The sequence below is a fragment of the Apus apus genome, chromosome 28 (genome assembly GCF_020740795.1).
Source record: "Apus apus isolate bApuApu2 chromosome 28, bApuApu2.pri.cur, whole genome shotgun sequence".
Classification (NCBI taxonomy): domain Eukaryota; kingdom Metazoa; phylum Chordata; class Aves; order Apodiformes; family Apodidae; genus Apus; species Apus apus.
The window spans coordinates 549,668-674,862 of record NC_067309.1 but is presented as its reverse complement, the minus strand read 5'-3'; the positions used below and the strand labels follow the sequence as shown (position 1 = coordinate 674,862).

General features: G+C 51.2%; 6 protein-coding genes across 11 annotated transcripts; 3 read left to right on the top strand and 3 right to left on the bottom strand.

The window, feature by feature from the left end:
• Nucleotides 1–7,998: 7,998 nt before the first annotated feature.
• Nucleotides 7,999–13,089, bottom strand: AQP2 (aquaporin 2). Its single transcript, XM_051641459.1, has 4 exons — nt 12,711–13,089; nt 10,525–10,689; nt 9,204–9,284; nt 7,999–8,250 (listed from the first exon to the last, which is right to left on the bottom strand). Exons 1-4 carry the CDS (start codon nt 13,074–13,076, stop codon nt 8,035–8,037), a joined length of 828 nt encoding a protein of 275 aa, XP_051497419.1. The 5' UTR covers nt 13,077–13,089; the 3' UTR covers nt 7,999–8,034.
• A 12,689-nt stretch (nt 13,090–25,778) lies between these two features.
• Nucleotides 25,779–42,713, top strand: FAIM2 (Fas apoptotic inhibitory molecule 2). Of its 2 annotated transcripts, none has more exons than XM_051641517.1 (12): nt 25,779–25,905; nt 27,450–27,630; nt 31,002–31,105; nt 31,264–31,328; nt 32,064–32,117; nt 34,380–34,430; nt 34,955–34,994; nt 35,482–35,519; nt 36,665–36,752; nt 37,307–37,402; nt 39,214–39,267; nt 41,264–42,713. In XM_051641517.1, exons 1-12 carry the CDS (start codon nt 25,891–25,893, stop codon nt 41,411–41,413), a joined length of 936 nt encoding a protein of 311 aa, XP_051497477.1. In that variant the 5' UTR covers nt 25,779–25,890; the 3' UTR covers nt 41,414–42,713. The 2 variants fall into 2 exon arrangements, with proteins under 2 accessions (XP_051497477.1, XP_051497478.1); XM_051641518.1 differs by lacking the exon at nt 25,779–25,905 and adding an exon at nt 25,949–25,963.
• Nucleotides 42,714–50,015: 7,302 nt separating this feature from the next.
• BCDIN3D (BCDIN3 domain containing RNA methyltransferase) lies at nt 50,016–53,475 on the top strand. Its single transcript, XM_051641372.1, has 2 exons — nt 50,016–50,207; nt 52,164–53,475. The coding sequence occupies exons 1-2, from the start codon at nt 50,016–50,018 to the stop codon at nt 52,770–52,772; spliced, it is 801 nt and encodes a 266-aa protein (XP_051497332.1). The 3' UTR covers nt 52,773–53,475.
• A 2,018-nt stretch (nt 53,476–55,493) lies between these two features.
• On the top strand, nt 55,494–113,217 carry LOC127394997 (keratin, type II cytoskeletal cochleal). 5 transcript variants are annotated; one of them, XM_051641367.1, is made up of 10 exons: nt 55,494–55,543; nt 102,780–104,532; nt 105,274–105,482; nt 107,758–107,818; nt 108,018–108,113; nt 108,835–108,999; nt 109,136–109,261; nt 110,495–110,715; nt 111,252–111,286; nt 112,030–113,217. In XM_051641367.1, exons 2-10 carry the CDS (start codon nt 104,137–104,139, stop codon nt 112,215–112,217), a joined length of 1,497 nt encoding a protein of 498 aa, XP_051497327.1. In that variant the 5' UTR covers nt 55,494–55,543; nt 102,780–104,136; the 3' UTR covers nt 112,218–113,217. The 5 variants fall into 5 exon arrangements, with proteins under 5 accessions (XP_051497327.1, XP_051497328.1, XP_051497331.1 ...); XM_051641368.1 differs by lacking the exon at nt 55,494–55,543 and adding an exon at nt 75,316–75,368; XM_051641371.1 differs by lacking the exon at nt 55,494–55,543 and adding an exon at nt 94,705–94,721.
• On the bottom strand, nt 74,164–89,092 carry LOC127394999 (keratin, type II cytoskeletal 80-like). The gene is made up of 9 exons (XM_051641373.1): nt 88,766–89,092; nt 85,045–85,259; nt 79,804–79,864; nt 78,717–78,812; nt 76,224–76,388; nt 75,592–75,717; nt 75,274–75,494; nt 74,855–74,910; nt 74,164–74,765 (listed from the first exon to the last, which is right to left on the bottom strand). The coding sequence occupies exons 1-9, from the start codon at nt 89,090–89,092 to the stop codon at nt 74,563–74,565; spliced, it is 1,470 nt and encodes a 489-aa protein (XP_051497333.1). The 3' UTR covers nt 74,164–74,562.
• Nucleotides 113,218–115,465: 2,248 nt separating the features above from the next.
• Nucleotides 115,466–123,016, bottom strand: LOC127395008 (keratin, type II cuticular Hb4-like). The gene is made up of 8 exons (XM_051641383.1): nt 122,567–123,016; nt 121,909–122,117; nt 121,352–121,412; nt 121,004–121,099; nt 120,554–120,718; nt 120,273–120,398; nt 119,667–119,887; nt 115,466–115,526 (listed from the first exon to the last, which is right to left on the bottom strand). The coding sequence occupies exons 1-8, from the start codon at nt 123,014–123,016 to the stop codon at nt 115,466–115,468; spliced, it is 1,389 nt and encodes a 462-aa protein (XP_051497343.1).
• Nucleotides 123,017–125,195: the final 2,179 nt, after the last annotated feature.

Here is a 125,195-nt window from a genome sequence, read left to right as displayed (position 1 = left end):
TGGGGTGGAGAGGGTTGATGGCTGCAGAGCTGTGGTGCTCTTGGCTGCCCCACTGCTTTGCTGCTCCTCGCAGAGCATCGGGTGTGGGATTTGCCAGCGGGTGGGTTGGCAGTTGCAGGGAGCTCACTGCCCATAGCCAGGGAGGGTGCTCCCTGCCCTTGTCATCTCCAGCCCCTTGCTTTTCTTTTTTGCCATTCAAGCTATTGCTCAAGGAGGTCACTGGTTTCACTCTTGGGAACACCAGTATAAAGCCGCAGGCTTTGCATGGACCCAGGCCATGTTTGCACTGCTCTCCATCCCACATCCATCCAGCCGCAAAATCTTCGGCTGGCAGGGAGCAGAGGGAGAGGCTCTCAGAGCTATGCAACATAGAGCGCTTGAGGACTGAGATTTTGGGGCAGAAAAAGGCTCTGCCTAGACATAACAATGAATTCTTGGTTCCCTCGTGGCCCTTGCAGTTTTGTGCCAGGATTAATCTTTTATTTTTAATGGGTTTGGGTGCCGGATTTGCTCTCCTGACTTGGTTGATGCCATCTCTCCATGCCTAAGGCAGCAAGCCAGGGCTGGGGTTATCCGTGGCTTCCACACACCTCCACAGAAGCTGTCACGCTCCAGCATGTGCTGAGCAAAGCTCTACATGGAGGAGATCAGTACAATAATTTAAATTCCTCCTTAAATTTAAAAAGCACTAGAAAGTTGCCTTCACTGCTGCCTTCTGCTGGGTGCAGTCAGACCTGCACACGCCCTGTGGAGTCAAAAGCTGGGAGGAATTCCTCTTCAGAGCAAGAAGAGGGGACTTCTTCCTCCAGAGCTGAAAATAAATGAGCCTTTTTGTCCTCCAGCCATACCCCAAGTTGTGAGCTCAGCAAACAGACCCAGCAAGTCTTGAGGGACAGAGGATCCGTTACAGCATTAATTCCTGATAATGGTTTTCTCCTGGTTCTGCTGATCCTGGGGCAGATTGCAGAGCTGAAGACCAGGTCTCTTATCCTCGAAACACCTGGTCTGTTGGCATGTTTTGGTGAAAGTTTTGCAAGCTGGTATTTCAAGACACCCTGGCCAGATTCCAGCTGGAGTAATTACTTGCCACTTCCCTTCAGCCTTGCCTGTTGCTCCAGCTGGATAAATTGTGCCTTGTTCCCATCCTCCAGCCCCCTCTGGAACACAGCTCTCTGTCGGCAGTGGCTGCATTTTGCTGGCAGCTCCTCAGACACACTCCTTGCTTCAGCCAAAAAGCAGCATTGAGCCCGAAGATGCTCTCCCAGGTTCCCAGCTGTGGCAAAATCCTCCAGGTGACCAGGTGATCTAATCAAATAAGGCTGAACATGATGGGGAAAACTTTTGGAAAGAAACAAGGTGTTTTTCTAACAGCATGCCATGCAAAATGTATTTTCCTGAGGCTGTTTGCTAGACTTTCCTCTCTGGGGCATTCCTGCTTAGCTTCTCTGCTGTCTGAGAATGCCAAGCAGGCACTGGGAGGGCTCCTCTTCCTCTCCTCAGCTGTCTGCCCTCCAGGGAGCTTGTACAACCTGAAAGTGCCTTTGATGTGTCAGATTGAATTGAATTGGGCAAGGTGTTGAGAAGGCATCAGACAGGTCCCTGCTGCCAGACCTATACCTATGTGGTGGGGTCACACACACTGCGTTTCACCCCCAGGCTTTTGGAGGGAAGGAGACAGGAGGGTTTTTGCACCACCACCTGCCTGTGCTCTCTTTGAAGGTAAGGGATGACTCTGCCAGCCTGAGGCTGATGGTGCTTCCACCTTCTCCTGCCCTGGAGCAACAAAGCTTTTGCTTCCCCTAGTAACATGACCCAGCACTTTGGAACAAAAACCTGTGAGCATGAATTTGCCTTTGGGGATGTCCCCATGTCCCATCCCACCCTTTGGCTTGAGAAAGGGGTCTTGAAGTTGCCATCTAGCTGCTGTGCTGAGCTGGGTGGTCACAGTGACCTGGTAACCTGTGAGCCTGCAAACAGACATGATGTGATTTAAATGCTGAATAATGTTAATGCTTAATAACAGCATCGCTCTGCTCAGGAATTTCTTGGTCTCTCAGGTGTACAAGCGGATGCAAATGTTTTGGGGCTGGTCTGCAGGGGTAATGCCAGCACTCTTAATAATTGATTGTGTTGAGATAATCGTTAAATCATCACATGGGAATAATAATAATGTGTATCAGGGAAAGCAAATGGATGGTTAGAAAAAAAGACCTGTGCAAAACCACACGGCAGGAAATCTGGGCTTGAAACCTGGTGTCCTGATTTTCAGGTCTAAGCCCTTTCCAGCAAAGCCACCTGCATCAGTGACATGAAGAGGCTGAATTTCTACTCATCTAAAGAAATACTTTGAATTCTTATGGGCCAGCAGCCGTTTACTCACGTCCTCAGGATTCAGGCAGAGCTGTGTTTGGGGCAGTGGTGTTTTTCCACTTGAAATATGTTTGCCATGGATGTGTCTTCTTTGCCTGTGCAGCCTCCTTCCATGACTGCAAGGATCACTCTTGGGAATAACTGCTAAGATGATGTGGGGGGACAGCTGCCACTGGGAAAGGCATCTCCCCTCTTTGCTGTGGCACCAGAGCAGGAGCAGGTGGGATCCCATCCTGCTGTCTGTGCTGTCAGGATGGGAAGGTGTGGGGCAGGTGGGGAGCAGGGGCCAACTCTGGCGTGGAGGTGGTCGAGTTGCATCAAGGCAGAGAGGAACCAAAAGCATGACCAGGCTCCAAAGCACCCATGAACACCATCAATAACAAAAAGGAATCTCAAAACTCTTAAAAGCTGAAATTCTTGCATAATGACTGGGCTCCAAGAGCCCCGGCCTTTGGAAAGCAAGATATTAGTGACAATATGTGGACAGATGGTCACCTTGGAAAAGCAGCTTTTCAGTCCATTCTGCCTATGAGACCCAGAGCAAACGGACTGGGAAATTTCTCAACCTAAGAAGTTAGAGAATAGATTCTGATTCAGAGAGACTCATGGTGGGAGCATCCCCTGCTGCCTCAGAGCTAGATTGCACTGAGTGATCTCTGGAAGAAATGTATGATTTTTCTTTAGGTTGTTGGTGTACCTGGAAAATCAGGCTGAACTAAGAAGCAGAGTCTCTGGTCTCACACCCAGAGCCTTGTGAAATGGGATTTGCTACAAGCCTTGAAGATCCAGCAACTAGCTGGGTCTAGATGGTCCATGGTCCTTTCCCAGACTACAGTCTGGCCCTACCTTCTCCTCTTGCTCTCCTGGATGGTTTTAGCCTCCCAGCCCCTCCTCAAGGAAAACATGCTTGGGAAATATTTCTACATATATAAATAGTGATATGCCTGCATCCCAGGTAGATCCTGCCTTTGCAGTGTGGGTGCCAGACAGGAGCTGAGCGCTCACGTGGCCTTGAAGATCTGGACCTGGAGGATTTGTACAAGGTCAGGCCAAGAAATTCAGAGCAGAAAACTCAGATCTGACCTCCAAGGTTTGAAGCTGGGCTGTGCTCTTTTCCTCTCTGTCCTACAAGTGCCCTACAAGTGCCAGCCTCTCCCTGCAGCTGGGAAGCAGTTTGCCCTGCACCCTGTTTTCCCAGATACCAGGGACATCAGTGTGACCAGGCCAGGCTGATTTGCCTTCTCTTTGCTCCTAGACAAGGCCCTTGCCCAATTTCCACCCATGTGGTGAAGAAACACTCAGGTGCTGGGTGCAGGACAGACTGTTGCAGCTTTCTTTGGAGCAGAGGTTTGGATGCTTTCAGATTGCTCTCACCCACCTGTACACAAGGTAAGGAACCAGTGGGTAAGTGTTGTAGCTCTTCTTCATTAGCTCTAATGCTGATGGCAGGGGCTGCCTGCCTTCTAACCACAGGAAGCCTGAAGAAGACATCCCCATGCATTTTGTGAGGGCAGTGGTGAATGACTGATGCTGAAGGCACAGGAAGGTGCAGAAGGGAGATTTCCTTAGCTTGAAAGTACAGTGATACTTTTCAAAGTAACACTTTGCAAGTTTCTATCACCTTTCTAGCTGTCCTTCCTCCACCGGGTAAGGTTAAGTGTTGGGAAAAATCGTGGTGCCTTGGTTTGACCCCAGGCTGCAGAGGACCTCCCAGACTGCTGGTCCCAGCAGCCTCTCCTGCATGGCTCTGGGAATAAGGTCTTGAGAAAGGGCCAGTGTTTGGGATCTGTTGTTTTGGACTCCTGGAGACCTGATGGGATGAGGAGTTCAGCAGGGCTGGCTGGGGGAATCCACTTAAACTCTGTGCCTGTGCCCTGGGTGACAACACAGTGGTCCCAAAGCTGCTTGTGTGAAATCACATGCTTCTGCTGAACACATATTGTGGCATTTAATTGGTATCTTAAAGCCAAGGGATGGGCTGATTAAGGCAGCCAAACAGCCAAGGCAAGGCAAGGTGTCTGGGCATGTCTTCAATTTTCATAGTGCCCAAAGGATATTACAGTGCTTTGCAGAACAAATACCCCAAACCCATCATGCTGAGAACCTCCAGGCCTCAGATGGGACAAAAGGAGCTGAAGAAAAGCCTCACAGCCTCAGGTGATGGCAGGATGTGAGGAAGAATGTGATCTTATGCACACTGCACAGTGACTTTCATTTGGATATCATGGTCATACTATTAATCTCAGGTTCGTGCTGAAGCTAATAAAGGTTATGTGTGGTGCAAGAAATATTGCACGTCTCCATTCTGGAGAATCATGAGCTTGTGGATAGGCATGACTTTCAAATCCTGGCTCAAAACACCCCTGTCGAGGTCTAACACACAAAGTGTGGTTTTATGTTGATCTGTGGCAGCTCTGATCTCTAGGTTGCTGATCATAGAACCACAGAATCATGGAATCATGGAATGGTTTGGGTTGGAAAGGACCTTAAAGACCATCTAGTTGCAATCCCCCTGCATGGGCAGGGACACCTCCCACCAGCCCAGGTTGCTCCAAGCCCCATCCAGCCTGCCCTTGAACACTTCCAGAGATGGGGCATCCACAACCTCCCTGGGCAACCTGTTCCAGTGTCTCATCACCCTCAGAGAAAGGAACTTTTCCCTAATGTCCAACCTGAATCTCCCCTCTTTAAGCTTCAGACCATTGCCCCTTGTCTTCTCACTACACACCCATGTAAAAAGCCCCACCCCAGCTTTCTTGTCGGGCCCCTTCAGATACTGGGAAGTTGTTCTAAGGTCACCCTGGAGCCTCCTCTTCTCCAGGATGAACAACCCCAACTTCCTCAGCCTGTCTTCACAGAGGAGGTGCTCCAGCCCTCTGATCATCCTTGTGGCCTCCTCTGGACACACTCAAGGAGCTCTATGTCCTTATTTTGGGGACTCCAGAACTGGACACAGTTCTCCAGGTGGGGTCTCACCAGAGCAGAGGGGGAGAATCACCCCCCTTGACCAGCTGGTTGTGCTTCTTGTGATGCAGCCCAGGACACGGTGGCTTTCTGGGCTGCAAGTGCACATTGACAGCTCATGTTAAACTTATCGTCCACCAGATCCTGCCCTCTAATTGGAGTTTACCTGGTGCTAATTGGGAATGACTGGCTTGGTTTCTTGACGGTGCATGTTTTGGAGGTGCCATTGGAGTCAATGATGCAGCTCTGCGGAGAAGGTAGATTCACCTTCCCGATCACCTCAAGAGGACCTAGGCTGCTTCAGCCACCTGAAGACCTGGTTTAGTGACATTGCCTCATGTCAACACTGAGACCACAACCCCACTGGGTCAGAAACCAAATGGTTGTGATTTGTGGGTCCCTATTTTGAAGGGACTTTTAATGTCACATTTGCACAGCGACAGGTGGCACCAGGTGGCTGCACTCAGAGCTGCAAGATTCAGGGTCTGAGAGGTTACCCTCTATGACCATAAATGTGTCATTATTTGATTTACATGTACTAATTCCGTGGATTGAAGTTAATTTAAAGCACTTTATTTGGAAGAGTACAGTCATTATTAAGCATTGAAACTAATTTTTGGGCCCTGTGCAGTTTATGTGGGTCTTAAACATTGTCAGGGTAAATAATATATTAAATGCTTGGATCTGAAGGGGAAGAGGCATGTAATTAACTTGAAAATTGCCCAAAAAATAAATTATCAGCCATGTGGCATTTTATACAGTAGATGATTGCTGGGATAACTTCTGGATAAGTTTCTTTGGGTTTTCCTGACAGGCTTTTTTTTTCCTTTGAAATGTAACAAAAATACAAACTACTATTAAAACTGAGTATTTGGTCATCTAAATACAATTTTACACTCTGATTTGAGACATGATTTTAATTCCCACTGAGAAGAACAGACAGATTTTTTTATTATTTTTTTTGCCAAGCCTTTTCTGAAATAATATTCAAATGCTCCTTTGCTATTGCAGGAGCAAAGTGGAGGAAAAGAACTGAGATTTTTGCTGTAGGGCTAAGCCAGTGCTAAAACTGCTGCACTTCCATAGCAATATCCCTTCTAGGGATATTGGCATTAATTGACTAGTAGAGTAAAATGCACCTGTGGCTACAGGAGATAAAGCTTGGCAGTGGTGACACCATTTCTCCCCTTGCTTCCCAGTGTGGAATCTTGGGCAGCAAAGGTGATGTAGGAGCTCTTGTGCTCTCAGCATCCCTTGGTATGGTGACAAGAAGGCCACAATAATACCGGGTCTGGGTCAGATCAAAGCTTTGTTTACTCCTTTTCTCTCCAGCAACAGCCACCAGCACATGTTTGAGAAAGAGCACAGTGAGAAATACAGGAAATCATTAATTCAAAAGGGGACTGGTACAAGCAGAGCACAATGGGTAAAGGGGAAGGGAAGAGCATCATTTGGTGGTGGTTCATGTCAAAACAGTCAGAGGGAGGAAAATGATAAATAGTGTTCCTTATGATTTGGAATTGGGTCTATTATTTCCATCAAGAGCCTTTGCAGAAAAAGCCTGAATGTGGTGATGACCTGTGGTGATGATGCTGGGGAGACATCACCAACAGACAGGAACATTAGGTTGTCGTGCTGGAAATGTATGACTTTGAGGCCATGTTGTAGAAACAGGATTAAATGAATGGTTGAAAGACAAAAAGTTGCATCCCAGAGACTAACCCAAACTCTTTGACTGTGCTGGGGACCATAACCAGGTCCTGACATAGCAGAAGAAAGGGGGGGATGGTCATGAGGCTTTGGTGTCCTGCAGCCATGAAATGGGTCTGGGCTGTAGGAAGCAAGTGACAGAGAATATCACGCTTGAAATACTTTGTGTTCATCTGAGAATCAAGGTGGAACTGGAATTGAGGAAAGAAAGGAAAAACCAGGGAAGGACACGAAGCATGGAAGATAAATGACAGCAGTGGTCCAAGAACAAATGAGCCATGGGTGAATTTGGGCTGAAAATCAAGAGGTTTCTCATTGCCACAGGAGAGAGCAGTTGCAAGAGCTCCCCAATGAGGCAGCAAGGACTCAAGGACATGCTTCCAGTCCCATCTTCTCAGGAAAGCCTCCATGTGAGCCAAGGGCATCTGCATCCCATGGGTGGTCATGAATGGTGGCAGCAAAACTTCCAGTTTGCAACACACGAGTGGCACGGAGCGAGGGTTCTGAGTATGTGTGCAAAGAGCCAGGAGGAAGAAATGGGAGACAGGTGAGGGGAAGTCAGCAGCAATGAGGCATCGGGTGGCAACCTCCACACCCAGCAAATGGCTGTAATAACAACTCTGGCAGTGCCTCGGAGCTCTTCATGAAGGGCAACAAACTCCACCAAGCACTGACTTCTGCAAAGGGAGGTGGAAGGAGCTGGCCCGGGGTAAGGTCCCAGTGTCCTCCTTCCTGTTGCTACACTGATGTTTTTGATTTAATGGCATTTTCCCCCAGCATCAGAAAACCATCAGGCATGGGGGGAGCTGGGCGACAGAAGGTTGGTGGGGCCACACAGTGCATCCCCCCCGGGGATGGGCCAACTTCAGTGCCCCAAAATAATGAAGGGAGAGAGGGGAGAGGTGAAACGCTCATCTGAACAAACACCCACTCTAAAACGGATGCCAGAGTTTTCCCCAGCTCCTCTCTCAGCCCGAGGGGAAGGTTTGGCTACACCTTCTCAGACATCCCCCTTGGCAGGGTCTGTGGGGAGTGAAGTTCCACCGACTGTCGCCGCCGAACCTCCCGCTCTGCCCAGTCCTCCTCGGGCTCCAAGCCTTTGAAGATGGCGAGTCTCTCCGAGAAGGTTTTGGCTTGTGGGAAGAGGATGTAATTGTAGATGATGGAGGCTGCTGCTGCCCCAACCAGGGGGCCCACCCAGAAGACCTAGGGGAAGGGGAAAGAGAAGAATTGGGTGAACAAAAAACAGCCTGAGTTTGGGGATCCAGGTTCTCTGGAGGGCACTGCAAGGGGTTTATGTTCCTTCCTGCCCTGTGTGCACTGGCAGCAAAATGCAGAAGCCAACTCTGCTCTGTCAGACACTGCTCACCTGAACTCCCCTCCATTGCTGTTGTGCCTCAATATACCCAACCATCCTCTTCTGTCTTTCTTCCTTTGCTGAGAGCTGCATGACCTTCATTAATGATAGGCCCATAATGAGCACGCTCAATGATTTAGGTTGCTCTGGACAAGTGTTTTCCTACCCATTTACACATTGCTGTAGAGAAGAGGAGGCTACCAGCTTGGGCTGGACACCTGTGAGCACATCAACCTGAGCCACTGCAGCTCTGGCTCCAAATGTCCTCTTCAGGGAATCATCCTGGTTGGAAGGGACCTTGAAGATCATCGAGTCCAACCATAACATAAATCCCCCTACCATAACCTGATTTACCTGTTCAGGGCTTAAATTGTGTCAGTAAACACTGTATCTACATTTCTTTTAAATACTTCCAGGGACGGTGACTCCACCACCTCCTTTGCAGATGGGAACGTACGGGAGAGTTCCCAGAGGAGCTGGTGGAAATTGGTGTACCCAGATCCAAGTGGAACCAGGAAAGGTCTCTAGGACTGGGAAGAAGAGCTCCCTTCCCTATTGGATTTGCTTCTTTTGCAAAGTCACGTTCCACAACCCACACACCCTCCTGTTGCAATGCTCCCTGCTCAGATAAGCCAACTAAGCACCAGCAGCCCCACCTCCTCCTGCTAATCTCTACATCTCTCCTCCAGCTGGGAGCTGGCATGGAAATGCCAGGAATCTGGCTGACTCTGTGGGTTTCTAGGAATGCTGGTAATCCAGGGGGCTCATCCCACCAAAACAACACATGGACCTGATTTCTTACCCAGTGGTCACTGAAGTCTCCAACTATCACAGCAGGAGCAAAAGATCTGGCTGGGTTCATGGAGCAGCCGGTGTAACGGATCTGCTGAGAAACACCAGACATTAGTAGCATTGAGCCCTTTTAGCACATTTTTAAAAAACCCTGGTGTGTTATGAGTATGATTCATTCCCTGTGCTGCTGTTTCACCCTCCAGCGTGTCTGTTCCAGGAAAAGGGATCCCAGCAGCTTCCAGCTCCTGAGTCAACACGGGTGAGTTGTCCATATTTGCACATCTTCTGTGCAAGGAACGTGTCCTGGGCAGGGTGCAACTCAGCTGCAGGCTGGGTGACATGCCCTGCAGCATGACCAGGGTTCTGGGGACAAGCTCCTGCTGTGCCAGTTCCTGGAGTAAATTTCTACTCATTGCCCCTGAGCATCATCAAATGGGTTGGGTTGGAAGGGTCCTTAAAGACCATTCAGTCCCACTCCCTGCATGGGCAGGGACACCTCCCACCAGCCCAGGCTGCTCCAAGCCCCATCCAACCTGCCCTTCAACACTGCCAGGGATGGGGCAGCCACAGCTTCTCTGGGCAACCTGTTCCAGCATCTCACCACCCTCACAGGGAAGAATTTCCTCCTAAGATCTCACCTTAAATCTCCCCTATTCCAGCTTGAAACTCTTCCCCCTCATCCCATCCCTCCTGCCCTTGGCCCAAGCCCCTCCCCAGCTTTCCTGGAGCCCCTTCAGGCACTGGAAGCTGCTCTAAGGTCTCCCTGGAGCCTTCTCCCCTCCAGGCTGGACACCCCAACTCTCCCAGCCTGGCTCCAGAGCAGAGCTGCTCCAGCCCTCCCAGCATCTTTATGGCCCTTGTGAAGAGGGATAGAATAGTCCTGTGGACACACAATCTTCCAGATCATTAAGACTGGAGGATGTGGTGTAAACATTGCTGATTTAATGCCTGCACTGAGAAGCTGGTAGTGTTGGGGGCTGTTTTGGTCTGTCATCCAGGAGGGATTTCCCTGGGTGTCCATACTTCCTGGTCTTGGTCCTGAGTGTCACAGCTGCTGCTGTCATCACTCCAGGATAGAAGACCTCGCTGATCCCTGGAAGCTGCCTGAGTGACTCAAGGAGCAGCACAGCCCAGCAGCTTAGGTTTTTTGACACTCAATAAAATCAGAATCCTGGCTCTGGCTCAGTTATGGCTTTGGTGGGATTTTTCTCTTCTACCCACTGGAAAGCCAAGGGCACCAGAGGAGTTATAAATCCCACACCCACCCTGGAGCATGCAGCCAGGCTTTGGGCACAAAGGCAAGGACAACTGAACAAGCTCTGCATACCCACCCCAAGGAGATGCCCCACAGCAACAGAAAGGCCAATGGACAGGGCAGGAGAGCCCAGGTTGTCCTCCCGACGATCATCAGTAGAAGCAAAGATGCACAGGACCAGCTGGAAGGTGAGGAAGAGCTCGACAGTCACTGCCTGCCCTGTCGTGGTCTCATTGTGCAGCTGGAAGGGGAGAAAAAGCACATCTCAGGGATGGGGAAGTTTTGGGGACTGGGTTGGAAATGTGGAGGGGGAATCAAACCAAAGAGGACACAGGAAAAAGGTGAGAGTTTTGGCTCCAACATGAAGAGGAGGAAAACTTCCCCAGGTAAAAGGAAAAGTGAGTTGGTGGGTGATGTTGGATTGACATGGCAGGACAGGCTTTAGTTGCACTTCTTTGGGTACTTTTTTCCACTCTACATTTTTCCCCTAGGGATTCCCACCCCCCCCCCCCCATATTTAAAATGCAAAATGCCTTTTGGAAGAGTTTACAAACTGCTTTTTGAAAATGCAAAAAATAAATGTTTTGGCATTAAAAAAAAGGAATTCCCTTCTCCCTTCCCACATTTTTTTGACTGAAAAAATGTGTCAGGTTTGAGCTGAGGCTGTGCCTGGCTGCACCCACTCTCCTTTCTGACACTTCACTGATTCTTGGTGTTTTGTCATCCATATGTGGATGGAGCTGGCAGCACTGAAGCCAGATGTGCAGCTGGCAGTGCCACTGGCTCTCTCATCACTGCTGCTTCCCTCAGCCCATCCCGGCACATCTACCTTTTCTTTCCTGGGTCAATCCATTTATCCTCCCAAATGCTGATCCCAAGATTACTCTGCTCAGTAAAGCCACGAAGGCAGCAATTCTCCTCCTGGCCAAGATCCAGAGCTGGATCTTGGTTTCTTTCCTCTCTCTGATATTTCCTCCCCTCTTAAGGGATAATTTGTGCAGGCAGCTACAAGATGAAGAGCCCACAGGGGGAAAAAAACAACCAAACAAAAAACCCTATTCCCACTTTTAGGTGATTTAAGCTGTAAAACAACAGAGCTGGGCATTTTGAAAGTTTCTCTTAAAGCTTCTACTTGCTTTGTTGGGTTTATTAAACCTCAGCTATTATCAGTCTAAATAGTCTTGTTCAGATTAATCCTCAATCCCTTTTGCAACCCTCTTAATCCCTTTGGCAGAGGAGCTGGATCCTGGCAGGGCCTCCCTGCTGCAAGAAAGGGGATTTTCTGGGCTGCTTCTGAAAAGACACACCCCACTGCTGAGCCTGGACCTGGGTGCTGCTGGTCCTGGCATGGGTGTCTCTACAGGAGCCACAGCTACCTGGATCCATCTGAAGAGGAGTGGTGGGGCATGGAGAAAAGTGAGGAGATAGTGAATCTGGCAACTGTTTAATTTCCCCCCCCTCTTCTTATCACGTGCATGGGTGGGGAAGGGGGTGTTGGAGGTCGGGGCACCACTGGGGAGTCCCCTTGTGGCTTCCTAAGGTTTCCAGTCTTCTTTTTTCCCTGTATGTATGAAACCAGGCTGGGATCCTTGTGATGCCACTGACACAGCCCAGGCACCCATGTCTGGGGGCACTGGGATGAACCAGCTGGATCTGGGGTGGCCATCACTGGAAGCACCTTAACAAGCAGTGCAGTTGAATGAAAAGCTGGGATTTAGACCCCAAAAAACCCCATACCCTGGCATAACATCCCCATTGCTGAGAGTCTGGCAGAGCAGCCTGTAAATAGTGTCATGGAGTGACCCAGAGGGGAGAAAAGGCTGCCTACAACCCCAGCAGGGCTGGCAAGTGGGACAAGGTTGGGGCAAGAGGTGGTGCTCTTGGTTGTGTCCTTCCCTAAACCCCTGGGACTCCTCTGAATCCAGCTCCTCCACAAACAGCTCTAGATGAAACTGAGATGATGGTGACTTTGTCTTCTAAGAGAGGTGTCTGTGTGGCCAGCTGGCTCGTACCTCTGGTTTTAGTTCTGAAAAGCAGAGGAGGCAGCTGGGACTCCTGCCTCCATTCCTGCTCCTGGAAGGACCCTTGGTGCAGCAAGTTGATGGTGCTGGGCTGCAGCTGACAACAGTTTCCTACCCAACAGTGAGTGCAAGGGGAGCCCTTGCTGGCCACAAAGCCCTTCTTCACATCCCTCAGCCTTCCCAAAAGCCCTGTCCAATCTTTCCTGCTCCCTCCCAAGCCCATCCATGGACTGAGTCTTACCTTGTTGATGGCCAGACCTTCCCGGGAGTCTGCCGGGGTGATCTCATGTAAGATGGCAGCCCCCACGACACCCCCCAGGAGCTGGGCCACCACGTAGAAGACAGCACGGAGGAAGGAGACCTGGGAGCCGATGAGACAAGCCACTGTCACTGCTGGGTTGATGTGGGCTCCACTGATGTGCCCCAGGGCTTGGACCAGCGTGCCGATGGCCAGGCCAAAAGCCAGGGCGATCTGAAGGATGCTCGGGGAGGCAGCTGAGGGCCAGTTCAGAGCAGAGCCCAGGCCAAAGAGGATGAAGACCAAAGTCGCCAGAAATTCTGCAAAGACAGCCCGGGTGAAGGCTACGGATCTCAGTTCCCACATCATGGAGAGGTGGCTGCTGGAGGCTGCAAGGTCTGGCCCTGCCCGTGGTGTCTTCAAGGAGCTGCTACCGTGGCTGCTGTGTCCATAGGGGGTGATGGGGACAACTTCTATATATAAGGATGAGGGGGGGCTGCAGGATCACCTGCTGAAGGAGGTGGGATTGTGGTCCTAGGAAACCTGATGCTTTTTCTTGTGTTCCAGCTGAGGGAACATCAGAGCCTGCCCCCCCTGTTAAAGCTGGGGAATGCAGCGTGTGCCACCCCTGGGAGGTCATGAACCAGCCTCCAGCCATGCCATGAAGCTGTTCCCTGTCCCCTGAGCTTTCCTACTCGGGGTCTTGTCCCCAGAGGTGCCTGTTGCTCCTCTCTTCTCCAATATCCACCCCCAGCATGCAGAGGACAGAGCAAACAAGGGGGGGGGGTCCTGCAGAGCTGGAGACAGAGCTGAGGGGGTTGTGTTGGGAAGTAGGATGGGGGCTGGGGTTAAAAAACCAGGCAAAACTGGATGCAGGAGTCTCTCAGAGGCACAAAACTCCAGGGGATTTACTACAACTTGATTCCTCAGAGTACCAGAACTTTACAGCCTGGGCACAGACTTCCTGCCACACAAAAAAATGGGAACCAGCCCCAAGGAATGACTGGCAAGAAAGAAATTCTGGTGTGAAAAAATTACATGCACAGGTGGAGTCCCAGCTGTGTGCTGACGGGGGGCTTGGCCAACTTGGCTCTTTAGAAATGTCTTGTTACTTCTTGGTGTTAATCCCCAAAAAATGAATGATATTTTCTTCTCTGGAGCATGGTTCTTCATATCAAACCATCCACTAATTTTCCAACAAGTCTGTTTTCCTTTCCCTGCCATTGCTCAGGGCGCATTTGCCCGTTCAGGGATGATGTCTTAAAGGCTCTTCTCTCTATGGCACTGGGGTTGGTGGGTTTGCTGGCAAGATACCCTTTATTTCTTTTTGTCCCCTTATTAGCAGGCTCTGAAGTTTTTCTAAAGCAAAACGAGCTTGGGGGGAGACACTCCAAAGGTAAAGCTGTAGCCAAAAGGACCATTTTATTTCTGAGGGCTGCAGGGTACCAGAACTGAGAGGCCATTTTTTGGCTCTCACAAAGGCTGCCACTGCATGACAAACCCAACAATCTTCCCTTCAAGAGGAGCCTTGGAAGTGCCACCAAACTGATGTGGAAGGCTGACACAAAATACCCCATATTGCTCCAAGTATGTCATAGAATCATAGATTATTTCAAGTCAGAAGGGGCCCGTAAGGACATGTGAGGGCCTGTTCTTTCCTCCACAAAAGGTGTGTAAATGTACTTGTCAGTTGGACTGGATGGTTGTTGTAAGTCCCCTCCAAATGAACTGTTTATTCTATTCCATTCCATTCCATTCCATTCCATTCTATTCTATTCTATTCTATTCTATTCTATTCTATTCTATTCTATTCTATTCTATTCTATTCTATTCTATTCTGTCCCGTCCCATCCTATCCTATCCTATCCTTAAAAAAAAAAATGCTTATGGGGACATTGCCCTTAACAAGGGACTGATTATGGGGAGCAAAAGTCCAGTCTGTGGGTGAGTCTGGAGCCTGGAAGACTTGTATTCAACTTCATCCTTTGAAAATCCTTCTCTTGGACTTCCTTGGGGATTTTGGTCCATCACAGCATCGCTCCAGCCTCTGGTTTTCCAACAAAGAAGCGAAACTCATGAAACAGGTTGTGAAGATAAATGTATTTGGGGTGCTGCTGAGCCATGAAATGGTCACAGCCAGTCTGCAGGCTCCTGCTCCTGCCTGGTGCAGACTTGGGAGCTCAGCCTTACCCAAGAACTAGTTGTGTCAGGGCCTGATTACAAAGCAGCTTTTATTAGTGCAGGGAATGCCAGAGAACTTATCCAGGCAATTAAGTAGAGCTGATACCCTATTTGGTTAATAGTTATTCATGGCAAGCAAGTTGTGGTGTATCAGTGCTTAATGAAGGCTAATTAAAAGGAAAGAGAAGTAAGCAGGATTAGCTCTGAGCAACTTAAAAATTGAACACAGCCTCATGGTCCTCACGTCTCCCCAGCAACGTGCAAGTTCATTGCAGCTCTGGCTCCTGCCACGTTTTGAGGTGTTTGTGCTGGGGATGGTGGGTTCCTGCTCCCTGCCATGGTGGACAGGCTGGTGTTGCATCGTGGGCCACCTTGCTGGAAGGGAGATCTGCTGTCATGGTCTTTGCTGCAGGGCTGAGCTACTTCTTGCTGTGAGGTGCTGTTTTCCTGCAGGAATAAGAACATGTCCCAGCCTTCACCCAGAGCCCCCCAGCACTGTGTTGAGTGTCACCCTGGTTTGGCAGAGAGGTGCCCACAGCCCAGAGCCAGACATTGCTGATGGCAAGCAGTGAGCCAGTGGCACAGCCAAGGTTTCCTGCCTTGCCATGGCCACATGTCCTGCCTGGGAAACAGAAATAGGAGACCAGGCTAGCTGAAGAGCTTGGTACTGGGTTGCTGAAGGTCTGCTGTGTCTAGGAGGGGTTTCTGGAGCCTCTGGTGTTGACGGGGACATGTCTTTACACCTTACACCAAGGATGCTGCAGCTTTGGGAGCAGCAAGGAGCAATGCAGGCCTGCAGCAAAGCTGTCTGAGATGGGAATGTGCATGTTTGTACCTTTTAATCCACAGCCCTTGGAGTGTAACGGGTTATCAGCCCTCCCCTGGGACCAAATGCAAATGCTCAGTCAGAGTGTGTTGAGCTCTGGGGAGGGCTGATACCCCCTGCTTCCTCCTGATGGCAGAAAGTGGCCTGGTAATGTCCTTTGGAAGAACATTTTGCAAACAAGGGAACTGTGCTTGCACAACAACTTGCTTCTCGAGTGACTTAGATGGCTCAGATATCTTTGCTTCCCTGGCTTTCGGGAAAGTATAAACATCTTTAAGGTATCTCCATTCCATCTAAAATACCTCTGAGCCACAGAGAAGAAAAGATTTATTGCATAAATAACAGTGAGTTTTCCTGCTTGGATCTGACCCGTCGCAGGAGGTGTGTGTGCTGCCCAGACTTTGCTGGAAGCTCCACTTTTTGCTCTTTTCTGTGAAGAGAGAGCACCTGCAGACAAGTCCCCCTTCTCTCCAACAGCAGAATGGACAACCTGTGTCCATGCTTCACATGGCACCAAATGCCCTTTTATTAGACACCAGAGAACCCACAGCAGGACTAAGTCTTGGGAGAAATCTGTGTACAACCCAGCTACTCCTGGTTCTGCTGTTGGTTGAAATAAGATGTTTTCTGTCCAAGAAAGGAGGTATAAAACTGAAAATGGTACCTCCAAGAGGTCTTTAGAGGAAGCCTTCAGAAGAAGCCAACTGATAAGAAGGACAGGAATCTGAATCTGCTTTATTGTGACTAATCTTCTTGTTCCCAGTTGAAGTTTTCTGCCTGGATAAATTATGTGCTGGTGCACTTGGCCCCATCCATGGCCCCCAGAGCAGCCCAGGAAACAGCAGTCATGGGCTGGCAGGACATGAGGGGAAGCAGAGCAGACGGGGATGAGGGGATGGACACGTTTGTGTTGGGATCAGCAGGGGCAGGGACACGCCAGCCAGCTGCTCCCCTTGGCATTGGAGCACCTGCAGCATCAGTTTGGCTCCAGGGACCTTTCCACCCGGAATGTCCTGACCCTGGTGAGCACTACCCAGACAGGTGGGGGTGGATCCTGCTGCTAGGGAAAGGACCAAACACAGGTCCCTCACCTTCCTCGAGGCTGAGCAAGGCTCCTGCTGCCCATTGTGGGAGGGGATGTACAGAGATGCCTGCTCAGGGTGAGCTGAAGTCCTCAAGGGAGGGGATTTGGACCCCTTTGAGCTCCAGGATGTTTTGGGATGGGACACAACAGCACAGCTGTTGCTGCAAGGCAACACAAGGCAACTCAAAGCACGTTCTTCATTCCATTTCATAAATGTAGCAGGAAAGTCCTACCTCTCTCCCACTCCTGGCTGGAGAAGAGACAAAGCAGAAGGTAACACGAATTCCCCAAGGCGAGGTCAGGAAAAATTATGTTCTCTCATTGTCATTTTACATCAAAAGTACATCTACCCAGAGGAGCAAAACAGAAAAAAAAATCAACACCTTCCCCAGCATTTCAGGCCAAATCTCAAATCCCTATTCATGCAAAACTTCTGCTGGCTCTTGCAGTGTTTATTGTTCTTGTTTTAACTAAAGCAGAAGGATTAATGCAGCCCTGACTTCCTTCATTGACTTGAATGAACTGAGCTTGAGTGTGGGCCAGGAATAGGGCCTGGTGTTGGGAGAAGGCTTAATTTTGTTTTTTTATCCCAACTCAAGGGCTTGCAAATGCAGACCTGAATGTTTGCCCAGGGTCTTAGTCAAGGTAGAGAGTGAAAGTCTGGTGTTGGTGGAGCTGGGCTATGAATCATGTCAGGATCAGTACACATTTCTGGTGGCCATATAAAACCCTGCCATTTGTGAGAACCATGAAGCCTTCCACCCCAGCATGATCTCTCCTCTGTACAGCACGTAGGCAGGGATTCAATTCTTTCCTCCTGTGAGTTGCAAAAAAAAAAAATAGAGACAATTTTTCTTTTGCTAACAACATGTGAGTGAGACTCAGAACGTCCAGCTCCAGGGAGAGGGAGAAACTGAGGTTTCTGCCTCTGCAGAGAGAATTAATAGACAAGATATGGCCAATCCCACCATGCTGCAAGGTCAGGATGGGGCTGAGTGAGGTGATGAACTCCCTTTAATCGAGCCTTAAGGAGGGAAGAAATGAGTGTTATCCCCTTGTTTGAATGCTGAGGCTCAAGGCCAGGCCATGGCCTGTTGTGCATAAACATTTCTAGGAAAAGAATTCATGCTTTTTCCCTCAAACCCATGAACAAAGCCACACACCAGGATGTCCACATAGCCAGTGCATTTTGAAGTGAGACAGACCCCATGGTCTCACCAGGTCTTGTAAGGTCTTTGCTGCTTACCCAGGCATGAATATTGCATTAGTTAAAATCAACCAGATGACAACATTGTCCTCAGGTGACAGAGCTGGGCAGGAGACCTCAGCCTCACCCTTTGCTGGGCACCTGGTGTTAAGTTTGCAAAACAAGTCCCATGGAATGAGCCAAACTCCCAAAATTGTGGAGGTGGCTTTGACACCAGTGCAGTGACATTACCTGAGAGCATCCAGGGTCTGGCCTTGTCACTGCTTTCCTCATTTTGATGTAGAACAGAAGTAATCAGGCTGAAGTCCATGAAGGAGAAGTGAATGAACTCAGTTCAGATGTCTTTCTCAACATAATCCTCCTGGATTAAAAAAACAAACCCACAAACCTACAAACACTAGGTCAGATATGGCCAGGAACTGGTCCTGCCAGTGGCTCTGGAAGTCCCCTGTCTCCTTCTGTCCTGTCTTCTGCAGCCCCATGGATGTGAGATGCTCATTGCTGTGAGGGATGCAATGCAAGTGCTGCTGCTGACCCACCACCAGGCTGTGGGTCCCACGCTGGGTTCTGATGCTCACCTGTGCTGGGGGATGTTTTTGGCTGCCCTCTCTTGACCTTCGCTGGGAGGGAAGGGCAAGTGTGTCTGGCAACTTTACCTTCAAGATCTGTCGTCTCAGCATCTTTCCTGGGGAGCTGCTGGTGTGTGTGCTGAGGAATGTGAGCAGTGCAGGGATGGCAGGGGCTTGTTGTGACAGACCCTCTCACAGCCAGCTGGGATGGATGGAACAAAAAAGGTGCTTCTGAGATCAGCATCTTGCAGCCAGTGCCATGGTCCTCATTGTACAGCCAGATCAGGGGAGTAGTGCAGGAAACTTTCTGGCCCATGGGGAAAAAGAAGGATCACTTCCTCAGAGAGCAGGTGTCAGACCAGAGGAAACCTCTTCCCAGCCATTAAACCAAACAGGCTTTGTAAAATCAGTTATTGAGTTGGAAGCTGTTTCTACCTCTGCTTTGGTGGAGCATGGTCTGAGTGTGGAGCCAGGCTCTGGCAGCCCTGGGAAGCTGGTGGCTGCAACTTCTCAGAGGCATCTTCAACTCGGAGTCTCAGCATGACCCCAAAGCCCTGAAGCTCAGCACGTGCAACGCCACGGGCAGCCCAGAGCCCTTGTGTGGTCCCTGCAGTGTCACCTGCCCTGTCACTTCCTGAGCCACTGACCACTCCAGGCACAGCAGGAGCATCCTCCTCCCTGGGGTTTCCAGTGCTTGGTGCCCAAAGGCCTGTGGGGTTTGTGCAGAACCAGCCGAACAATTAACAAAAGGTTGGACTCCCACCCTTGGTGAGCTCCAGGGGAAAGAAATGCAGCAGCTGAGCAGGGTGGTTGGCCCAGAGCCATGAGGGCACAAAGAGCTGTGTGGGATCATGGCTTTGCCCAAGGGTCATGGACACCCATCAGCTTCTCTCAGCCTGAAAAGACCCTTACAGGGTCTTGGGCACTGGCTTGGAAACCATTACACTCTTCTGACACAGCATCAGAACACAGTTAGGACCTTGTTGTGAGTTTCCAGAAGGTCCTCTCCACCAAGCTGCTAGCCAAGACCTGCTTTGGTGATGATGATTTTCATATCAAACAAGACCTTTGTGCTTTTCATGTTTTCCATGTTGCTTCAGGAAGTTCCTTTCACCCCAGATGGAGATTTCTGTTGAATGTGAGGAAGGAAAAGCAGGGGAAGGAGCAAAAGAGCTCAATAGATTAAACATCATCCATGAAAAAACCCAGCAGCCTTCACAGTTGGCCATTGGCCCCTTCCACCAGGCTGGATTCTGCAGAGGTGTCCCTTGGTCTGTGTGATCAACACACACCAGGAAAGGGCCAGGACAGACACCAAAACTGCTCCTAAAACACACTTTTACATTAGCCATGTAGGCAGGAGAAGATGCAACCTATTTATCTACAGGCTTTTCTCCCTTCTTCTCTCCTTTTGGATCTCTCTCTCTGTCTATCATCTTTCATCCTCTTTTCTCTCTTGCTCTCTCTGCTTTCTGGTGCTGCCCAGACAACTCCTATGCCAAGGCTGCCACAGTCTGGGAACCACAAAGTTGGTTTTATAAAGCCTCTGGCTCTTTTCCAATCCTGAGAACAAGGATTCAGCGTGAGATATTTTTGTTTGTGGTTAGAGACTTGATTTCTGTGGGAGCTTTTGGGCGCGGTGAGGGCCTGGCTTGTCAGCAGCATGAATTGCCACCCAGCTTTGGGAGAAAGACTATTTAAAAAAATTTATAAAAAATCTGGGCTATTGCACTGATTTCCTTCTGCACTTCTGCCTGTGTTGATGGGAACTGGCTCCGGGGTGTCAATGCCATTTGTTTTACTTCCTTGGATTGTGTAAAGCAGAGAGGAGCGTTGGCAGCTCCTCCAAGACCAAGGAAGTCCATCCTGTAGCTAGAACTGACACCCACTGGGTGAGGCTGAGCTGCCTGGGGAGCTCTGCCTTCCTTGCTGCTCCTGATGGAGCTCCTGAATTTGCTGCAGTGTGAATCCAAGAGAGTCTCGCTGGGGCAGGTGACATGGAGTGACAATCTCACTCAAAAAGCAACCACCAATACTGCAAATCTTCTCCTGTGGAGCACAGGAGCCCTGGTGTCAGATGAGGACACCCTGGTGCACGACTGCCCAGCCCCAGACCATGCTCAGTGCATCACTCAGGGCATAACCAGGGAGAGAAATCAGAAATCTGCAGAAAAATGGGCGAGTTTGAGGGAACGAAATTCCTTTTGGGAAGACAGGCAGCAACCTCCCAACATAGCAAAGCCACGTTCACAGGGATGTTCCAGGAAAGGTTTGTTTTAAGGAGGAAAGAGAGGGAGGGAGCAGCTTGCTGGGAACTCTGGAATGATGCAAAGGAGGAAACATGAAGGTGTTTGCTTGCTCAGGGCTGTAGGTGAGGAAGGCACCTTGGAGGTGAGCTTGGAGGACAGGTCCTGGGATGTCGTTAGGCCAGATGGAAAACTCCCTCACTGGAACCTTGAGCTTCTGGGGCAGGCAGAGGCTTCTTCCAGGATAGCACCAACAAATCTGGATTTTAGGCCAGTTTCGGTGCTGGAAATTTGGTCTCTGAAAAGCAGCAAAGCTCTTTCCTCCTTCTCCTCTCCCTGCTGATCTGTCAGTTCCTGTGTCACCACGAGGCCACGGGTCACTCCTGGTGTGGGCTCAGAGGAATTTTAAAAATTCCTGTGTTATTGTATTATATAAAGTTCCTGCATAATAGTTTAAAAAAGAAACTGCACAGAGGCATGAAGGTGTCACTCCAAGTGTCACCCAAACCTGTTCTGTTGCCCCCTCCCCGTGGGGGAGGTGTGCATACTTGTGCAATCCCTTTCAGTAACAGCCCCCAGTGCACACGCCGGTGGTAGGAACATGTTCTTCTGGCAGCGACGAGTGAAACGCAGCCCTGAGCAGCTGAACAATTTAATCTCAGGGAGTGGCTCAGCTTTATATTTATCTGGTTGGTTGGGTGGTGTGTGCACGCGTGGTGCTGTTACTCTCTGACGCGGTTTGTGGGTATCACGGATTTTGCTTCCGTTTCTTTTTTAACCTCCCCACTGGGACCTGTTCCCAGCAGCTCCCCAGAATCGCACGCGGCTGCTCTGGAAGCATTTGAAAAACCAGGGGAAAGTTTCTCATAGCACCCAGATCCCTGGACCAACAACTGAAGCTTACTCAGATAATGGTCCCCATCATCTGCTGACTTGCAGCTACTGCCCACCCCAAGGTTTGGGCCCCTCTAACGAAAATGCCCTCTGAGGGCTCAGACCAGTGCTCCCCAGCAGGTGCCTGTGCCCAGGTGGGGCAGCTCAGCTGGGCACAGTTTGCAGGATTCTCTTTCAGGCAATGGGAAACTGAGGGTATAAAGGGGGTGATGGAGGGTGGGTTTTGTTTGTTAGCTCAGACAGCAGCCCTAGCTCTCAAGGCCTGAGCTAGAGACTGGTGCTTACTGGAGACTCCAGTAGGGAGAAGTTCCCACCCAAACAGTTTGAGCTTGTCCAGCTCCCTGTATTGCATGTTAAGGGGAAGTTGTCCCTGCTGCTCAGGAACAGCTTGGGAAGGAAGGAAGGCTATTGCAGCTGATGGATGCTGAGCAAGAAGGTATGAGCTGGCCAGGAAGGGAGATGTTGGCTCCTGGGAGCAGGTTGCCATCTATCCTGGGGCTGGTTGGCATTGGGAGCTCCCTGTCCACCCTGTGCCTGGGATGCTGGCAAGGTAGGAGAGGGAGGGGATAGGAGAGGGAGGGCTTTACCCTTCAGGAATAAGGGCTTTTAAAATTTCTTTTAATTTATCTAGTTTATTTTTTTATTTCTTCCTCTCAAACCCCTCTCATGCATGCCCTGATGTTCACAACTTGTCTGTTAATCTCTAATCTAGGGACCAAGCCTGCTGGCAGGATTTAGCACTAATAATCCATGGATAACTGAGCAGCCTGAAAGCCCAGGGTAAACTCCTATTGATCTATTTTTAATAGGTTGTTTTGAAGTCCATGGCAGAGCATTCCCTGCCAGTGGGGGCTTCTCTCTCTTGGGGATGGGGTAAAGCACATTTACAGAGGGCTCCTGGGTGTGCCATCCTGTATGCAGCAGATCCCTTAATTATCCCATCAGGTTCTCCTTGTCTGTTGCTTTTTTTTTTTTTTTAATGTGATTGAGTGTTCAGCAAAGTTGCTTTAAACCCTGTGAAATCCCTTGTGGCTTTAGGAGGGTGTGGCCTTGGCACAGGGGTGGGGAGGTTTGTTTTCCCTGAGTATTAGAGGTTTGTGTGTGCAGGCCAGGGGCTGCCTGCACTGCCTGGTGCTGGGCTGGACCACTGGTTGGCCAGGGAGCTGGATGGGGAATATTGACCAGTTGCTGGGATGCTCTGAGTGAGCATCACAAGCTGGAATCTGGCTCCTGTGTGTGCTTATCCTCCAAATGCACCTGTGAGATGGGGAGAAGAGAAGATCTAGAAAAAGTTACTTTCTTGGTAGGACTGTGGCATGGTTAAGAGCTGCCAGCTCAATCAGGAAACTAAGGAACCAGGTTTTTCTTGGCAAAGGTTGGACCCAGCGAGGGCTCTGCTTTCAGTGATATCAGCTGGGTAGGGTTGTCCTTGTCTTCTCCATGGCAGAGCTGAGGCTCATGTCAAGCCTTGCAGCCCATGGGCTCTCCCAGCTCACTTTCCTTGCTGCAGAAAGACACGATGGTTTCCGTGGTGGCTCCATGAAAACATTTCCTGTTGGGATTGTTTTGGGGCTGGGTAGTGAGGGAAGACTGAGATATCTTTTGGGAGCTCAGGGGGTGGGAATGGACTTTCTAGACCACAGAATGGTGGATGGGTTTAATTTCCCTTCCTCCTGCTTTGTATTGGAGGGAGGCTGTTGTGGTAGGCAATGTCATCTGCTGTGCTCAGGTTTTTTCCCCTTCCAGACTCAGTATTTTAGCTCCTTGAAGTCTTTCCAGCCTGGGTTGGAGCAAGTGGGGTCCTGCATTACCCCAGCAAAGAATCTGCTTTGGTCAAGGACTGCAGGTGGAATGAGTCCCTCTGGGGTTTGTGAAGGAGTGAGTCCAGAGAAGGGCAACAGAGCTGGGGAAGGGTCTGGAGCACAAGTCTGATGTGGAGCAGCTGGGGGTGTCCAGCCTGGAGCAAAAGAGGCTGAGGGGAGACCTTCTGGCTCTGCAACTGCCTGAGAGGAGGTTGGAGCCAAGGGAGGTTGGTCTCTTCTTCTTAGTATCAAGCAACAGGAAAAGTGGAAATGGCCTCAAGTTGTTCCAGGGGAGTTCTAGATGAGATATGAGAAGGAACCTCTTCACTGAAAAGGTAATTAAACACTGGCATAGGCTGCTCAGGGAGGTGGCTGAATCCCCCACCCATGGAGGTGTTCAGACCCCAAGTAGATGTGGTGCTGAGGGACATGGTTTAGCACCAGACTGAGCAGAGTTGGGTTAATGGTTGGACTCGATGATCTTGAAGATGTCCTCCTACTAAAACAATTCTATGATTCTATAAGAAAATGGGTGTCTCCTTTCTCACCATAACTCCACGGATCACCTGGAGTTTCTGTTCCCAAGCCCTTGACCCATCCCACACTTGAAGATGATGAAGAAGTCAAGCACAGTTACCTCCTGCTCCCCTGGAGCACTGAGAACCCCACCTGCTGGGTTGACTTCCTCTCCTACACTTGGGACCTGCCCAGATTTACACCTCTGCTCAGCCTGAAGGAGAATGAAAGCCCTTGAGGAGCTTGTGGTTAACAGGCACTTAATTGATTCTGAATAATCCTGACAAGTTTTTGCAGCCCTTGTGGTAATTGCCTCTCTTTCCAATTGAATGGCTGGGTCTGTGGATGCCAGCTGTACATTGCTGGGCTGCATTCTTCCACTTCCAGTTCATGCTTTCCTTTTAACCCTTCCATTGCCACCTTCTTTGCCAAAGCTGCAACTGGGGATGTTTTTTTCAGCCTCCTTTCCTTGCAGACATTCTGTTCTTCACCTTCTCTAGGTCCATATTTAGGGAGCCTAGAATGTGGCAGGGTTTTTTTTTTTTCCTTTTTCTCATGGCAGAGTGAACAGAGAAGCTAATTCATATTTTGTACCTGTATTATAGACTTGGCAAACTACTTTGAGGTGTGATGCATGACAAGCAGTAAATTGTTTGAAGGGGCTGGGGAAGGACTGGACAAAGGATATGTAGAGATGGGATGTAGGGGCTTCCAGCCTGGGTGTAGTCCCAGTGCTGCCCAAAATTGTGCTTTCATTTCGTGGGAACACAGGCAAGACAGACCTCATTCATCACAGGCCTGTCACTCCAAGTGTTTGGGTAGAGGGTGTGCTGGGTGTGTGTGCTGCCTCTGTCCTCCACAAATCATCTGCCCACATAAAGTACTTCATCATGAAAAGAGGCAATTTTTTTCCCCCTTTCCTGCTACCTGTGGCTCTGTGGTCAGGGGAGATGTCTCCATCTCACTGTCCTTTCCAGATTAACTTCCCCCAGACCCATCCATGGGGGGCAAAACCTCATTCACCTTGTGCCCCTTCCCTTGGACGTGCTCTGGGCTCAGAGCTGGGCTCCCCATCCAGCTCCCCCAACATGTCCTTGAGTTAATAACGTGGATTTGGTGATGGGCTGTGTGGTGCTCGTGGTACTGCTGGCTGCCTGGGACCCCTCCAAGCCTCCCTGTGCCCCCAGGATGTGTTGGCCCAGAGAGGACAACACAAGTGGGGCAAATGAGCCTCAATTCTCTAATGCCTGGACATGCAAAACCAGGAGAGGGTCAGGAAAGGAGCCAGGGCTCTGCCATTGCTGCCTCCTGCTCTCGTGCTGCTGAGCTTGGCTCAGGCCTTTCCCTCTGTCCCAGGGGAGCCTCCAGCTCCCAGCGCAGCCCAGTCCGCCGTGTCCAGCTGCAGCAGGGCCCGTGGGAGCTGCTGCCCCCCAGGCTGGGGCAGCTCTGACACGGGGCGGCAGGAGATGCTGCAGCAGCGAAGCATCCCTGGGCTCCCCCCTGCAGCCCAGAGCCCGCTCCGCAGCTCCAGCCGCCCCCCCATCCCTGCCGGGGGACCCTGTCCCCGTCCCCCCCCATCCCTGCCGGGGGACCCTGTCCCCGTCCCCCCCATCTCCTCTCCAGCCGTTTCCTCCCCGGCTTCCCCCTGTGCCGCGGGCTGGGAATGGTACGTTCCTCGCTTCCCTCCATCTCCCGTCGCTCCCTGGATGTTGCTAGAAGGTGAAGGCACCAGCGGAGGCTGCGGCGGCTGCGGCGGTTGCGGGGAGCCCCGAACCCCCGGGGAGAGGGGACGGGGGGACCCGGCGAGGACGCTCGTGCCCGGCTCTGGCCCTTCCCTGCTGCTCGCGGGCCGGGAGCCATGACCCAGGGGAAGGTAGGTGGGCATCCGTGGCCCAGGGGAGGGTGGGTGGGCATCCATGACCCAGGGGAAGGTAGGTGGGCATCCGTGGCCCAGGGGAGGGTGGGTGGGCATCCGTGGCCCAGGGGAGGGCAGGTGGGCATCCATGGCCCAGGGGAGGGTGGGTGGGCATCCTGGCGGGTTTGGAGGCTGGGGAGAGCGGGTCGAGGGGAAGGAAGGAGCAGAAGAGCTGCTGTGGGGCGGGAGCTGGGTACCCGGGCACAGCCCGGCTTGGCCCCTGCCCTGAGGGTGGTTTTGGCAGAGGAGGGGGATGGAGGGCTGTGTCCTTGTGGGGCTGGGGGCCATTCTGCCTGGGGCTGGATGTGCAGCTCAGCCCTGCTGCCAACCTGTGGCATTTTCCTCCACCCATCCTGGATGTCAGGGAGCTGAAAGGGGTGCGTGTGCTTTCCCATCCCTGCCCCCAGCAGTCAGCACTTGGCACCTGCCCTGAGCATCTCCCTCCCTGGCCAGGGAGCTCTGGATTTTTGGGGTCCTCCAATGCTTAGAGACCAGGGAGGGGGGTTTCTGCAGCCTCTGTCAGCACAGGGCATTATTGCCATGACAACGATGTTGGAGAGTGCCTGGATGCAGGCAGCATCATCCCTCGGGTATCTCCTTGGGTACCTCTGGGGCTCTTGCATGATATTTGCCACCCTCTACCCAAGGGCTGTGTAATAGAGGACAGGGTGAGGACAGTCCCTGTGAGCTGGCAGAGGAGGTGGCACAGTTACGCTGATGCAGCTGGGTCTGCTCATGGTGCACATCCCAGCCTGGTGCCCTGGCTTTATTTTCAAGGGCCTGTTGTATCTTTTGGCAGCAAGAGCAGCCACCAGGCTCACACTAGACAAAGATCTAGAAGGTTAAAGGGATAATGTTGCCAAGGAGAATCAAGTTTTCAGGTGGCCTGAGGCTGCTCTTTGCTGGGATCCCGTAGTCTGAAGACAAGGGATCCAAGTCCCTTAGCTGCATCTTCAGGTTCTGACAAGCAGCAAGGCTGGGCCTCTAGAAGGGCAGAGAGGAACCAGCTAGAAGAAAATGCTGGGGGGCTAAACCAGAGCACTTCCCAGGGGCTGGCAGAAACTCCTCAAACTAGTGAATTCAGGGTTTTTTGCCCAGTAACCAAAAACTTTTTTTTTGAGGGGAAGTTCAGAAAGAAGGCTGAAAAGCAGAGCACTACTTGCATGTTTTCTTGTGTTGCACAAGAGCCTGAGGCACCCTGGAGGACCCTGGGCAAGGCTGTGTCTCCCCTCAAACCTGGTTGCCTGTAACTTTTCATCTCCTTCAACGTGTCAGGTGTTTTCCTGTCTCTTCTCTCAATGACTTCAGAGGATGCTGTCCCCTGGGGGTGCAGGGATGGTCTGTTATCAGTCCACAAGAGTTGCTGGGTGTCCTTCCTTTGGTTGCTGGGGCCCAACAGGGCCCATGTCCCATCGAGCTCCCATTGCAGGGCAGTTTCTGTGCTGTACAAACTCTCTGTGGTGTCTAATCTCTCTTGTCCTTCCCTCTGCCTTTCTACACAGCTCTCTGTGAACAACAAACCCCCCAGCTCTGAGGGGCAAGGGGAGAAGAAGGACAATGCCACAGCTCCACCAGCTCCTCCGACCTATGAGGAGGCAACAGCAGGAGAAGGGATGAAGTCTGGAGCTTACCCACCTCCTCCATCAGTCCCACTCCACCCCAGCTGGGCTTATGTTGACCCCAGTAAGTCCTTTTGTGGCTGTACCCAGGGTGAGCCCCTTGCAGAGATTCCCCCTATAAGCTTGTAGAGAAGAGGGGAAGGAATCAAGGATGTGGTACCCAGATTGGTCCATGGTAGAGCTCACCCTAGATCTGTAGCTACAAGCCATACAAGTCTAGATGTGTAAAAGCCATTTCACCCAACCACTCAACCACGGTGCCTTCCAGAGCAGGACTGAACTCCAGTGCTCTGTCCCTGCTTTCCTTCCCAGAACTGGGATGGGAAAAATCCCCTTTCCCAGCTTACTGCACTGGGCAGGGGAGAGTCCTGGGGTGATGCTCCCAGCTCTGCCAGCAGCAGCTCCTGCTCCAGCTCCCACTCAGCCCAGCTTGCAAGGAAGCTCCTGAACTGGCAGAATCCATGTGGCAGCATCAGTGAGGTCTGGCTGCTGTGAACCCATGTCCAGAGCCCAGGGGGCTCAGAGATGGCTGGGCTTGAGTGCTGAGTTGTTCCAGCAATGGACCAATGGCAGACTCCTCAGACAACAGCTTTTCTTCTCTGGGTGCTGCCTGCAGCTTCTGCCGGGTCCTGACAAGCAGACAGAGGCTTGGCTGTGCCCAGTGGAGGGGAAGGGCTGTGTCCCAGCAAGCCGGGATGCATGCAGGACATGGTGGCCAGCAAGCCAGTCTGCTGAGTGCCCAACTGAGCCACTGCCAGCATGGCTGGACTGGAAGGAGCACTGGAGGGACTGGATTTAGTGACTCCTCAGTCCCCTCTCTCTGCTCCATCCTCTTCCCCTGCTGGGCTTTTGCTGACTGCCTGTTCTGTCCAGTGGGGATGGTCCCAGCTGCAGGGATGGAGATGTTTAGGGAAGGGGAAAGAGCCAGCTAAACCCCTCTGAGATGTGTCTGCCTGCACACTCTGATGGTTTCTCTGGCTTTTCCTATTCTTGTTTGCCTTCAGGGGTCAAACAGAGGGATAAACAACCTCCCAGCTTGCTGTAAAAACCATCTGGGCCTTTCCAGTGTCACGACAAATTAAGATGGGTAAAGCCCAAGGGGGTTAGGATGCTGGCATTTTGGGCATCCCAGAGGACTTGTTTAGGTGATGTGTCATCTCTTGGCCCCTCCCTGACATGCCTTGCAGGATTCCCTTTCTGTAGCTGTGTCCTGTGCCCTGATCCCTGCTGGTGTTTGCATTTTATTTCATTACTCCTCTTTTCCCTGCCCTCAGCCATGCTGCAAGCTGTGGCTCCTGCACCAGGGTCCCAGGGGAGGGACATGCCATGGGGCTGTACCTAACAGCTTATATGAGACTGGAATTAACTGGAGAGAAGTGGCATGTGTTTGGGGTTGCTTGCTTTAATAATGAGCTTGGGACACTCTGTCTTGCTGGCTCAGATGTGATCATGAGCGGGAAGTGACAGGTGTTGGTGACACTAGCCAGGGAGAAGGAAACCCCCTCCGTTCTTCCAGGGTGTTTAGGTGCTTAATTTGGTGTTTAGGTGCCTTGATTGCTTTGAGGCAGGAGGCACTGAAGTGTCCCTGGGAGATGGGCCTCAGGTGCCACGGGCTGCGTGGGCGATGTCAGATCTCACAGCGGTGCAGGGAGGATGCACTGCAGGAGTTTCATCTCCACTGGGGCGTAGAAGAAGACACAAGAGATTTATTGGGCACAAGAAGAGCACAAGGGATTTAGTTCCTTCCAGGGACATCTTTAGGATGAGGCTGGTGAAGGGCCTAGAGAATTAATCTGATGAAGAAGGCTTGAAGGAGCTGGGAATGTTTAGTCTGAGGAAGAGGAGGCTGAGGGGAGACCTCATCAGTCACTACAACTACCTGAAAGGTCATTGTGAGAGGTTGGTGCTGGTCTCTTCTCACAGGTAATTAGTGACAGAGCAGGAGGGAAGGGCTTCAGGCTGTGACAGGGCAGGTTCAGACTGGACATGATGGACAAGTTTTCACAGCAAGAGTGGTCAGACACTGGAACAGGCTGCCCAGGAAGGTGGTGGAGTCACCATCCCTGGGTGTGTTTAAGGGTCATTTGGATGTGGTGTTGGTGGAGATGGGTTAGGGGAGAACTTCATAGAGCAGGGATGATGGTTGGACTCGGTGATCCCGAGGGGCTTTTCCAACCTGAATGATTCTATGGTTCTGTGACTTTGACTGGTAAAACAGAGGAAACCCAGGACCAGAGCCTTGAGGTTGGCTTTCCTGGTGTCTGCAACCTGTCCTCTGAGTTTGAGAGGGTCTTTCCTCCATCTGCCTGAAGGATCTGAGTATCACTGAACTAAAAAGCTTTGAGAAGAAAGGAAGGCATCTGTCAAACAGGCAGGGACATGAATGTGTAGCTGGTGTAATTGCCTAAGCCTTTATTCTGTAGGAAACCCAGGCAGGGAGAACGTTTGTAGCATAGAAGAGGATATTTGCAAGAGAAGCAAATAGCACGGGGGAATGATGATGCACTGAGACAACTGAGGCTTTTGTTTTATTATTTTCTTGGGCATGAGGCTGAGGAGATGGAGAAGGCTGATTCTTGCATTTAATTTGTGCAGCTGATCTTAGCAGGGAGAGGCTGCAGCTTTGGGTTTCTCTTTGCAGCTCCCTGCCCTGCAATATCCTTCAGCCCTGGCTGTCAGCACAGGCAAAGGTTTTCTGATGTTTCCCTCCCATCTCCCTTCAGGCTGCAGAGCAAACTGGTGCTTTATGGTGCAGCCTCCCTCCTTGCCCATCTGCAGTGAAACTCCAGCAACAAGAGGTTTTATTACAGAGGAAGGCAGGGCTGGATTGTATCATGCAATGATTTTGGGGGAAGTGCTCTCAGGAGCAGCACTGGGATTTTTTCCCCCTTGTTGGGGTTTGCTGCTCTCCAACTCCCTGCATGGAGATCAGATTCAGGGGTGGACCTCATGGTAAAGCTGGCTGTTAACAGCTTCTCTCAGGGGAGAGGGCATCCTGTTGACATAAGACATGATGCAGACACAGTTTGAGCTCAGTCAGTTACAGAGCAGGGAGGGATTCCTGGTGGGAATGGCCGAGGTGCAGAGTCACTGCTCCTCTGGGGGATGCTTGACTGTTCAGTGAAAGGTGAGCAAAGATATGATCAGAGTCCTCTAATGGCCATTAAAGGTAGAGTGTTGCCATGGAGAGGAATGAACCCTGCTGTGCTGGTCGTGTTGGAGTTTGCAGAAGTGGTTCCCCCATCTGTTCCCAGAGAAGGTCCTGATAAGGTGCAGGAGTGGGAAGGGAGCAGAGGGCATCCCAGCACGCCTGGGCTTTGCAGTGCAACAAGGAAACCTGGAAACTTGGGCCTCCTGAGCTGGGGTCAATCACTAGTGTCAGATCACTGCTGGGAGCTGGGTGATGGGAGCTGATCTGTCTGGCTTCTGCTCCAGGCACCAGCCCCAGCTATGGCAGCAGCGGGTACCCGGGGGACACGGAGACACTCACAACCTTCAGCTGGGATGACAGGAACGTGCGCAGAGTGTTCATCAGGAAGGTAAGGGGCACGTCTCACCAGGCTCAGCCTTCCCCTCTGAAGGCAGGAGACCAGTTCTGAGCCCTGGGAGAGACCTGGCTGCAATGGCCTTGCTGTCTGTGCTAGGCTGGGTGGGAAGCAGAGAGTGAGGGTCACCCATGGGCTGCCTCTCATTGCAGGTTTATGCCATCCTGATGGTCCAGCTCTTGGTCACTGTTGTTATTGTGGCTTTCTTCACCTTCTGGTAGGTCTCTTGTGTAGCAGTAATGCTTGCTTTGTCCTGTGTGTGACCTGCTCTTGAATTACTTGGGAGTGTTATCTGTTATGTAGATACCTGGTTTTCTTTCCTATGTGCTCCAATAAATAAAAGAGAACTGAAGGAACCCTGAGAGGTCCTTCAGAACGTCTGCTGCCTTTCCTGCATGTCCCCTGGATGATACATCAACCCTTCGGGGTGCTATCACCAGCTAGGAGGACTGGGCTGCTTGCCCTTGAGTATTAATTGCTGTGTTTTCCCTTTGGGAATTATCAAGGCCATCTGATCCCAGTCCCCCCTGGGCTCCAGGGACTGACTGGGTCACCTCCCTGTGCAGAAGCAGATGCCCCACACTCAGTGGCTGCCTCTGGCTCGGGTGTCTGAGTCATTTGGGCATGTGCAGCTCATGTTGCCTCCAGAATAAATAATGAATCACTGTCAGCCTGAAGATTTCAGCTACTTAACCACATCTCAGAAGGCAGTGGCTGCTCCCCAGCAGGCCCAGCTGTGGCTCTGGTAACAGCAGGGTTGTCCTTCAACCTGACAGGTTGAATTTCTTTCCACTTGGTCACTCTGCCAGGTAGATTCTGCCATGGTTTTATTTCCATATACCCCGTGATACATCCTCCCCATGCATGTTCCCAGGTTTAATTTAGCAACAACCTGTGAAGTGACCAACTTTTTAATGCTTTCTGCTCAGCATCCTTTTTCTCTGCCTTGCAGTGAGCCAGTCAAGGGCTACATCCAGACACACGCTGCCTGGTACTGGGCTTCCTAGTGAGTATCTCTGTCTTCTCCTATGGCCATGTACACTCCAAACAGCTCTGGATGTGACTGTGGGGATCTGGAGACACTTTCCAAACAGTTTTGTGTCTTGCATGTGAGGAACTGCACTAATGTGTGTGAGGAGATAGAAAACCTCACCTAAATGAGTCTGAGACATGGGATGTGCTAGGTGTCTGCAGTTCCTTCCAAAAAGAGGGCTTGCTGCTCCACAAAGGAGGGTCAAAGTAGATACACGAGTGCTGCTTGCAGAGCAAACAAGGTAAAACTGGGGAGCTTCCAGGAGAACAGTTCAGAAACCCAGATGTGAGACCTGAAAGGGTGTCCAGGGCACCTGAGAGGCTGACTTTGGGTTTGTCCCAAGAAACAGGGGAGTCACCTGGGTTGACATCGAAGGCCTTGATATGCAGCAAATGAAGAAGGGTGCAGGCAGTGCTAAGGGGGAGGGATGCACGTGGAGGGCTTGGGATGCTTGGGGGGGCTCTCGTGCCTGCATCTTCATGGCAGAGCTGCTCTGGTGCCCAGAACATGGGACGTTGTTGTTCAGTCAAGCCTGGTGCAGGGGTGAGCCTGGGGTCAGTGCAGGCTCTGTGTGTGTCTGCAGCTCTGCTGGTTTCCTGAGTGCTGCTCATGTTAGTGCTGCTAATTAAGCAGACAGAGTGGGAGATGCAATTGTTGGTGAACAAAGCTCCGTGAACTTGACTTTAATTAGTTCACACCCAAATCATGAAATGTGTCCAGGCCCAGAGATGAGACAACAGCTTATATAACTTTGAAAAGACCCAAAATAGCAGTAATCAAAGGGAAGAGGCATAGTGCTGCCAGTTCAACCTTAAAGGAACATGCTGTGCTGCTCCTTGGCCAGCTGGTAGATTGGAGAAGCAGCATTTCCTTGTTAGGAGACAAGACCAAGCTCTGCTCAGGTCTATGCTTTGACCTTTGGGGTCATCTCCTGTAGCTCACTGGACAGTTGGCATTTCTATTGTTCAGTAGCAACAAACCTATCTCGAATCAGCTGTACTTGAGGGACTTGAATTTAGTCTGGCCCTTCACCTTCCAGCAAGCCAGCCCATCCTGCCATTCCAGTGTCTCCAATTGCTTGTCTTGGTCTGGATCTGGATCTCTTTCACACACAGAGACACCCCCCTCCCCCCAGCTCTCTCTGTACCTCTGTAAAATAGAAGTGGGTGCCCTGGGGTGTTTTCCCACTTTCTACCTTCCTGGTTTGATGGCTCAGAGGAAGTAAAGCAAGAGCAGATGTGCAGCAAGGGGTGCAAAGCAGACACACAACTGCGGAGGCTCGTTGCTCCCCACGTGCTTCTTCCCATCTGTTCAGCTGTGTCCACTCCAGCTTTCCTGGTTTCCCTGCGGGAGAGCAGTGCTGGGGTTTATCTCTGGTGCATTTACCATGGCCTGTGGGTTTTGCCGTCACGTTCATTTACGAGGCCCAAGGTGAGCGGGTATCGCGGCCATCGGCACGCTCGGCAGCCGCTGCCGCCCCGGGCGCTGGGCGGGAGCAGGGGAGCAGGTTCCCGGTGCCAGAGCCCATCAGCACTGTGGAAAAACACCCGGGCTGCGTGACGGCCGGAGCAGGGGAGACCATCCCTCAGCTGTTGGGTTGCTGTGCTTTGCTGAAGGGTCAAGTTATGCGAGATAAACAACTCTGCTGTGCCCTGGGGATGGCTTGTGCAACAGCACAGCGGGCTGGGGGCTGAGCTTCACCCTCCTCTCGGGATCCTTCCTCTGCTCAACTCCTGAAGTGCTGGTGCACTAACACGGGGCCAGTTCCCTTCTCTGACACAGACTTCCCCCCTGCCCTTGGGCAAGTCACTTTTACCAGCCCCATGAATCTTGGTTGAAGTGCTGCTGAGATCCCAGCAGGGCACCTTGATCCCACCAAGCCAGGAAGGGCCTGGAAGGGAGGGGCAAAGTCTGGGCACCTCCAAATGAGCATCTCATGCACTGCTGAGGCATCAACAGCAAACACATTTGGGTGCTCCATCTATCCAGGGCCTGGATGCCACCCTTAACTCCAAGACCATCCTTCAGGTTTTTCAGGGCTGTCCCACCTTGGGGACTGGCACAAGCAGGGCAGGCAGCTGAGGACAGACAGTGAGAGGTCCCTGCCTGCCCAGCCCTGGCATTTCAAGCAGTGCAGCAGAGCACTGAAGCCTGTCAGCTGGAGACTCCTCTCCTGCATCAACACACAATGCTTGGGTTTTCCTCCCTAAACTGGTCTTTGTCCTTTCTTTGCAGTGCTGTTTTCTTTGTGACCTACTTGATTCTTGCTTGCTGCTCCGGACCCAGGTAAAACATTTTCTTTCTGGATTTGAAACAGCCCAGTGAAAAGAAGGATTAATATTCTCCTCTTGTTTCAAGCATGACCAGCAATGATGTAGAGATGGGGTCATGGTGACACAGTGATGTACAGATGAGATGGCAGCTGTATTTTTAGGCCTGATGCAGTTGTGGGCTGCAGCAACACAGCATTAAAACCTGAACTCAGATTCCAGCTGGGAAGGAAGCAATAATTGCAGCCAGAGCTGCGTTGCTGTGTGGCTCCAAATGCTCCTCACTAAACCCTGCAGGGGAGCAGGGCACTGCTGTCTGCTTTGCTGGAATATCATGGGGAAGTTTCCCCTCTTGGTCTAGCAGCACCCCAAATGCTGTCTCATTCCCAACAGGATGACTGACCCCTTGCACCACCCCTGCCATTTGCTGCCCAGGCCATTAATTCTGTGGCATTTCTTATGCAATGTGTTGTGCAGTGCTGCTGACTGCTCTGCCCTCCACCTGGCAGGGCTGACCAGCCCCTGTTTGTTTATTTGCAGGAGGTATTTCCCATGGAACCTGATCCTGCTGAGCATCTTTGTAAGTAGCACATCTGGACAGCATCTGCCCTGCCCCTGCAGCAAGCCCTGGGTGTCAGAATGGCTCCAAGCAGGAGAGGTGCCTGTTCTGGATTAGTGCAGACAGAAGGAATTTCCTCCTCTAGTGATGCTGTACTTGGGCTGAGGAGCTGTGATTGAACTGCAATGTGAAGAGCAGGAAAGAAGGGAGACTTTGTGGAAAAAAAAATAAAAATCCTGTGGTGGGTGCAGGGTGATGGGAGCTGGGGTGGGGTGCTGGGGCCCTGTGCAAGAGGGGTAGAGGGCTGGAGAAGGTGGGACTGCTCTCTTTTAACCTGCCCTGTCGATATTAACCACTGGAGGATCAGAAACCATGGAAAAAATGGCTTTTCTTGAGTCTGGGTTTAGGAGGCTTCAGTGCCCTTATCACTGTAATTGAAATGTAGGATCTGTTGTGTGTCTTCCTGGGACACAAATGCAGGAGTAATACGGTTCTCTTTCCCTCCCAGACACTCTCCATGGCTTATCTCACTGGGATGCTCTCCAGGTAGGCTGGGCATGTCTCTAGAGGTCTTCAGGTCCTGTGTTCTGTCTTCTCCTGCACAGAAGTTCCCTACTTCTGAGATACATGGGCCACCTGATCTCTTTGGAGTTGTCCCAGTAGCCACACAAAGCCCGACCTTCCCTTTTGAAAACACTTTTTAAAGAAGCTCTCCAAGACTTCTGTCAGGCATCCCCTTCTCTCTCATGGTTGAGGCAGGACAGGGTGGTTCTGGGCTGTGCTAAATCCCATAGGAGAGCCCTGGAGGCCAGGGCCAAGGCATGGATGGGCTGCAGGGGACTACCATGCACTGTGATCTCGCTCTTTCCACTAAGCAGCACTGGCAGATGGGGCTGGAGTGAGACAAGAAGTGTTTTTCCAGCAGTTTCAGTAGTCTACAGCTTGCTCCATTTTGCTTGTGTTTTTACTGTTACAATCTGCTCACAAGATCAGCCCTGGTTCACGTGGGTCCCTGGTGATGATAAGCCAGTCAGTGGGTGTTGATGGGTGCCTGCTGAGGACAAAGAAAGTAGCAGGTTCAGCAGCTCGGGGAAAATACCAGTGAAATCACTCTCAAATCAAACTGAAGGGGAGAGTGGGGACAGGCTTTTCTTAGGGCTGAGCCTGGTGCTGTGACCAAAATCAGCAGTCAGGCACAAAACAGAACTGCAACCCAACCTGCAGCCTCTGTGCCCCTTCTCCCCCCTCCTCCCCTGCAGTTCCCAACGCTCAGGCCCATCAGCAGCATCGCTGTGGCTGCAGCTTTCTGACTTCTCATTGGGCTGCAGTGACATTTGTCATTCTATTTTTATTACCTCCCAGTTTGAATCCTCCCCCTTCTCCATCTGTCCATGGACAGAGACATTTCTATAGTACATCCCCACCGTGGCTGCTCATGAGTTCCCAGCAGGCACAGACATGCTCCCTGTCTACCCTCTTCTACTTAAGCAGGAGGAAAAACCCACCTACTCTCGATTTTAGTGCATTCTGTCCCCTTTTGATATGAAGGTGGGATGCTGACGATTTCCATGCCCTTTGTGCCCTTTGGACTTTCTCTGTACACCTCTGCTAAGCTTCGGCCTGTCTTAATCCCTCCCCCCACCCTTCCCAGTGGGAAACACTAAGAAGTGGTTTTGCTGTTCATTTTGCAGTTACTACAACACGAAATCAGTCCTTCTGTGCCTGGGGATCACAGCCCTGGTGTGTCTGTCTGTCATCATCTTCAGCTTCCAGACCAAGGTGAGTTTGTGCTGCTCAGTCCCTCTGGGAGAGGCATCTCCCAGGGGTAGGACACAGGGTCAGGCAGTGCTGGGGTGAGGTGTGAGGAGCAGGTCTGGCTGGCTCTGGATACAGGAGCAACCTGAGGGATGTGGGCAAGTCCAGTGGAGGTTACAGGAAGATTAGGACCCGTGCTGGGGTGAGGGATGTGTTAGGGGAACAGACAGGGCCTGAAGATGCTAATGTATGGGGGTTAGCTGGATTTTTTTAGAGGATTAGGCTGTGGGGTACAAAAGAGCACTGGCACAAATATTTATGATCAGCCTTTGGAGCTGAGGTACGTGCTGGGCTCTTGTCCCTGGCAGTAGAGGGGGATGGTGAGAGGTTTGGTTCTCTCTGCCATACAGGTGGGTGCTGGGCTACAGGGCTGGAGATGCAGATGAAGCAATTGCCATGTGACAGCAGGGTGGGTGTGCAGCTGGAGAGTCCCTCCCTGGGGACACGGGGCGTTGGTTCCTCTTGCTGCCTCCTGTTCCAACTCTGCACCTGTTGTGTGATGTTCCTTCCCTCCACAGTTTGACTTCACCTCCTACCAGGGCGTCCTCTTCGTGATGCTCATGGTGCTCTTCTTTGGTGGCATCATCCTGACAGTGATACTGCCCTACCAATATGTGAGTGACAACCTGCACCCCTCCTTCCTCACCCAGTGCCCCCAGTCCTGGGGCAAGGCTGGGAGCTGATCAGCCCAAAGCAAGCAAGCTCCAGGGCTTGGCTTGGGAGGGGTGTCCCAACCTGCCCTCCAGAAGAGTGAAGAAACACCAACAGAAAGAAAAGGCCAGACCAGGTGGCTGTTGCCTGCTTGTTGTACAATCAGATAGCAGGTTGTAGGACAGCACTGGCCTGGGGCTTGAGGAAGTTTGCTCCTGTTCCTGGAGCTGTGTAGTGACCCCACAGCAGGTCACATCACCTGCTTGTGCCTCAGTTTCCCCTCCAGTAAGACCAGGGTAGTGAGCACGTTACAGGGCTGGGCTGCCCATACAAAACAGGGCTCTTGCCCAAATTCAGGGCAGGACTTGGGCTCTGCACAAGTGCAGTGGGTGCCTGTCTGGCCAGGCCTGGCTGTTCACACACCAGGCACTGTCCTGCTGTGTTTAAATCTTCAGGCTCAAGTTTCTCAGAAATAAGCTCAGACCTCAGGGACAAGTCCTGATGATGAGGGACCACCTGGTCACACCTCCAGCTGCTGCCAGCCCCTCTTGCCATGGCTCCAGCCCATTCCTTTGGCCTCCCTGGTTGCTGCTGATACTGGCTGTGCCCAGCTGAAGTCTTGGAGCACCTTGTGACCACACCTGATAGAGGATTTGGCGTGGTAGCATCGAGTGCCTGCTCTCCATCCAGGAGTGTTGATGACATAAACCAGCATTCAAGTAAGGGCCTGGCAGCCCTTGGAAGATGCCAAAGAGGGTGTGTGGGGCCCTGCAGCCACCATCAATCACCCTGAACACCCACTTGTGCTGGAGATGGCGGTACCAGCTTTGATCACAGCAGCCTTTGAGTGACCTCCAAACTCTTCACATCTTACCTGGCTTCTCTGGGGACCTGGGTCAGGCTTTAAGGGCTAGATCTGCAGGAGACACTCCCACTGGAACTAGCCCTGGAATTGGTCTGATGATGGACAAGCACACAGGTGTTTCCAAAACCAGGAGCTTGGGGTTTTTGGTTGTCTTGATGTGAGCTCCAGCTCTCCTTGTGCAGACGTGAGGGTAACCCAGCCTGCAGTGCCAGGTCTCTGCCCTTAAACTGCCGAGACAATTCCTCTTTATCTTGCAGCTTGTCAAGATAAGCATGGCTTGAGGCAGCTGGTAATGAGGTAATGGGAGGGAGGCTGCATCTCTGGGTTGAATCAGCTGTCCATGGGCACATTCTCCTGGAATGCAGGCACCTTCTCCACTGTGTGCTGCTGTGCCATGGCAAGCAGAGCCTGAGGTTTGGTCTTGATTCCAGTGAATTTCCTGCTGCAACTCCAGTGCATGAACACATTTAATTAGGCTTGTTAATTAAAGCTGGGTCTGGCCCTTCAAAGCATTTGGTGTTTCTTCCAGCGGGATCAAGCTTGTCTGAGTAAATAAAGGACTTCTGCAAAATGTGCTTCCATCAGGATAGCCCTGACATTTCCCCAGAGCCAGCAGCTGTGATGGAGCAGACTATAGGAAGCATGAGAACCTGGTCTTAGGAGCTTATGAGCCAAGTAGACACAAACGCCTCCGTGAGAGGGGAAACTGAGGCACAGTGGTCTGTTCTTTGCCATGAAAAGCTCAATAACAGCAGCTGCACTGGAGCTGGAAGTGGTGCAAGTCCATCCTAGGCTTCTAGAGCCTTTACCCTAACTTGTTTCCTCCGCACGAGCCAAGTCCTCTTCTGTATCAAGTCCTAATCCACCAGCTTTCTCCCAGGCACTGACTGATGGATTTGTTTCCTGTAGGTCCCCTGGCTCCACGCCGTCTACGCTCTGCTTGGTGCCATCATCTTTACCATGGTGAGTGGTGCTGGTCATGAAACCTGGGAATGTAGTAGGGAAAACAAGCAAGTAAGCAAGGAATGAATGTTTTTAGCCTTAAAGGTTGGTTGAGGAAGGGAGAAAAGCACATTGCGTGATTGCAACCCCAGGTGGCCAAGAAGGCCAACACCACCCTGGCCTGCATCAGGAATAGTGTGACCAGCAGGACCAGGGAGGTGATCCTGCCCCTCTGCTCAGCCTTGGTGAGGCTGCACCTCGAGCAATGGGTGCAGTTTTGGGTGCTACAGGATAGGAAGAACATGGAGGTGCTGAGAAGGGTAGCGAGGCTGATGAGGGGTCTGGAGAACAGGTCTGACGAGGAGAGGCTGAGGGAGCTGGGGCTGTTCAGCCTGGAGAAGAGGAGGCTGAGGGGAGGCTGGGGCCATGGATTCAACCTCGAGCATAGGAAGTTTTACCTCAACGTGAGGAAGAACTTCTTCACTGTGAGGGTGGCAGAGCCCTGGGGCAGGCTGCCCAGAGAGGCTGTGGAGTCTCCTTCTCTGGAGACTTTCCAGATCTGTCTGGATGCCTTTCCCAGTGATCTGCCCTAGTTTTTTGGTCCTGCTCTAGCAGGGGGGTTGGACTTGATGATCTTCAGAGGTTTCTTCCAACCCCTGACGTTCTGTGATCCCGTGAGTAGGTTTGAGCTTCACCAAAACAGAAGGAGAGAGACACTGAGAGGCTGTGGTTTGGGATGCAGGGACATTAGGAAGGTTCATTGCAGGCAGGCAAAGCCCTGACGCTGGGCAACTGCCCCACAGGAAGTTGAAAAGGCTCAGTTTGTGCCTTCCACTGCTCCCTGGCAGTCCCTCCTCCAGGCTCGTCCCAGATCCAGTCCCAGCAGTGTTCTGCTTGCCCCCCAAGTGCAGGAGTTGTCTCAGCTTGGCACTGGCATAGGCTTGGTAGGGGTCAGGAGGAGGGCTGCCCCTTGGGCTGGCTGTGAATAGGAACAGTTGAGCAATTTTATTTATTAGCTATAAAAGTAATTGCAAGTGAGCTCAGATATTTCTTCTGTGATTCATGATTAAAGATTGTTCTGTAAAATATAAGTAGGCTAAACATCTTGTGATTACTCCATAAACTTCAGTCAGAACCTCAGCTGGTGGAGGCTGTCATGCCAGGCTTGTCAGCTCAGCCTGAGTATTTCTGGGGAGAGATCAGTTGTTATTTATGACTGGGGAGGGCAGAGGTGCCAGCTGACCCCAGGTGATGGCAAGGATGCCCTGCCAACCCAGAGAGCTCCGTGCCAAGGTGTCTGTCACAGGCTGAGTTAACAGAGGGAGTAAAGGTGAGATGGGAGAAGATCTTGAGCAACAAGGTGCAGATTCTCTTGCAGCTGGGCCACCAGCCTGCCTTGTAGCCTGTGTTAGTCCCTGCAGGAAGGCTGGGCAGTGGCTTCCACTGGGATGGCTTCGCTGGTAAATCTGCCCTGCACTCAGTAGTGTTTGTACCTCAGAAAGGCTTTGGCTCCTCGCTGGGGCTGGCTGCCTCTGCTGGCAGCTCTGCAGAGCTTGGTGCTGCCCAGGATCTGGGTTTTCCTGCCCTTTGTTGTTCTTGTGGTGCTACTGGCCATGTCATGTTGGGCTCAGGTCACATTTTTACAAAGTGGGTGTTTCTGAACTGGAGGAAGTCTGGGAATAACAAGTCGTAGACACTGGCTGAGGAGGAACAGGGAGAACTGCTCCAGAGTTGATCCTGGCACATGCTGGGGGTGGATGAAGCATGAAGGAAGCTGGCCTGGAGTAACAGGCTCAGGGTTTGACTATCAAGAGTGAAATGAAAGAAGGGGAAAGTTGCAGCTTCTTCAGTGCCTTGTTCTGGGCTTTTAAATTGCAGTTACAGCCCATAAAATGTAGCTGTATTTTTTGTTCTGGGTACAGTGAAGCAACTGGGAGAACTCCTGTCATTAGAGCACTTGCCTCCCTTTGCCAGATCTCCATGTGACTGTCACTGGTTTCCTCCTCTTTCCTCGCAGTTCCTGGCATTTGATACCCAGATGCTGATGGGGAATCGTCGGTACTCGCTGAGCCCAGAGGAATACATCTTTGGAGCCCTCAATATCTATCTGGACATCATCTACATCTTCTCCTTCTTTCTCCAGTTCTTTGGCTCCAGCCAGGAGTGAGTGCAGCAAGGCAGTATCTTCTCTTTGCTAGCAAGAGTCAAGTGTTAAAAAAAAAATATATTAAAAAAATAAGAGGAAAAGAGGGTTAAAAACCCCAAGCAAATCCAAACCTGCCCTTTCTGGCCCACTAGCAGGCTCCATCCAACCAGCTGAGCAAAGCCCCTGGGTTCCTTATGCAGCTTGTAAATATGCTGGTAGGCCTTTGTGACCCAGAAAGCAAAACAGGGCTGAAGTGGTTCTGTCTCTTCTGCTCCCTCTGCTTCTGCCATCACACCAGAGCAGAGACTGGCAGGCTGGAGACCAGGATCTCTTCTCCAGAGGCTGTCAGAGTTGCCTGAGTCCTGCATGTTGAATTGCTAAGAACAGCTCTGCAAAGGGTAAATAACATTAAGGGTAGGAGAGAATTTTACTAGGATCCTGGCAGGAAAATCAGCTGAATGAAGGAAAAATGCCAGGGAAGTCCTTCCATTCCCCTCTTTCTCTCTTGCATTCACTTGGAGCCTTGTGGTCTCTGCAGAGGTGTATTCCTGGTAGTGCCTGCTCAGAGAAGTGCAGACCACAGGATCCTGCAGTCTGGATGTCCCAGCAGTCAGTCCTCCAGGCATGAGGAAACCTGTTGTTGAGGACATGCAGCCTGTTTGAGGGTGTCCTAATGTCCCTGGTGGAAGAATTGTTCTATATTCTTTGCATCTGGCCATGGAGCAGAGTATGTGCTTGCTTTCCCTCCCAGAGCAGGACAGCAGGACCACTGGCTGGAGCCTCACCTCCCCACCCCAGCAGGACATGCATGTCAATTCTCCTCACCTGAGAGAGTTGTGAGCCCATGTAAGGATTATTGGCAGAGAATGGCAGAAGAGAGATGAAAGAGGTTGAGTTTCAGAGCCCATGCAAAGCCATGCACCTCCTGATGGGGGAGATGGGTGGTTGGCATCCTGCAGCCCATGGAAAGGAACTGATGCCTTCACAAAATTGTCTTGGTTGATTGAGTTATAGAATGGTTTGGGTTGGAAGGGACCTTAAAGATCATCTAGTTCCAACCCCCCTGCATGGGCAGGGACACCTCCCACCAGCCCAGGCTGCTCCAAGCCCCATCCAACCTGCCCTTCAACACTTCCAGGGACGGAGCAGCCACAGCCTCCCTGGGCAGCCTGTTCCAGCATCTCACCACCCTCACAGAAAAGAACTTTTTCCTAATGTCCAACCTGAATCTCCCCTCTTTAAACTTCAGACCATTGCCCCTTGTCCTCTCACTACACACATGTGTAAAAAGCCCCACCCCAGCTTTCTTGTAGGTCCCCTTCAGACATTGGAAAGTTGCTCTAAGGTCACCCTGGAGCCTCCTCTTCTCTAGGAAGAGGATTAATAGAGATTAATAGATTAATTAAGATTAAGTAGTTACTACCCAGAGACTGAGGCCAGGGTGAATGCCTGTTGCACAGAGTGGGCACTGCTTTTTATCCAACACCAGTGTCACCTCCCCCTCTTGCTGGGGCCATTTTCCAGTTTTGCCCTCCCAAGGGGGGATGTCAGTGAGGGCACTGGATGCCTCTGAGTGCTCAGGTAACTTTCCATCTTCCCCTTGCTCACATTCTCTTGTTAAGGGATTAGCTGGCTAATTTCTGACTGTAAAGCTCCAGGTGGAGATAAGGGGCCTTTTGCTCTTATTTAAAAGGTGATCCTTCCTGCTGATAGAAGCCCCTATCTTCCATCTCTCTGGAATGCCAAGGCCAGTGCGTCACGAGCTGCCTCCAGTGCTCCCTGCGTGTTGGAGAGGGGCTCTGCCAAAATCCTCTGCTCTGTACATTCCTCCTGCTGCTCTCCTGGCTTTTACCCTTCACATGTTGTATCTTCCTGCCACACGTGCTCAGTTCCCCAAGCTGAGCAGAGCAAAGTTCCTGTGCAGAGAGTGAAGGTGCTTCAGCCCCTCTGTGGCTGCCCCTGTCCGTGATCCCACGGGAGCACAACTGATGCCTTCCACCCTCCTCCTCAACACTCCCCAAACCCCCTAAACAAACAAAAATAGGGTAAAGGAGACTATTAGGTAATGACAGCATGAAGTTAATGACCCACTGATTTCTGCAGTGTGTTGCAGAGAAGGAACAAGGGTCTTGAGTTGTTGAGGAGGCAGAACTGGGAGAGGGGACAGCATGGGAGGCACCCTAAAACTTTATGAAATAAGAGTTTAAAGAGGGAATTTCCTGGCTTAGACCCATGCAGGCACTTCTGAAATATCTTAGCAGGTTGGCTGTGCATCCTCTTTTTGCTCACAGCAAAAGGCCTTGTAAGCATTTCTGCTTTCCAGCTTTTGAGGAGGGATTATGGAGTTCTGTGATGAGTTCTGACTCTGAAATAGTCCTAAAACTCCTCCTCTGGAGAACAATCCAGACCAGAGCTCTGCAGCCCTCCTTTTTGCAGCAGGACTCCTCCAAACTGGAGTTCCTCCCTGGAACTTAGGGAGGAGAACATGGATCTGCAGCCCGCTCTGGATCTAGTGCTTTTTTTCCTTCTGGTGTGGAGTAACTTTGCTGCTGCCTGAGTTTGCTGCTATGTCCTGGCTTTCTGCTCCTGTGTGGGAAAAGCTTGCATGGCATCAGCTCCATCTCCAGGCCATCTGAGTGGGCTTGCTGCCCTCTCATCCCTCCACAGGGCTCCCTTCTTGCATGTGTCCTCGCTCTTCTTCTGCACTGATCCCATGGCTTGGGGTCCATCCAAGCCAAACCTACCCAAAGCACTTGGGCTGAAGCAGGGAGTAACATGAGAGGTGGAAGTCCTCGTGAGGTTGAGGAACAGAGGGTTAGGGGTGGGATGTAGCTACAGGCACGTTCCTCCTGGGTTCCCTGCCCCCATGTGCAGAGGAGCTGCAGGGCTGCTTCTCTTCCCCTGCATGGATGCCCTGTATGCGAGGTCTTCATCATCTGCACCCTTGCTCTACACCCCCCTGCTCCTTGTGTCCAGCCACTCTTAGGAGTTCGTTGTAAATAGGATTTTGTATTTTCTCTGAATGTTGCTAATAAATGGTTGCAAAACTGTTCTTGCTGTTGTGAGGTCTGCTTACTGAAGTACAGCTGAGGGAAAGTGCTGCAGCCCCTTGAAACAGAAAACATAAAACTGTGGCCTGATTTAGGAGAAAATTATTCACTGAAAGAGTCATGGAGCATTGGAGCAGCCTGCCCAGGGAAGTGGCTGAGTCACTGTCCCTGGGGGTATGTAAAGACATGCAGATCCAGTGTTGAGGGATGTGGTTTGGTGGTGGACTTGGCAGTGTGAGGTTTATGGTTGAACTTCATTATCTTTACAGTATCATTCTGGTTGGAAAAGACCTTCAAGATCATTGAAGTCACTACCCTAACTCTGCCACGTCCACCACTAAACCCTGTCCCCTGGCACCACATCTGTCTGTCCAGATGTCTCCGGGGATGGTGGCTCAACCACCTCCCCTGACAGCCTGGATCACCGAGTCCAACTCCAGCCCCAGAACGGGACAACCCCAAAGTTCACACCACGTCCCTGAGGGTGTTGTCCAAAGGCTTCTTGAATATTGTCACCCCGGTGCCATTCCTGCCTCCTGGGGAGCCTCTTCCAGTGCTCCACCCCCCTCTGGGTGAAGAATCCCTTCCTAATGTCCAACCTGAACCTCCCCCTGCTCATCTTCCTGCCATTCCCTCGGGTCCTATCGATGGTCACCAGAGAGAAGAGGTCAGTGCCTCCTCCTCCTCCTTCCCTGCCGAGGAAGCAGTGGCTGCCATGAGGTCTCCCCTCAGTCTCCTCCAGGCTGAACAGACCAAGCACCTTCAGCTGCTCCTCATGTGACTTCCCCTCTAAACCCTTCACCAGCCTCGTGGCCTCCTCTCCAGTAGTGGAGGACACTCTCCAGTAGCTTTATATCCTTTTTGTGCTGTGACACCCAAATGTCAGGGGTTGGAAGCGACCTCTGAAGATCATCGAGTCCAACCCCCCTGCCAGAGCAGGACAAAAAAAAACCAGGGCAGGTCACTCAGAAAGGCATCCAGACAGGTCTTGGAAGTCTCCAGAGAAGGAGCCTCCACAGCCTCTCTGGGCAGCCTGTCCCAGGGCTCTGTCACCCTCACAGTGAAGAAGTTCTTCCTCACGTCGAGGTGGAACTTCCTGGGCTCCAGTTTGAATCCATTGCCCCTCGTCCTGTCCCAGGGCACAAGTGACAAGAGCTTGTCCTGCCTTCTTGATGCCCTCATGTATTTATAGACGTTAATTAGATCCCCCCTCAGTCTTCTCCTCTCCAGACTGAACAGCCCCAGGTCTCTCAGCCTTTCCTCATCAGGCAGGAGTTCCAGTCCCTCCATCATCCTCAGCCTCTGTTGGACTCTCTCCCTGTCCCTCTGGAACTGGGGAGCCCAGAACTGGACACAACACTCCCAAGTGAGGTCTCACCAGGGCTGAGCAGAGGGGGAGGAGAACCTTCCTTGATCTGCTGGAGACACCTTTCTTGATGCACCCCAAGGTCCCACTGGCCTCCTCAGCCACAAGGGCACGTTGTTGTCCCATGGATCACTTGTTGTCTGCCAGGATTCCAAGGTCCTTCTCCATGGAGCTGCTCTCTAGCAGATCACCTCCTAAGAGGTGAGAGAGAGACCAGGTGAGAGATCAGGCTCTCCCTTCTCTGCCTGTGACTAAGGAACATCCTACACAAAGTAAGGAGAAGCAGGTGGCTCCAGCAGAGACATCAGGCACTGGCATTTGATGACTGAGGGTCAAAGGGCTCCTTGAGTGAGGATCCTGTTCTCTCTTAGACTTGCTTTAAGTGGTCACAGGATTAAAAAACAGTTAAGTGGGGGCAAGCAAGCGTGGTAAGCAAGGCACCTGCTCAGAGGGCATTTTCTGAAGTAGCCTGAAGTATGAAGCCTTCTCTAGAGTGAGTGGGGAAATGAAATGCCTCCTGAGAGCAATTCACCCGACCTAAATGAATGTCTGCCCTGGAAGGTGAAAACTTGTCCCTCTCTCCATCAGCTCTGAAGGACTGACCAGCCCAGGCTGAGCACCCAGAAATCCCAGCTGCAGCATCTTGTTGCAACAGGTCTCTGCTCTTTGGAAGGAGCTGTGCCCAAAAGGCAAGTGTGAGGTGGTTTCCTGAGCAGGTTGGTACAGCCAGTGTGGACCTTCCTGCCCACAGTTCCCTTTTCTGCAGCAAGGAAATATTTTGCCATGTTTTGCTGGGCAATGTTCTGCTGTGGGACAGGGTTTGTAGAAAAATAACAGAACTGGAGCATTTCCCTGCAAACTGAGGGAGCTGTGAGGATTTAGATGAAGTAACATCATTAGCTCTTCCTGTAATTGCTACAGATGGGATAAAAGGCTGATGATTCAGTCAAATTTCAACACTCGGCTCTTGAGGAATGGGACAAAAAATCATTTGGCTTCATCAAAGCAGGATCACTCAGGTAGGATGAAGGGATGTGGAACAAAGGAGGAGATGGGGAGGTGCACCAGGGTGTGAAGGGTGCTGGAAAGAGGAAGGGATTGTGCTGTTTCCCACATCTATAGCAAACAGGACAGGAATTTGAGGGCCCCAAATAGAGCCAGAGGAGACCTAAAACCCTCCGAATTCCACTGCCTGGAGAAGGGGGGAATTTTTATTTCCTTTTGCATTTCTTTCTGCCTTCCTTCCCTTCCGTGCTTGAGGCTTTGAGGTTTCCTCTGAGGAAGGATGGACTCTTGCTGCCAACTCTGCACAGGCCTTGCCTGGTTGCTTCTTCCGTAGCAAGGACCAAATAGAGAAGTGCCCGATGCAGCCCAGCATCGCTCACCTGCATTTCTGAGCTCCTGGCGCCCTCTGCTCCTCACACTGTGATAAAAACCAGCGCTGTGGGAAAGTGTAGCCCCCCAGTACTGGCTTGCGACAAGCACAAATACAAATTGGGTAGAGATTGGATGGAAAACAGTCCAGAGGAGAAGGAGCTGGGGGTGATGGTGGAGGAGAAGGAGCTGGGGTGAGGGTGGAGGAGAAGGCCCTGGGGTGATGGTGGAGGAGAAGGAGCTGGGGTGAGGGTGGAGGAGAAGGAGCTGGGGTGAGGGTGGAGGAGAAGGAGCTGGGGTGAGGGTGGAGGAGAAGGAGCTGGGGTGAGGGTGGAGGAGAAGCTCCACATGGGCCAGCACCGTGCGCTGGAGCCCAGAAACCCCCCGTGTCCTGGGCTGTGTCACCAGGAGTGTGACCAGCAGGGCCAGGGAGGGGATTGTCCCCTTCGCTCAGCTCTTGTGAGACCCCACCTGGAGCACTGTGTCCAGTTCTGGAGCCCCCAGCATAAGAAGGACATGGAGGTCATGGGGAAAGTTCAGGGAAGGGCCTTGAAGATGATCCAAGGGCTGGAGCAGCTCTGCTCTGGAGCCAGGCTGGGAGAGTTGGGGTGTCCAGCCTGGAGAGGAGAAGGCTCCAGGGAGACCTTGGAGCAGCTTCCAGTGCCTGAAGGGGCTCCAGGAAAGCTGGGGAGGGGCTTGGGCCAAGGGCAGGAGGGATGGGAGCAGGGGGAAGGGCTTGGAACTGGCAGTGGGGAGATGGAGGTTGGAGATGAGGAGGAACTTGTTGGCTGGGAGGGTGGGGAGAGCCTGGGCCAGGGCAGCTGTGGCTGCCCCATCCCTGGGGGTGTTGAAGGGCAGGTTGGATGGGGCTTGGAGCAGCCTGGGCTGGTGGGAGGTGTCCCTGCCCATGCAGGGGTTTGATCTAGATGGTCTGTAAAGTCACTTCCAACTCAAACCATTCTATGATTCTATGATAATATGAAATCCAGTTTCCTGGTCTCAGCTTGGCCCTAAAACCTTCTCTGTAGAGACTCTTTCCTTCCTTTAACCTTTCATTTTCTTTGGCTGTAAAACCTCCCGGTAGCTGCCTGTGGGGGCCTGGGCATTCCCAAGGAAATCATATGCTGAAATGTGACTTAAGTAACATTTATATGCTATTTATAAACAGATATGTTTAAATAAAGTCCTTAGAAAAGTTTGTGGCAGCTTTTACAAACAGGGTGAGAGCTGCTGAGCTTTGGATTGCCCAAATTCCAGTGGGTTTTGATGCCAGCGCAGAGTGGAAGCAGAGATAAAATGTCTGGCTTTGTTGGACACCAACTTTTGGGCCCAGGTGGTGTTAGAAATGAAATGCAGTGTTGTTTTTGCATCCTAGTGTTAGAAGCATAGTGTTGGGTTTAGTGTTGTTTTCACATCCTAGTGTTAGAAGCACATTGTTGGGTTTTTTTTAATATACTTATATCCTAGTGTTAGGAATATAACAGTTTGTTTAAGAGAAGGGAGATCTCTGGGCATTCCAAGGACACCTGGGGTGGTGACAGTCCAAGCAACTGAGGGACTGAATTGGGCTCCATCTGGGGGATCCCAACACGGAGCAGGATTTATGGCCAAGATCAGACCCAACGAAGCCACTTCTATCTTGCTCCTGGGGGCAGGATGGCACCAGTGGGTGCAGATCATCGTGGTGATTGGGAAGAGAGCCAAGGGGGCAAGAAAGGTCAGAATTAAACCTTAAAAGGTAAAAAGTGACCTGCTGGAATGGAATGTGTGAACAGGGGCGGGAAACTTATGGGATCATTAGAAGCCTGGGATGGGCTGTAAACCCTGGAGTGCCCAGGCAGGGGGGAAATGGGAGGGAACTTGGGGAACAGGGCATGGAAACCGTTCTTCACCTGACCATGGGTGTGCCTGCTTGTCTGGGTCACCCCTTCTTGCCAGAGCGTCAGGAACCTGTGCTCGGCTGCAGGATCCACTTGGGGCCATTCCCTGGTGCCACAAACGCTTCTCACAGGTGGTTCCTCTGGCTGTGGCTCCTCCAGGGCCCAGATGCCAAATCCCCTGGGCACGGGGGACCCAAGATCCCTCCCAAGGCCGGTGTCCCCTCGCTGGGACAGGGCGGGGGTGGCAGGGCCACAGGTGAGCCCTGGGCGCTGGAGCCGCCCTGGCCTGACGGGGTCATTTCACACAACAGCCCCAAGAATCCTTCTCTTCACCCCACGGTGCTGGAAAGGCTGAGGGAGCTGGGGGAGCTGGGGCTGTGCTGGTCTGTTGGTGGTGGGGGGTGTTGATGACCCTGTCCCCATCCCTGTCCCCATCCCAATCACCATCCGTGTCCCCATCCCTGTCCCTCTGTCCCCATCCCCATCCCCATTCCCATCCCTGTCCCCCGTTCCCATCCCTGTCCCCTTGTCCTCATCCCTGTCCCCATCTCTGTCCCCCGTTCTCATCCCTGTCCCCACTCTGTCCCCCGTCCCCATCCCTGTCCCCCCGTTCCCATCCCCATCCCTGTCCCCCCATCCCCATCCCTGTCCCCATCCCTGTTCTCTTGTCCCCATCCCTGTCCCCCCATCCCCATCCCTGTTCCCATCCCTGTTCCCCCATTCCCGTCCCCATCCCTGTCCCAAACCCTCTCCCCATCCCCGTCCCCATCCCCGTCCCCATCACTGTCCCCCCATCCCCCTCCCAATCCCTCTCCCCATCCCCGTCCCCATCCCTGTCCCCCCATCCCGTCCCCACGGCCGCAGGGCCCCCCCCCCCCCCCGGGAACGTTTCTCCCCGGAACGTTTCTGCTCCCGCCCGGTCCCCGCCCGGCGCGCGCGGGGCAGAGCCCAAGATGGCGGCGCCCATCAGCGAGGGGCCGCCCGCCCCGGGGCCTGGCGCGGCTCCCTACGGCAACTTCCCCAATTATTCCCGCTTCCACCCGCCCGAGGGGCGCATCAGCCTCCTGCCCGGCGGGCTCTTGCGGAGCCTGTTCCCCGCGGCCGCCCGCCCGCTGCTGGGGCTCGACGTGGGGTGCAACTCGGGGGTAAGAGGGCGGGCAGCGGGGGGGGGGGGGGTGCCTGGGGTGAGGGGACACTGGGCCTGGGCTGCGGGGAAGACTGGAAGGAGTCTGGGGGAGGCACTGGTGTGGAGAACTGGGGGCTGCGAGGAGGGCTGGGGGAGGCGGGCTGGGGACAGTCCGTGCAGAGAGGGCCGAGGCGCTGGGCTCGGGGGGGCTGGGAGGGCTGCGGAAGGGCCAGCGGGGAGGACCGGGAACGGCAGTGACCCGAGGCAGTGAGGCGAACTGAGGAGGCTGAGGGAGGCAGGAGCTGGGGGTGCTGGGGGGCAGCGTGGCAGATGGGAAGGGGGGGGGGCACCAGGGTGGGGTGCTGGGGCGCTGGAATGGAGTGGGAGGCTGGGGCAGTGACCTGAGGTGGTGCGAGGACTGGGAAGGTTGGGGAAGCTCTCCCGTGGGATGCTGGGGAGAAATGGAGCAAGCTAGGAAGACTGGCTGGAGGCAGTGGCCTGGAGTCTCAGGGAGCAGGGAGGAAGAGCACTGACCTGGGCCAGAATGAAAGAGGCTGGAGCAGCTAGGGCAGGGGAAGCAGCCTGGGACAGGGATGTAAGAGACACAGTGGAAAAGCAGGATTTGGGAACAGCAGGAGCCTGGTGGGTGCCAGGAGATCACTGGTGTGTGGGAAGCTCTGTCCACAGGTCTGTGAGAGGAAAGTGAAGGTTGGGGTGAAGGCAGGGGTGGGGTGGGGCTGGTTGTGTTGCTGAGAGGTGGTTTAAAGGGCTGTGTTGGTGGTTCTGTCCTCTTTTCCACTGAGGCCTGAACCTGCAGTGTCCAGGGCTGCTGCGTGTCCCGAGCACCAGGGAACCCTGCTAGGCCTGGCCTGGAGCTGGACACCATGATTTGTTGTGTGTTGTCTAGTGTCACATCACTTATCCATCAGATAGAACTTGAAACCAAAATCCTGGTGACATGCTCTGGAAGATCTTGTGACAGAGCTGGTGAATCTCCTAGAATTTTCCTTTTAGAAAGTTCATTCTCTTTCTTTACCTGGAGCTGCTTTTATTCCCACGGCTTTTCCTCAGTGTGCAGCTTTGCCCTGTTGTAACTCACAGGTATCTGAGCATCTGCTGCAATGTTTAAGTTAGTTATGTTTAAAGATTTTTTTATTTTTTTTCAGATGGGCATGTTAGCAACGTGTTAACTTGGACATAATCATGAGTTCAGAGTGGAGTGGTGCTCTGGCTGGGGCCGAGTGCTGCTGTCCTGTGGCTTCTCCTCCCCCAGCCAGAAGGTCTGAAAAGCCGCCTAAGGCATAATGGAAAGGACAATTCTAGCTTCTGTTCCAGGTGAACTTGTGGAACAGGTCAGATAAAAACGCTCTCAGCCGCGGTGTGTTGAGGAGCACTTTCCCCGCTAGAGGACACTGCCCGCCCGCCCCTGCGGGCTGCGCGCTCCCGAGCCGGGAGCAGATCGCGGCTGCTTTCAGGAAAGATTAACGCACTTTCCTCCACGCGGCGCGCGCTGCGAGAGGAGATTGGAAGGAGAGCTCTCCTGTCGACGGCCTTATGCTACATTCGGGTCAGGGAATGTCTTGATTTAGCAAGAGGAGAAGAAATGTATCACTGGGCATTATAAATAGTCCGAAGTGTCACTAGGGAGCTCTGAGGCTCACTTGGGGAAGCCCGGAAATCTTCACCCCCACGTTGGATGAGGGTGTCCAGCAGGATTTCTGCCACTAAAGTGCATCTTTCCCACAGCTTTGGGAGAAAAACCCCGAGTGGGGTGGTACAGGTTTAGTTCCAGTCTATGGTTGACTGTCTGATAGTCAGGGCTGCTGTGATGCTTTTGCTGCAGAAAGGAAGGTTGTTGGTGAGCTTGTTCTGATCCTCATCAAGCTCAGAGTTTGTCCCTTGTGGCTGAGCTGGGGATCCCCTGTGCTGGGGGGTGCACAGACCCCCCCAGCCCCTCTCCTTTTCCTCCCTGCAGGAGCTCAGTGTGGCTTTGTACAGGCACCTCCTTGGCCTGCAGGAGGGCGAAGGCAGCCAGGAGCAGCCTGCAGCTGGAGAGGATCTGAACCTCCTGTGCTGTGACATCGACCCGGCGCTGATCCAGAGGGCTCAGCAGGGCAGCCCCTTCCCTGCCTCCATATCCTTCGCCAACCTGGACATCATGGACTCCAGGGCCAGGGAGACGTTCCTGAGCTCCTACCTGGGCCGTTTCGGCCGCTCCACCTTCGACATTGGTTTTTGCATGTCTGTGACTATGTGGATCCACCTGAATCATGGGGACAGTGGCCTGGTGGAGTTCCTGTCCTTCCTCTCCTCTCTGTGCAGGTACCTGCTGGTGGAGCCCCAGCCCTGGAAGTGCTACCGAGCGGCCGCGCGGCGCCTGCGCCGCCTGGGCAGGAGCGACTTCGACCACTTCCGCTCTCTTGCCATCAACGGGGACATGGCAGAGAGGGTAACCCAGATCTTAACGAGGGACTGTGCCATGGAGCTGGTGTCTTGCTTTGGGAGCACCAGCTGGGACAGAAGTCTCTTGCTTTTTAAATCAAATCATGAGGGCAGGGAGACTTCAGAACACGAGCAGGGATGAGGAGTGGCCTCTCACCTTCATGAACTCCTAGGCAAGGAGGTGCTTGCTGTTTACACTCAGATCTAGGAATACCTAAATCCCTGCTGGGACCAGTCCTTGGCCTCCCTGGGGAGTCTGAGGCAAGCAATGTCTGTGTGGTCTATTTTTTTTTTCTTTCCAGCTGCAAAATGCAGTAGCAGTTTTACCTTTCCTTGGGGATTCTGAGATCCCTGCTCCTGGAAAGTGCTCTTGAAAGCAAAGTTGCTACATATGTGCTTTCTGTGTGTACCAAGAACATTCCCTGGAAGAAGAGAGAATGTGCGTTTTTTTGTCCCTGAAGCTTTTCAAGGAAAGGGGAACATTTTTTGACCCATGTGATGCACTGTTTGTTCTGCTTCTTGTCATATTTTCCTCATAAAATGCTTTTGGAAAAAACATAAACTTGGTTTATCAGCGACGGACCCGTCAGTCGGATCATTGCAGAGGGTGTCTGGTCAACAGAGGATGCCCAGAGAGGTGCTAAATGCCCCATCCCTGGAAACACTCAAGGGGGATTGGGCTGGATGGACCTTTGAAGGTCTCCAACCCGAACTGTTCTGTGCTGCTGGGGGGCTGGCAGTGCTGTGCTCTCTGGGGAGTGAAAGGCTCTGTGCTTATGGGTATATCAGAGTGAGTGCTTTTTGTAATAATATCCTTGAAATAAAAACAACTTAATGTTACTGTACACACTGTACTGGGACTTAAAATCTTTTTTTCACCCTGTTTTCAACACCTAAGCAGTCTTGGGTGGCTGAGTGTATGGATTTTGTTGTATTTACAGGCTCAGATGAGACTTAGGGAGCTTGAAGGTAAGTCTGGCTACAGCTGAAGCATTACAAGTCTCACTGGATTGTTTGTTTGTTGTTTTTTGTGTCCCAGTAAAATCTAAGAAGAAAGAAAACTTCAGCAAAACATCTTATTTTAATGTCATTTTCTTGTTTTAATATCCCTACTAGCTCCAGTCCATCCATAGTTGTTTTGTTAGCTTTGGTAGTAAGTAGGAGTCACATCTCTACAGTGTTGTCTAAACAGATTAAAACCCTCCCCTGAGCAGAGTGTGACACAGAACTGGATAACTGATCACAGAATGTCAGGTTGGAAGGGACCTCAAGGATCATCTGGTCCAACCTTTCTAGGTAATGGCTGTGATGACTCAGGAATCTCTAGATTCCTTACTGTGAAGTGAGGAAGCCCAGGAATGTGCCTTTCAAGATAAGGAAGGGAGAGGAGGATTCTCCTCCAGGAGGTGCTCTTGTCTAGCAGTTCTGGTGCCCTGGTGAGCCTGCGTGCAGGGGCAGAAACCTGGATTGTGTTTTGCTTTTTGTCCTTACTGGAACTTCTTTCTTATTTACTAATGCAGTGATAGTGGAGGGGGGGGGGAAGAACCCCAAAGGCTTTGATTTCCTCCGGGGTGAGCTCAGCTGGAGGACTGAAGGGTGTGAGTGTGCTGGCTGGCCACAGCCTTCTGGATGAAATGCTGCTGGGATGCAGGGGTGGACTTGTGAAAAAAGTGTGTGTCCTTACATGTGATTGAAGGGACTGAGTAAGGTCACAGAAAGGCTTGGAGGCTTCACATAAATGTGGGTTCCTCAGTGATCTGCCAAGTAGAAGATGCTTAGGACTCCTGAGAGCTCCTCTGCCTTCTCAGCTGCAGACTAATGTGTCCTCCCTGGTGGTGATGGTTCTTAATTTTCTTTAAAAAGACTTGTAAGTCTGGGCTGGTTTTACTCCCAGTGGGAGTGAAGGGAGAACCAATTTTTCATGTATTTTCCTGGGGGTTCACCCAAGTGCCTCATCTCTCTCGCAGCTTATTAATATCTAGCATTTATCACTTTGGTAATTAAGCACCTCATCTGCCACCTCCCCTGCTGAGCTGCTCTTGCCTGTGCTGTGCAGCTGGTGGCACTGGAGCATCGTGCAACCTGCAGCCTTGCCCCCTGGGATGTTTCTGTTGGCTTGTGTCAATATCATTGGCTGTTTTCTTTGAACTTTGAAATATTTATAAAACAGACCTGGACTTATCTGTTGAGTGCTCAGGTTTAAAGGGGTGAACAGGATTTCTTGCCTTTCATTTTCCTCTGGGGATTTTACACAATTGCCTGTGAAGAAATTTATGATGAGTTCCTAGGAAAGCAAACAACCCAAAGAGTTACACATGGGAGATGTTCCCTGCACCCATCTAGAATGACCTACCCCTTCAAAGAGACCCTGGTTTATGTTCCTTATGCACAGAGTGACAGCTCCATATCTGCCTGGGGGATCTTTTGGGGATGGTGCTTGTTGAAAGATTGGGTTGGTGTTTTTTTGCTTCTTTTTTCCAGCCTCTATAAGTTGGCCATGTACAGACCTGCAGACTGGCCTGGTGTGTATGTAACAGTATGATGACTTCTTATCTGTTTCTCAAGTCTGTACTATCAATGTGTCCCACTGTTTCAGAAATGGCTGAGCTCCAAAATCAGCTCTGTGTGGCTTTGGCACAGCAGTGTGGTTTGTTTCTTGTCCTTTGGATATTGCCATAAATACAGCTTAAAATAATGTCAACACAAATCTCTCTGCAGTTCTTGGGATACTAGGGAGCTCAAAATGGAGTCAGTCCTTTAGCAGACAGGAGAAAGAACTGAAATTTATCTTTCTTTTTCCTTTCAGCCTGCTGCTTCTGCTCCCCAGGGAGCTGCTGGGAGATGAGGCAGGTGGGAACCCAGCTCCATGACACCAGTAGAAGAGGATCTGTGGATCTCAGCTGCAGTGCTTATGTAAGGCTCTGGAGAATTATTTTTTTTTCATACTCTTTCTGCATTTTGCAATGGGCCTAAAATGTGTTCCCAGGTCTCCTGAAGACAGGAGGAAAGTAAAGGTGAGGGTTATAAAAAGCACTTCAGTCTCCCCGTTGCTGAGAGCACTTTGTGAAGCTGGTTGGTAATTGCTCACTGTGCAGCTGGAGGAATGGAGATGCCCCTTGCTGTGTGAGGGTGATTACCCTCACAGAGCTTGGGGTACCCAGGCTAAGGGAATGCATAGAGGCCTCTGTGTTGGAAGTACTGCTGGCTCATCTCCTCCATGGTCCAAGGATCAGGCCAGCCTGGTGCTGGTTGCTGCTGCTAAGCCAAGGGGGACCTGTGCTCCCCGTGCTCTGCTGGGAGCCTCAGGCTGTGCTGGTGGGCAGGTCCTGTAGCCATCATGGCTCACTCATTATGAGCCACGTTATTTGTGTGTGTGTTTGGAGGGTTAGTTAAGAATTTCTTCTTGTTCTTTCCTGGCCTTTAAGCTCCAACACTGTGGTTGCTTACAGGAGCTTGCTGAATTTGACACCTGCACAGAGCACACACAGCTGAGCATTTCCAGACAGGCCCAGAATGCTGCAGGACACTCCATGGGACTGTCAGCCTGCTGCCCTGTTCCATCCTAGCAGCAAGTGAGGAGTTCCCATGCTCTGTGGTTTTTGATTCTTGCTGGGCTCCCTCAGACCTTGTCTCAATTTTTCCATCCATAAAATGAGCTTGATAACCACCCACTACTGTGGAGGTTTCTGATGTGGAATATTGGCTGTCTGTTTGCACAGCACTTTTGAGAATGAAAAATACTGATGAGCTGAGCTGGATCATCAGCTGTGAGCTGTGCTATTGTTCATAATAATCACTGCAGCCACTTCAGACATTAATTAGATACCATACCTTCAAAGTGTTCTGCCTAATTAAGTCTCACACCACTGCTGTGTAGCAAGGCAGTGGTTGTAGCAGCTAATTATCCCCCTTCCTTGGGCAGACAGATCTAGGCAGAAGGGGTAAAGCAGCTAGTTGTGTGTAAGCTACATCAACCTTGGGGCTGAGAACCTGGAGGCTCCCATTTCTGAATGATCCTTCCCTTTGCAGGAAGTAAGATTTAGGTGAAGTAAATAAGAGGTCCTTTTTTCCCCCCGTATTTTATATTTTTCTTAACTTTATCTGTTTCTTTTTACTAAGAGACAGTTTGCAGTTTCCTAGGTTGTTGTGCTGGTGAGCACAAGGGGTGCATTCAGTGGGGAAGACTGGAGTGTGTGAATATGGTGCAGGAGCAATCTTGTCAGTTCAGCGTTGGCAGCTGCCAAAGCAAGTGCCTGTTGCAGGCAGCATCTCCCTGCTGGCTGCTCCCCTTCTTACCCCTGTGTGTACTGGCAGCCCTGCAGATGCTGTTCAGCAGCATTTCTAAATGGTGACTTGGGTTAAAAAATGGTTTAATTCACCTTTCCCCAGAATGTGTGACCAGCCCAAGAGCAGAGGATTCGAGCTGAGAGCTGCTGGCAGCAACATGTCTGCTCCCATAAGCTGCTTCCTCGAGCTGGAAACCCAGCAACTTGTCACTACAGGCTTGTATGGCAGAAGCTGCAGATTTTCGGATTTCCTTTGCTCAGCTGAGGGCAAGTTCACTCTTGTTCTTTCTGGCACTTTGCTGCCCATGAATTAAAGGAGAAAAGTGAGAGGTGTTAACCTATGGAGATCTATCTGGGTATCTGTTTCTGGCAGTGTAGAAACCTGAGAAAAGAACAGCCACAAACCAAACACATGATGTCTGTACCAGGTGTGAGCCAGTTCTCTTGCAGTTTTGATTTATTTTTTGGTGAGCTGGTGGTGTGAGGAAACAGCTTGTTTGGCAGAGCTGGGAGGGCTTCGTGGGAAAAAACAACCACAAATCCAAGATGAGTCTGAGGTTCACTCAGAGCATGTGCTGAAGGCTGGTCCTGTTTGTTCTTCTTGCAAATGAGGAGTGCTTGGGAGGTCAGGGGAGGTCAGAGGGGACCAAAAAGATGAGCTGTTCAGTTCCTTGTGCCTTGTTGGTTATGGAGGTGGATGCAGCTTAGCCACGTTGGCTCAAGTTTCATGCCTTGGTTGAGAATGGTCTCCTTTGGACCTAGCAGAGAGATTGACAGACAGATAGGTAGGTGGTGTGTGGGAAGTTTGTCCTTCCATTGGGCTCCTTTATTAGTCTTCAGGGGTTTGTTGCAGGCACTTCAGTTTTCTCAGTAGATTCACCTGTGTTAACATGGGCAGGATGCTTTGGTTTTCCACAGGCCCTTGCACAAAAATCCCTTGGAGCATTATGGGCAGAAGCCTTGCCACCAATTCCCTTATCAGCTCAGGCTTGAGTTTCTTGGATCTGATTACGTGGGAGTGTCCTTGCGACCTTAGAGCTGGGTCACCCACTAAGTTTGGACTCTGAAGGGGTCTTGAGTTTGAAGAAGAAGAAAGCTTGGGGTCATGATCTGGGATTGTGATATGCTTATATATGCTCTGACAAGAACTGAAGGTGCTCGAGTCTAAAATACTGTTGTTCTGTCTTGGGAAGTATGGGTTCCTTTCTTAGACTTGTCACAGCTGGCTGCAGAACTTGAGTGAGCTGCTCCTTTCCTTGGACCTTTGATCTTGCACTCTTTATTTCACTGTAAAGCACAACCTGCCATCTGCTGTGATAAGCTCTTGAGTGAACACGAGGTGCTATGCAGACCAGATCTGTTATGACCAGACAATCCGAGTTCAATCAGCTGTAGATCAGACTTATAAAATGCTTGTTACCAGCTGTCTGGATTTTTACCCTGACTTGCAACTAAACTGCTCCATCCTTGGATCCTTTACAGAGTGGCTTGACTGAGCAGAAGATTTTACTTTGAGTGATAATGTTTTCAGCTTTCTAAATTAGTTCACTGTAGTGTGGGGACCTGCTGTGAAGCAGGCAAGGTAAAGAAGGATCTTATGTTTCCATAGCAGAATGCACTTTAAATAAGTGCCTTTGTAATTGATAAAAACCCCTTTCATCTAAGTTGTATATCATAGAATCCCAGACTGGTTTGGGTTGGAAGGGACCTTAAACAGAATTTCTTCCTGATTTCCAACCTAAATCAACCCTCTTCTGTTTAAAACCTTTAGCCCTTGTCCTGTCGCTACAGGCCCTTATAAAAAGTCCAGATGGACTCTGGCCATAGGGTGGGCCAAAGATTAGACATGGCTTTGCAGATCCTGTTTCCTGGTGTGGAGTGCTTAATGATTCCATAATTATTAATTCTGTCTTGTTGCACGAGCAATTTATATGTCTTCTGTGTGAGTGGCTAGGATTTAGAGCTGAGTCTGTGGGTGGTGTCTCTCCTTGGCCTTCTCGGTTCCCCTCCACCCCTGGGATCAACCTGAAGTCTCTGAAGTCTGTGAAACTCCTGGAAGCTGCTGAAATGCAGCTTTATTACCCCAGCAGCTGAAATCCAGAGTCATGCTGCAACAGGCCTGCCCCCCTGCAAGAGAACAAGCTGCAGGGTGACACATCAAAAGAGAAGGGCAGCTCTGTGGTGTTCTCTGTGGAGACCAAAGGCAAGGAAATGGTGCTGCTCCTCTGCTGGCTGGTCCTTGAAACTGCTCCTCTCTTCCTCCATGTCCCTTTCATCCCAGTTACCTCCTAGAAGATCTCTGTTCTGAGCATGTGAGGTGATGGTGGGTAGCTAATCTGTGAAGTGGCTGGTGGAAGGGAAGAGATCTTTGGCTGCATGTTGGGGAAGAATTCCCTTACCCTTTATGCATACAGGAAAGCCCAAGGATTTAACTTTCCCTTCTAGTGCAGCCAGCATCTTTGTGTCCCATCAGAGTAGGTGACACAGCAGGAGCATAAAAGGGTGCAGGGCAGCTGGATGTGAGCTGCCTTGGAGAACATCAGTCCCTTCTGCAGCTGCTGTGCTGTGGTGGCTCTAGGGCAGGAGGTCCCCTCTCTAGGGCTGCTGTTGTTATGTCAGGGAACAGACCTGGCGGCTCCCAGTGTGTGGAGACAAGTGCAGCAGCAGGGCAATATTTGAAAGCTGTGAGGGCTTTTCAGGAATGTGTGTGGTGCCTGTTATCCAGGGCTCTTGGATCTCCTGGGAATGATTTCCTGGAGTAATCGCTGCATTCTCTGGACATTCCCAGCCTGACCAGCACTGACTGCTGTTGTCTGGGGTGGCTAAGTAGGGCAGATGTTGAATTATTTATTCTCCTCCAGCCCCTAGAGCAGGACCTGCAGTGCATTCCTTACTGACTCAGGTTGAGTTTTAACTCCACATCTTAACCATTACTTAAACAGGAGTTGCTTAGTCTTTTCCTAAAAGACCCACAGTTGTTACTCAGGACAAATGTGGAGGACTGCTGCTGGTTTGCCCTGGATCATTTCTGAGCCCACTGCAGATCTCTTCTTTGGACAATCTTGTGCTTGGATCAGGGCAGCCATGGTGACCTGTGAAAGCAGTTTTTCTACCTTGCCCCAAACAAGCTTGTGGGACTTTCCAAAATGGTGTGGCTTCTTCCATGACATCTGATACAGTGCTCAGGGAAAATTGTCTTCATGGAAAAGCAGTAAGAGAGCAGAGGTGCTGAACCTCAGAGCATTGGGAATGTGAGATAGTGTTCAGCCTTGAGTGGAACAGATACTCTCTGAAATGCTGTGGCTCAGTGACAGGGAACAGGGACCTCAGAAGAGTGGTGAGGCTTGTAGCAGCTTTGGAGAAGAAGGAACAAAAGGAGAGTAAATGTGGGTGAGACTTGGGAATCAAATTTAGATATTCCTGGGGTACCTCCTGGCATTTTTATTTGCGAGTTCTTTTCTCCTGAGGGTTGTTCTGTCAATGCTGAAAGTAGGAATCTCATCTCACCTTGAATGACATCGGTGCAAAACTAATTTGGGGGAAATTCCCAAGGCCAAAAGACACATCTGCCTGAGCTGCAGGTTGAAGAACAGTGTAATGCAAAGGAAACCAACAGGCATGTGCTAGGCCTTTCTCTCCCCTGGTGCAAGTTTCCCAGGTGACTAGTTAGTGTCCCAAATACTGCTTTTTGCCTGCGGGGGAGGTGGAGAGCATGGAGCTGCTCTGCTTCCCCATGTTCTCTCTTGATCTGCATCTCTAGCTGGTGCTGTCACCAGCAAATTCGCTCTGCTCTTTGCCAAGGCTGCAGGTCCTGGCTGGTGCCTGTTCCCTGCTCCCTGTGTATGTGTCTGTGTTTTTTCCAAAGACCAGCCCCAGCTGGTTTGTGTGAAGTGCTGACTTCAGGCATTGTGCAGAGCATGACTCAGAGGGGTAGAGGTTTAGGGAAAAGGGAGGCAAGTCTTTTTAAGGAGTTGTAAGCTGTAAACTACAGCAAACAGTATTGGTAGAGATGGCCTGGTTCTCTTCCAGGTTCAAAGGGAAGAGTATTAAGGAGTTACAAAGAGCTGGCACAACTGCAAGGCAAAAGAATGCTTTATGGAGTGTGTAAAGGCTTGTAAAGCCACTAGTAAAGCTGATAATGTGTGTGTGTAGAGACAGGGAGGAGGGCAGGCACATACCAAGGCGGTACCTGGAGGTTTCCAGAGGGCCTCATGTTCCCTGTAGAAGTTCACTGGTGATGGTCACAGTTCCTATCAGTGGGGCAGCTGGTTGATGCAGAACCTGGTTCCGTTCAACTCCCTGCTCTGATTTCAGGGTCCAGAGCCCACTGACTCCATCGGTTCCTATTGCAGCACCTTGTGTAATAGTGTCTGAGGGCATCTGAAAGGCTTTGACTTTCTCTGTTAAAGAGCATAGAAGCACAAAGGGACTGTCAGATCTCTTAAAGAGAGGTCATGGAGTGCAGGTCACCCTGGTTTCTCTCTCCATGGTATGTCTGCAGATACTACGTAACAGAAATACAAATTTGGTTGTGTGATAAGATGGGAGAACAGCCCATTTCCCCCATCACAGGAACTGCTTTGCATGTGTACCTGCTGTGGGGCAGAGGCACCTGCACTGTGGTTGCATGATGGTGAAACAGGAACTGGAGGACAGTGAGGATCGCAAAGAGCTGGTTGGTCTGGGCCTGAGGGCTGGGGGAGAGGACAAGGGCAGTAGATGAGCTGCTCCCTTTCTCCCAGTGCAGAAATTGAGCATCTCCATATATTAGAGAACCCCCCCCACACGCACACACACACTTCCCTTACACTGGCATTTCTTTGACAAGAAGTCAGGGAAGGCGCTTGCCAGACAATTTGCTGATGTGGAAGCTTTGAAGCCTGCAAGATCGGCTTCTGCGCAAGACCCAGGGAGGGCTGGAGCCGTCTGCCTGCTCCCTCCCACGGCCATGGACGCTGCAAGATCAGAGCTCAGCAAAGGCACAAAGGGAAGCGCCAGGCGGGGCCGAAAGCCTGATCCTTGCTGCAAACAATGCTGACAAAGCCCTCTGGGGCTGGGCGGCCCAGCCTCTGAATTCTCCTTTCCCAGTGAGGTGGAAAAAGAAACCTGAGCTGTCTGCATCTCCTGAGGTTCCCCAGCCCAAGGCCCGTCTGCCCCTTTCCTCCCCAGCCCAGTATTTGCATGGACTGGGGGACAGGAATGTGTGCTGGGAGGCTGCTTCTGCCCCAGCATACCTAGCTAGAGCTGTTGTGGTCCTTTCAGGAGTACCAATGCTATTCCTGGTCTTTCTGTCCTTCCCTGGCATGGTTCCTGGAGTGTAGCTGGGCACTGTTACTAACTCTAATATATTCCTATGAATTCAGGAAAGCTCTCCCCAGTGTCCCAGAACTGAAAGGAGCTCTGCTTTGTGGAGTGTGCCAGACATCTTCACCAGGGGTTGAATCAGTGCAGGGTTCATGGCTCAACAGGTGAGCTCTGGATCTGAAGACCCACTGAAGTTTGCAGGTCTTTGGATTCAGGTGGAAAGGCTGGAATAGTGTGTTATAGGAATAAAGGCCAGTTGTGAAATGTAGATCCACATCTGCAACTAGATTTGGATCTCACTGCAGACTAAACAAATGTGATTCTGCAAGGCTTCTTAGATGATAAACACTGAGAACAGGGACAGTCCTGTACATATGCATTAGATGTGTCTGTTCTGCTTTGCAAAAAGCAGCTGTTTGTTGTGAAAATGTAGAAAGAATTTGAATGGTTTCTTTCAGGGTAGGATTTAACTGAAGAATAAGGGGAAGTTGGTGGGTAATGTGACTTGGAGCTGAGGTACCACACTAATATGAGGATCTGCTTTAGTAAAGTTAGTGATGTACACAGGAATAGCTTAACCTACTGGGAATCTAATGCTAAATACATCTGGTTAGGCAGCACAAATTCTGATTCTGGTAGTTTTTTGGTGAGTAGGCATGTTTTTGTCTCTTCTGCTCAGCAGCTGGAGGTGCAAAGGCTATTTGAAGGAAATTCCTTCCTGGCTAATTAGAGGCCTTTCTGCCCCTCCTTCATCTCCAACCAACAGCCAGGCCTCCCCCAAGCATTCCTCTCTTGCTGCCAGGCTCTCCTGAGATCTCCAGTCAAATGGTGGCATTGCTGGGAGTTGAGCTGCCCAGCCCATGCAGACAAGCAGTGAGGCTCAGAGGTGCTTCCACACACATCTGCTCAGAGAGGCTTGTGTGTCCTCAGCTGCTGCATTCCCATGCACAGGTTGTGCCTGGGCCTGATAGCTGTGCAGATTGACTCTGGTCTGTGCAGTGTTTGCTCCCTGCAGTCTGTTTTCTCTGACATTATGCTATCTGAATTGCTCTCTGCTTGATGTTACAGAGAAACAGGAGTACAGAGAGAGCATTAAAAGGTGAGCACAGACAGAGCTGGGTGGGATCTGTACGTGATCCAAGACTCCGTGTCAAAGCATCCCCACCCCATTCCTTGCATGGCTGGGATGGTTTGCAAAAAGCTCAGACTTCTCAGTAAATTGCAGCAAAATTGGCACAAAAGTGACTCACAAGGAGGCCCAGACCAGCTCCCATAAAATTCACACGAGTCTAGTCCCACTCCACTGCTGTAGCCAATGCTCACCAAAATTTTTGCTTATGCTACTTAGGCTTCAGCTGGCAGAGAAGGGGCAGATGCTGAATGGATGCTTGTTGCGAGCAACAGAAATCAGGAGCAATGTGGTGGTGTAGTGTTGAGGTCAGGCTGAAGTTAAGACTTAATTTGCCAGCTCTGCTGCTTGGGGACAGCAGCATCCTCAGGCAGCTGCAAGCTGATCCCAACAGCTCTGTCCTCTGAGCACTGGCAAGTTCCTGCTCCAGGCACAAAGCTGGGGTGAGTCCAGGGACCAGAGCTATGGGGATAGCAGGCGTTTAGGAGGCTCAGGAGCAACATAAGCCTCTGTGCTGATGCTGCCTCTTCCCTGTGCAGCTGGAGGATGTGGATGGACAAGCACAGCCAGGCTGCTAGGGGTTATTTTCTTTGCTTGAGTGAAGAACTGAGGGTCTTTCCTAGTGGGGCTGGCAATAGGATTGGAACAGATCAGCCTGCTTTAGGAAGGAGAGATTGAAATGCTGACCCTTCCCAAAACTAAGTGGTGAAGAGGAGGTGAAGCCAAGAGGCAATTTCCAGTTGTGAATGAGGTTTTTAACCAGTGCAGAGGGCTGGAGTGTTGGCTGCAGTCAAGGGCTGGTTATAAATTCAAAGATGTGACCCTCACTTGCTTCTTACTCTACTTAAGGTTTCATCAAGGAATGAGAAGCTTTCAACTAAGTAGAATTTCATGTTTCTGGGTTACAGTCAGGCATCTTCTATTGAAATTCAATCCTGCCAACCACTGAATCCTTTACCTTGGTCCAACTGGGATCCCCCAGGACCTTGCAAAGTCAGGGGCTTTTCTCTGGACCCACTTGTCATTGTTGCCCTAGATAACGTGTGTTGTATAATCTGCAGAGCACACTCCAGATACGTATGTGGGTGAAGCCTCCAGGGAGAGCTGAATTCAGCACTCAGGTCAGAACACATCCCATAGGTGTTTGCTGCCATGAGCATGAGCTGGCTGTCTGGGAAGCTGCCAGAAGAACATGGATCAATGGAGTCCTGTTCCATCCAGAGACTCCACACCACCTTGGAGCACCCAAAACTAGTTTGGAGAAAGCACTGACACGGAGGCTGGGCAGCAATCTGCTTGGGGGAGCAGAGGGACTGTCTGATGCCAGCTTGGGTCTGGCTTTTAAGAGGCGTAAACATGTCACGTGCCACTAAGTTTCAGGTTTCCCCTGGGACAAATTCAAGGCTGAATCCAGTATCTTTTTAGTGCCTTGGTGGTCCACTGCTTTAAAATAAAAAGGCATTTGGAGCTGTTCCCCCTTGTCTAGTTTAAAGATTTGGGGATCCCAGTTGTTGAGTGTTTCTCTTGTGGGTAGGCTCAAAATTTGCTCTGACTTAGGAGAGCAACTGTGCTGCCATGTTGCCCTGACTTTAGGCAGTGGGACTTAAAACAGTGTCATCCACTGGTAGAGCTGGAACTGGGAGAGCTGGTACTTGGAGATAAACTGGTGCAGCATCACTGCCTGCAGTGAAGTTACACAGGCTTCTACCCCATGAAGTGCTAAGGGAATGCTGGGTTTGCACCTTGCTGGTGTCAGTGGGACAGGCAGGTGTAAATCTAGTGTGGATCTGAACTGGTATTACCCTCCTCCTTGCCTTGTATTTCTCCAGATTAGCATTCCCATGTTGGTAGTGGTGTCTTTCAGTCCTACTGCACTTACCCTGCACAAAGAAGCTGACAGATCACTTTGCCTACATGATAAGGCTCTGGAAGAATTTGAAACCAAGTTTCAGATATTTTATATTCCCTTTTTTAAATGTGAACTTTTTTTCCTGTTTGTGTGTGTTGATGAGGCAGCTCAAAGGAACCAGTGTTTGTCTGGTGGCAGAGATTGCTGGTCTGGTGTTGCACTCAATGTTGCCCTAGGATATTGCCAGAGAAATGTTGGAGACAAAAGAGATTTTGGGACTCTTAAAGTTGACCTCCATGCCATTGAGGGGGTAAGTGCACACGGGCATTAGGGAACCGGGAAACGTGCATGTCAGGTCTGCTAATGCTAAAAACCAGCCAGGCCTATTTCCATAGACTGTGTCCAGGGAAGAGCAACAGAGGTGGTAAAGGGTCTGGAGCACAAGTCTATGAGGAGCAGCTGAGGGAACAGGGGTTGTTTAGTTTGGAGAAGAGGAGGCTGAGGGGAGACCTCATTGCCCTCTACAACTGCCTGAATGGAGGTTGTAGGGAGATGAGGATTGGTCTCTTCTCCTGTGTAACTGGTGGTAGGATGAGAGGAAATGACCTCGCGTTGTACCAGGGGAGGTTCAGCTTGGATATTTGGAAAAAATTATTTACTGAAAGAGTGGTCAGGCCCTGGCACAGGCTGCCCAGGGAAGTGGAGGAGGTGTTAAAAAAAACATGTGGACGTGGCAGGGCTACAGAGCACTGGGACAGGCTCCCAGAGAGGTTATGGAGTCTCCTTCTCTGGAGACTTTCAAGACCTGTCTGGATGCCTTTCTGAGTGATCTACCCTATTTTTTTTCCAGTTCTGCTCTGGCAGGGGGGTTGGACTCGATGATCTTCAGAGGTCCCTTCCAACCCCTAATATTCCGTGATTCTGTGGCACTTCAGGACATGGTTCAGTGGGCATGGGGGTGTTGCATTGACAGTTGGACATGATGATCTTAAAGGTCCTTTCCAGTCTTAGCGATTCTATGATTCTAAGTTGGGCGTTGATGGCACCAGCCCCTCTTTGCCCAGGGAGGCTGGAGAGGAGCCCTTTGTGCAGAGGGGGCTGCCTCGCCCCCCAGGCCCCTCCTGGCCCTTCCAGCCCTGTTTGCTTCCTGCATCAGAGCCTCCTGGTGACTCACAGCTGGGATTCCTCAGCTCTGAAGTGGTTCCTTCTCTTTCCTTCTCCCCCTCCTCCCCAGGTGCTGAGCTTTTTTTTTCCGAAGCCTTGAACTGAAGGGTGTGGCTCCGACATCTCACAAACAGACGCAGGCCCCGGCAGGAATGAGTGAGCACCCTTCCCATTATGGTATGAATTCCTGGCTGGTGGCCACCGGGATCCTGCCAGGCCGAGCACCTCATCTCAGGCACCTAGACCTGCTGAGCTCTGGGGTTTTGCTCCTCTCACTAAGTTGTTGCTTTGCAGAGATGGACAGTTTAAATCTCTCAGCAACAGCCACGTTTTTGTACTCGCTTGGCCTGCTGTGCCATCCCAGTTCCCACGGTGAGCAGCTTCCCAGGGCGCTGAGCAGGAGGGGTGGAGAGCTGAGCAGCTGGACTGCCCGTCCCTGTGTGTGACTCACCTCACCCAACCTGCAATCTCAAATATTTTCTGTTGCCCTGCCCTGCACACTTGGCACTGCCCCAGCTCACCCAGGCCCCTCCATGGATCTGAACTCGATGTGCAGCATCAGGTTTGGGGGTTGGCTGTTGTGGGGAGCTCTGTCGGGCTGGGAGGGAGCACAGCTGGGAGCTCTAGCCCTGAACTGTCTCTGTTTCCCAAGGGTGGACTTGTCCCACGTGATGGGCTTCTGCCACCTCCTCCAATGCACCACAAGCTCTTGGCTGTTCCTGGAGAGGATGTTGAGGGATACTTGTTGTCTAAGAAGCTACTTAAAGCTAGCAGAGAGGATGTGGTAGCTCACTTCAGCATAACCTCTTAAGTAGGTGACAAACTCTGAACCCAGTTACAAGCTCTGGTTGCTCATGTCTACAAAGGCCTGAAGGAGCAGGTTCCCATGCTAGCAGTGCCTGGGAGCAGGGTTAAGCCACCAGTGAAGGTCTGCAGTCCATGCCATGATGTGCCAGGCTCCACAGTTGAAAGTTGTCTTGGACTCAGCATCTGTGTGGAGTGAGGGTGATGGGTGTGAGGCTGTAAATGGCCTCTGGACCATTCTGAGCTTGGAGCATGTGAAACCTGGTACAGACAGACCCTGATCTGAGCTACAAAGTCTCAGCCCTGGTCACTACTAGAAACTTGACCTGACCTTCTTTCTGTTTTCCTTTGCTCAGCAAAATGGACACCAGCTCACACATATCAGTCCTTGGCATCATGACTGTGCTCTGGACAGGTTGGGCTTTGAGGCCCTCATGAACTGGAAAAAGGAATGTCCCCATCTCTGCTGAGACCTGATGGACATTAGCATGGGCCACAAAGCCACACACCCCTCATGCCAAGCAGGGACAGTCTTGTTCATGTCCCCATCTGTGGGCAGAGCTGCTGTTTTTCCCACTGCCTCTTCTTGCTTGGGATTCCCAGAGACTCCACTGAGTGATGTTGCTCTGCAGCAGAACTGGTGTGTAGAGGGGAAAGCAGGTCAGGAGGCCCTGGGAAACACTGTTTTGACTCATGTCCTCCAGACAACGAAACGTTGCCCTCCCACAAGGGCTGCTCCCCACGCTGGGGCTCCGTCCTCCTGCAGGGCTCCGCAGCATTAGAGGCAAACATCAAATGGCCAACCTGCTTGCCATTTTGTTTCAGACGAGGCTTCCTCCGGGCCTAGGACAGCCTTGTGGATAGGCAGGAATTTGGGCTGGGTGGGGAGTGTGTTGAAGCAGCAGCTGCTGCTGCGTGTGCGAGTCGCTGGCACCGCCGGGGGCGAAGGTGTGGGCGCTGGGGCGCTCCCACCCGCCGAGCCCCAGGGCCGCGCTGACACAACCGCTGGCACCCGGCCCGCTCTACCCAGCGGGGTTGGCAGGCGGGGACTGAGTCTTGGCAGCACAACAAGGGGAGCGCTGGTTTCTCTGAAATTCCAGGGCCCGTTTGGTCAGGGCGCTGGCGTGCGGAGTCACGGCGGAGTTGGCACGTGTGTGGCTGCAGCACGGCCTGGGGACGGGGCTGGGGGCTGGCTGGGTCCGCCTGGCAGCTCAGGGGCTCTTCTGGCCTCTTCTATCTCCCTTCTGGCTGGTAGCAGGTTGGGTCTGCTGGTTTGTTGGGGTTTTTTTCACTAGTCTGAGGGCACCAAGTGGCGAGTCCTTCATTCCTCCTCTCCCCTTGGGCTGAGGCAGCGAGATGTGGTCCCAGGACTGGGAGCCACTGGGCTAGAAGGCTGCCAGCCCTGTCACTCACTGGTTTTGGCGCTGCTGGGAGTCCCAGCCGCGACAGGGCGATGTGTGGAGTCCCCCTGTGATCTGGTTTCCCTGAACCAAAGCCAGGCTGAGGACACCTCAAAGGTGAAGCAGGTCTGTGGGGACACCTGTCTGGGAGGTGGAGACCCCAGGGCTGCCCCGAGCCAGCAGGCGCAGGTGGAGGCGGGAGCTGCGCAGAGGGATGGCTGCAGGACAGAAGGACGTGTCTGGGATGGGGAATAACTGGAAATAGTTGAAAGAAAAGGGCAACCCAGCCTGGCAGCAGACACCCTGAGCTCAGCTTGGCCGCTCTGGGCAGCCTGAGGGGCTGCAGGAGAGGAAAGCCCCGACGAGGCCACTGTCCCCAGGGATGAATGGACTCAGGGCAGAATCTCCCCCGTTTGGGGGCGGGTGGGGAGCGGGCTGCGGGGAGGCAGCCGCCCCATCCCTGCTGGAGCTGCAGCCGCTGCCCGGGGAGGGTGTGGGCAGGGGGGACGGGCCCTGGCAAAGCGGGCACGGCTCAGGTGTTCGCATTCTTCCCGGGATTGGCCCCGGAGAGAAAAACCTGGCCTTATATGGTGAAAAAACCAAGGCCGGCTGCTCCTCCTCCCTGTGAAGGGCCGGGTGAGAGGCGTGGATGCTGATGGGCACGTTTGCCTCCACCCTTCCCTGCCCTCCCCTCCCTTCTCCAGGTGCCCTGGAGACAATGACAGTTAGAGTGTTGACGTTGCAGCTGGCCTGGCTGATTTCTGGGGCCTGCGAAGAGGCGGGTTCCCCCAGGAACAGGCAGGTTCTGTGTCCCCCAAGAGCCAGGGAGGTGATGAGTGGGCAACCAAGGGCACCTCTTGGTGGGACTGGAGATTTCTTCAAGCTCAGGTGAATAGTAGGGGCAGTATAAATTAGTGACCGCCAGATTCTGTGATGGTTAAGGCTCTTTCCTGTTTGTTAAACTCCCTGCTATCTGTCCTAGGCAGGAGCATTTGGTTAGGAAAACTAAATTATACCCCTTGCAATTTGATCCCATCTTAGGTTTCAGGAAAAAAAAAAAAAAAAAAAAAAAAAAAAAGAGAAACTGAGGCACAGTTTTGTCCAACATCATGCAGGGAAAGAAAATTAAACTCTTGCTTTTACCCAAAACCGGGGGAGTTCTTTTTCCCTAATGTCTGATTTCACGGGGCAAGCTGCTTCAATGTCTGTGCCAGGCAACAGGCCTGGGAGATGAGCCTGCAGGATCCATCTTCCTCCTCCTGTTCTGTGCCCTATCTGTTGGAGTCTCTCCAGACATGAGCTGGAACCAGGGGAAGCACCTGTGGGTGAAGTGGGACTGGCAGATTAAACTGGGCTGGGAATTGGAGTGGGCTTGAGGGTATTTCTGGAAGAGAGCAATTGCACTTGGTGGGACTAGGCGTAGTGGAAAGTCTCTAGAGCTCTAGGCTATTCTTTCTCCACCCCAGGAACACATTTCCATCTCACTTCCCACATGTTTAACAACATGGAACATGTGGAGGGATTTTTCCCCCCCTCTGGTACAGACCATGAACTTGGCTTGTGCCAAATTTCCCCAGTCTGAATTTACTTGTCCTTGTGAGCTCTGCTGCTCAGTGCCCTGGGGGGACTGCAGGAGAGGCTGGCTGCTTCGAGACCAGGTCCATGAGCTGTTCCAATGGGAGCCTGGTGGCTGCTCTCTGCTTCTGCCCACAGGAGCATCCCTACATCTGGAGGGAAAGGAGAGGTGGGAGAAGAACCAGAAATGCTCCCACATGCAGCTGGATGGCTGTGTCATGGGGAGCAGATGGGCTGAAAGCTGTTTCCAAAGGAAAACATGGCTTATCTCTCTATAAAGTTATTTTTAGTGTTTTCTTGCAGGAATTAGCTCTAAGAGGACAGAAAAGTGGTGTCTCTCTGCAGGCCAGAAAGGCTCCATAGCCTTTTTCAGCGTGGGGCTGGCAGCACCCCCCCAGCCAGAGGTTTTGGTGTTGCTCAGGAGGCAGACACCAAGGAGGGGAATGTAACAGATTTATTCTTTGGACCAGTGGGAACTGATGGAGGTGTTTCTCGCCTAGGTCTGGTGGGAACTGATTTGCCTTCCCCAAGCAGCTCCCCAGCCTGATTTGGAGCTTGTGTGGGCTATGAAGGAATGAGAGCTCAGGCTGTGCGTGGTGAAGTGAATCTGGGCCAGCCAAGCTGGGCTACAGGCATGATTTCCACCGGGACATGAGTTCTTGGTGAGTGAGGAGGACCCTTCAGGATTGAACAAACCTCTGTGCCTCATTTCCTTTGTAGCCTCGTGAAGTGTCCAGGGAGTGATCTTGACCACACTTTGGTGTCCTCTTTCTTCCTGCGTGGGAGCTACTTCCCCTTTCTCTTGGGAGACTGGGCTTGCTGAAAGAAAGGAGGGAGCTGCTTGGGATGTGGCAGCTCAATGGGTTCCAGGGCTTGGAGGCCTCTGTCTGTGGAGGCGTTTGCAATGGTGTGACCTGCCCAGGAGAGGGAGCCTGGAGCTCACACTTGGGTGCTCCCCAAGCCGGGAGGCAGCGCCCAGGTACGTGGTGCCCTTAGATGTGGTCTGGGGCTGAGACTCTCCCGGCTTGGAAGGCAGCAGAGGAGCCCTGCCGCTTCCCTCTGTCTGCTCTGGCTTGTCTTCTGGCCTCCAGCCCAGTTGCTGTTGTGCAGACACACAATATTTCCCTGGTGATCTTCCCTGCCAGAGTCTGCCCCACCAAAGTCAGCTCTACCCCTGCTTTCAGCACATGGGTTTATCTGTCCCTGGGATTTGCCCCTGGGCTTTGTCTTGCAACTGGGCTGTGTACTGGACATCTTGTATCTCCTTTCCCCATGCTGGAGCAGATGCTCCAATCTTTGGCTCCAGACGGAGTTTGAGATCATCTTTGGAAAACCTCTCACAGAAACTGATACGGCTTTACCTGGAGATGGCTGTGCTTTGGTTGCCCAGATGTAGCTCACCAGATAACGTGGATGAGCTTGCCTTTATTCCACTGATCCCCTTAGCAGCAATTAAATAAGTGGTGATTACTGTGCTGGCTCAGCGTCCTTGCCCTGGACTGTCCCCTGCTCCACAAAGGGGATTCTGAGCTCCTGAGTTGATGGTATGGCCATGGTATCGGTGTGATGCCCTTCACTGGGTAAGGGAAAAAAGGTATTGAGAACTGCCCCAGGAAACATAACAGGTGGCTCCAGAGCTGGCTGTATCTCTGGTGTCAGAAGAGCTCCAGAAATCAGCCCTGAGGAAGGGGCTGGTCCTTCAGATGAAGTCAGTGCTTAAGGGGTAGGATGGAGGAGAGGGAAGGATGGGTGCAGGGGCAGATACGGGTGTCCCAGAGCAATGTGACTGTCTCAGGCATAGCTCAGCTCCCATCAGTGGTGTGCAGCAGCTCTGCTGCTGCCTCAAATCACTGCCCTGGTATGATGTGGATTAATAGACACTTTCCAGTTGTCAGTGGGGAAGCTGAGGCACAGAGCAGTGAAGTGACTGAGACAGTGAAATAGTGAGTTGAGTCCTCTCCTGGGTCCCAGGACGGTGAACTGAACCCAGGAGTCCAGCTTCCAAGTTCCCGCTCTGGCCTCAGGCTCTCTCCCAATCCTCTGGGTGGTGAAGGCTCAGAAACAGCAAAAAACAAAGGAAAACAAAAAACCCATAAGGCAGGGAGGGAAAACAGGTAGAAGCTCTTACTTTGTAGGACTGAGCTGCTGCTGAGCCCTTTTCCAGCCTGTCTGCAAGCACACATCTCTGAGTACCCTGTGCTCCAGCTCCTCCAGGCTGGGTGCTCAGGGCTCCTAAGCCCTCCTTTTCCATTCAGGTTTCATTCTGGGCAAAAGCAGCTCTGAGTTTCTCCTTCTTCCCGTCGGTGGTGGAACCTCAGCCCCACCCTGCTGTTCCAGGGCTCTTGGGAGCCCAGGTTCCTCTGGGGCTCCCTGCACCCTCGACCCGTGCAGCCCTGCACAGACCAGCCTTGTTCCTCCCCAGCGAAGGGCTCTGCCTGCAGGGGCAGCTCTGCCCTGCCAACAGCTTGTACCACTGGGAGCTCACCCACAGCTCCCCCCTTTCCCATCCCTGCTGCTTTGAGAAACTAGATTTAACAGCTGGTGGCTCTTTCTGCTGAGCTGGACTGGCCTCCCCTCTGCTCCCAACCCCTTGAGCTCACCCCAGAAATGCAATGTTTCTCCCAGGAGGGCAGCAAACAGCAGAGCAGAGACACTCCCCACCTCAGGTCCTCTAGCACCTTGGGGGGCCTCGTCTGCTTCGATTTTCCTGGGTTAAGTCCCTTAGAGGAGAGGGGGTTTTTGAGGAAGGAGCACCAAGAAAGCCCCTGTGCTCTGGAAGGGCACCTCTGAAATGAGGGGCTTTGTTCAAGTGTGGTTCCTCAGGTGCTCAGAGCCCCCAGTTAGCAAATTTAGCAAGGGGAAGTTGGTGCAGATGAAATTGGTGGTGGGAGGGTGGCAGCCCGTGCAATAACCCTCCTGACACATGCTTGGGCTGCTCTGGGGTCCAAAGCCACGTGGGACCCTAGTGGCAGAACAAGAGGGAGCTCCCCAAAGCCTTGGCTGCCCTGGTTCCACATCTGCCCCTCCAGCCCCTTGTGCCTCTTCCTGGGAATATGCAGTAAACAAATTACCTGGGAAGCAATTTCAGCTTCATTTGGCTGCCAGAGTCCTTGACTGAGACCTGCTGGCAACTGGGGAAGGAATGGCTGCTTCAGGTGGGCTGTGGTAAGGAATTTGGAAAAAAAGCCATCAAGACAATATTTTCCACGTGACACTTTATTTTAACAGCCATAACCCTGGAGAGCAGGTGTTCTGGTTACATGGAGGCTACAGTAGTTGTTCTATCCTACAGAAACTTGGAAATAGTGCAACTCACTGAACGGAAATAGCCAAGAGACTATTAACAACTCCTGCTGGGAACTCCAGATCTGGGAACTCAAGTGGGGTTGTGTGGCAGTGGCTGAGGCCAAAGTCTGGCCTCTTAAAGGAAAATACTGCAGGGCACTGTGTGAGTGTTCAGGAGGGCCACAGTAATGCCTGGGTTGAGGTGGGAACATCCCCCCTACCTTGCTTGCAGGGGACATGGCATCTGCAGAGCTGGTGCTGGTAGCTTTGGTGCTACTGACTGGTGTGTCTTGGCTGGTGTCAACTAGGAGAGGGAACAGCTGCTGTGTAAGTTCAATAAATACAGACAAGTCCTGCTCGTTGAGGTTAAATGGGAAGCAATGTCCCATTTCTAGGGCCTAGCACCACTGTGTGTGGAGTCTGGAGTGCCATTAGGTGACAGGCAGAGATGCTCTTGGCTAGAGAGATGGCTTATGGAAGTAAATGTTAAGGAGCTTTAGCTTTGGTGGCGTGGAAAGGAATGAGAGAGGCCACCCAGGAGGCAGTAAAATCAATTAAGTGCTCTGAAGTGGCCAGGGATCCCCCAGTACAGCCAACATGTCACCAGATACGCAAATCCAGATGTTGCAAATCCACCTGGCTCAGGTTGTTCACCTGCATCTCCCCAGCAGCACAGTTTGGAAAGCTTGATGCTGTTTTCCTCCAAAAGCCACAGCAGTGAACACCTCTCACAGGCACAGAGCAGAGGGAGTGATTGGTAATACTGGAAAAATGGCTGGAGGCTTCTGGCTGCTGGGCTACAAGCTTCTGGGATAATACTTGCCCCTCCTGTCGAGTTTCCTATAGGGAGATCTCAAAGGCTGGGAATGCAGATCCTCTGGGGAGACAGGCCTAGAGAGGAAGGACTGGGTATGTGACTGGGAGAGTCCTTAAAGTCCTGGGCTGGACTCTGCTTGTAACTGGTAAGAGAGATGTTAACTGGGATGTTGCAAAGACAGACTTGGAAGAGACAGCCTGGAATGGATTCTCATCCTTCGTCCCTCGGACGCTGGCTTGAGTTCAGGAGAAAGTGCATTGGCCTCATTTGGCTACAGATGCCAACAGGTCTTGTGCTTATGCTGCAGGGTCTGTTTCTCCTAGGAGCACTCCTGGGCGGGCAGGGAGCTGAGCACTGGGTGGGCAGCACCAGGGGAGGCACCTGCTCCAGGCCTCGCTGCGTTGTTGCTGCAGCTTCTGGGGGGCAGCTCCTTTGTGCTGCCTCCATTTGGCCTCATCTCCCCACTGGTGCTGCCTGTTCCTCTTGCAAAGAGCTTGGAGTTCTTCAGGGTGCTGGCAGAAACTGCAGGGGTGGGGGGAACGAGAGGAGGGAGGTTAGAAATGGTTCATTCCCACTCTGCTTCACCAAGTTGTATGAATAAAGCCACTTACGGTCCTTTGGCCTGGAGTGGATGGTGCTGATGAGGGTGGGAATTGTCTGCTCCATGCTGTGAACAGAGTGAGGACACGTATTAACCTCTGCAGTGCCAGAGGGATAGAGGGAACTGGAGTATGGCCCATGTGAGCTGGGCTACATGGGTAGAGCCAAGGGCATGGTTGGGCCACAAGGGCTCAATCAGCAGCACCTGGGCAAAGCTTTATCTAGAGAACTACTGGAACCCTCCAAACTGGGAAGTCTAAGGGAAACTTCAGAGCAAGAGAAAGGGCCCAACAGTATGGGGGACTGCTTAGATTTGTTCTTTCTTCGATCAAGCTTTCAGTACCAGACTCAAAGCTTGGGATGTCTGCTTTCTCCCTAGCTGTTTGGGTGCATCCCCTCCCCTCTTCAGGTGCAAGGAAGCCCAGCTTACCTGCTCTCCTCCCCTTCCATCAGCTTCCTGTAAGTGAGGATCTCCACATCCAGTGCCAGCTTGACATTCATCAGCTCCTGATACTCTTTCACCAGGTGAGCCATATCCTCTTTGCTCTTCTGTAGGGCTTCTTCTAGCTTGGCCAGTTTGGCTTTGGCATCCTTGAGGGCCATCTCACCATGCTCTCCTGCTTCTTTGATGTGCTCCTCTAAGTGCAGGCACTGGTGTTGCAAAGAGGAAAGGGTGGTGGGGGTGTTAGGTGTGTTGTGGTTTCAGACCTGTGCGTCAGAGTTTTGCCACCCCCCTCCCAGGACTCACCTGGCTCTTTTGGGACACGATGCAGGACCTCAGCTTCTGGATCTGTATGTTCAGGTCTGCGATCTCCCGGCGGCTGTCAAGGAGGTGACCCCCGTAGGTGCCTGACTGGGTACTCCCTTCATTCAGCTGCAGGGGAGATGGAAGGGTGGGTTATCTGCAGCCTCCTCTACTGTAGCAAAGGAATCTGGGAGGATTCCCACTGCCCTTGAGGAGAAACACTTAGCTGAGGAAAAATAGCAGGTGTGTGGAAGGATTTAGGGCTCATTCACAAAGCCTCTTCTGGCCAAAGCTGCGCCAGATGAAGAGCACACTGTCTCTTGGGGTTAATCACATTCTTATTTGCTCTGTTTGGAGAAGCACCAGTGGAAGGTCATTTGCATCTTAGGTGGCCAAGCTGCCACTGGGAGATGTCCTTGGCCTTCTTCACTGACGGTGTGGAGAGCCTAGAGCCATGAAACTCCTGATTTACACATCTGAGTGAGGAGGAGTTGATCTGGGTTAGCACTCTCTCCCCCTCCATTCCCAGGTGTAGCCTGTCCCTCCACATCTTGCTGATTCCCGCAGTTTCTAGGCTGATCTGCCTCTTCTTTCCCTGCCTCTCCCCAGTATCAATCAGATAAGGTGACAAGTACCTTTCTCCTGGTAAGTGCTTCAGCCTCCTCCCAGCTCCGACGAGCCAGGGCTTCATACTGGGCCCTCACTTCTTCCACAATTCTGCTCAGATCCAGTTTGCATGCATTGTCAATTCCCAGTACAACAGAAATGTCCTTAATTTCTGTCAGCAGCTCCTCGAGTTCCTGAATAGCAGAGAGAGAACAGGACTGAAAAACCAAGTAGTCAACAAAGCTACAAGACAGGAGAGCTGAACACTGGCAGATGGTGAGATTTCCTAGGTTTTCGGACTCTGAAGTTTGGAAGCTGGTATTCTTTTCTCCATAAAATCCAGACTCAGGTTAGGGTGTTGGTTTGGGACCTCTGGGTACAATCTGACTAGAGTCTGACAAAACGGTGCATTTATACTGCATCAAGAGCAGGTTTCTTGAAGTGATGATCATGCTGCAGTACCTGTCACTGCTCAGATGGTGGGCAAGGACTAGGGCAGTGTGAAGCAGTCTGCAGGCTGGGAGCTCTGCCTCAGGATCTAGAGAGGCTGAGGCTGCCACTTCTGTTGCTCTAGTCTGCTTTGTGTCTGGTAAAAGAAGGGGGAAGCAGGACCCTTCTCTGAACACATCCATCACTAGCAGGCCTGTCCCACCCCCTGAGCTGCTCTCACGTCCTGGGGGAACTCAAGCCAGCGTGGGGGAAGCAGGAACACGGACACACAAGCTGCAGTGACACTGACTGGGTTATCTGCTCATGATTGCTGTCTCCATCACAGCTTCAAGCCAAACAATGATGAATGCAGACTCCCCTCAGTGAACCTGAAAGGGACCCTTAATCCATGCCAGTAAACTACACTCCTGGGTGGTTTGTATCCAGGCAAGACATGACTTGATGTTGAGCAGATGGTGTACACGTTCACTTGGCAGCTCCCCCCAGCCTCAGATGGCTCCTGCAGGGGTGTCACTCTTATCAGGACCTCTGCAGTTGCTTCTGATTTACACCAGTGTTAAAAGAGAGCAGCATACATCTATCCCTATTTCTTACCTTTCATCTGGGTCTTTTTGTTCTTCCCTTTTGTGCTGAGGGCTCTAATCTCTTAGAGAAGCATTTGTATACCTTGTTTGCTTTGCCTTACCCTGACTGGGGAAACAAAGGCTCCCAGAGATGGTGATTCATGAATAACAGAAAAATACCCCACCACTCTTCCAAAAAACAGGATTACCAGTGTATTTTTTTCCCACTGGTGTTTAATCCTGGAGCCTCTTTGTTTATTTTTTAGCACATTAATAGCTGGATGAGAAAATGCATCTTTACTGCAAATACCTGAGTATCCACTGCCAGGGAGGGGAGGGGGGAAAAGAGAACCTGATGGTTTATGAATGAGGATCAAGGCTGGGATTTTCTTCTGATTCATACCAGCATGCTGTGAATAAAGCTGTCCAGCAGTTTTCCCTCATTTGCCCTTCCACTGGGTATTTGTGCCTGTACATTGATGTCAGTCAAATCAACAGGTCCAGGCAAGGAAATGATTGACCTGAGAACAGGCTTTGGAGAGAGGGCAGAGAGAGATCAGGGGGGAATTTCTTTGCATGAAAAAAATAATTACAGCCTTCTGCCAGGACAGCAGAGTGGAACCTGAAGGAAATCAGCTCAAGAAGATCCAGGAATTGCACCAGGAATTTTACAGTTTTAAAGAAGGTGGTTAGCTGCAAACAGGGGCTGTGTTCTAATGCAGTTCTAATTCTGTCCAGGTCTTTCTGTGTCTCTGTGCCTCAGTTTCCCCACAAGGAATGTTAACATTCTTCTGCCAGGCATTTTAATTGCTTGTATTGGTAGAATTCAGACAAATCATTAGTATTCCCAAAACACTGCTGAGCCTGCTTGGTAACATTTTACAGGCTCTGAGTAAGTGGCTGAAATCACTTTAAGTAGATCTAGGCAGCCTTTGGGTCTGTCTGAAGAGCTGCAGACTCTGCAGCCTCCCTGCCTTGCTGAAATCATTCCTGACTGTACATTTCTGATTTTGGAGGAAACGGAGTGTGTTGGATCATGTTAAAGAGCATCCAGCACCTCCCCCAGGTTCACCACAGCTTGTCCAGTTTTGTTGTCAGCCCTTCCTCTGATTCTGAATAGAATAATCTTTGTCTTGCTCCTGACTTGAGGCACTTGGTCTCAAGGAAATGCCATCAGTGGGGTTAGAAGCTGAGGCCCCAACCAGCCAGCTTGGGGTCAGAGGGGGATTCCTGAGTGATAGAGAGGAGACCCAGCAGCTGTGGAGCAGAAGGAGCATCCTGGTCAAATTTAAAATGGAGCTGGTTTAGTTAAAGGGATTAGCTCACAAGACCCTGCCTTAAGCCATCTAATAGTTGTCTGCAACACCTTGCAGCTCCCCTGGACAAGCTCTCATTTTGGTGTAAATCTAGAACAAGGCCCTCTCTGTAGTGGAACTGTCCACAAAAGTGCCATGTTGTTGCATAGCAGCTTGTGTGTTCCTGGACCACTCTGCAGAGTGCGTTTTTTACCTGCTCGTAGACGGTTTTTTTCAAATCCATCAGCTCTTGGAGCCCATTGAGCTTCACCTCCAGCTCAGTTCTGTGCAAGGAGCTCACATCTAAATCCTACAGGAGATGGAAAGTGTATTAATCAATGGTTTGTCTTTGTAGCAAGAAGTCTTTCCCACTGCCATCTCTCCCCCAGCAAGTGCCCTGCTTGCTATTTATTGGCAGGTACTTGTGAAACTGCTCTCCTGCTCTACAAGTAAGGAGGGTCCTTTGTGGACCTTTTTTCTCTGCAGTTTTTTGGGTTTTTGGGGGTTTTTGTGAGTGAGGGTTTTGGTGGAAGTCTCAAATGAGGTAGGGTGGAGAAGGAAACGAGCAGGGCTGGTCCACTCATCCTTTGTTCACCACAAAAAGCACAGGTTATTGAGAACTTTGATGCCATTCACAGAAGTCACCAGAACTGCCCTTACTGGCTGATGAGTGTGTCAGGGAAAACATGCAATTAGCCATAATGATAATTTGTGGAGAATGTTTCCTCTGTCTAATAATACCCTGTATTCCTGCACCTTGGGTTTGTTTTTTTTCATGCCAAGGCTGTGCACAAAGCCTCCCATTTCAGCAGCTACTTCTGGGACGGGATGTTTGAGCAGGGTGTGGCCCTTCGACAGGAAACAAAAGCAAACACGGTTATCAATTCCCAGCCTTTCCCAACCTGTGATTTCATTCAGAGAGGAAACATGCAGGGAGGAGAGGTGCTGCCTTGCAGGCTCCGGGGGTGCAGACCCCTCCAGGCCAGGTCTGGCTGGGGCAATTGCAGCATGGTTGGGTGCAGGCATGGTCTGACCTCCAGGCGCTTCCACCAGGAGCCCCAGGACTTCTCCATAACCACAGGTGGCCCAGACTCACTTGTACTTTCCTTATTGAAATGGTAACTGTGTTCACCACTTTGCTGTCACCCTCCACACCTTATTAACTGTATGGTTTAAGGACTCTTGGCTAGCTCTGGACTGTCTTGGCTGAGCCTGGACTATCTTGCCTCTCCAGACTCTTCTCTGGCTCTGCAGAGCTGGTGCACAGCCTGTCCAGATGAACAACTCCACTGGCCACTGACCTTTTTGAGCTCCATGAAGGTGTATTCCATGCCACTGCAGAGGCGAATTTCATCCTCGTATCTAAGGAGAGTGAAAACAGCAGTAAGAAATTGCACATGGTGAAAGCCTCTGAGATGTTTAAGGTTGTCTTGCTGGCCTGAAAAAGTGCTGGTATCAAAGCTTTGCACTTTTATTATCATGTCCCACCTTCATGTGCTCTAGACAGCGAGGAGAGAGCTCCCTTAAGTGTGGGCATCTTGGACAAGAGAGAGGATAACAAGCTGCCACATGCCATCTCCTCTGTAGTAACACTTTAAGCACTTTAAGTCTGAAGAGCCCCAGAGTAGAGGAGGTAGCTTTAATTCCCATTTAATTTGAGGGCTAAGCAACCTCAGGTTACCTCACATTTGCCACAGAGAGTAGGCTTGAAGAAGTGGGGTGTGGCAAGTTATTCTCTGTGAAACCCAGTCACATGCCCAAAGACTCCTAAATTTTCACCTAAACCTTCCTCTTCTGCTTCTTTCAGGTATCCTCAGCTTTATTGGCCAAAGTCTGAGAGTTTTCTGGGAGAAAAGGGAGAAAACTTTGGCTTGTGAAAATTGCAGGAGTACTGGACTAGTGTCCTAACAGCCTAACTGTGGCACAGTCATGAAGTAACACAGGACCTGGCACAGCAATTCACAGAAAACAGTGCCCACAGAACAGGAGGTAACAAAAACCTGAGGGGATGGGGTGGAGTCCCAAAGGCTGAATATCCAGCAGAGGAACCAACCCTGCAGGTGTTCAAAAACAGGTTTCATAAGGCAGGACCAGCATAACAAATACAGTCCAGGGGCAAATACATTTCTTGATGGCCAGCAGCAGAGGTGACAGGGTAGCCCTGGTTGGCTCTTGGGACAAGCACGTGGCTAGCCCAGGTGTTGCTAAAAACAGGGATCTGAGCAGGAAGCCACAGGGTCTCCTGGGCCTGGTGTGTGACCAGCAGCAGTTGGTTTGTTTGCCATGCAGGGGCATTTTGTGATGGGTGTTTGGCATCTCCCTCTGTGCTGCTGGACACACTTTGGGAGTCTGGGCTCTTCTGCTGAGACCAGAGCAGGTTGCTCTCTCAGGGAGGTCATGGCTTCCCTGCTCTTCCATGATACCTCAGGGACCTCTTACCCTGATGTGCACGTGGTGTTTCCAGGCTGTGAATGAAACCTTTCAGTGCTACTTACAGATGTCACCAAATTAATATGAGGAAGGCTGAGACCTTTGGGAATGAGGTAAAATGGCATCTCCTAACATTGATTATGATAAAATCAGGAATGACAGCCAAATTCTGTTGGTTTGTGGTGAGGTGGATGCATCACCACTCCAATTACTCTCTAGAGCCTTCCCTGCTGTTGTATAAACCTTTAGGAGAAAGAAGGAGCTGTGCCTGGGAGCAGAAAGGAGAAGGTGTTGGGATCACAGCACAGGGGATCGCACTGCAGGGCAAGGGGTAAATCATGCTCAGGAGCTGACCTGAAATGTAAAAAACTGCTCCCTGGAGCTGTTGCTTCCTGGACAGAGGGGATAGTGTAGGCAGGGAGGGGAGCTGGCAGGCACAGGCTCTGCAGTTAAGCACTTCCGAGGTTTCTCTTGGGTACCCCCACGGTGTTAAACTCACCTTCTCTTTCCTGGTTTCTGTCAGGCCAGGTAGGGTGGCTAACGAGATTTACTTGTCTGGTTTCTCTGCTCTTTATAGCTGGAATGTTAGCCTTGCTGCCAGCAGCTATGTACTGAGCTTAATTACAGCTTGCCATTCTGCCTTCATCCTCCTTGCACCTGAGCCCAGTCCCAGTCTGTCCCAGCCTGCCGAAGCGGCTGCGCGCGTTGCTGGGCGCTGACATAATCTTGCCCAGTGAGCAAACATCTCCTGACTGGAAGGGATCAGGCCCAGCCAGCCAAACGTGCAGGGCTCTGGAAGGACCTGGGGCCTGGAGATGACTCACATGGGGATGGAGTATTCCACAAACACATTACAGCGTTTGTCTCCTTAGAGATAATCCCCAAGCAGTCATGCATTAAGGTGTAAATCCTTCCCATCTCGATTCATCCACTTAAGACACACTTGAGACAGGCGTCTGGTCGCCTTGGGCTCCTCCACAGGCAAGGAAGCAAAATCAGAAGTGAACCAACTCTCAGGCAGTCTATGTTCCTCTCTGGATGTGCCTTCAAGACTACTTTAGGGTGAACATATAGTGGTGAGATGGATCTAAGCCTGATGGCATGAAATTAAGTCAGTCTTCCCCTTGTGGAGTAAGGAAATGGGGCAGGAAGCAGCTGAAAACAAACTGCAGGGGTTGAAGGTACAGGGGTGTTTACTGTGTGGTCTTCAGGTGGCAAGATTTGACTAACACAATCCCTGGATCTCAGCAATGGATCCTCTGAAGGCTTCATGCCCCATATTTTCCTGCAGTATCTCCCCAGTGCCACACCAGAGTAGGTCAGCACATGCAGGAGCTCCCTGCCTTCTCATTCAGATGGGTCTTTGTGTGTGCAGGTCACTCTCTGGGGACCTGAAGCAAACACCTGTGCAGATGTGCACCTCTGGGCAGTTGTGCCTGTTGTGGTGTGTTTCAGTATCTCATTTTTAGCTTGATTTCCCAAAGAAGCAGGGTTGGAGCTCCTGTGCCAGCCTCCAGCCCACTTCCCTGTCCCCTCTCCATTCCTCTCTGTGTTTGGAATTGCTGGTCAATGGGAACCTAATTTGAGAAGGAGTGTAAGTGTCCCAGTTAATTAAATCTCCTGGTTTTTGGAAAGCAGTCCCTGGATAGAGACAACAGACAAACTGGGGCTTTACAGGGGGACACTGACAGGCAGATTTCACATCTTAAGTGAACTGCTGTTCAGCAGCCTGCTCAGTGGTCACCATGTGCATGGTGTGTTTCATCTGGAGGGCAGCAGCTTGGATGAGAACATAACCACTTACATTTGCCAGTGAAGTTATTTGCTTTTCGTCCCCCAAAAAAATTTCCCTTGGGAATAGAAACCTCTGGAGGAGTTGGACGCCTCCAAAATTTGCATGGTTTAGGCAGACCATTTGCTCCAGAAAAACAACTGGGCTGCAGCAGCTTTCTGGAAGGCAGCATGCAGGACTCAGCAGAGCCAGCGTGGGTTAGGAGGGGGTTGGATCACTGCCTGGAGAAGGCTCAGCAGAAGCAGCAGTTCTCTCCCTGTGAATCATTAACTGCTGGGAGCAGCACAGGGGATTGTCACTGTCACAGAAATCCACCTGCACTGGCTTTGGGTGTTAACAGCACCCAAGGACAGGGTGGGTTTTGCCTGTTTGCTCTTAGGTCACCCCTGGCAGGGCCCGTGCCTTTGCAGCTCACAGAGAAAGTGAAGGGGAAGGCCCTGCAAATGAAGGGGAGTGGAATTTGAGGAGCACTGGAATTCCTGAAGGCTGCTTTCCTGTGGCTGTGTAGTCCCACAAAACCAGAACTCTTCTCAAGACTGATATTTGGGCAAGTCATAAGTTGGTGCCCATTGTGGATTCTCTGCTGTCTAATGCTGTGCAGGTGCATCCTTCTCTTCTGTGTGTGGTGGGTCAGTCTTTTTAATTTTGAATGATATAGCATCCCTATCATGGCTTATCCTCTTGTCCAATCAGGTAGTGACTGCCCAAGAAAATCAAAAGGTAGCAGGAAACACACAACCAGCCTGTTTGCTTCAGCACCTTTCTCCCTCAGAAATCTGACTGAAAAATAAATGAAGTGCTAGGCAGAGACAACTAATGAGGCAGTTACCAAGTACAAACAGGAGTACAAACTGTGAGAGCAGATACAGGTGTCTGAGCTTAAATTTCCCCACCAGTCCAGCCTGGTGGGAACCTTTTCTATCTAGGTTTTCCTGACTGTCAGGGAATAAGCCAAGAAGTATCTTTTATAACTGCAGGGCAACAGCACAGTTACTTCCTCGGGGAAGTGCAAGGAAGACCAAGTGCTCCAGAGAGGGCTGACAGGTCTTAACCTTTTTAGGGCAGGAAGTAAATGGCACAGTCCATCTTGTGGCTTTGATCCAAGCTCAGGGTTGCTACCTGTCAGCAAAGCAAGCATCAGTGAGCCCAGGTCTTGTAGCAAAACCAGCATCCAAAAAGAGCAGACAGGAGGAATGTAGGTATTTCTAGGCACCTGTGCATCAGTGTGTCACTTTGAAGGATGCTGAGCATAATGATTTCAGCATAAGGTCAAGAACCAAACTCCTAGCTTCTGTTCCTGCTCCACACCAGCTTGCCCTGTGCACATGAGTAACACATTTACCTGCTGGGTCTCTGCTAACGTCTGCACAGCATCAGTCCTTCCCCTGATTTGCAGACACATTGACTAGCTGGTTTAATTACAGTCTGCCAAGAGCTTTAAGATCCTTGATCTAAACTCTCTGGAGAGGGCACTGATATTATTTATGCATTACTTTGTACATCAGGAGCAGGTCTGGGCTATTCCTACGCTGATGTCAGTGCCAGCAGGAGGGCAGTCCCTTCACATCACTGCTCTGCCTTGGCAGTGCCCACATGGCTCTTTGCTATAAGCAGCATGGAAGGCTCCAGAGACCACGTGTAGGCAGCTGGGTGTAACTGTAAGGGAAAGGATCTAATTGTGGATTCATCTGTGGTATGCAAATGACACTGATAATAAGAAAAGCATTGTCTTCTTGAATGAGCCAGGCACATCCCAAATGCTCTTATCCCACAATCTCAAAGCTCTTGGCAGAAGCAGTGATAAGCACGTGGCAGCTGGTCCTCCCTGAAACTTTCAGCTACCTCAGTGTTTTCTGTCGAGGTTTTCTGGGTAAAAGTCTTGACTTTTTGGTTAAAGCAGAATTTTGCATTAAATGTGCAGGGTGAAGGGGGTAGGAAGGGATGTTTGTTAATATTAAGCAGCCTAGATCTGTAAAACTGTTTGGAGAGAAAGCTCTGGTTTGTGATAATAGTGTGGAGAATAAATATTTCTCTGTTTTAGTGAGATAAATTCCTGATAATACTGTCCAGGGCTGTTCTCTGGCCTCAGGCATTTCTTAGATGCCTGCACTCTTTGGTATTTCACTTCTGATGTGTGTATTTTCTTCTCTAGTTAATCAGAAGAGGCTAGGATGCTAACTTCTCAAATACACAGTTCTGTGCACACCAAACTAGGGATTTTTTCCTGAGAATAACAGGAAGGCTCTGTTAAATCCCACAGCTGAATCGATACCTTTGGAACATGTTCCCCCTTGTAACAGTAGCTGGACTAGACACCTACTTGCTTCGGAAGTTATCCATGGTGCTCAGGACCTTTGTCAGCTCCGACTCGAGGTTTTCCTGCTCATAGTTGAGCACCTTCATCTCTTGATTCATTTTGCTCATGTACTGATCATAGATGGCCTTGATGTCTGACTCCGAGTGGGAATTGTCTTGATCCTTCAGGAAGTTCCATCTTGTTGTCAGGATCTTGTTCTGCTGCTCCAAGCACTGGACCTGCAGGAGAGGTTTCAGAGACATTAGTAACACTGACAGCTAAAAGCCAAGCTGGCTGCTCCTGCCAGGAGATGTGGACCAGGAGACCCTCAGAGTAGCAAGAAGCTGCTGGAATCCGAAGGGATCTCCAAGGAAGAAAGACAAGTTCCCTGAAGATCAGGCCTGAGGATGTAGCATTATAGGGACCTCTAGAAGTTTTACATGTTGCCTGCTTATTAATATATTGATAGAACATGTTCACATCGAAAGAACGGGCATCACTTATTAAGTCACTAAAAATTAAGAACTGTTCCATGCTGGTCCCCTTTGCTTCTGGACATATTGAAGTAAAGGCTGAAAATCCACCACAGGTCACACACACACATCCAGGGTGAATGGGAGTCTGATAAACTACCTTGGAGTGGCACAAACAAAGTTAAGTCCTTTCAAATCTGCAGGATTACACCATGGTGAAGTTTGAGGAGTGAATCAGAGTCCTGGTTTGTATTGCAAAGCAACAGAGACAAGGCCTATGGGAACTCGAGACAATAAGCAAAATAATTACAGACTCCACGTGAGGTCTGTGTGTGTCTGCTTGAGAGAGGAGGGACTGCATTTTCATACCCCTGCCTTTTGGTGAATCTGGCCCTCTTCTTTCCTAACATTCACAATTTTAACAGGACTGCTTCGTGTTTGACAGTTTTCCTCTTCAAACCTCTTGACTAACTTCAGTTATTATCTAATTGCTCCTTCTCTCTCTCACTGCTCTCTGAACAAACCCAAAGTTCTTCAGGCCCGTTTTGGCTGGTGATTTGTGAGTTGCCTCCACTCTATCAGGGAGATGATTCAGTGCCCGTACGAGTGTGTCTGCATGACAAGGAAGGTGCAGCTTCTCCTGTGCCCTGAGTGGTGTGAGCCATGGGGTGCAGCTGCTCTCAGGCCTCAGCCTTCTGCTTGGCCTTCACTTTTGACTTGACCTTGCCATGGCCCCAAGCAGCGTCAGCGTACTGAAGAGGCAGCGTTCCCAGCTGCTGAGCACTGCACAGATGCACCTGGTGAGACAGTGTCTTTCCTAAAATGCTTCTTGTCTGCACAGAGAGAAGCAGCAGCCGGGGAAAGCAGAAGCTTTCAGATGCTCAGTCAGTTTTTCAGCAGAAGGGGTGGGTGTGCTGGGGTCTTCCAGGTCTCACTGCTAGAGACCTAATTCTCCCTTCCTGATAGGTTGATTCATGGCCACAGGCATCACAGCCCAGCCCAGGCTGCTGGCTGGTGCTTTGTCCTGCCACAACCAGAGGGACACGGTGTGTGCACACTGCAGGCTGGGGACCAGAGAGCGATGCTGCAGTGGAGCCAGGAAGGTGCACTGCCAGTGGCACGAGCAGGTGGCCTCCACGGCTACCAGAAGCCAGTTGGGCCATTTGCTCTTTCCATCTGAGGCATCTCAGGGATTGTGCTAGAGCATCCCTCAGCAGGGCTGGGATCAGCCTGTGGGATTGGCTCTAGGGAACAGCACCTTGTTTTAAGGCAGCTTCCTTGTTTGCTGCTGGGTTGATAAATGATTGAGTGCATTGGCTGTTGTTCTAACTCCATCTTTGACCATCGAATCAAGGTCTCAGTTCCTGACCTTGCTCCCAATCCTTAGTTGTTGTACTTTTCCCCCTCCCTAACTCTTTAGTTTCTTTCCTGTTCCCAAACCATACTCATCCACTGGGCTGAACTGCTTACATTTTGGCTTCTTAGCCTCTCTTACCAGAATTTCTTCCTTGCAGAGTCTCTTAACATGAGTTTTGCAGCAGAGGGATCACCCAGATCTGGCCACATTTTGTGACCAGAAGAAGGGACCAAAGATTGGTTCTCTGAGGTCTCTACCTCTGTGCTGCAAAAGCTACAGGTAGGGCTTCAAACAGGGGTTCCATCACTTGGCTATTCCCTGTCTTTCACCTGGATGGAAAATAAATTCTAGCAGATCTGGAACAGCCTGCTGGAAAACCATCAGCAGCAAACTCCTGAAGTTAGTGTGGTCACCTATCTGAGGAATTAGCTGCTTAGGCTTGAGACCATCTGAATTCCTGATTAAAAAGACAAGTTCTCTTTGACAAGAAGTGTCATTACTTTCCTCTGGAATGAGGGCCTGAGGCAGATGGCTGAAGTTTGCCACTTGATGCACCAGTTGAAGCTCCAGCCTTCAAAGCTAAATGCTGGAGCTGGTAGCACTAAAGTCAAAGCCATGCAACTAAGGTGGGGTGTTTGTATCTTCTGTCCATCAGGCCCTGTAATGCGCACTTATCCGCAGGCCACAAGATTGGGTTTATTAGGAAACCTGGAGGCTCTTTCACTTCTTCCATCCCTGTTTGCACGAAACAGGCTAGTGCATGTGGTCTGGCTCATGTACATGTTGTCACTGTGTGGCCTTGTCCCCTCTCCCCTACCCCCATCCTTTCTGCTGAGGTCTGGTTTCTGAGCAGAGCTAACATCTACACAAACCCAACCTCTCAATCTAGATAGTCCAAGGACCAGTCCTGCAGCACATGCAGTACAACCCACTGGGGTGATTTCCAAACCAGGGGTTCTCCAAATTCATATTGCTAAGCTCCATGCTTGGAAGAGCACAGAGGTGGAGGCTGCCATGCCCCTCCAGTCAGGGTCAGCCCCTGGAACCACCACACACCTATTTGCATGTGTAGGTGAATCCAGCTGGGATAGATGCTATGGGAGATGGTTCCCCCGCCCTTCTCCTTCGCAGTGTGAATTCAGGTCCTCTTAGAGGTAGACTTAAAACAAAATAAAAAATAAAAATCCCAAGCCATAGTAGCTTGGCATTGAGTGCTTGTGTTGTAGACTGCAGTGAAGCAATCCTCCTGGGAGATTACCATCTGTTTACAGAGCACCAGGGCTTTGCAGAAACCTGCCTCGGCTGGATGAGTTGTTTTCCTTTGAGAAAACCTTCTGCCTTCTCATGGATCTTAGGAGATGAAAGCGACACTTTCTTGGCTGAGCACACAACCCCTCACAATGAAAACCTCAGAGGAGAGGGGTGGGTGGGGGGTCTCCCTTGCCCACCCCACTGCTGTGGAGATGATTTTCCAGCTGTCTTTAGCTGTCAGAGCAGAATTTGAGCTGCTGCCTCAATCAGCGTCACTGCCCATGGCTGTGTCCACTGGGGGAGCCAAGGCCTGCTCTGTCCCATGCTGTGTCTCCATGGCTCTGCTTCTGCTGGGTCCCCCAGGACAGAGCTGCTTGTCCTCCCCAGGGACCCAGGGGGTGACAGGCCCAGCAAAGGAGACACACAGGCTGCCTGATGCCGCTGGCCACAGATGCGGCCCAGCTTTACCCAGAGATGATGCTAGCCCTTGTTAAAACAGATAGCACTGAAGGAAGAACTAATCAGGTAATTAGCCTAATATCCTGAGCCTGTCAATGGTCAGCTGAAGGCCTTTCCAAGTCTCCTGAGAGACTGGTTAGTGTCTGCTTCCCCCCCACCCTCCTCATCCCCAAGCTGCACCGTGGTCCTCAGCAGCTCCCCTTACCTTCTCAATTAGGGTCACGAACTGGTTGTTGAGCAACTTGATGTCCTCCTTCTCCTGCTGTCGAATGGCTTGGAAGTCAGGATCAATATCGAGGTGCAGAGGGGCCAGGAGTCTCCCATCGATGGAGAAGGAGGGGTAGGAGGAGCACAGGTATCCAGCATCTCCATGGAGGCTGAGAGAGCTGAAGCCATTGCTGGCCACCCCGCTGGGACTGCAGCGGCCCAGGCGATCCGGGGACATGCCGGCTGCCTTTCCTCTGCTCATCTGCCCTGACACCTCCCAGGAGGAGAGGGAGCCACTGGTGAAGTCTCTGCAAGGGTTAGTCATGCTGGGCTTGTTGCTCTGCAGCTCAAGGGGAGGAGAAAGGAGGGAAAAGGCGGAAAAAAAAAAAAAGAGATGAAGCTTTCTTGCTGCTGCTGCCTCAAAGAGAAGGAGAGTAGTGGCACGCTGAGGAGTTTGGTCGGCTTAATTCCTGTCTCCTCAGCTCGTGGGTTGGCTAATGAATTGCAAGCACCTGTTCTCCTATGTTCATTAAACGGAGGAGGGTGTAACCGTTGATGTAATCCAGATCAACCTGTTGGCTTTTTTTCCTCCCTCCTCTCTGTACCCTCCTTTCTTCAGGAGCTTGTTTGTGTGGTGAGGGCATAGGCACTCGCAGCAAAAACAAATCACTGGCAGGTAATTCACTGGGCCCCAGAGCGTCTGCTTTCCTCATCCTTAAATGGTGAAGAAACCAACCCAAGGTGCTGGGCTGCAGCAGGCTCAGGGAGGACAGCTCTGAGCAGGGCTGCTGCACTAGGATGCACTGGGAGCTTGGGCTCAGCCCCTGGCTGGTTTCCAGCCAAAATCTGCAGGAAGGAATTGTGATTTTTAAATTTATTTATATTAATTCTTTTGTGAGGGAGTGTTTGAAATGACAAAGAAAGAGTCTGAATTGGTTAAGGGGAGGAGGTTTGGAAATGCATCTCAAGCTCATCATGACTAGAGGTGCTTGTGGTCTTCCTTTGACCACACAGGCACATCATGGAAGCTTCTGGTGCTCTGAGTGTTTTAGGGATGAAAGGTCTTGTTTGGAGACCCCTGGGTGTGGTGACCAGGAGTCCAGTCATCTGGTCTGGCAACAGCAGAGACTTTCTAAACCTCTAGACATCAAATTGGATCTCAAGAGTGCTCAAGTCCATCTTGGGCTGCTGCACTCCTGCTCCTTGAAAGCCTTTTAAAAGCTGGCACTGGAGACACCAAAAACCACCGTGTTTTAATGAATTCTAGGCTGTGAAGGTGGCACGCCCTTAAATACCTGTTTGGACCCAGATATAAATCAACGTTGGACATGGCTTTCTTGACAGTATTTTCCTGCTTGAACTCAGTTTCTCGTGTGAAAAACCAGGACAGAGGAGCACCTGTTTCTCCTTCTTTTTGTCTATTACATTGTAGTGTTCCCAGGAAGGGGGATAGTCTCTCTGCCCGAAATTGAGAATTTCCATTTTGTGGGAAAGTTTTATTGTCTGTTTCTGCCCCGTGTTGGAAGACAAGCTGGGGATTTCCCTGCCAAGTAAAGTGAGAGAAAGCTGGGACCTGTCACAGACCTGCTTCAACAAGAAACATCTCTGATGATGTAGTAATTTCTGTCTTAAGGACTTCAGAAGATGAGCCATTCCAGTGGGGTGAACATTTTCTTCAAGTGTAATTTCAGTATTTTGCCAAGAACAGTGACTTTCACATGACTGCCCATCTTACCAAAACACCCTTTCCAGGGAAAATGTTTTCCCCGATGATCCGTTTGAATACCAACTCCCTCACTCAGTGAATCCTTGTCAGGACTTCTCAGTTGAATCCTGACAGTTTATTTCAAGAATTAAAGCAGAATGTGTGGCTGGGGGATGACAAAACTCATGGCTTTTCCAAGGTGAGGTGAGATTATCAGACTCATCGTGGGCTGCTTCTTTGTGGCTTTGTGGTTGCAGGCACATCAGTATTCCTGATTAGCATCAGGTCATGGGGTCAGCTGGCAAGTTTTTTGCTTCATCTGGTACTGAGGGCAGTTGTGATGGCTCCCAAGGAATGATCCCTCTGAGGGAAGGAGATGAGGTGAAGTTAGGCCAGTTCCATCTCATAGCGGCTGGAAGCAGCGTTCTGCTCTGAGCTGGGTGGGATGTTGCAGGGCTGTGCTGTGCAGGTTTGTGCTGTGCAGGGCTGTGCTGTGCAGGTTTGTGCTGTGCAGGGTTGTGCTGTGCAGGGCTGTGCTGTGCAGGGCTGTGCTGTGCAGGTTTGTGCAGGACCCTGGCATGGCCATCGTGTGGGCAGCCATCGCTGCCTGAGCATCCATCCCTCTTCCTTTCTCCTCTAGGTATCAATTCTTTCCCAGCTTTGTTTTTGTTTGTTTGTTTTCCCCTTGAAATTAAATTTCTGACAGTGGTCCATCCTGTGAGGATATCCACTTTGGCTGGAAGGATATCTGGTGCAGAATGGCACAAAAAAACCCCTCTCCTGGTGATCAGATCTAATTGTAATGTGTTGCTTGGTGCCTTTGGAGTCCTGGTTCCTGTACAGCATCATCTTCTCTCTCCCACATCCTCTCCATGAGGTGCTGGAGGAGTGGGATGAGCATTTTGCCCCAGAAACATGCAGAAGAAGGGTGGCTTGGGATCAGAACTGCCTTGGGAAGGGCAGGGTGGGAAGGCATTTTCTGCTGGGAACATCAGGGCCACTCTACTCTGAGGTCAGCAAGGCCTTTCCAAGTCCTGCCTCCTGCCAGGATGGGTGTAGTTTGCAGTAATCCTTTAAGGAAAGCATTTGCAAGTGGCCATCTCTGGGGGCAGCTGATGTGAGGGAAGAGCTTGCAGAGGGAGGCTCAACCTGCTTCCTAAGCTCTGCTTGCTGGGTGTCAAGGCTGAAGCTCCTGTTGTCCCACCTGCTGGGCAAAGGGACAAGGGGAGGATCCAAACTTGCCCTTGTAAGGGAAGAGAGTGCTGCTCATGGTGCTGGCTCCAAGGGGACCTTCATTTCAGTCTCCATGATAATGGCCAACAGCCTGATCCTGAAATGGTTCTGCTCTTGGTATCAAAGGTGCACTTGGTGCAGAAACCTGCTACCCCACGCTGTCTTTCTGGGGATGGCAAAGGGAGGGCTGCTTTACACAGTGGCAGCCAAAGCTTTGCTGCATGTTTCTGTCCCTTGCTGTCCTCCCTGCCCTTTGGGAGAGGCACTGCTGAGTCAGGGTGTTTCTTCCCTTCCTGCTGATGTTCTCAATGCTCCTCCTTGGCCAAGTATTTGGTTCAATTTGGAATGGGCTGGTCTCCAAAATCAGGCTTCTTAGCTACGCAGCAAAACAAGCTAGAAAAGGATGGGGACAAGAAAGTGGTAACAAGGTGGAGAAGGCTCTGGAGGTTGCAGTGGAGGGTCTGGTCACCTCCAGCTAAACTGCTCTGTCCTTCTACTCCCATAGTGTTGCTGCTGTGTCCTTGCAGCCTGGTCTAGCTTATCTCCTGATCCATTTGGATGGAGTCATCACCATCCAAAGATGCTGAGGAGTCCCAGGGTCTCTGATGCTGGATATGTCTGGAGCAAGGCAATGTGTTGCTTGGAGTTTGCAGTGTGGTGGTTTGGTAGGTTGAGGTTTGGGAATGGGCACAGAGTGGCTCAAACCATCACAGAGGGTCTTGGGGCTGTTTAGACCTTTGCAGAAAAACCTCGAGAGTCTTGTCACCCTTCTCTTGATACATGGAAATGTGTCCTGTCTATCTAGAAAATCACCTTTTAGGGTTATTGGATCAATATGTATACACATAGTAGAATAACTTATTTATCAAGGTTCCATAAGTAATTGCTGTTTATGAAGTGTGGGTAATGCATGAAGCATAAACAAGACATCAGCATTTGCCCCAGGGAATCTGAATGATTAAGGTTAAGTAAGACTGAGGCAGGGCTGAGGGATGCAGAGTAATGAGCAGGTCAGCAGGACTGGCTGCAGCCTCCTCAGGCACGTGAGGAGCATCTGGAGAGGGAACGTTCCCCTGACACATGGCAGGGGAATGGCCGATACTGTGGCCACAGGTGGGACAAGGCAGAGCAGCTGCAGGTTCCTGGTTCCAGAGAGCCAGGCTCAGTCCACCAAGTTCACTTCAGGTTTAAAAATTAACAAGAAGAGGGCCTATTTTGTTAAATGTTTGGTTTACTTTTGTTAAATTTGGCTGCCAGCCCTCAGCCTGGGACAGGAGAGACATTTACCTGCTCCGTGGCATGGGCTGGAGACAGGTTGGTTGTCTGGGGCCAGCAGCACTGCCTGGAGCTGCCTTTGGGGTGAGGGGCTTTGACTGCAGAGACACTTCAGTTCAGATGTTTCTCAGCCCATCTCTGCAGTGCTGATGGAGAAGGGAAGATGCTAGGCTGGGCTGGAGACATGCCCAGACCAGTGCTGTGGTAGGACAGCCAGGGACACGCCGGTGACCACAGGGCTGCAAGCTAATTTAAGCATGCATGTGGTTTGCCATTGCTCTCCTTGTCTGACCCTTCCCAACCCTGGGAGGCAGGGGGTGAAGTGCTGTTGCCACCCTGTCCATGCTGAGGTCAGGCCATGTTGGCTGGGGACAGGAGAGTTTCATCCCAGACTGTGGGTCTTTGTGGACCCTGGTTTGGGGGATGGTGGGGGATAGCTCTGCAACCTTCCCAAGCTCCACTCCATCCCTGCCCTTCTTTTTCTCTCACTTATTCTTTCCTTCCTTCCATGCTCATCCACCCTTACCTCATTTCATTCCTTTATGTGCCTGCCCAAAGCCCTCTGCATCCTCTTCCTCCTGCCACCCCTCTTCCCTCCTTCCTCCTTTTTCATTTCTGGGTGAAACAGGGAGCAGCTAAAACTCTGCCATCTAAATCACTTCCCCCAAAACAGGCGTCACTTGCAAAGAATTTATAGAAGGGTTTGGAAGGCAGGATGGAACGTGCCCATATCTGATTTTCCAACCCATCTCCTGTGCTCTTGCTCACATAGTTTCCAGGAAATTTCAGGTATTGAAGAAAAAAAAAAAAAAAAGGACTAATTAAGTGGTGGTGACATCACTTGTTTCAGCTGGGTGCTGCAGGTTCTTCCCTTCCCACCCTAGGATGGGGCTGGGTGATCCTGTCCCTGCCTGGGGCTGAGGAAGCAGCTGCCAGGCACCAGATGTGCCCCAGGCTGCCTCATCGTATCATCTCCCAAATAAAGAGACTTAGCTTCTTTCTAGAAACCCCTCCTTCATGTCCCAGAGCCTGTGAACCTCCATGTGTTCTCTGCTGTTCCTCATCCCCACGTGTCCTCCATCTCAGCCTCTCCTGGAGCCCACTCTCTTCAGCTGTGCTGGGAGCCTGAATATTCCAATTCCCCTTCTAATAACCTGTCCTGTTACTTTGGCAAATGGCTTCTTCTTTCTCAATGTCCCTGCTTATAAAATGAGCATAAATGAGAGACAACGTGAGGATTTACTGCTTGGTGTTTCTCAATCCACACTTGAGCATTTAATTGACTTCATTCCTTTTAGACAGCACCCAGTATCCACCACTCTGATTACAATCTGGCTCTGTGCTCTTGTGTCACTTTTAATTAGGCATTTTGTTTCTGTATTGTGTGTCATTCTCACATGGTTTGCAGCATAAATAATGATGTGTTTCAGTGGGTACTGTGAGCCTTGAGCTCTTCATGAGGTTGTACAGATATTTATGAGGCTATCTGCCTGTCTTGCAACATGCAGGTTCTGAGGCTAAAAACCGCTGGGATGTTTGGAGGTTTTTTTTGGGAAAAATAGTTAAGACATCAACGTGATAGTTAGAAGGTAGATGTTTGCATCCAGAATTGCAGAAACAGATCATTTTGCCCCAAGGTGGGGATTGGTGGCTGATCAGAACTATCCTAACCTGCAACAGCTTCTCTCCTAAAATTAGTGTAGCAGGAGGGAGCCCAGAAATGGAAGGGATGGCACGAGAGGTGAGATGTCTTTGGGTGTATTTTTTCTCTGCCAGGACAGCATTTGGGCTCCTGCTGCACTGGGCATCAGGCAGGAGCCACAAGCTGGGAGCAGGGGCACAGTGAGGTTGGGAATGGGAGATGGGAATGGGAGATGGGATGGTGGATGGTCTCGCTGCTGATGTAGTAGCTGTGTTAGGATAAACTGAGGGACAATTTGCTGTCGGATCCCACAAAGATCAGGGTGGGAGCTTCTTGTGCTGGAGAACCGGTGGCTCTATGCCTCTTCACTTACCATGTGCCATGTGCCTGCTCATTTCAGAGGCCACATGCCCAAACTGTCAGGCCAAAAGTATGAGTTTGTTTATTTTTCCCAGCTGGATCTGTCTCCCGCTTTTTGCCTGGTCCCACCAACACCTTTCTGGAGTAAGCGCAGAGCGGGCGTTGGGCCATGTCTGCAGCTCAGCACAGCCTTCCTGGGGCGGGTTGTCCTCCTGCATTCTTCCCAAATCATGCAGCCCAGCACCCCCAGCGCGGGCAGAGAGGTGCGAGGTACGTCCCCCCATGAGTCCCACCACTGTCAGAGTGGGAAGGGACCTCCAGAGATCATCTCGGGCGCTTCGCTGGCTCATAGATAATTTACGACCTACTGGGACTCCCAGATCCTTCTCCTCAGCACCGCTTTCCAGCAGGTCCACCCCTCACTGCTGCTGGGCAGTGCTCGAATTGCTGCACAGGGGCAGGTGCTGCGTGCCTGGTGCTGGTGCTGGATGATCCCGGGAGCCGGTTGAACTCCTCTCAGCCGCGCAGCCGGGAGCCGCTTCCCGTCCCGGCGTGTCTGCTGCGAAGGAAACGTTGGCACCAAACCCTGTGCCCCGTGGGCAGCTCGGCGGGTTGGCAGCTCGGCGGGGCGGGCACGGGCCCAGCTCAGCCCCGGGAGCAGGGGCAGGACCTGCCGCTCACTCCAGCTGGGCCGAGTGTGCCCGTGCGATGGCCCCTGCAGCCCCGCGCGTGTCTGCGTGTGTCAGGGCCGCAGCAGCACCAGGCCCCCGAGCGAGCTGGTAATCCCTCTTAAATCTGGTACCAGATCTGATTCATCCCGGTTTGTAACTCCTGGGGTCAAACTCTGCACAACTGATTCATGCCTGGTGCACGCCTGGGAACGCAGGAGCCCGGCAGCTCCGTCCTGCTGGGAAGGGCTCTCACATCATCCTCACGCCGGGCAAAGTTCTTCCCCAGCCCGGAGCAGCCGTGTGGCCCCCGACACGTGGCAATGAACCTTCCTCAGCAGCATGGAGAGCTGTTCTCACTCTTTGCTCTATTTTTCCTCTGCTCCTCCTTTCCTTAGAAGCCTCTCCCCTCCCAACGCTGTCCTCATGTAACACCAAAACCTGCCACAAGTGGAGCTGATGGCCAGAGGTGGCTTTGGGTGCTGGCAGGGGCAGGGAGGAGGTGGTTTGACTCGATGATCTTGAAGGTCTTTTCCAACCAGAGTGATACTGTGATAGTGGGAGGTGCTGGATGCCAGGGCTGGAGGAGGTTTCTCTGAGCAGCAGGCATGGCTGTGGGTGGCCCCAGCTCCATGCAACACTGGACCTGATCTTCCCTCCCTTCCCACAAGCCTGGAAAGAGTCATTCATGTCATAGGCAATATGGACAGGTACAAGACAATTATTATTGTCATTATTGAATGTATTGATTATGATGGTGCCTGATGCAGACTTACCACACCCTCTGCTGCCATCAGCAGCCTGGGCTGGGCTCCTCACCAGGTCCAAGGCTGCAAAATTGCCCTTTGCTTGTACTGTAAAAGCTGATACTGAGTCCAAAGCTAGGAGCAGACCAGAGGAAAGGGAGGGTTGCTGCCTTCTTTTGGCTTTGACTTGGAAGCTGCTAACTCTGTTGTGTCTGGGTTAAAAGCTGGGTGCTGGAGCCGTCTTGCTGGTTGAGATATAAATGCTGAGATAGATAGCAGCCAGGTGGGAAGTACTGGAGGGCAGATCCTGGGAGCAGGATTGGCCTTGTTCCTGTAGGTTCTGTCTTGGGCTAATGTTAATGGTCTGGGCTTCAACAAGGCCAAGTTCCAGGTCCTGCACTTGGGCCACAACAACCCCAGGCAACGCTCCAGGCCTGGGGAAGTGTGGCTGGAAAGTGTCTGGCAGAAAAGGACCTGGGGGCTCTAATTGACAACAGCTGAACATGAGCCAGCAGTGTGTGCAGGTGGCCAAGAAAGCCCATGGCATCCTGGCTTGTCTTAGGAATAGTGTGACCAGCAGAAGCAGAGAGGTGATTGTCCCCCTGTGCTCAGCCCTGGTGAGGCCACACCTGGAGTGTTGGGTCCAGTTTTGGGCACCTCAATTCCAGAGAGATCTCGAGGTGCTGGAGCAAGGACAGAGGAGGGCAAGGAAGCTGGTGAAGGGCCTGGAGAAGTAATCTGATGAAGAAGGCTTGAAGGAGCTGGGAATGTTTAGTCTGAGGAAGAGGAGGCTGAGGGGAGACCTCATCAGTCGCTACAACTACCTGAAAGGTCATTGTAGAGAGGCTGGTGCTGGTCTCTTCTCACAGGTAATTAGTGACAGAGCAGGAGGGAAGGGCTTCAAGCTGTGACAGGGCAGGTTCAGACTGGACATTATGGACAAGTTTTCACAGCAAGAGTGGTCAGACACTGGAACAGGCTGCCCAGGGAGGTGGTGGAGTCACCATCCCTGGGTGTGTTTAAGGGTCGTTTGGATGTGGTGTTGGTGGAGATGGGTTAGGGGAGAACTTTGTAGAGCAGGGATGATGGTTGGACTCGGTGATCCCGAGGGGCTTTTCCAACCTGAATAGTTCTATGATTCAATGATTCTTTGCTGTTGGAGGAAAAAATCCCTTGTCTCCCAGAGAGCTGAAATGACCCCTCTGTAAGCAGATAACCATTTTAGCGTGGTGATTATAGCTGTAATAAAACACACATAACAAATTCATCATTTGGATTTTTTTTTTCCCTTCTCATCTTCTGAGAGTGACTCATCTGGGAGGAGGTCCTACACCTCTTTGGTGTAGCCATTCTGCCTTTACTTTTCTGCTTCTCTGCCTTTCAAAAATTGTTCCTGCGTTCACAGGTTGAGCTATTTTGGGTAGATCCTATAAAATAGGTTTTTTTACAATTTGAGTATGTTAAATTCCTGCAGTTGCAGACGGAAAACACTCCTGCTGTGGATGTCCCTGGTGCTTGTCCAGGAGAAACCATCTCTGGGGACCCTGGCTGGTACAAACCATCTTCTGTAGCAGGACAGTTTATGCTGGATCTGGTGGAATTCTTGCAATCCAGTGGCCTGAAGAGTCACAGGAGTATTTGCAGCCACATTTGGGAACTCTGTACAGGGAGGTGATAGGGGTTTTGCCTCTCCCACGTACTTCCTGCCTGCAGGACAGTTTATCTCCAAAACACCACATACAGTTCTGTGTTCTGTTTCATTGTTTTTCTTCCTTAGGAGGGCAACAGGTTTCTTGGGCAACAGATCTGTTTGGACAGCTTTGATTTTGCAAAAGATCTTGGAATTCATAAGTGGGGCCAGAGGTTGCAGAGCAGCTTTGCTCTTGTGTAGGCACCAGGGTGAAGATGGTTCTTTGTGTTGTGGTGGCCATTAAGAAACCCAGATGTTCTCCACAATTACATTGTACCCAGGGCTCTACAAACGTGTGTGAGTTAGGATGGTTGCCATGGTGGATGCTAAGTATTTGGGGGGAAATAAGACCTTCCTGGACTTGGGGGTGGAGGAGAGGTTGGTGTGAAGTGGCACCATGCCATTGGCTCTGCCCAAGCTGGATCAGATGAAACAAAATTTTGATAAGAGCATTTTTTGGTGATGACTGTGCTAGATCATTCCCTCCTTCCTCACTCTGTTCACTGGGCAGCACTACCCTTTAACCAAGGCATGAATCAGGCCCACAAGTTCCTGTAATAATGCTGAACACTTGCAGTGGTTTTATTTCAGCTCCTATAAACTGGTGGTGTTCCCTTGAGTGCAGTGAAATGACCTCATGGTTTCCATCTGCTCTGAGTAGGACACATTAGTTTGCAATTGAGTTAATTAAAACAGGAACACGCCACGTGCAATCTCATTGCCACTGGCTGCAGTGGGCAGGGATTGGTTCAACCAAGGAGTGGACCAATAATGGGGAGACAGGACCACCAGCAGCAGGGAAACGTGCTGGTCAAGATGCAGCCTCCAGCTTCAGAAGCATTAAACCGCTGGTGGAGGCTGGAGAAATATGGCCAGAGAAAGGATCACGTTCTAATTGCCCTGTACTTTGGGGCTGGCCAGTGTGTACTGCTGGCTCCAGATAGATGGGCTCTGGTCTGACCTGGCTTGCCTGCTCTGTGCTGTGTGAGTATCCACAGAGGTTAGATCAGATCAGCTGTTGGGAACTGGAACAGACCAACAGATTCAACAGGCAGGACTCAAAAGTCAGGTGGGATTTTGTGGGAACAGATCACGAGTTTTCCATTCTCTTCCAAGTTGTGCCATTTCCAGAAAAACTGAGCCCAGCTCAACCAGGGTTGGCAATTTCATCTCTGCTCTGAGAACTGCAATGTTTTAATTTGTTTGTTTGTTTGTTTTTCCTTAAGGCTTTAGTTGTAGGTGTGACTCTCAACTTTCATGTAAAAATTATCCTTCTAATTATGATTATACATAATTATAACTTTATTTATAGTTATTCCTTCATGATTTCTTGTAATCATCAGATCTTGTAATTTGGAGGAGAGGGGAAAGAAAACAGCCTTCGGTGTAGGTAAAATAGGCTGGAGGGGAAGAAAGTCCACAGCTTGAATGGTTCCACCATGTGTCAGGCAGAGAGAGCTGCTCTGCTGAGCAGGTGCCCTGGCACACGCCGTGTCCCCGGGGAGGAGCCCTGCTGCCCATCTGCACGGGCTGGCTTTGCTTGTTTGTCCAGGAGCTCAGGGCAATGTGCAGAGGTTCCACAGTGTGGGGTGGAAATGCTCCTTCTGCAAACAGGACAGAATCGTGGGGCTCCATCCCTGTGCTGAGCAGCTGGAAAAGGCTGGAAGGGTGAGATGCCAACAGCAGCATCTGAGGGCTCTTTGGGTAGGCACCCCCTTCCTTTGGGGGTCCCAGTTGTTCTGGAGGTGCTGGTGAGTGGCTTTGTGCTGTTATCTTAACACCTTGGGGGTTAGACTGGTGCTCACTGGGTTTCACTAACACAACAGGTGTGGTGAATTCTGGGCTCGAGGTGTTTGCTGCAGTGGGTTACGTGGCCAGGCACCAAGGAGCTGAGCTGAGGGCTTCTCAACCCTCACGAAGCTGGAATGCAGTGAGATGCAGCTCCTGGAGGGACAGGAGCTTGCTGGGAGCCTTGTTGTGGACACAGAGCTGGCTCTGGTCTGCAGCAGCTGGCTCTGTCACCTCCGGCATTCCTGCTTGTCGACTGATGCCCCCCTGAATGCTAAGGCTGCTCTGCTTTGTTGCAGAAAAGAAAGCTGAAGACACGGTGGGTTAGGTGAGACCCATCAGAGCAGCCTCTGGCAGGGACTGGGGCCTGAGGCTGTTACAGCTGTGGGGCTTTAAGAATGGGGAGCAAAATGTGGTTGCCATGTGTAAAACTGCATGAAGTTGCAGCACAAACAATACTGATGCATGTGCCAAGGGTCTGGAGCAGAGAGAGGCCACAGAAGATATTTCAAGTCCTCAAGATGCCTCTTGTTTACAAAAGATGTGAGGATTTCAGCCTATTCAGTTTACCCAATGTAAGACTAAGGGTGGGGACTTAAGGGTAGGGAATCATACCAGGTTCAGGAGAGCAATTAAAATGCTTTGGAAGTGGGCAGTGGCAGAAAACTAAAGACACCAATTAAACAACTTAAAACTAGGTGTAAGGCCCCAGCTTACAGCAGGAGAGCTCCTGCTGCAAGGCAGTGAACTGCACCGAGGCACTGACCTTTGGAACAGGCTAACCCTTCAGGCCAGCCAGCCGTCGCCTTCCTGGAAAAGCCACTTTCCTGTCACTGAGATACCAGAGTGAAGAGCCACATCATTGTATTGAGCTTTACAGCCTGAGCGAGACAGGAAGCAGGGCTAAACAAATCCATAAAACCTTGGGACAGTCATCCTAAGGGTAGCACCTGCCTGGATAAGGCTGTTGGCATGCAGTGCCTGCATTTGGAGCAATCTCTCTGTATTCCCAGGAGTTGCTGATGAGCTGTACATTTTTAAGAATGGGGCTACTTGGATCTGGAAAGGGGGACCTGTGGTCGCCGCCTGGGGGGAACCTTCTGCACAGCAGTTCTATGGCTGCAGGCCCTGGTGCAAGTGCTGCTGTGCTGGCATTGCTTTGGGGTGCTGTTAGTAAGGATAACAGCTTGACAGTGTCATTCTGATAGCCCAGGAGGGCCCCATCGTGCTCTTGTGATCCCCAACCGTGAGACCACCAAGACATTGCTGGTTGTTAGGACACTCACTCACTTATGACTCACTGCTGAAACACTTGGGAGCAGTAATCACAAACTAGGACTTCACTGGGCAAACACAAAACCTAAGGGCACTCCCAGCTCCAGAGAGCTTTCAATCCAAACATTGCAATCTAAATACACAGCAGGAGATAGCCCGTGGGGTATCAGCAGAAGATGTGGAAACCACAGCCTGACATTGATCAGCATCATAATATCTTCTTAATACACAATTTTGCTCCCCAAGATATATTCCTCTTCCATCAGAACAATCTGATTTGATTTTTTTTCTCTTCACTTTCTGTGCTGGATCTGAGGGCCTGTTATGTTTGCCAAGATATTTATGGAGGGACTTATTACCTGTGACTCATTCACATCATCACAGAATGTTGGGGGTTGGAAGGGACCTCTGGAGATCATCTAGTCCAACCCCCTGCTAAAGCAGGCTCACCCAGAGCAGGTTGCACAGGATGGCATCCGGGAAGGTTTTGAGTATCTCCAGAGAACGAGATGTTCAACCTCCCTGAGCAGCCCATCTCAGTGCACTGTCACCCTCGAGATAAAGAAGTTTTCTCTGCTGTTCAGATTGAACCTCCTGTGTTCCAATTTGTGGCCATTGCCCCTTACCCTGTCTCCCTGGGCATTCCCCTCCCCGTTCCCTTGACACGTGCCCTTTAATTTATAAGCATTGGTAAGTTCCCCTGTCAGTCTTCTCCAAGCTAAAAAGGCCCAGGTCTCTCAACCTATCCTCAGAAGAGACATGCTCCATCATCTTCATAGCCCTTGTGAGTGTCAGTGCACAGCAACAGGCTGTTCCTGGTGTGCAGGGGCTGGGCTGGCTGTGACACCAAACACAGCAGTCAAAGTATTCACTTCCTTCAGAGGCTGTTTAACCAGTCACTACAGTGTCTTCTGTGTGGCCAGACCCGAATCTCTGGGGCTTGGAAGTATTTACAAGCCTGTGTGGTTGTGAAACTATGTGGTGTTCCCATGGCATCCCAACAACACAAGCAAACTCTGCTTATGATGCCTCTGGATCCCCGGATCTTGCTCTGGCTTAAACTGATTTCAACAGGATTTAACAGGGACCGTTCCCTCGCAGGATGGACTGTGATGGGCTCAGGGATCTGAGCTGGCCAGAGGCAGCACTGGGAGCTGGGGAGCAAGCTGCTGCAGCAGCAGAGGAAATGAGGCTTTCCTGAGGCTCTCCTGCATTGGCTGGGTTGCTAATGGTACAGAAAAGAAAGCTTGAACTTTGACTAGAAGACAGACTCATCCTTACCTAAAATCAGTGGTGCTGCATGGTAGTAATTGAGATTAAAAAATGGCTTTTGATCTGGCCCTTGATAGTGCAAACCAGGATGAAGTTCAGTTCTGTTACAGCTGAAGGTGCTGAGAACAGCTTTGCCTTTATGACAGTTTATCTGGCTTGCATTTTATCTGGCTGGATTGCTTTCTAGTTTGGATGTCATGTTGTGCAAAAAATCCCTGTCTGGTGATAGAAGGAGATGAGGCTGGAATGCAACCTGATAAAACCAGCAGCCGGAGGCCTTACTATGGTGGGGGTTACTCCTGCCTGACTGTGGGACTCTAAATCACACTTTCAGATACAATCTCTGTCCCCTCTACAGAACCCAGAGGCATTGCAAGAGAGCAGCCCATCTCTCCCTGTGAACCTGGAGCTATGTGAAGCAGCTGGAGAATTCTGCCTCGTTGCTGGCTGTGTATGGGTGAGATGAACCCTGGCCTGTCTACATCAGCCATCAGCTCCAGGGTAGCTGGATGTGCAGAACACAAATTTGCTTTACACTCAAGGGGTTTTCTTTTCTTGCTGGTGGAAGCTGAGCCAGCTCTCAGTGCAGGGAGGAATCTTGCCTCATATGTCTCTGTCTGATCTGATCTCCCCCTTTCCCTCCTTCAAGAAGAGAATTTCCTGTTAGCAGCTGGGGTCTCCAGCCAACTTGTATTGTTACTGCAGAGAAGGAAGTACATATTTTTAACAGGCTGTGCCCAGCCTGTGTGGCCAGTGCTACCTCGCTGTGCTGATGAGGGGGAGAGCTGAAGGGTGACACATTCAGGCCAGGCATTGAAACCTCATGGTTTCTGGAGGACTGATGACCTGATAATAAAGAGATCCATCCCTTCAAGGCTATTTGAAAATAGAGAAAGGTCGTAAAAATGCTTTTTGTCTCTGCTTCTTCTGCATAGAAACCCAGAAATTTAAGCAGAGGCCTGTTCTGTCTCCTTCTGAATGTGGACAGGCATGTTATATTGCCCCGTGTAGGGTGCAGCCCACCAGAACCATCTTTATTTTAGCACCAGCAGGAAAAAGCAGCCCAAGCCCCGGTGCGTGGGGAGAGCTGCAGCCCTCACAGCCCTGCGTGGTGAGCCTGGCTGGAGCTGCTGGCAGAGCAGGGTTTGTGTCCATGGCCACCGTGGCTGCCCAGCCTGGTGCTGAGGCCCCTTCTCGCCTCCTGCTGCCACACGGGGTCTGCCTGCTCTGCAGAGAGGTAGAAATCACTGCCTCGTCCCCCCTCTTTTCATGTCACTGTCCCCTTAGGTGAGCGGGGAGGAATGGAGAAGCCTTGAGGAAATGGGGATCGGACCTGTCCTGTTACAGCCTCTGCCAAGGGAGCCCAGGAGAGCCCGTTCTTCACGTCCCTTGGCTGCACATGTGGCAGAGGCCAAGGGGGGGGCAGAACAAAGGCAGGTCTGAGCGCGGGGACACGGCGCCAGGTGTGTCCTGTCCCTTCCCTGGCCCTTCCCTTCTCGAGTTCTGCAGGTTGACGGGAGGGTGGGAAGGCAGCCAGGCACACCCAGCTCTCCGAGGCAGTAAAATGATCCCTCTTTTGCCCTTGGGCCAAGCCCAGCTTTTCTAACGGATAAAAGGAGAAGCAGTCAGGAGAACTCCTCACTTCCCTGATCTCCAGCACAGCTTCCCTGAGCCTGTGAAGGGTGGGGGATCCTGCAAACACCCTCGGAGCAGCCATGTCCCGGTCTGTGAGTTTCAGCTCTCGCTCTGTGGCCGTCCCAGGGATCAGCCAAGTGCGGGTCAGCTCTGTCTCCTCGACCCGTGGAGGGAATGCCAGCTTAGGCAGAGCAGGTGGCTTTGGCAGCTCCAGTCTCTACAACCTTGGCTCCTCCAACAAGCGGATCTCCCTGGGCGGCGGCAGCTCCTACAGCGTTCGCTCTGGATATGGCTACGGAGCCTCCATGGGATTCGGGGGGCCCCTCAGCCCCGGGGGCATTCAGGAGGTCACCATCAACCAGAGCCTCCTGACACCCCTGAATCTGGAGATTGACCCCAATATTCAGCGGGTGCGCAAGGAGGAGAAGGAGCAAATCAAGACCCTCAACAACAAGTTCGCCTCCTTCATTGACAAGGTGAGGTGTTGGAAAGGCTGGGAGCTCTGTGGGTGCTGCTGAACAGCAGCTCTGACCCACAGCTCGCTTAACCCAGTGGGGGATTCACAGATGGGCTCAGGATCAGGTCCTCAAGAGCATGGTGTGATTTGCCTGCTGCAATTCAATAACTCATTAAAGACCTGCTTGCATTGCCACAAGCAAAGGGGTTTGCCCTGCTCTGGCCAGCCTTGTACCCCTTTTATTTGGCTGGTATTGCCAATAATGTGGGTGCAGGCTTTAAAGATCAAATCTGCACTCAGGCACACCACCATCAGATTCAGGGAGGAGGGAGTGAGCCTCTTGGGCAGAGGAATCATCCCAGTAGAACAGATCTTGACATAAGTCAGAGCTGGCTGTGTTTGTTTGCACTGCCCTGTACCTCTGCAGCTTTATTGTCTTGCACTAATTGATCCTGTGTAAACTTCAGCTCTGGCATCCTCAAAATGCAAGGAATCCAGGCCTGGAGTTGGAGTAATTGGCTGACTTTGAGGTCTGTGGCAGGCAGGATCTGCTTATCTTTAATGCATACAAAGCCTAAAAGTCATAAGCCAAGCCCTCCCTCATGGTCTTTATCACCCTCCAGAGTTTTGGTGCTTCCTCTGAGCAATCAGAATTCTTCAGATACCATCTGCAGCTTGTCCTTCCCCTGGGATCCAAACTCTGCAGTGTCAGCTCCCCCTTCCTTCTGCTTTCACAAATGATCCCTTGGTTGCTTTTCAGGTCCGTTTCCTGGAGCAGCAAAACAAAATGCTGGAAACCAAATGGAGCCTCCTCCAGGACCAGAAGACTGCCCGGAGTAACATTGCTCCCATGTTTGAGACCTACATCAACAACCTGCGGCGTCAGCTGGATGGGTTGTTGAATGACAAAGGCCGTCTGGAGGGTGAACTGAAGAACATGCAGGATCTTGTTGAGGATTTCAAAGCCAAGTAACGTATAATCTTCCCATCTAACGGTGTAGTTGAGCTGGCAGGTTGGTCAATAGCTTGGCAGAGTTGTCCCCAGCTTTTCTGTGAGGGAGATTTTTTTTCCAGCCGTGGCTGAGGTGTCTAGTCCAGGGAAGCTGCCTGGATTCTTCTTGCCCCATCACTCGTTGCTCCTGGAACCGTGTTGTTTCCACATGTTCTTCAGTGGCTCCATCCTCTTGGCCTTTCTTTGGGCCTCTCAGAGATGGGTTTGCACTTGGGGTTGGATGAGCCCCTGGGGGCTGCAGGGAGCCCATGGCAGCTCAGCAGGTTGGCAGGTGGGGGGTAGGGAATGGAGCAGGTCACCTGCAATTTTTAAGCAGCTTTTCAGTCCAAGCGGTGTTGCTTGGGAGGAGTCCCATGAAGAAAGTAGCCTTTGTCCCTGTGCCCAACCCAGCTATACAGGGGAATGCCTTTAATGAGGAGAAAAAAAAAGAGAAAGAAAAGAGGGAGCTGGCAAACTGGATCAAGCAGGAACTGAAAACAAACATCTGATAATCTCCAGGGTGTTTAGGGAAAGTCAATAACAAGTAATTCTCAAGGAGGCACATGAGAATGATGTTCCCCCAACTCTGCTCAGTTATTTCTGCTCTGTGCCCGTCCACAGCTGCACATTGCATCTCTGCAGGGCAGTAGCAAGGAGCTGGGTTGCAGCCAGAGCACTTCTAGGCCTGGTTTGAGTTGCACATTGCATGAGTGCAAGGTGCACCTGTGCATGTTTGTTCCTGCAGCTTACAGGTCCATGGAAAACCAAACTCTGTGTGTGCTAAGAGAAGGGAAGAGGGAATGCTAGTGCAGCAGAGAGAGTGAGGATGTAATAACTGCTGTTCAGAACCTGCTGCTCCCCATTTATATGAAGAAAATCTCATTGTCTAAGTAGAATACTTAACATATGACTAGCTCTTTAGGTGGCCGTTGCTTCTCTTTTGCATGTTCAGTTTACACAGTCATTCTCCATGTAAATCCAGGGGAGGGGATTGATATGTGCGAGGCTCCTGGGGATGAGGTTCAGTCCTTACAGGGTCACTGCCCTGGCCCAGGGTGTGGTGCAGCCTGTGGGCAGGTGCAGCCATGACCATGTCCCCTGGATGGGGCAGGGGATGCACTGGGCTTCCCAGGGAGTTAAAGCAGAGTATTGAAAGATTTGTCAGTTCCCTGACCAGCTTGGTGGAGCTTCCCCCAGGACATGAGGAATGTACCAAACCATTCTAGAATAATTCATTTACCTGGCTTTGGTTACCCTGGGGCTGGGTGTGCACACCAGCACGTCCGTTCCAGGTCATACGTTGCTCTGCAGTTGCAAGGGATGCAGTTCATTGACCTTGAAAGGGACAAGGTTCGTGTGATGGGCAAGCTTCCAGTGGGGAGCAGAACATTGTTGAAAGTCAAGTAGCTCACACTTTGGAAGGCAAATTACAGTGTTAGCCATGCAGAGACTGTGTAAATAAACAGAGCAGTAACTTTGGCAACAACAATTCCAAAACAGCTGGAGAAAGTGGTTCCTGCTCCTTGGGTGACTTTCAGGATTCCTGTAGCAGATTCTTTCTATTTGTTTCAGCAGGTTGGCTGTAGGTAAACTGGTGTGAGGCAGGCTGGGAGAGCCAGGCTGGCAAGTGGTGCAAATCAGTGAACCTGCTGAGAAGTCAATGGAGCATGATTCTTATCTGCTGAGGATCTAGCTCATTACACCTAAAAACAACACCTAAGGAAGGGATGTAGCCAGTGAATTTGTGCGGCTTTGAAGCACAGCGAGGCTGTGTGGAGTGAGTCATGACACTGAGCTCTTACCAGGACGTGGCACATGGTGGACACCTGCACAGTGATCTCAGGTGTCTGCAGAAGGGAAGTGTGCAGTGAAAGCAGCACTGACAGGGGCTTTGGTCAGCAGAGAGGAAAAGTACAGTGAATTTTAAGGCATGTGGGAAAGCAGGGGTGAGAAGTGCTTTCCAGGTGGTCATGGTGGTGTGGAGCAGAGTAGCTTTGAGGCATCAGCTTATCCAAACAGAGCCTGGAGCTGTGATGTGCAGCTGGTGCCTCTGGTGCTGGGATACAGGTGCTGCAGTGGAGCAGTGACCCCCTGCCCGAGGCAGGCTTGTCTGGGGAGGCCATGGGCTCTGCTGAGGTGGCTGACAAGGAGAAATGGGGGGAGGGAGAAGGGAGCTGGGGTAACTCTGCAGTGTCACGGTCTTTTCCTTTTGCTCAGGTTCTAACTTGACACCAATCCCTTCTTTTCTGGCAGATACGAAGATGAAATCAACAAGCGCACGACGGCAGAAAACGAGTTTGTGGTGCTCAAGAAGGTGAGAGCAGGGGGTTGGCTGGGACTGATCATACGGGTTCAGCAGAGAATGTTGAGGACATGGCAGGACATTGGGCAGAGGGATGTGGAAGGCGGGTGGCTTGGGGAACTTGATGGGCTCTGCTTCTGAAGCCCAGCAAAGGCTGGGTGGACTTAGTCATCAAAGCTATGGCAATCTCAGTGGGTTATCACTTTTTTAGGATGTGGATGCTGCCTACATGAACAAAGTGGAGCTGGAGGCCAAGGTGGATGCTCTGACAGATGAGATTAACTTCCTGAGGTCTCTCTACGAAGCGGTAAGGTCCTTTCTGCTGCTCGTGGCTGCTGCAGTGTAGCACCACCAGTGGGTGAAGAGTAGTCCATGGTGGCAGAAAATTAATGAGATGAGAAGGATGATGGAGACATGGAGTCTTCTCTTCCATAAACAAAAATGAGCCTGCAAGTGAAGTGCACCTCCTGTGCATTGTCACAGTGATTTCTCCCTGTCTGGGACCTGAGATGAATATATTGCAAATATAGGCAGGACATGCGTTATTTTTTGGATGCAGTTAGTAGGAAAACAAGAAAAACCACATTGTTATAGCCAGAGCTGTAGCACTGGGGTGTGTTTGTGTGGGAGAGGAATAACGGAAAGCTCCTTGTCCAGGACTCCTTTATCTTACTCATTATTTGCAAGATAAGAGGCTGATTGAACTGGGCACTGGTTGCATCCCTGGATGAGGTGGAATTTGGCCCTTGCTTTGTTGTGGAGCTGATGTTCAAGCTCCTTGGACTAGCATTTCATGTCAAAATGCAGGTGATATGTAGCAGCTCCATTTCTGCTGCTGTTAGTTACTTTGTCCTCTGCAAGGTTGATGTGATTCAGCTGTTCTCCTTCTAATTAATGATTGTTTAGATGGAATTCTTCTTATCTGCCTCCCTTTCCCATTATTCTTGGATTCTCTCTCTAATTGGCTTCCAAAACAGAGCCCCTTAAAAGTCAGTGATTAATGGCATTGTTTTTAATGCAACTGGCAGGAACTTCAGGAGCTGCAGGCCCAGATCTCTGACACATCTGTGGTGCTGTCTATGGACAACAGTCGAAACCTGGACCTGGACAGCATCATTGCAGAGGTCAAAGCCCAGTATGAGGAGATCGCCAACAGGAGCCGGGCTGAGGCTGAGTCCTGGTACCAGAGCAAGGTGAGTGAGGGGAGAGGTGAAGGCAGCTGCAGCTTCTGGTAGTACATGCGTCTGGTGTGTCACAAGTGGGAGAGATTTTAGCCAGCTAAAGGACTGCCAGCTCAGATGCATCTTTCTTGCTGTGTTTCTGCCCCAGTACGAGGCCCTGCAGGTCACTGCTGGGAAGCACGGCGACGACCTGCGCAACACGAAGAACGAGATCTCGGAGATCAACCGCATGATCCAGAGGCTGCAGGGGGAGATTGAGAGTGCAAAGGCCCAGGTGAGGAGCTGCCCTTGTTCTCCTGCTGCAGAGCAGCGGGTTGAGCAGCGACAAGAGTGCCAGGGAGCACTGGGTCACAGCATCTGCAGGAGCAGTTTGGGGGTGGCTGCAGTGCTCACCTCAAGGGGTCAGGTCTGGAGGGAGAAGCCGCACTGTGAGCAACATCCTGCTGAGGGGCAGCTGAGCTCTGGGTGAGAGCAAGTTGGCCAGTGACCTGGGAGGACAGGAGGGGAGTGAATGCAGAGCTGTTTCCAAGGGACAAGGCTGCATGTGGCCTCCTTCCCACCCACACATGTTCCTTGTGCCCTCTTGCTTTGGGATTTTTGTCCACTCCCTTCTTCCAGAAGGGAACACCATGTTTGGACATAGAAAAGAATTCTTTAGCTGTATGGGAGCTCTGTTTGCATTCCCCAGGAGCTGCTATCACTTTATCAAACTGGTGAAAGCCAGACCAGTGAGTGATTCAGACCATGTTCAGGGCTGAAAACTGGCTGTGAATAACCAGGGTGCACAAAGCTGGAGATAAGCCATTGTGATTCATCCATTTATTTTTATTTGGTTTCAGGGCAGAGAGACTTAAACACACACTTAGAAGCAATGAGCTGACCCAGTGCAGCTCCCTTGAACAATGAATGAGAGTATAAAGCACGTGTTCACTGTGAGCTGTTCCTGCCAAACATGGGGCTTTTTTGGAGGGGCAGGGGGCACAGCCGGGGGTGCATCAGACTGCCAGCTTGATGTGGCCCCAAAGGGATACTTTTGGGGTAGATCTGCACTGTTTGGTAACAGCAGGTCTGCTCGAGTCCACACTTGCCTAACATCAAAGCTTGCTGGAGACCAACTGGCTCTGAACAAGCACTGAGGCATAATAGGGAATGAAAACCTGAGCTTGTGGTAACCCCAAGGGTTGTGCTGTTGTGGGTGGGCTGAGAAGCTGAGGATCACCTGAAGAAAGTGTTCTAAAAATGTAGCCAGTGGAGAGAAACAGAGTCTGCCTTTTAGAAGAACATATCTTGGGATGAGATGAGCTTCCTTTGCATGCAGATCTCTTGTCCAGTCCCCCCAAAAATATGTAGGCATGAACTTCTAGAGATCAGAGTTGAGCAGATGGCTCCAGGGCTCTACAGGGACACAGAGATGGTCTGGCCAGTAGATGTCAGAAGTCCATCAGCAGTGGTGTCCTCCAGCAAGGAGGTGGGGTGGCCATGCCCATACCCTGCTCTGTCCCTGCAGCGTGCCAAGATGGAAGCAGCAATTGCTGAGGCCGAGGAACGTGGCGAGTTGGCTGTCAAGGATGCCAAGGCAAAGCTGGAGGAGCTGGAGACAGCCCTGCAGAAAGCCAAGCAGGACATGGCCCGGCAGCTCCGGGAGTACCAGGAGCTGATGAACGTCAAACTGGCCCTGGACATCGAGATTGCCACCTACAGGAAGCTGCTGGAGGGCGAGGAGAGCAGGTGGGAGCAGCCTGTGGGTTTTACCCCAGGAGGGGTCCAGCCCTTTGTTCCTTTTGCTCGGGGGCATCGTGAGGACCCAATTCCAGTTTCTGCAGAATAGAAACCCTTGCATTTTAAACTGATTTTTAGTCCTGAAAATGCTTTGGCTGAAGAGCCAAGTGGCAAGTTCTGGGGAAAATTTGATACTTTTGGTGAAAAGATACAAAGAAGAAAAAAGGTTGTTTTCCATCACGTGTTCGATGCTGTGGCAGAAAATTTCCAAGTGGCTTAAATCCCCGTGGAACTAAGACAGAGCTTCTGTGCTCTGTCAGCCACCCCCAGGTGATAACACAGCTTGTAAATGTAGGGCCAGAACAAAGCACTGGATGGCACACTGATCTTGGCTGAATTATTTACAACAGCAGCAATAACTCACTGCCATTAATAACTCACTGCCATTGTCTCCATCCCCAGCGCTCAGGCCCTGGGGGGACACTGAGTAATGCAGCATCTAACCTGTCCTCTTCCTTTTTGCCTTTTGTGTTTCTCTTCTCCAGGTTGGCTGGTGATGGAGTTGGCAACGTCAACATCTGTGAGTTGATTTTGGAATTTATAATAGTTACACATCACCATAATTGTATAGAAAATGCAGGTGGGGGCCAGCTGGGCCTGTGTGCAGGAGCCTCCTGCTGCCTGCCTTAGCTCCTGCATCCCAGTTAGTGCCCAGCTTAGGTGGGAGCCCCCAGGAAGAAGTTGTTGGTGCTGGTATGAGATTTAGCTTGGGAGAATATTGATCTTTCTTTCCTTCTATTTTTGTATGGAGAAAAATGTGCTTATGAGAAAAGGCATTGCCTGGGTTGGAAGTCAGTGCCAAGGGGAGGTTAGAGGGTGTCCTTCCAGCCTGGGAAGTGTTGTGTGCTCACCTGGCCTGGACATGGGGCAGATGCTGGTGTCTCAGAGGTGCTGTCTACAGCTCCAAACCAGTGGCTCTGCTTTTCGTCCCCTTAATTGCCATTGATAGCTGGTGAACCACTTGTCCTTGGTGGACCAGATGAGCTGAATGTGTTCATGGTCTGGGGTTCTCTGTGCTTCAGGGGGTCCTGAGCCAGGCTGAGTGAGGGAGAAGAAGACAGGCTGCTCAGCCCTCCCATGCATCAGGCTTAGCAGACAGAATAAATGCTGTGGGCCAACATGGAACAAGAGATCAGTGTCCTGGGCCCTGTGTTCTGCAGGAGACCGTAGAGAGTTTTCATCTGGTTGCTCCCATTTTGAAATGCTCCTTTTGGGTTCCCAGTGCCCTGGTGCTTACGTGTGATTTGCTTCTCTCTGCCACAGCCGTGATCAGCTCCAGCGGGGGAGGCAGCTACGGCAGTTCCAGTGGATTTCTGGGAGGAGGAATGGGAGGAGGCCTCAGCCTGGGGTCAGGCATGGGCAGCGGGGCGCTCGGCTTCTCCTCCGGGGGCAGCACCAAGTCCTACAGCATCACCACAACCTCATCCAGCAGGAGAAGCGTCAGGAAGTAAAGACAGAGATGGAGACGAGTGGTCCCCGTTACGCGGGAGGAGGGAAACCATACACAGGAAAGTTTTGTTGCCTTTTATGGGATGAATTGGCTGCAAAATTTCTGCAGTGATGAATGAATTGGAATGAGACACACCAGAGTACCTGACCCTGCCACATCACACCTGAGGCTTGATCCTGCACTTTTGAACTTAGTGGGAACCATTCCACTGAGAGCAGGTTCAAGCCTGTAGGGTGAAATTTATCCAGTGAAGCAGGTGGGATAACACTTTTGTTACTTGTGTGCTTGGTACCCCCTGCTCAGGGCTGGATTTCACCCTTTGAAGGACAAAGCCATCATCTGAGTGGCAAGTTCTTCCACACTTCTGCTGGGGTTTTGAAAAAGAGACCATAAGATTATCTCCCTCTTAATATGATTTGGAAGACTTTACTCCCTTGAGCTCCTCAGAAACTGCCAGTCCTTGTTAAGATTTCAGCCTGGGGTTTTTTTAAAGTATATCAAGAAGAAAACATTGCAACCATTCGGGGTTTCTCCTAACTTCCTTTGGAAATGGGCTCAGAAATGGAATTCTGAGTTCATTAATTCAGTTCAGCAGTTCTCTGAATGAAGCTGATTTCTTACCAAAGGCAGTGCAGGCAGATTTACTTTCAGATTCTTTATAGTGAAATAACTCCTAAACAAGCTCCCCTGCCCATTCCCTCTCCTTAAGAGGCCCAGAGGGGTATGAAGTTGCAGAACATTCTAAGTAACACACCACAGTGGGAGATAACATTCCCCATCCTTGGGTGTCTCTGTTTTCCACCCCTGTTTCAAAGCGTATCTGGTGATATCTGGTGTCTTCACTGCAGCCTGTTTTGTTGATGCATCATTACAATAACTCCTTGTTCCTGCCAAAATGTGTCTTCAACTTAAACATGCCAGGGAAAATAGTCATGTCATTCCTGCAGTAGGAAGCATTGTTAGGTAAATAACTGAAATAAACTGCCCAGAACTGGTGCTCAGCCGTGTCCAGCAGCGAATCTTTGTTTACGTTTGATGCCTCTGAGTTGGTTGTGAGGCCATTAATAAAGTTTCCCTATTGTGAGAGTTTTCAGTCCCAGCTGAGTTCCTTGTCTCTGCTGCCCTGGATGCTCAGGACCTCTGGAAAACATCCAGTGCTAACACCTCCCTGCTGTCTGCAGAGCCTGCTGCTGGCTGTGTCCTCTAGAGCAGCCAGGCTGAGGTCAGGGTCAGGATCCAGGCTTTGCTGCCTGCAAAGTCTTTCACCCTTGGGTGAATTTTACCTGCAGCCAGTCCAGGCAGGGGGTGGATGGGGCTGGTTTTGTTCGAGCACTTCAGCTTTTTCCCAGCCCCTGGCAGGCCTGAAAGTAGCAGAGACCAATCTCACTCCAAGTAACCATCTTTCTCTGCTGAGTGGAGAGGAGCTGAACACTGGGGGACTCTGCTGCAGGTGACCAAAGCTTGGACAGCTCCTTCCTGCTCCTTTTGGGGCAATGGGGGGTGAGAAGGGCTCCCCCAGGGGTGATTTCTTCTTGCTCCCATTCCTGTAGGGTCATGGTGCAGACCCATGGCAGAGCCATGACAGCAGGGTGCTCAGCAGACCCGTGGCACCAGCAGCCCGGCACACCCAGCTCACAGCTTTTGTGTCATAGGCAAAAAGTCAAATGAATAAAATCCCCTGAAGTTAATTGAAATTAAAAGCTCAAAGAGAGACATTGCCCAGGTGGTTTTGGCAGGAGGTGCCAGTGTTTCTGTCACAATGAATTGTGGGTCTCTCTTGGCATTACAAGAGATCATTACCAGGCTCCACTGCTGCTGCTTGAGCTTTCAGGGCTCTCCCAGCCTGGGTGGCTGCACCTTTGCCATGTGCCCAGAGCCAGGGATGCTGCTCCATGCTGGGGAACAGGGACACCCCAGGAAATGCCATGAATTATCTGTGCGAGTCCACAGAGATGGTTCCTTTGGAGCTTTCTGCTTGCTCTTTGGGTCTGGTCTTGGCTTGCTCTGGGGTCACTGGAGGAGCTGGTTGAAATGTAATCCTGCTTGCAGAAAGGGTGCTGATCTAAGGAGGCAAAGGGCCTCAAATCAGGTGTGTTGGAAATCTGCTCGAGAGGGATTTCTGCAAGTTGAACTCGAGAAATAATTCAGCTTCAGGAGCAGCTCTGCAATGGGAGGATAGTTTTGCACTTGTGGAGAAGGGAGACAGATGTGACCTAGAGAAGCCCAGCACCCATCTGCTCCAGAGCCCTCCCCCATGGAGCAGCACCCAGCCTAGGCTGCTCCTCCTGGGTGCCAGACTTTGCCTCCCACTGCTTGTCGGAGCAGCAGCTGAGCTTCCCGTGCTGGTGGGCAGGATGTCCCTGCTGGAACAAAGAGAGGCAAAAAACAATGGTGGTGGGAGCAAGGAGGTCTCAGAGATACTGCAAGGTAGAAAAAGCCATCACATGCCCCACTGAGCTGCATTGTTTGGCCTCCCTGTTTTGCAGCAGTGATTAAGAGGAATAATAAGCATCTGAAATATGCATAAAATCATCAAGAGACAAAGGATGTTCATGTTGATGCAGGGCCAGGAACATGCCTGGTCTGGACATCAGAGTGACCCGACAAGCTACTGTGGTTCCTGGAGGAGCCGTGGATTTGGGCTCAAAGAATTTAGGGAAAGCTGGAGGTAATTTGGCATTGCAAATGGGAGTTGAGGGAAAGATGGAGCCCAGCAGAGCAAAGACAATTGCAGAGGGCAGTTCCTCCTCGACTGGGCAGGTCCTTTCATTCATCTGGTGCCAGCTCAGGGACAATGTTCTGTTCATGCTTTGGGACAGGGTAAGACCAAGACATCCCAGCCCCATTTTCCCTCCTATTATGATTTAGGCACCTAGTACTACAAAGTCAGGAGCACATCCATCTTCTATAGTTGTGTATTTTCAGCCTTCTACAGTCCAACTCTGTAGCTGTAAGTGTTGCCCTCATCACTGAAACATCTCGAAGCCCTTACTTATTATCATGTCATAGAATCCCAGACTGGTTTGGCTTGGAAGGGACCTTAAAGACCACCTAGTTCAACCCTCCTGCATGGGCAGGGACACCTCCCACCAGACTAGGCTGCTCCAAGCCCCATTCAACCTGCCCTTCAACACCCCCAGGGATGGGGCAGCCACAGCTTCTCTATAGACAGCCTGTCCCAGAGTCTCACCACCCTCATAGTAAAGAGTTTCCTCCTCATCTCCAACCTGCATCTCCCCAGTTCCAGTTTCAAGCCCTTCCCGCTTGGCCCATCCCTCCTGCCCTTGGCCCAAGCCCCTCCCCAGCTTTCCTGGAGCCCCTTCAGCCACTGGAAGCTGCTCCAAGGTCTCCCTGGAGCCTTCTCCTCTCCAGGCTGGACACCCCAACTCTCCCAGCCTGGCTCCAGAGCAGAGCTGCTCCAGCCCAAGGATCATCTCTGTGGCCTCCTCTGGCCTCTCTCCAACAGCTCCGTGTCCTCCCTGTGCTGGGGGCTCCAGAACTGGCCCCAATTCTCCAGGGGAAGTCTCACCAGAGTGGAGCAGAGGGGACAATCCCCTCCCTGGCCCAGCTGGTCACACTGCTGGGGATGCAGCCCAGGATGCATCTCAGCAGCTCTGCCCTGGTGTGAGCACCTTGGTGCCTGGGGAGGTCCCTCCATGCATGTACTTTGCACACAGACGTTAGAGACACCCAGCTGATACCATGCAGGGGGTCAGTAGTGTTTCCTCCTCCCAAGGCAGCTGTACAAGGAATCTTGCTGCTTCTTCAGCTCATAAAAGTGGTGGAAAGTCACTTTTTCTGACAGTGATGTTGGGTTTTGTGCAGGGGTAGGGGCCAGCTACCCCTGCCAAGGCTCAGACACCTTCAGCTGCTACTTCTTGCTCTCTGCAGGGTAAAGTGCACAATAATTAAGTATACTTTATAATGTATTTTTTTATCCAATACTTTAAGCAAACACTTATTTGAGTGGATTTTCCTATCTCTGCTTGCCTCTGGATTTCTCCCCTCCTAGAGGCCTGTCCTGATTTTCTCTCTCCAGGCAAGTGCCCCAGCTGAATGCTGCGTTCCTGCTGGACCATCCCTGGTGTTTCCTCCTGGGTCGTGTGGCAGGACTGTGGCTTTGCCTGCTCCATCTCCCCCCTGTGGCAGCTGCTGGACCACCAGCTGCTATCCCTGGGATGTGAGTTATTTTAATGACAGGGCTGAGGTCCCTGGCTGCCTTGCTCTGTCCAGGTGTCAGTTGTTTAACAGAGGGAAACTGAGGCAGAGGGAGGGTGAGGACTTGGATGCAACCAGGCCTGAGAAGAAGGCTGGAGGTGGTGGGGAGCTTTCTTCAGCTCCCTGGGGTTTATGCTGCGTTTGCTTCTGTTTCCATCAGTTTTTCAGTAAGTAGCAAGGCCCAAACTGCTCTGAGGCTGATAGAGATTTTCATCTTGTGTTTAAAAGGAATTAAATGGCATGAAACCAGTATAGGCTCAGTTCCCACTAGGCAGGGAGGAGCTAGGGGGAGGGAGACAACTATCCTGGAAAGGATTCCACCTGGGAAGGCTAATTAACTTGATGGAAAGCCTAATTAGCTTGATGAGGTTATAAAGGGTGACACCTCATGCAGAGATGAAAGGAGGTCCTTCAGCCTCTTGCTAGAGGTGGTGGCACCTTGTGCTCCTGCCTGGGAGCAGCCACAGCCCGGGAAGGAACCATGGGCTGGGTCTGCTTTGCTTGTGGGGGGGTCACTGCAGTGAGCTGAGCAGGACCTGCTCTGGTGCCAGGATGAGAGGAAGGACAAGGGGGTGTAAAACCACCCAGCAGCTCCTGGTGTGTGGCTTTCAGGAGTTCCCAGGCAGCTGGAGGCAGTTGGTGGTGGTTTGAAGGGGATTTAGCAATCCATGGTAGTCAAAAGTTTCAGTTAGCTTTATGCAAATTGCTCGGGCATCTTTGCTTAGTCAGTACCTTCTAAATGTTTTGGGTTGTTTGTTTTTCCTTGGGGGGAGAAAGTCATTTGGGGCTCCCCCCTGTCCTAATGAAGACATCAAACCTGGGAAGCACCTGCTCCCTGTGCCCTGCTGGCAACCAGCAGTGTCAGGAGCCCTTGGCTCTGGGTGCAGTGGGGAGCTGTGTCTTGGGCTCAGTGGTGCTCTGGAGAGAGGTTCTAGCCCCTCTCCTTGCACGGCTGCTCGTGTGTGTGTAGAATAAATGTGTTAGGGATGTTGGGACACCATGAAGTGCAGTGTTTGGGTGAGGGAGGAGGAGCTCCCAGAGGGTGGGGGGTTTGGCTTCTGTGCTTGTGTTAGATCCCTGCAAGATCTGGCCGTGAGATTCTGGAGCAGAGGCAAGAATCAACCCTCCCTTCCCCAAATGAAGGCATCGAATGAGGGTAACTGAGTTGCTGTGTCAGTTTATTGGAGATTCAAGGCTAAAACTAGAATAAATGCCACCAGCAAAATACATGGACATTAGAAACAAATCACTGCTTCCTCTTTTCCTTCACATAGGGTTAACATACTCAACTAGCAGTTCTGTGTGCCAGGTACTGGTTGACTGGGAAGGCGATTGATGCTGATCCCGTGTGTTTAAGGTTGGGTTTGGATCCCTTGAAAAAGATCATAGAGCAGCTTTGTGCCTTAGGTCCAGACACATGGATGAATCAGCCTGTTTCATACCCGGCAGTGGAGTCTGGCCCCCCAGCTCTCAATTTATGATGGTATTTATGGCAACAGATGAGCTAAACCATTAAAAACCCAGAAGAAAAGAGAAAGTTGAGGATCAGTTTCAAAACAGGTGATGCAAGTACCCTAAGCAAGTGCCCTCAAACAGCAACAGCCCTTGAAATCTCTTATTTGGGGTAAATAATCAATGAAATCAATGCAATGTGTAGGGAAACGGCAAATTGGGCAGTTCTGGGGGAGTTCTGCTCAAGCTGGGATATATGTGTAATCAAAAAGGCTGACTGATAAAACTAGATTGATCCAGGGTGGGAGCTGCTAACAGCTGGACCTGATGAAGCTGTAATGAAAATGCTCTTAGGGAGAAGGTGCCCCCTCTCAAACTTGATTTTAATTCATTTATCTGTAGGAGTGGAAAGACCAGGGAGCTACAGCAAAGGCTTCTTGTTTCAACTGCATAATAGGGACAATGAGGGGGATTTGGCTCTTCTTGCCCTGGGATTCCCCAACAGAAACAGCAAAGTTCTTGACCACAGAAAAGCCCTCTTAGCTTTTCCATGTGTGGGAAGTGGGGGTGTGGGCCATGGGGAGCTGGGTGCAGGAGGTCAGCTGTGGCCTGGCTGTTGCTGTGTGGTGGCACAAAGGAGTGTGTTGCTTAGTTTCCAGCCTTGTCATTTATCTGCAGCTCTTTAGATGTTGCTCCTGGCTGCCTTGGCTCCCACCTTCATGTGGGAGCTCCTCGTGCTCCTGCTGCTGACACCATCACTGCAGCTCACTGCTGTGCCACGGCCCCCCAGGCTGCTGGTCCAGCATGAGTTTCTGCTGGCTGATGCATGGACACTTGCAAAGCCCAGCTCAGGACCAGAGGTGAGACCTCCCTGGGAAGGGCAGACAGCTGCAAAAGGCAGAGCAAAGCTGAGTTTCAGCTTAGGGAATTCCCTGGAGAAAAGGCAGAAGGTGCCTGAGTTTGGTAGAAGGTGAATAGTCCAACTTACAGATGTTGGTGGGGAAGTCTTCTGCCCGGAGCCTGCAGAGAAAGGGAGGAGGCTGCACATTATCCATCTGTCTTCAAATGCAAAGCCCTTTAGCCTCAGGTGTGAGCCTGGCCCTCCCTAGCCTCCCTCACTGTTTGGAGGCAGCAGGACTGGCTGTTTGGGTGAGTTTGCACCAATTTTAGGACTGATGGGAAGAATGATCTGTATCCAGGGATGGTATCAGCACTTAGTGTGGCCAGCAGGACCAGGGCAGGGACTGTCCCCTGTGCTGGAACTTGGGGGGGCTGCACCTGGAATCCTGGGTCACTTCTGGGCCTCACATGACAAGAAGGACATTGAGGGGCTGGAGCGTGTCCAGAGAAGGGCAACAGAGCTGGGGAAGGGGCTGGAGCACAAGGAAAAAGAGATGGAGAACTTCTGAGGGGGAGCCGGGGGTGTCCAGCCTGGAGAAAATGAGGCTGAGGGGAGACCTGGCTCTGCAACTGCCTGAGAGGAGGTTGGAGCCAGGGGGGGTCGGGCTCTGCTCCCCAGGAACAAGTGATGGGACCAGAGGAACTGGCCTCGAGTTGCCCAGGGGAGGTTGAGGTTGGATATTAGGGACATGGTTTAGTGGTGGCCTTGGCAGTGCTGGGTTAACTGTTGGACTTGACAATCTTAAAGGGCTCTTCCAACCAAAATGACTCTCTGACATTTGGGGCATGGCATCTCTGAGAGAACAATGTCCAGTTGTTTTGATTTTCAACACATGCACATAAAGGAGCTTGTGCAGGCCTGTGAGGGTCTGTCACTCACCTGCTCTCTTCTCCCTCCAGCAGCTTCCTGTAGGTGATGATTTCAATGTCCAGGGCCACCTTGATGCTCATGAGCTTCTGGTACTCATCGAGCTGCTGGGCCATGTCTGCCTTGGCCTGCTGCAGGGCTGACTCCAGCTCGGACAGTTTGTGTTTGGCATCCTCCACAGCTGTGTCCCCACGCTGCTCAGTTCTGGCCACAGCAGCTTCCAGCTCCCAGCACTGCAAGGAGTGAGACATGGTCAGTCTGAGCTGTCTCTGACACCTTCAGACACAATGACTGCCAAGACAGGGCTGTGAGTTCTGGCTGTGCATTCAGCCCAGCAGTGAGATGGAATGCAGTTCCTGCTGGCAGGGGTTTGAGGGATCTGGGTGTGCAGTTTTCAGTGCTCCCTCAGATTGCTCACCTGGATGGGATGGTGCAACCACATCTACCTGCAGGTATTGCATGAGTTGGACTTTAACACAGCCCTAGTTGGGCAGCAGAATCCCAGCTCATGGACATCCTTTGCAAGGTGCTACAATCCTCTTTACTTTGGCTGTGGGAGCTCACAGGAGCAGCAGCTCACTCTGCCCTGCTGGAAGAAGCAGACCTGGCTGTGCTCACCTGGTCCTTGGTGCTCCTGACTTCTCCATTCAGTCTCTGGATGCTCTGTGTTAGCTCAGCTATCTTGGGCTTGGTGTCCCTCAGGCTGTCAGCATTCCTGCCTGCAGTGATTTGCAGCTCCTTAAACTAAAAAAGCCCAAAAGACATTGTTGTGTATCCAAAAATGCATGTTTGGGGTTAAATCAGAGCAAATCAGGAGGGTGGGAGGTGTTTCTTTGGGTTCGAAGTTGGTCTGAAGAGGAAAACTGCACCCAAACCCTCCCTCTGCCAGGTTTCCTCACCTTGCTTTCATACCAGGCCTGTGCTTCTGCCCAGCTCCTGTGAGCAATGTCCTCGTACTGAGTCTTGACATCCTCAGTGATCCCACTCAAGTCAAGATCTCTGCTGTTGTCCATCTGCACAACCACTGAAGTATCCGAGGTCTGGGCCCGCAGCTGGTGGATCTCCTGGTGGTGATGTGGGGTTGGGCTGGTCAGAGACCTTGGTCCTGCTGTGCTCCCAGCCCAGCCCCTCGCTGCTGTGTCACCCACACTGTGCACCTTGGTCCCCCTTTGTGGTGACCAAGCAGAAGATGAAGCCTCATCACTCACCACAAGGGCTGAGCACTGTCCTGCCTCACCCCCTCTTCCTCTGTCCTTTGGGATAAGCAACAACTCCAAACTCCAGCTGGGAAATGCCAGTGATGGCTGGAGCTGGATGGATGTTGCTGGAGCGACAGGGAGGCTTCTTACCTCTTCATAGAACACCCTCAGGAATTCAGCCTCTTCTTTCAGGCTTTCCACCTTGGCCTCCAGCTCTGCCTTGTTTAAGAAAAAACAGTCCACGTCCTGGAGACGTGTTGCGGATAGAAGGAGGGTTGTTAGTGAGATCAGACTTGGGGCTGCCCTTGGGGTGAGGAACTTCAGAGCTGGTACCGGCCCCAAGCCCCAGCTCCCATGACACCATCACTGCTGGTTTGAGTTCAAGCAAACCCAAGCACCAGCTCCTGCTTGTACTCGTTTAGGTGCTGCTGGTGGGAAATAAATGCCTGTGTGCACCCCAGGGACCTGGGCCTGGAGTTCAACCAGCCCCTTCCTTACCTTCTTCAGGGCAATAAACTCGCTCTCGGTGCACGTCTGCTGGCTGCAATGCTCCTTGTACCTGCGTGGGGAAATGGAAGATTTGGTTTGAGTTCAGCACAATCACATCTTTCTTTGCTTTCATACATGCAGTTCAAGAAGTGAAACTCCCGATTTTCTTCTTTCTCCTCAAACAATGTTTTGGGATGCTTTGTTCTTGTTTTGTAGCCCATGGGAAAGCCAATGTTTTCAGAGGAGGTTCCTGCATCTTTACAGATTGGTAGCAGAAGTGTTTTTGTTTGACCTCTGCAACAGCAAACAGCTGCAAACAGTTCTAAATGTTAATTCCTTGATTTAGGAAGGAGAGAAAGAGAACCTGGAAGAGGGAAATCCTCATTTTCTCCACTTCTGTAAACTGGGACCTTATTTTAAATATTGAGATCCTGGTGGATTTCTCCATCTACCTACTAGTTCTCTGGGAACCATTCACTACCACAAAAAGCTGACAGTCTCTGCCTGTTTACAAGTCTTGAACAACATTTTGAGCCCTGCACTCACATTTCCCAGTTTTTACTTACATTTTCTTGTTGTTTTCCAAAACCTGCTGTGCTGCTCTCAGGTCTGTCTCTAGCTGGGCTCTGCGGTTCCTCAGCGCTTCCAGCTGCTTCTTCAGGCTACCAATGTGAGCCTCTACCATGGGCGTGATGGTGTCCTTGCAGTGGTTTTGACCCTGCAGAAAGCTCCACTTGGTCTCCAGCACCTTGTTCTGCTGTTCCAGGAGTCGAACCTGAATCCCAGAAAACAAAATAGGAAATGAGATGAGGATTAAGAGAGATCCAGTGCCCAGGCAGCAGCAGTGAAACGTCTGCTCCTGCGTTTTCCGCTCCAACACGCTTTCCTGAGCCACCCCTATGGAAATGCACAAAAAACCTGGTTCTTTCCACAAAGGAGGGATTTACAATAAATTGGGGCTGTGCAGAGAGGGATGGGAAGGATCTGGAAGGCTGAACCTGGTTTTAGCTTGTTCCCAGCCTGTGGTCAGGCCTAGAGATCAGAGCAATAGAGCCTCTACGCTGGAGCTTCCCCAGTGGCTCATGAGCACGTTGGTGCTCAGCAAGTTGCCCTCAATGTCTAAAATGAGTTGTCTTAGAAGGATTCCATGTCTTTTCCATGCCAGGTACTTCACTTGGACTCTGGTGCCTGAAAACTGGAGCTGGGGAGGGGTTCTCAGCTCACCTTGTCAATGAAAGAAGCAAATTTGTTGTTGAGGGTCTTGATCTGCTCCTTCTCTTGGTACTTCACCTTTTGCACGTTTGGATCAAGTTCCAGTCTGAGTGGTTGGAGCAGTTGCTTGTTGATGGTGATGGGTGTGATGTTCCATGGCCTGGAGACTCCACCAACCTTGTAGCAAAAGCCAGGACCTCTGTAGCTGAACCCTGTGCCAGCTGCCCCAAAGCCATATCCACGTCTTGGAGGACATCTTCCAACAGAAGTTCTGAGCCTGGAGTGTGTCAGACCATCAAGACTTCTGCTGCTGAAGTAACCTGAACCATGGCAGCCTATGCCACTGCCCCAGGGGCACGAGGCAGTGCTGAAACTGCATGGATTCCTGGGAAGAACTACAGAAGAAGATCCAGAATTCCTGACAGCCTGGTTGGAGCTGATGTGGTAGGAGTAGCAGGACATGGTTGCCGGTTGGAGAGGGATTGGTGCAGGTGATGTGCTGGGAGTAGATTCTAGGGTGCAGTTCCCTCTGACCACAGTGGAGCACCTTCTTCCTTTTATTTGCGTGGAAAACAGGGTGAGGCTGCATGAAACTTCCACAAAATGATTATGATGCAAAGACTATGAACTACTTAGCATATGTGGTGCTCACCAGCACAACAGCAGCAGGTTTGCCCCATTTACCAGCAGAGAAAGCAAAAGCATATTTGCCCCAGAAAGGTCTGAAGAATGTTGTTGAGTCAGAGGTGTTATATTTAGGTCTTGTACAATAGCAACAAAAATGGGGAGAGTTGTGCTGAGTGAATTGTTTTCAGGAGACAGGATAGAAATGGCATCTTCCCCTTTTTATTGGTTGGATGAAGTGGAACAGGGAGGTTGAAAATGTAAAATGCTTTTCTGTCAAAGGAGATGCTTACGTTTTGCTGGTACCTCAGCTTGTAAGAGCTTTGAAGGAGAATGTGATTCAACCTGCTGTTTAATAAAAACTACCAGTAATAAATGAGGATTTACTGAGAATCAGTGAGCAAAGTCTTGCAGGCAGGTTAGTGGGAAATGACCAGGTTTTGTTGGTTCTGCCTATAAAAAGGCAGTGTGCTTTAATGCCAGGGAAGCATCTGTTGGGGCCCAATCTGTTTGTCAAGGTGATTATTTTTTTTTTTTTGCAGGTTGCTGGTAGGAGTGTTTTCCAACGTGGTAATTTATGTGGGGGGAATCGATTAGTTGAAATTCAAACCGATGCTTGGAGCACGGTCACTTTTGCAAAATTGGCCAAATCCTCAGAAAACTGGCATCTCCTCCTCCCTCACTCCCTCAGCTCGAGGGCTGGGTTCCCACCTGGTTTGGGGCAGGGCTGGGCTTGGTTCTTCTCCTCCTACGCTGGGCAACGTCCCTCACTGTGGTGTCAGGGCTTGGCCCCTCCTGCCTTTGCTGTTCTCGCCGTGTTGGGTGAACACGGCCGGGGATGGTGTGGGAGGGCGGCGTGTTTTGCTGGGGCAGGGTGAAAGTTTCAAACAAATTATTTTGTTTTGTTTACTGTGTTTCTTTCCCCCTTCCCTGTTCAGTGGTTGGTTACAATTGCAAGCCAAAATTACCAGCCTTGCTGTAGGGATCTGGGAGCTCCTTGGACACTTTGACTCCAGAGCTCACAGACATCCTGGGGGGGGGAATGGGGCATGAGAAGATCGAGTGTTAACCTTGTGATTGTCCACTCCTCATGTGTTGGACCACGTTGCTCCAGACTCTAGTTGTATTTCATTGCTCTCTGGCTGCATCTCTTCCCTCCACCTTGTCATCCTAAGAAGTGCTTTTTGCTTTTGATGAGGCAACTGACTCCAAATGCAACTGTTCAGTGAGTGTCTTTGGACAGAAATCCGAGGACAGGGGATGCAGGAGGCTGGATTGCAGGGATCCTGACCCAAAAGGAGAGGGGGACAGTAGAAAAAGTTGCAGGTTCTCCCATGCAACAGGGAAAGATGGTTTAACAGGGTGCTAAATTGACTTCAAAAAACCTAAAATGTTTTGAGCTGGCTCAGTGAAGCCAAATAGCTCAAATTGAGTTGAATACATTGGGAGTGAGATGATTTGGTGCTTTTTTTTTTTAAATAAAAAATTCTCAATTAAAAAAAAAAAAAAGTTTAATTTTGGAAAAACTTGGGGGGGGGAGTGTGTCAAATTCCTCTTCTTCCAGAAGGCCTGACCACAGGCCTCAGAGCAGGAAAATAGCCCCTGGTTTTGCTCCTGTTCTCATGAGCACTCCCATCCCAGCTGCCCTCATGCAGGTCTCAGACCGTTGTGATTTTTCAGCCCCCAGGGAGTTTCCCCTCCCCTTTCATCCTGGTTTAGAGAATGAAGCCCAGGGGAATGATGTTCACTGAGTGATGGACAACAGGAGGAGTGTGGTGGGTGTGATGTGACCTGACCCCTCCCTGTTCCCATGGACCAGCCTTGCACCCTCTGGGTCTCTTGGGGACTCTAACATGAGGTGGCCTCAGCCTTTATTTCAATTGGGGTTTGTTCTCTTTAGTTGTCTCATTAATGTTTGTTTTGTAACTCTGGAAAGAGGAGCTATATCATGTGATCTCAGATTTGCCATGTCAGTTTGTTGAGGAGAAATAGAGAAAAAACAAGATAAAGGTAAACA

Excerpts from the sequence above, each read along its gene's own strand:
- BCDIN3D (XM_051641372.1), top strand. The coding sequence starts at position 50,016 with ATGGCGGCGCCCATCAGCGAGGGGCCGCCCGCCCCGGGGCCTGGCGCG. Across the intron at positions 50,208-52,163 it reads ACGTGGGGTGCAACTCGGGG|GAGCTCAGTGTGGCTTTGTA; the intron begins GTAAGAGGGCGG and ends TCCTCCCTGCAG.
- AQP2 (XM_051641459.1), bottom strand. The coding sequence starts at position 13,076 with ATGATGTGGGAACTGAGATCCGTAGCCTTCACCCGGGCTGTCTTTGCA. Across the intron at positions 10,690-12,710 it reads AAGGTCTGGCCATCAACAAG|CTGCACAATGAGACCACGAC; the intron begins GTAAGACTCAGT and ends CTCCCCTTCCAG. Across the intron at positions 9,285-10,524 it reads CTGTGGGGCATCTCCTTGGG|ATCCGTTACACCGGCTGCTC; the intron begins GTGGGTATGCAG and ends GTTTCTCAGCAG.
- FAIM2 (XM_051641517.1), top strand. Across the intron at positions 36,753-37,306 it reads TCTTCAGCTTCCAGACCAAG|TTTGACTTCACCTCCTACCA; the intron begins GTGAGTTTGTGC and ends TTCCCTCCACAG. Across the intron at positions 37,403-39,213 it reads TGATACTGCCCTACCAATAT|GTCCCCTGGCTCCACGCCGT; the intron begins GTGAGTGACAAC and ends TGTTTCCTGTAG.
- LOC127394997 (XM_051641367.1), top strand. The coding sequence starts at position 104,137 with ATGTCCCGGTCTGTGAGTTTCAGCTCTCGCTCTGTGGCCGTCCCAGGG. Across the intron at positions 108,114-108,834 it reads TGAGGTCTCTCTACGAAGCG|GAACTTCAGGAGCTGCAGGC; the intron begins GTAAGGTCCTTT and ends TGCAACTGGCAG. Across the intron at positions 111,287-112,029 it reads AGTTGGCAACGTCAACATCT|CCGTGATCAGCTCCAGCGGG; the intron begins GTGAGTTGATTT and ends TCTCTGCCACAG.
- LOC127395008 (XM_051641383.1), bottom strand. The coding sequence starts at position 123,016 with ATGTCCTGCTACTCCTACCACATCAGCTCCAACCAGGCTGTCAGGAAT. Across the intron at positions 121,100-121,351 it reads AGTTTATTGCCCTGAAGAAG|GACGTGGACTGTTTTTTCTT; the intron begins GTAAGGAAGGGG and ends ACACGTCTCCAG. Across the intron at positions 120,719-121,003 it reads TGAGGGTGTTCTATGAAGAG|GAGATCCACCAGCTGCGGGC; the intron begins GTAAGAAGCCTC and ends CATCACCACCAG.
- LOC127394999 (XM_051641373.1), bottom strand. The coding sequence starts at position 89,092 with ATGACTAACCCTTGCAGAGACTTCACCAGTGGCTCCCTCTCCTCCTGG. Across the intron at positions 76,389-78,716 it reads AAAAAACCGTCTACGAGCAG|GAACTCGAGGAGCTGCTGAC; the intron begins GTAAAAAACGCA and ends TCTGCTATTCAG. Across the intron at positions 75,718-76,223 it reads AAGCACTTACCAGGAGAAAG|CTGAATGAAGGGAGTACCCA; the intron begins GTACTTGTCACC and ends TCTCCCCTGCAG.